Source organism: Strix aluco, chromosome 14 (genome assembly GCF_031877795.1).
Source record: "Strix aluco isolate bStrAlu1 chromosome 14, bStrAlu1.hap1, whole genome shotgun sequence".
Classification (NCBI taxonomy): Eukaryota; Metazoa; Chordata; class Aves; order Strigiformes; family Strigidae; genus Strix; species Strix aluco.
Genome location: NC_133944.1, coordinates 7,322,348 through 7,466,526, shown reverse-complemented (window position 1 = coordinate 7,466,526; position 144,179 = coordinate 7,322,348). Strand labels below are relative to the sequence as shown.

Below are 144,179 nucleotides of genomic sequence, written 5' to 3'. Positions count from 1 at the left end.
GTCATCTACTAATTGTACTCTTTTCACTTAAGAACTACATTTTCTAAAGACACTATTCTATATATATATTTTTTCCTATAATGATTATGTAAAACACCTTAAATGTGAATGAGAATACTGGCCATAAACTGGATATTATATTTTGCTGGAATCACAGAGGCCACAGCCAGGACATGTACACGTGTATGTAATTATATTTGGGTTTTCATTTACCATATGAAGTAACACATTATGTGTATTGTGTATATAAACTGCACTTATTTTTACCTGTGAGCTTGTGTGTGTAAATATATACACATGTACTTTATGTAACAAATAAGCATTTAAGGACTTGAGGTTAATTGAGGTTAATTAAGTCAACTATACAAGGTGCATACTACATGGAAAACACATCTGGTTCTTTAGCATAATATAATGGTAAAAAAGAAGTAAGCAGTAAGGTAACTACACTGAAATTAGTTCTTACACCTTCTCTGTAACCTGGGGTGTTGTCTTTTGAAGGATGATGTGTTGGTTCTACCAGTGTGGTGTTAGTTGAAACGCAGGTAACACTGATTACTAGCTGTTAAGACTGGATGATAAACCATTATAGCAGGAAATTACTTCTGCTACTTGTGTGTCTCTAACGAGAACTGGAAGCTAAATTCTACTACCCAGAAACCTGCACCAAGCTTGAGGCAGTCTGACACCTCATTGTTTCCTACGTGTACTAAATGATTAAAGTAAGCTGAGACCTTGGCGGGTTTGTTTTCCCATTGTGAATTAAGAGTACTGAGCTAGGCGTCTGTGTTCAACGGGGCCCGTTGATATCCTTTAGCTTTTAAGAGCCCTGGGCTACAGGTGACCGGGCTGTGACAGGTGTGCGATGGCGTTTTCTAGAGCCCCTGAGAGCCAGAGGCTGTGACCTGTCCTGTTACCCGCCCCTTAACGCGGGTGAGAGGAGGCATGCTAGTGCCTATACGAAAGGGCCCTTTTACCTAAAAGCTCGTTCTGGAGCCCAGCGCTACCCGCTCGCCGCCGCCGCCGCCCTTGTCCCTCTGAGGGCGGGCCACGGACGCCGCTGGCGGGACGCGATGCCAAACCGCCCCGCGGGTTTCTGCTCTTGCCAGCTGGAGCGAGGACAGCTGGCAGCTAACGCCGCTCTCCTCCGGGTCAGTGTAGCCCGCGGAAACTGTCGCTGGCCTAGGGAAGGGACCGCGGCGACTGCCCCGGTCCAGCCCTCGCCTCAGCGACCGCCTCGGCGGCGCGTGACGCCCGCCCAGGAGCGGGAAGGCCGCCCACAGCCGTCCTGCGGGGGCGTGCCCTGCCCGCCGCCAATCAGAAGGCGGAGCCCGGCGATCTCGCGTGTTGATTGGGGGAACTGCCCGTCACGGGTGGGGGGCGGGAGGGAAGGGGAAAGTCCGTTCTCGGCTCGGGAGTGCTAAAGATGGCGGCTGCGGAACGAGAGGGCGAGCTGGAAAGGTAGTGGTCGTACCTGGCCCTTCCTCCGCTGCCCGTGGGTGCTTCCCCGCCCGCAGCCCCCGCTCTCCCCGGCAGCTGCGGGGCGAACCCGGAAGGAAGGCGGCGGAGGGGAGAGAGCGCCCTGGGCCTGGCGGGAGGGGACGGCGGTGCCGACAGCGCCCTCTGTGGCGCGGGTCCCGGGCCCTGCCGGGTCCGCCGGCTGCAGCCGGCCCGAGCGGGGGGCCCTGAGGGGAACACACCTGCCCCGGCCGGCGGGGGGCCGGGCACCGCCGCGCGCTGCCACGGCGCCTCCTCTCTGTTTGCTTCCAGAAGGAGTTTAAAAGAGAAAGCCAGGCTCCGCCTGAGGGAGTTCGACGTTGGGGACAGGTTCTCCCGCTTGCCGCTGCCCAGAGCCTCCGTCCTCCTGCCGCTGGTGGTGAGGGAGGGGAGGCTGCACCTGCTGCTCACCGTCAGGTCCATGCAGGTGGGTGGCAGGGCGCAGGGCCCGCTCCTCAGCCGCCAGCCCGGGCAGCGTGCCCAGGCCACGAGCAGCTGTTGTTACACACCGATGAGTCAGGCATTCACATGCCAGAAGAATGCCGGATGCCCAGAAACCTGTGACAGTGGAAGATGATTTCCAGATCAGGAAGGGAAATTTTGATTGCTTAAGAAAACTGACAGTGCAGTACAGCTTTTGTTAATGTGGCCTTTCAACTTGCATTTAATATTATCGTATATGAAAGGAAAAGCAACAACCCACGTCCCCCAGAACCCTTCTGACAGCATTTTGTTTTCTTTTACAACTCTTGTTTTCCATTCATCCCCCCCCCCCCCCCCGTCAACTGCCTGTATTCAGATATTATTTACTTGTCTGTTTTTCCATGGCTGGAAAAGTTTTTCAGGGTCTTTCTTAGAAATTTTAGAACCCGAGTAATTTCAGTTACTTAGCTGATAAACTAACTCTAAATGGGCTTTTTCCTGATCTTTGATGCGCAAGCCTATTACTATAATGTACTCAGAGGTACATTATTTAAATGTGTATTTTGGAAATTCTTGCTCTTAACCTTGAGTATTTTAATCTCGCTATTCAAGTTGTCTGTCTAGATTCATCTGTCCATCTCTTCTGCAAGAAAGATGATAAAATACATAAATTTTGAAGAAGCAGAGTGTATAGTAGGAATTACACAATACTGTGCAAGTGATACGTGTATTTCTGATAGTGTTTATGGATCAGTTGGGTGTAGGCCCAACTGTCCTGTGTGATTCTTGCTAAGGCACATTTCTTCTGATCTGCATAAACTTCTTAACCACCATTTCCAGCTGCTTTGACTGGAAAGATAAAGTGATTCTGCAGTGTGAACAAGTGCCTGTATGGATCCAAGAAGAAACGTAAAACTTGTTATATTTAACAATCCCTCCTTTAAATTCTAGCTGAGGAGATCACCAGGGCAAGTGTGTTTTCCAGGAGGTAAAAGGGAAGCAACTGATAAAGATGAAATAGATACTGCTCTCCGGGAAGCTAAAGAAGAAGTGGGACTCCAGCCAGAGAAGGTGGAAGTCATCTGTAGGCTTGTGCCTGGAATTGATAAAGTAAGCAATAAACTGAGTAAGTTAGCATATCATTAGAAAATAAGCTTGGGTTATTTTCTTTTGTAAGGTTGATAATGACTTTTCAAACCTGTAACTGCAGATAACCACCACTTCTTAAACTGCGCAGCCTGTGATACCAGCAGAGCAAAGGGAGAAGATTCCTGCTCTGTGTTTGGTATTTGTGAGACCACATTTGGTGTACCATGGCCTGTTGTGGACACACTGGAGTACCAGAAAGACAGTGGTAAACTGGTGAGAGTTTAGCAGAGAGCCACAAAGGGAGTAAGGGTGCTGGAGCACAGGGATTATGAAGAGAGGCTGAGAAATGGATTTGCTCAGCCTGAAGCACAGGAAGCTAGCAGGGGATCTAGTGGCTCCCTTAAGCTACCTTCTGGGTGGTTGTAGGAAAGATGATGTCAGACTCAAGACAATGGACACAAGCACCAACAAGTGGAATTCTGATGAGATGCAAGGAATATACCCTGAGGTTAGCCAAACACTGGAGCAGGTTTTCCTGACAGGCTGTATAATGTCTGTCCTTGGAGATACGCAGAACTCATCCAGACAAGGCCCTCAGCAGCCTGATGGAACCTCAAAGTTTTCTCAGTGAATATCCTGCTCAAAGCAGGGTTAATTCGGGTGGAAAGGGTCTTCTGGAGGTTATGTGAACTGTGATTCTGTGTGGAACTCTAGCAAGGAGACTTCTCTTCTGGAGGTGTCTTTTGAGTGTAAGTCACTGTAAGTTAACAGGCTGCCAACTTCAATAACAATATTCAGTGCCACATAGGATCAGTTTTCCCATAGTACAGAGGGATTATTGTTTCAAAAGACTATTTTTATTCTTCAGGTAATGGTTTCTTTTTATTAATAGGCCTACTGCTTGTTTTTGTATCTGTTAGCCACTTGCTATTAGCAATACCCTCCCCCATTAAAAAAAAGAACTATAACTTCTTAAATTATAATTTCTGCACAGATAACATTAAAACCACATAGTTCAGAGGCTATATGTAGAAAGAATCAATTTACCTTTTATAATTCTTCTCAGTGTTTTCCAGCAAATTGCCTCAGTCAATAAAAAAGATCATGTGGTCCTGGACCATAAAAATTTTGCCTGTTGGATTCTACTTTGCCTTCTCTGTATGTACATTCCAAGTGCTTCTGGCTTGGATGGAATCTCTCCAGACTTGCATCAAATAGCACAAATGTTGAGTTTTGCTGTTACTGCTTTCTGTTTAACAATGATGCTTTGTTGGTATGAATAAATAGAACTAGCAACATATCCTAAAGAATTTTGGTGTCCTCTTTATGCAAGTTACTATTTCAATAGATTTGTGCCTCCCTATGGAAGAAGAGATTAAAATAAAAATGTCTATAAATGAGCAGTTCCAAAAAGTGTATATATTTTATAGCTAAATATACTTTTATCATATTTCTGTATCTGTAGGAAAATACTACTATATGCTAGGGAAATGCCAGTATCCTAGGAAATTAGATACAGAAATAGGATAAAGCATAAGTGATTTGGAAAATTTGAATTAAAATCAGAACTTACCAAAATAAATAAGGAAGACTTGTGAGAGAGCATGCATGTTTTTTATTTCTGTAGCTGATTGACAAACCTTTTTAACTGCTATATGATTATACAGGATGAACAGAATATTAGTAAAAACACATTTAACAACTATAAAAAGAAAATTCAAGATTGATTAAAATATATTTAAGATCAAATATAAATATCTTGCCATTAGAGAGACTAACTGCATTACAGTTAAACATACTTAATAGGTTTCTTGTAACATATGAAGTGTTTTTAAAATAAGGAACATTCTTTTAATTGGTACAAACTTAGTGTTTGGGTTTTTTGGGGTTTTTTGTTTTGTTTTGTTTTCCTTTTAGATGAATCACTTGGTGACACCAGTTGTAGGATTTATAGAGGACACATTCCAGGCCACTCCTAATCCAGATGAAGTGAGTGATGTTTTTGTTGTGCCATTGGAGTACTTCGTCAAGCCCTTAAATTACAAGACCGTGCCTTATAAAAGCTCATCTGGTTCCTTAACTTGGATGCACAGTTTTACATATGATGACCAGGAACATAAAATGTCATTCAGGATATGGGGACTTACTGCACACTTTGCTGTATTTCTTGCTCTTGTAATTTTTGGAGAGAGACCCACCTATGAAGTTGATTATGATCTTGACAACTTACTTTCATCCGCTGAGGATAACTTCTGGAATTTATATGCATCCTTACATGAAAGAAAGAAGAGTAACCTGTGACAGACTGGTCTGGCAATTAATTTATAGTGAAGGAGCAGAAAGGGTTTTGTTTATTCCCTCTGTACCTATTATTTGATTGAATTTCACACTTCAATTTCTTCTGAATTGGGAACTTATTAAAATTTATTATTAAATAATATTTTTAAGTTGCCAAGCCCTAACTAGATTCATATAATTTTTAATCTGTTTTAGAGCTGCCAAAAGCACATGGTAATTTTGATGGACTTAATATAAGTTTTGGAGGATCTGTTTCAGTTTCTGCCTTGTTTTGTATGATCTAAGACACTTTCTGTGGTTTACCTTCTCTGTATAATGAGATAATTGTATTTTATCTAATTTTTGTCTGTTTGAATATGAAAACTTTTGGGGGTCTGTCTCTTACTGTGTGGCATACTACGTATGGATAACATAATGCATACAGTCTTGTGTGGTATCTTCAAATCACTTATCAAATGCACAATAAAAATATAAAAGGTGGCAAGTGCTTTCAGAGTCTTGTTTTGGTTGCGCTTGTGGAGGGAAGAGGGAGGTTTAATGAATTTTATTACTCTTGCTCAGTTTAACATTTCTCACAAGGAAATTCTGCAGGCTATGGAAAACTTGGTATACAGGCAACAGTGCTGAACTTTGGTTCTCAGAATCTTGTTAGCATCACTCACTCAGCTCCTAGAGGGAGTTTCCTTTTCTTAAGGAAGGTGGAGTTGAGTATTCATGAGGACTAAAATGCTGACCTGTAGTTGAGCCTTTACCAGCCACCCTGGCAGTGTCAGATACATGCTGTTCTTTGTGCTGGGCATCCTCGTTTTCTCACTGCTGGTGAACTAGAAGCTTATAGTGGTTATGATCTTACTGCCAAATGGTTAAGTTTTTAAAAGCACCATCAACATAGGATTTGAGATGTAGTTTGCAAGTAAACAAGTTACCAGTCCTTAAAAAGGTGATCTCTGAGTAACAAGTGCGAGTTGAAAGCATTCAGTGTCCCTCAGAATCACATGCCTTAGTGCTAGTCCTGAATAAGATGAAGAAAACAACTCAGTTGTTCTTCTGGGTGTTGGCACTTTGTGTTCCCCCACTCTATTCACTAACAGATACAAGTGTTACAAAAAAAGTTGCTGGCAGTTCTTGTGAACTGCGCTGTAATTGGGCAGAAGTCAGATTTTTATATTAAGCAGCTTTTGTAGTATACTTAAAGTTGTCTGTGACTTTAGCAAAATGCATCCTTTTTACGAGTGTTTCCCAAGTATGGCTTGAATAGCCAATTATGATTTTCTAGGAAACCCGATTCTGAGATGTTTTTTTAGCTTCCCATAACTGCATCTGTAACATTCTTCAGCTGCTGTGCTAGGACAGTAGCACTTAGGCACTGAAACACCAGCTTGTGTTCGGTTGGTAACTGCAGCATGACCTTTTACTGAAGAAGAGAAAGATGCTGGAGTGGCACTCAGCTGACAGAAGTGTACCAAAACAAACCAAGGCTAAAATCAGTGCAAATCTTGCAAGGACTGAGTTTCCCTTCGCCTCCTCTCCCTGGTACAACTGTGCAATACTTACTGTCTCTTCTTAGAGGTAATTCAGGGGTAGCTATTCTACTACAGTATTCTGCCTGAAATATTCTTTGTGCTGCAGCGTTAAAGAAGTACAAGATTGTCCATCAGAATACTGGGTTAGAAAAGGCCTCAAGAATTAGCCTAATCTCTTGCCATCTAAAGGTGGGATTAGATGCATGATATTCTGATCAATATCTAATTTTTTCTTAAGCTTCCCTGGACACTCTGCGAAGTTTTTAGTTGTAGCAAGGAACACTTACTCCTTTCCTGTCCATAGCAGAATGGTGAACACCTCGTTTCCTTAGATACTTTCTGCACTCCTGAAAACAGCATCACTGTGTCTTCCTAAGGCATCTTTAGACTTAATGGTCAGATTCCCTCAGGTTTTTTTATCAGTTGCATTTTTTATACATCTCTTGTCATTTTTGTTACTTTCCAGAATCTTCAGTGAACCTTCCTCCTCCATTTCCCCCCCCAATCGAATATGTGATAATCAAACCTGGTCATGTATGTTAGTTAACCATTTATTTGGGTTGGAAAGGACAGGATTAGTTCACAGCTCCTCATTATATATCCCATTGTGATTGCTTTTTCTGAAGCAGCATGGTAATACTGACTCATATTCGACTTCTTCCACTAAAGTTGCCTCATCCTTTTCTGAAAACGCTGCCAGTTGTTCCTGCGTTTGCATTTATTGCATTCTGTATTTGAACAGTTGATTATTGCTACCAAATGTAGCACTTTACATTTGTCCTTATTGAATTACATCCTAATTTTTTCAAAACAAATTGTAATGATATACTACCATGTTTTTCAGACATTTCCAGTTTGCTGTTATCCTCAAGTTTAATGAATATATTTTCTGTTTCATTTACGATTTAGAGTAAGCACACTCAGAACAGGCCTCCGCAGAATCTCAATTGGTAATTGCTACTTTGACAGTGAACTGCTAACTACCACGTGTGGTTTTGTAACCAGCTGTGTAACAGTAGTGTTAGTTTCATAACCCTTCTTAGGTTGCACACAGGAACATTAAGCAGGGCTATATCCAAAACTTGAGGATTTATAGTTGTCCCTTATACACCAAGCTTGTTACCTGCCCCACAGAGGAAGTAAACACATTTGTCAAAAACAGTTCATAGGAAAAAGACAGTGGTTGCTACATATGTCCTTGCTAATTACAGCACTTCCATAAAGGTTATTTCTTCTGATACCTTCCCAAGAATTGGTACAATTTGTATGAGTGCTCCAGTTCTTTCACAGGGCACTGTTTGCCTTTTCCCAGCCTCTGTTAGGGAAGAAGATAAAGTTCCCTAAGTTTCAAAGATAATTGCTAATAATGTTGAGACTGGTTCTTAAGAAAACGGCTGTTGCACTGGGACATTTCAAAAGATTCGGCCAGCCTCAACATTTTAGCATATCTAAATACCATCAAACCTTTCATATTCCTACATTAGCTCTTTCAGCACCTGTGTTAATTATATTTGCTATCAGTTGACTTTTTAAGTTAAATGAAAAAAAAAGACCTTTTTTTTGGCTAGGATAAAATCCTTGGAGAAGTAGTAGCCACATTTGTGAAGAAAAGCTTTATTTTTCATTATTAAACACTTGTGAAATTGTTAAAACATTTTTAAAAGCTTAACTTTAAACTCTTTGTTATATTATTCATATCCTCAGTGGTTTCTCTCAATGCTAATATATGCAGGAAAAGTAACTAATTAAAATAAGAACATTGTTAATTAAAATAGAGAAAAGCAATTAGACCTTTGATTAGTAAATAAAACAGGTACCAAGAGACACAATTACTAACTTACCATCTCCTCTGTTCCCAGCAGACTTTTTTTGCCTTCATCTCTCAACCAGATCTGGCACAGAAATTGTACAAGTTGTGCAAATTCAAACCTCAGTTTGTTTTTATTTCTCTTTTTTCAAACATCATTGTGTGGAACTGTAAGGGCCACAACAACAGTTACAGCTGTTGCTGCTTTAGCAAATGCAAATCTTGTCAGCTGTTGAACGAAATCAACCATTTGAACTAGTGGAAAAACAGAACTTATGGAGGTCCAACCAAAAATCCTTGAGTGATTTGCAGTAAAACCACTGGGGCTTCAGGCTTCATATTATGCATCCTACATAATTCTACTGCCATTAGTTTTGAAATTTGGGAAGTACTTTCTTAACTCAAAAGACTCATTCTTTATTTAGATATCCATCTGGGATTTCAGTGCCCAAAAAACTCCTTTGAGCACAAAAAGAATAGAAAGAAATTTAAGTGCTTGTTACTAAAACTGCAATTCTGCAAGTCCCACATTTACTAATGGGAAATTGTTTCCTTGGGCAATCTGCAGATAAAATTCTTCCACAGTTCCTGAGGTAGAAACTAGAACATGACTCCCTCCAACAACCTGGGCAGCCCTCTGAATCAATCCGTGTCATGTTTGTAGTCTCTTTCCTACCTTCAAGAGGTAAGGAGTGGAGAGTGCCCCAAGCAGAGTATCATGAAGTCTGGAGATACAGGCATTTTTCAGGATACTACCTCTAAAGTATGAGAGAACTGAAAGTGTGTGTAACGCTCACTCCTCCTGGGTAAGTGCCCTGTGTAGTTAAATAGTGCATTAAAGGGAAGTTGCAGCTGCTCTGCACCTCATGTTTTTAAAGGAGAGCGTGACTGTGCCTTGTTTGTGTGAGATCAAACTCCTGAAAAGGCAGATCCTCCAGGGAGATGAATCTTTCCCTGGGCCTTGGATTGCAGGGAAGCTGTGTAAATTCAAAAGGGAAAAGATCTAGCAAATGTGCTGTTCTGAGAATTTCCTATTGGAAAATGCTGTATTCTGCCCTTAAACTGGTTCACAGCCTAGGACAATTAGTCCGTCCTTCTATCGTATACAAAAGTTGAAGCATCTAAAAAAGGCCCAGTTTTTTGTTCAGTGGGCCAGGTGCTTTTGCAGTTTGACACTGCAGTGTTACAGTGCCTCAGTTCCTTTTCAGATCTGTCTTTGAAGTCATGTAACAAAGCGCTTGCCGAGACCTGGGTGTCCCCATGTTCTCTCTTACTAGTCCTGCGTTATACCTGAATATTATTAAAATAGATCTTTATCTACTTTTATTTTGAATGTGGTGATTTTAAAGGACTCCTTTACTGGAATTATTGATTGCAAATGCATTTATGCCTTGTTTGCTTTAAGTATGGTATGTTAATATAACTTCCCATCTGAAAAGGTGTTTTATGCATATGTATTTACTCTTTGCACTTTTTCTTACAAACTAATCACCAAGGCCATTGCTCAGTTGAAAAAAGGTATTAAAAATATATTCCAGATTCCATTCTATGGGATAAGTGATGCTAGCATGACAATAAAATGAGTGCAAAGGCTTGTATCAGAACAAGAAAATTACTGATATGATATAAAATTAACTAAAAATAAATGGCATACCGTTTAATGTGAGTTAGTCATTCTTTTAGCTACTGTGCAGTGATTCAGCATTTAACATTTCTATATTTTTGAGTGCTTGAATAATCAGGCTTTTGGTATTTAACGTTTATGTGAACATTTAATATTATATATATATTTGATATGTAAATCGGTATTTAACAATTATAAACATATAAAAAATAACAAAAATTACTTTTTAAAATATATAGTGTATATAGTTTACAGCACTTCTGTGTGGGGAGAAAACATAAAATGTACATTTGATTTCAAGAAGTTCAGTGTATGCTGCTCAGTTAAAATGCACGTCACTTTTCCATAGCTAGAGTTCATGCAGGGTTAAGGCACTTATACTGAGATGGGAATGTAAATATTCAGAAAGGATATTATTTCTATTCAGCCTATGCCTAAATCATATATATATAAAAAATGGAAAATCTGGAGATGTTTTTGTCTTTTAAGGAAGACCTCATGTGAGTGCTTACATGTCAATATGTATGTGAAGTACCTACAGTGTTTCTTTTTTTTAGTAGGTTGCCATAGCAATGCAGTTTTCACAAAGTACATGTTAAACCATCTCCAGTTTAAAAAAAAAAAAAAAGTTATAGTAAAAGGGTCAGTAGGTAATACTGCTGTCCCTCTAACGTTACCTCCTCCCAAAATGTAATCTAAGAAATAAGGAAGACAGAAAAAGGAATCACACTTGTTTCTGATTCCTTGCAGAAGCTGTAATTCTGTAGTCAGAATGCTCACTTAGTGTATGGGATTCTGAGTTCTTTATAAAGTTCTTTATGTTTTATGATGTTAATTAAATTTACTGTACTGTAGGGGTTGCCTGTTACTTAGTACTTCAGATTTAGGGTAGGTTTTGTTTGTTTTTCAAAAGGAAAAGTACATGTGCTAGGAAGGAAAACTTCCAAGTAATAATGAAACATTAATGAAGACTGATCATCCTGTTTGTGATAATCTGCTGCAGGGGAAAGACTGTTCACTGGCTAGCAACAGACTCATTATCTTGGGCACATTTACTTCTTCTCATCCTGAATTCTGTAATCCTTTAGACTGACTCTCCAGTCATGACCATTTATTGACCTATGTCTGCCTTGATCTCCACTCTATTATAAAGTATGTGTTTGGACATATATTGTATTAAAGACACACCCCTACAATTCATCCTGCAGCTGCTGCAGTGCTTGACTGCTATCACAGCTGCTTTTAAATATTTGCATAGCTGTTCTTAATGAGGTACTGGCATCCCCTTTTATGCCTGTAGTAAAATCCAGAACTACTGGCAACAAACAGGAACTGTTCTTCAGAGGAAAGTGAAATTTGTCTGAGCCTTGTGGTAGGTCATAATGCTCCTCTAGAGCCCCGCTGAGAGTCAGATAACCAGTTGTTGAAATGAATATGAATAATTTCAAACAAAGAGCTCTGTATATGTTTGAAGGATTAAGGACATAGTGATGTAAATCTGTATTCAGATGGATTTGTATATAGAAACAAACACCTGTAGAAAAGCGGTTGACAAACAGAACATTTAAAAAGTGTTTATTTTATTCTCTATTTTAGAGAAAATTAAACTGTGTTATTCTACTAATAATTTAATTGCTGCAGATCTGTAGTTGACAGAAATCACAGTACTTTCACTGACCTTAGCACAGTTGTGCCAAAGTACATGCTGTGAGGCTTTAGATTACACTTGCATACCTATTTTAAGTGGTAATATATATTATCCCAATTATGTGTTATCTTGTATCTTCCAATTCATTATTTTATATCTTAACATTTGCATAAGAGATGCTATCAATGGTTTTACTTAATAAATCAGTACTTTTAAAGAAGTACTTTTAAAAGAAGTTTGGTTAGAATATATTGTTAGTTGTTCTTAAAAGATTAGGGTGTAATTCTAAATCTAAGAGCAACATCTTTTTAGATCATCTAGAGTACTGATTTGCAGATATTTATAGGAAACAAGCTGAATAAAATGGGAGTGCTATAGTTGATTGCCAGGTTTCATTGCTAAAAATGGAAGTCATACAGAATGCATTATTTGTGGATTTCAGCTATTAACTGTTAAATTAGAAATGCAGTAACTGATGAATTAATAACAGATGTAAACGAAGATCCACTAATGCCTGGAAAACTGGGAATACTGTTAACAGAAAGGAAGATGATGTTACACAACTGACATAAAATTGTTCCTTACTTCAGGAAAAAAAAAAGGTTGTGTGGGGTGGATGGAGCACATTCTCTACAGTCGTCAGGCTGAAAAGGGCTGAAAGGCAGCTGACCTGATTGAGACCTTTGTATCTGTGAGAGCCCATTAACCTGGACTCAGCTCTAGAAGGCTGCAAAAAAAAGACTGAGAAAAAAATGAGGTGATTTGGATGTAAGAGAACAAGAGTTCTGTGATTAAGAAATAGAATCTGTCTGGTGAGGGGAAATAGCAAGGGGTTGCTCTAGCAGGGGTTATGGTTAGATCTCCCTTCCAACAAGGGGAAAAAATCCAAAGAATTAGGAAGGTGCCTAATGCCAAGGAAGTGATGTGTGTCTGTAGACCTGAGACAGCACCTCAGCCTACCGCCACAAGAGGGTGCCACCCCCCAGGTGCTTCAGAGCGAGCCTGGTTCAGCCTCCGGGCCAGCACAGGTAACCCTCAGGCAGCAACTGGTTAGAGCTACCTTAGACTGGCTGTTGTGTTCTGTGGGGCAGCTAGACACAGGGTTGTCCAAACAACATGATTTATAGTTACTTAGAATGGGACTATATTCGTATCTCCTCAGCATCACGTGATTGACCACATATAACTTTCTGTTTGCTCACATTATGACATCTGGAACAATAGGTTTACTAAATAAATCTCCTGAAATTTGTTCTAATGTGCTAGAAATAACAATATTCTTCTGATTCATTCAGACTGACTGTATATCAATGGCTGAACCACATGAAGATATGCCTTAAGCCTGGATTCATGCTTTTCTTCAAGACTGAATGAATAGTAGATCTCAAATATCCCTAGCCTGCCTTGTTCATTCTGGCTTATTAGTCCATTATATGGCTGTTTAGTGAAGCCATGCAAATTGATAGTTGGTTTTCTTAAGTCCTAGAAATGAACAAGAAAGAGCGCTCTGCTAGGAAAAATATTTCTCTCAAGTAGAAGGAAAAATCTCTTTGGTCTGAGAACTGTCTTCCAAACATATTCCTGTTACTTAAAACTAAAACACTGATTTTAATTATTAGAATTTGCTGTGGTATTTACTCTAGCTTTGACTAAAGATAACTGATTACCACACTAATTTACGTACTACGTAAAACATTGCTCTGAATTTAAGAGCATCAGTCAAAATAAATGCTCCAGTAAAACTTTATTGAGTAGCATTGTTAGTTAGATTCTTCCCAGATAGCCCAGATGGGGGCTGGTATCTAATAATTCTAATATGCCACGTTTAGATACATCCTTGGGTGTTAACTGTCAGTAAGGAAGCTCTTCTGACATCCTCCAAGTTGTGTCTTTTATACCTAAACTGTTACTCACAGATGTCCAAGCTGAAAAGTTTTAGGTGAGCATTTTCACCAGTTCATGTTCCATGTGTAACATGAAGAAAAAGAAGTGAATTTAGAATCCAAAGAGACAAGCAGGGAAGGATGGAAGATGGTGAATGAGAACAAAGAGTGGGGAAAAAAGTTTCTTAGTTGCTTGAACCATTGATCCTATTTATTAATACCTACTTTTGTGTCTAGAGGCCCTGCTTAAGATACAGATGTCCTTCTGCTGAACAAAAGCATAGGAAAACTGTCTGCTTTTGAATCTTGCTCATTAAGAAATATTAATTTCAGAAAGTGTCTGGCATCAGAGGAGTTCCTCAGCTACACCCACAGAGACAGATATGCAGCTGTGTATGTTCTGTTGGCTGTTTTGCACTTGGCAACTGCGCAGTCTGCAGCCTGATTGCTGTAAATATTAAATATTTAATTTACTTATTAAACATTAAGGCTTATTAAGCAGAACAGACAGATGGTTTACAATTTTGTGTGGTGGACAGTCATATGGTTCTGGAGATGTATTGGGGAGCTCAGGATGTAAAGACATTTCATTCACATTTAGGCACTGTGAGTCAGATCTGCAGCTGGTGGAAATTAGTGCAGTTCCAGAGATACTGATGATTCGTCTACTCTGTGGAGTAGCACATTAGAAAAGCAGGCATAGTAAATTCCAGCTTTATTCAGTACAAAAAATGTGCTTTGTTCAAAAGCTTGAAGAAGTTTTCCTTGCTTTCAATGAGACTGATCAGTTAAATAGTACCAGAGTTCTTACTAAATTAGTAATCCAAATTTTCTCCCGGGTGCCTGTCAGCATGAGTCCTTTTACACTTGCAGAGGAGTCAGTGTCTTTCATCCATCAGGGACTCGAGTCTGGAGCTACCTTGCAAAGGCAGACAAAGCAGAGGAACACCCAATTCCCTCACACCAGCCTGGGCAGCAAAACTTTTCACAATTTCTTATAACATGTCTGAAATTCTTCAGAATAATCATCAGTCTTTTATTTCTACTCTATATACTTAAAGCTCCTCTGGACTGAATTCCTTCAATTTGGCACATTCTACTGACTTTCAGGTGTATGTGCCTGAGAAAACAGACTCTGAATCCTTAGGCATCAAGCTTTCACAGCAGTATAATAGGATGATGCACCTCAAAAACAGTCATAACATATGTCTATTCTCCTAAAGTGAGGGTTGTATCTTAAGTAAATGCTGACTTTCATCCATCATTCTCTGCTTGAATCTGACAGCCCAGAAATGTGATACTGAAATGTTATCTTTTGAGAATACACTATTTAAGCTTTATGTGGGGTTTTGAGGAAGGAGTTGGCACTTGCTCTCTATGTGTTTTTAAAGCTAGAAAAGTATTAAAAGTAGTATTATTTCCTTTTTTTAATTTTTAAAAAACTATAATTAAAGCAATGCCAGGTAAACTCACAGAGCCAGACTGTTTGAAAGAAGGACAAAAGTAAGTGGCTTAAATGCTTTCCTCTTTAAAATTTCCTCAATTTGAGGACTCAATATTGAATAAAATTCACCCCAGTGCAAACTGTTCTGCACAGAATAATGCAAACCAGACAAGGGCCACTTAAGTCTCTTCTTAAAATTCAAATGTAGTTAAACTGAACCTTTCCCTGGGCTTAAGTAGGACTTTGTCATAGATCTGATGCTTCTTTCAAGATCAAAAATCAGTCTGAGCGTTACCAGGATATAACAGGGATGGAAATAATGATGATGGTGCTAGCAGTTAGAGTCCATTAGGTGCTCTGCTAAGACTATGGCATGTACTTTTGTGCTTTGTTTTGTTATTTCTCATGCATTTTTCTTCTGGTTTATGCCTTACTTACCTGGGCTCTATTGCTATTGTTAAGTCCTTCACAATACTTTCTGACAGATAAATATACAGTAGGTAAAAGATGGAACATGAAAATAGATGCTCTCAAACATAAAAAAAGTCACTGATGCTAGATGATTGCAGGTGGGTGTTATCCATTCTTTATATGGCATTTAGGGCCTCAACCTGCAGTAACCTCAACAACTTTCTAATAAGGAACCCTTCTTTTTTATCTATTCTTTCCCTTAAGGCTTTGTGTTTTGAGGGAGGTATTGGAACAGTTATTGCTTTATGAAGCAACATTACATTCCGTTTGTACTGAAGGCAATTAAAACTTAGTTGTGACCTGAGCATTTGCTTAGATATGCTAAATGCTCTGGAGCCCAAAGATCTTTGGTGAGTGGAGCTATCTAAGTAACTTAAGTTGCTATGCTACATATTTCTAAAAGAGCATGCATTACCAAAACCTGCTGATTTAAAGACAATCTCAGCCTGGGTGTCATATTTGATTGTGCTAGTTCTAAAACAGATTTTAATGGCAAGCAGGTAGCTTACTGTGTATTATCCACAAACTGTCCTTTTTTCCTTTAATTATAGTAGAACTAGAAGCCAATTCTGGAAAGGTGACCTAATCAGCCAGCCTGAAGGGGAGAATGGGGAGGAGTGGGAGGAAGAGGAAGATGACAATGACTTGACCTGGATTTCTGCACTGTCAGAAGCAGCTACACTCCTGTAACGATTCCAGCTGAGAGGCTCAGGAGAAGTGAGCAGTACTGTGTGGTACCTCATTTCCATCATGGCCTGGTTGGAGGGGAGGAGGAGAGGCAAAGGGGTGGGGGACAGATTCTTTTGCACATATACTCAAAATGCTTTGTGCTGAGGTAAAGATAATGCAGAGGACATAAGATGCTGCTGCATACAGATATGTTTATTTAGTTAATTGAGTTGTCATGACAACTACTTCATCTAAACTGCTACAGTATATCAGTTTTCATTGCCACCTGATGACTCTACACAAAGCATTATACTTCCGAAAAAAATCAGAAAACTCTGTTCAGTCTACTTAGAATTAGTGTTAAAGAACATAGTTTTAATGGAAAAAAAAAATACTCACTTGTTAATAGTAGGTCACCACAGCTTATTTTTAGTGAGTTCAGCTTCAGGCTGTAAGCATTCTTCTGGCTCATCCAGAAGAGCTGGCATTTTGTCACGTAACCCACAAAATATGAAACAACGGAGAGTTGTTCAGAACCTACAAAATAAGGCAATAAAGAATCGTAAGAGACTGATGATGCTCAGAAGAGCCTCTGAGTATATAATGTAGATGAGTGACTGCTCAATGTTAAATACACTGTAGCCTGAAGATAAGACAGAGCACTTTAAATTTGAGTCAAGAAATAAAATACTATCATTTTTCACACGAAGTGAATATTGTTTCATTTACAAGGAGCTAGGATTCGTTGTGATAATGCTTACCACTGAACAAAGTGCAGCTGGAATATCCCTGTCCTAGCACAATTGGGCAAGTATTCACAGCTAGAAAGCCACTTTCCTTGGCGCAACTGGCATGTCTGCAGTTAGAGTCTGGAGCTAGAGAGCATGCAAAAATGGATGCTTATGGGAATGCTCCTCTTGTTAAACTCAGAAGCAAAGTGGCAGAAGTTATTGTAGTAATTTTCACTTTAGAGTATCCTTGCCTTTGGGAGTGCACCTTACTGAGGCTCCTCCCCTTGAGTTTGAAATCTCAGTATTGATTGATGGGAAAGTGTCTGGAAGGTAGAGGAGGAGATGCAGCATTAGGCCCAGTCCTGGCTGAAGGGTACCTTTGTAACTGCAGAGAGCAGGAAAATATTTAACAGCAGGAATCCCATACATTTGCTTGTCCTCAGCTTGGCACATAAGGTGACACATTTTATGGAAGAAGGTTTGTGGTACTGCACAGGAAATGAAAAGGTCTGTGAAAGAGATCACTAAGTGAAAAAGTATGGAAACTGTTCCTCCAAGTTCTTGTTGCATGGCCATTTATTTTCCCATAGCTGACACTCTGGGGCATGTTAAGCCCCAGCAGTTCCCTGGTGTGTCTCACAGTGTGGCCACATAAGTAGCTGGGTCAGCCCAGCTGAGGAGGCAACACCTTGTGGCAGGTTGTGGGAATGAGCAGTGAGCAGCAAAACGAGGGGTAAGTGAGAATATCCTAAACTGCTGGAAACTTTGTCTTCATGAGCTGCGGCTTGATTTATAGTTAGTTAGGTAGTTCCTGACAGCTAATCTTCCATAACTCTTTGTGGACTAATAATGTGCTCTTTTTCTACTCAGCTGTGAGGTACAATGTGTTGGGCTGGTTGAAAGAGAGGTTTACCTCACAGCCTGGGTGATCTGTGGATGTGCAAAATCCATTACAGCGGCTCAGATGATAGGAAGTAACTCAGCAAGGCATGATATTGATCACAGGCATAAATCAATAAGGACTGGAAGTTGTGACTTAGGGGTTGTTTTAAGCTCTGTCACTGATGAGCAGCATATGCATGTTGTGTAGGTTGTGATACAGGCATCATGAACACACTGGATGGTGTATTACAAGATCTACTGCACAAGCACTTCCTTCTTAGATGGCACAATTAAAAGGAGAGAGCAATGATAAAGGGGAGTTACTCTCAGGATGCATCATTAAGCGTATCCTGTAATTCTGTCAAGGAGCACTTATGTTCAGGATAAGGATATGCTGCTGTTAGGCTGGACTAACCCTCTCAGAATGGCTTTTTCCTGATGAAGGAATCTCCTGTTCTCCATCCTGGCAAAGAAATCCAGCTCCTGGCTGAGGTGCTCAAGCAGAAAAATCAGAGCCTGGCAGGAACCTATTCCTTCTGGGGCCATTCCGTCTCTTGCGCAGCAATACTGTATGATGGGGCTAAGGTACTGTCACTGGTTTTGACACTGATGTGTCTACGTCACAGTTTCCCAATTAAAGGCCTCTTAATTTTCTCTTATTTTAATGATCTCTTCCCTCTAACTTCAGTTGTTCCATTTCTGATATTGCTCACCAGCAGCATGGGCTGTGATCGCTGTAACTGTCCATTAGAAACTTCGCTAAAATTCTTGGCAGTTCCCTTCAAACTTTGACAAGACTTGGCTGGTATTTTCATTTGAGGAGGGCTTTGGTCACAAAATTCACAGCTGCCTTGTCATCCAGGAAGCTTGCTGATAGGTGTTCTGTTCAATTGTTTCTGTATAACTTTTGAAGTCTCCTGCAGAGGTCAGTCTCGGTAGTTGTGAAGCCGGAGCATGACTAAAGGAAGAATTGTTCTGTATCCCTGATGGTTCTCGCCACAGTACCTCAGACCGCTGAACACTCATCCTGCTATTTAAAAGATTTCTTGCCTGTCTTAAAGGAATGTTTTATTTGGATAGGGCATGCATTTTCAAAAGTAACTCACAAATCTTTTTTGAACTGCTTCACAGGGATTTCTCTTTTGATGTGCTTGCTTCCCATGAAATGATACTGGATTCTTTTGCTTAGGTGTGTCTGTAGGGCACTGCCTTCTCTCTTCATTCCTTCATGTTCCTACCCACGCTTCTCTCTCAAAATACAGCAAGTCCAACACACACCCTTTCCCCTTGTTAAAATTTATTGCAATAAGAGAAAAATCCTACAAGGTTGACTTTCTGGAGCACAGTTCATCTTTTCTGAACCTAGCTAATAATTGTGGATAGGTTCTTGCTCCTCTTTTAACTTGATTAACCCAACAGTAGCTTTACCTTTTCTAAACTGGAGAAATTAAACCCTTCAGCTAAAGACCTGAAAGTAGTTTAGGCCTCCTCCATCTTCCTACTAATGAGGTGAATTCAAAGTCACTAGAGGTCTGGCCCATTATTGGAAAAGTTCTTTTTTTCATAGTCTTTTGGGAGTACGCATGCCTGACAGTCCCACTGATTTCAAGGTCTCTGAGGAAACTTTGGTGGCATTCAGCAGGAATAATTCTGATGCTGCAGCTTAACCAAAATAGTATTGGTATTTGGATCTGATTTAGTAACACAATCTCCCTTCTCTACCTGAGATTCCAGATACTAGTCAGCATCTCCACATTTAAAGACAGATGCTGGCTGGTCACCCACCGTGAAAGGACATTGCTTAGCTCATGGTTAAAATATCAAGAAGAAAAGTTTCTGTTTATTTTTCTTACGCAACAAAAAAAAGGAAGAGCTTTTCTATCTGTATAGTGCAAAATACCCATTTCCCTAGAAATCTCAATTTCCTTTGTCCCGACTTCACTCACCATGTTATCCCTTCCCAACTTTTATTTTTAACTGTAGATTTAGACTGCATTTTTAATTATTTCTTTAAAGGGTAAGGCAAATGCCAGCACTTGTGTAGTCCACCTTGTACTGTGATTTCACAAAGTGACTCTTGGCTGTGTTCCAAACTCTTGCCTAAAATGGTTTCCAATTTTAATTTAAATCATCTGATATATTAACCAGCTATAAAATTATCTCAAAGTGAGGAGGAATCAAACTGCATGCTCAGGAAGTAGTTGTGGCCCTTCCATTTTACCCTGAAGGAAAAAAATTTATCCAGAGTGCCCAAATTTTCTTGCAGTTTTTCTTAGACTGGACAAAATATCAAGCAAATTATTCAGAGAATCACAGAATCATCTAGGTTGGAAAAGACCTTGAAGATCATCTAGTCCAAACATATTGTTTACATGGATATCTGTGTAGGTCATACAGGGAGATAGCTGGTATGATCTAAAGCTTCCACATAAAAGATAATCTCGTCAGGACTTCAAAGCCCTTTAACAATGTCTCAAAAAGACAGAAATTTTTGAAATGCACAGCGATCACAATCATGCAATGCAATTACATCATGGTAGTAAGTAGTCCCCACTTTGACCTCTTAGTTGGGACTTTAAGGTCTAATGTCCACTGTGGCCAAGTTCTATAATTCATGTTTAAATACTTTTTCTGAATATTTTTCCTGATAGTTCACAAGTTATCAAAATTAGCACAGTTTCTAGAGCAAGAAAAATATGAATGCTTCCCTTATGCAACAAGATACGTTGTCTGCCTTGAGTCTACAACCACATCCTCCCCTGCCACTAAGATGTCTCTTACCACACGGACTTAGTGACAGTGTGAGGAAGATGTATGGGCTCTTGACTCCTGACTTTTTTTCCCCAGAAGTCCCAAATGCACTTATAAACCATGGAGTCTGTTGGACCAGATCTGATTTCTCAAGACTGCAGCACTGAAGAATCATTTGTCTCAGTTGCAACTATGAAGGTTTGCTATGCAAGGTTTAGATTAATTTTATCTCCAGAAATCACCTTTATCTAACAATTAGCTGATTATTATTGAAAAGCACATTGGAAATTAAGCCAATACTTCTTCAAAGCCCCTAACAAACAGAATGGCACAGTCAGTCCTCTTCTGTAGTAACACTGGTGTCAGCAAATGGTCCCATTTCAGACTACAATACTTGTTTTTCAGTTATCTACCAGCACTGTGAAATACAGCTACGTATGCAATAAATAAGTCACAAAACTAAAACACTTATTCTAGTTCTTCTATAACTATTTGGTACAGTGCCATTATCCATAGTGTAAGCTTACCAAAGTACTTCACTAGTACGCTTTACTGTAGTCCGAGGAATGACTTCTCTAGGTGGAAAAGGCATTGAGATTTTTCAGGCCTGTTCCCTAATTTATCAGTTTACCTGTTAGAATTACTATAAAAAGAAGACAGCTGTCTTTCTGGTTGTGTTGTGGGTTAACTCCAGCAGGCAGATAAGCCCCACACAGCTGCTTGCTCTCTCCCTTGCAGTGGGATGGGGGAGAGAATCAGAAGGGCAAAACTGAGAAAACTCATGGGATGAGATAAAGACAGATTGATATGTGAAGCAAAGCTTCTCATGCAAACAAAGCAAAATAAAGTATTTATTCACTACTTCCCAGGCAGGCAGATGTTCAGCCATTTCTAGGAAAGCAGGGCCTCAGCTATAACCCCGAATGTCCCCCCTCAGCTTTCACTGCTCATCACGATGTCCTATGCTACAGGATACCCCTTCCATCAGTTGGGGGCAGCTGTCCCAGCTGTGTCCCCCCACAACTTCTTGTGCACCCCCAGCCTCCTTGCTGCTGGGCCAGCATGAGAAACAGAGGAGGCCTTGATGCTGTGTAAGCATCAGCGATAGCTAAAACACTGGTGTGTTATCAGCACTGTTGTGGTCACAAATCCAAAACACAGCATCATATGAGCTGCTGTGAAGAAAATTACCTCCACCCCAGCAAAAAAGAATACAGGTTCTAAACCTTGCCTGCAAACTCGTATGCTTTTATTAAGTGAAAATCCCTGTTTCTGCCAGCCCAAGTGAGATCTCTAACCTAGCAGTTTTGTAATGAACAGTTCCATTAGCATCTAAGAGTGCTCAGAGTAAACCAATCTCCTAATAAGATGGCTTTTATGTTTTTTGTTATGGGTAATTTTTTTTTCTCCAGTGGGAGAGTAGAAGAGAATACAGCAGCATGCTCAGTTGGTTTATTAAAATCAATGAGTTCGAAAGCAGTAACTAGCTATGGAACTGAGAAAAAGGGACCATTAATAGACCACGATAAAACACTCCATAGAAAACACTATTATGCTGAAGAGCATCCTGCTCCTTTCTTCAAAGGGCCCATTACAGAGGGCACAACCAGAGTGGTTGTGCTGCATCAAGAGTTGGGGCGGGGGGCGGGGGGGAAGGACAGTTCTTTGTATTGTAAACCCTATGAAAATTCTGTGCTGTGACAGAGCTCTCACAAGAGTGGTAAATTAGAATGATGCCTTCAAGTTTAAATTCAAGCTAGAAGCATCACTGCTTCCAGAGCAGTAACCTTTATGTCACATGCTTTTGGACTACAGCTTCAGAACCATGCAAAACAGAGCTCAGCTTAGTGAACCTAAAAGCTCACTTTTGCTTCCTTGAGCAGATTCAGGAGCTACCTGTATTATATGTATAAATACTTAATGAGAAAAAAACAAGAGCCACAAAATGATAAAATAGCTTCGTAATTTGTAGAAGTTAACTTTGATCGAAACTACAATGCATTAGTAGATATAATCAGTCTAGAAGATAACATTCACAGAGAGATGTTCCTGATGATACTGTGCATTGTATTGTAACAGGGGATAACAACTGGCTATAACCAGTATAATAACTGGATATATCCAGTGGAACAACTGGATATGCTTTTCAAACTTATTCTCAGTATTTGTTGAATTCTCATTCTTTTGTACACTTCAGCTCTGTTGTAAAGTTCAGAGACATTTTTTCACAAGCTTCTAACAAGTTACTCTGGATCCATAATTACTGAGACCAAATTGAGTCAAAATGCCAAGCGGGATTACTCTTTCTCAACGCCTGGAGCCACACGGAATGACTAAGTACATAAAGCACCATGTGCGTCCCCAGATACGTAACAGTCGAGTTACTGACCACAGTACTTTCAACAGGAGATTTAACATCTGCAATAATTTTTTACTTTTGCTATGAATTACCTTGAAGAACAAGGTATGAATAATGTCTTGAACCTGTTGGAATTCAGGGATAGCACTGTAATATCCTAAAACAGTCTAAGGGTACTTAACACTTGCGCAGTACTACAAGTGAACTGTACATGTGTATTACTAGTTATTATTCATATGAGGTAAACACCAGCTTTACAAAGAAGGAAGCAAGTCATAAAGAGTTGAAATGATGGAGTCAGGACAGTATAGCCAGACTGCTTGTCTTGACTGATGCTTTTAAGCAATGACAGTACTAACGTACTCATCTCCTGTAACTTTGCTCATTGTGATTTACTATCCATATCCGTAATTGTTTTCTGACCTCTTTTTTCTTCATTTCTCAGAGTTGAGTCCAAATAGGAAACATACAACTTCAATTTTACTATCAAAGTTTTTTTTTTTTTTCAGTGTAAAAACTGCTCGAGCTTTCAGAAAACACAACAGAAGTGTTAGAATATACAGACAGCAGGCAAAGATACTGAACAATTTTTTTTTCATTATAACATGTATTGTTAGCCAAACAAATGGATAGTATGGCTCTAAAAATAAATACATAAATGAAGCTTTGCTAAAAGGGCTTATTTTGGTCTGTCCATGTTTATTCATGACTGTCATCACCATGATGTAAAGATTTCACAGTGTATTTACATTTTCTTAAATTGTATTATTTCTTGATCAACAATAACGTGATCCATTTATTTAATGTCTATTGTACCCATCACTGAATTATCTGAGCACAGTTTCTGCACAAGACAAATGATAAAGTAATGAGGGAATACAATAACTGAGCAGTCAACAGGATAAATCATATTGGCATATATTGGCCTTGCCAAATCCTGTGTGAATGCTTTGATTTCTTTTCCTCTTTAATTTAAAACACAACACATTTTCATTACTCCTGATGATTCTGAGGAGCTTTAAACTGCTTCTGTCTACTGAAGGGAAACGTACAGTTCTTTTCAGTGACTATAAACAGAGAATTGCTTCATTGCTTCTATGATTCATACGTAGCTCCACCAGTAAGAGAAAGCCCCTGGCTAAGATAAAATAAAATAAAACAATTATCTCAGTGTGAATTAACCTTAGGAAATAGAGGTCTCCTTTGTTTTTAAAAAGCCCAAACAAATAAATCTAGCATCCTATACTCTTAGAGATTCCTTTGGAAATGGCTTTCTTTGTTCATACATTCTATGCACGGATACAGGGGGAAAAGTCACTAAAACCATTTTCCTATTGATAAGAGATGTTGTGGACTATAGGTTATAACAACAGTTGAAATAGGTACTCTGAACATGCTCTCAAAACATAATACATAAGATACATCTTCTGTCAAGCCATATGGATGTTTTATAGCACACAAAGCAGTAGGGGGAAGATGTTGAATAAGATTGAAAAGTTAAGAGAGTCTTGAGGATTTGTTTTCTGTCCCTGCACTAAACAGAATTTTATAACAGTAGACTGTAAAGAAAACAATGTTTTGAAACTCAATGTATTAACATCTGCCCTGTTTATACATTAAAGCAGCCAGAACATATCAGTATGATTTTACTAATGTCATTTATAACTATTAGAAAAATACATCATTTAGCTTAAAAATATTTTTAATACATTATTCTCTAAGACGAAATGTGACAGAGAAAATTACTGAGATAAAAACTGCAATATTATCCATTCTGACTGAGGGTTTGGTTTTGCCATTTATGTGTTACTTCCTTTGAGCAAAGTGATTAGCCAGGGTCTTAAATGTTGTTCCTGCTACAAAAGGAAACTGATACAATGACATCAAGTCATTCTTGAACACAAACCTCATTGTTCTTCTTCCAAAAAACCCCTCATACAAAGTACATAAGTACCTAATATAGGATAGTTCTTTTCCACAAAGGTCCAAGGGTTGTTTGGTTTGGTTTTTTTTCATCTCCACGCAGAATCAAACCTTGCATTTAATTCATCTACTTTAGGTTTTGGTTGACCTTTCACGTGGTCTGTGTTTCCAATAACAACTTTGATGTCTTCAGCTATCTTACTCCAAAAGTATGGTAATACTGCAATTAGATTTATCCTGAATGGCTGCACCCCTCCATGAAATTCAGGCACGAACCCTCAAAACAGTATCTGTGAAGACGACTGTTTTGTCCCTGATATAGTCATACATGGGTTCTTTTGCTGAACAAATGATTATGTACTGAAAATACAGGATCTGAATCAGGAAGAGATGTTGACTGTAACTGCCAGCATTTATCCACAAGTACACTCTTCCGTTTCCCTACTTTCCTACATAGCATTTTTAAAAATCACTATTGCAAAGAATAGGTATCACCAGCTTGACCAGCAGATAAAGATGGTGATCAAAGAACTCTTCATTCCCTTTTGTTCAGGTTCTCACAGCATGTTCATTAATATTGTCACTGCTTGACTACACCCATAAAATCGAGTCCTGTGTTTTCACTTTTACAGGTCTAATCCACCGGCCACTGAAGTCGATGGAAAGCCACCATTAGAATGTTTTTATTGAAGTTTTAAGTGATATGAATGGTCATCGTACAGCCTATTTCTAGAGAGGTTAAATTTACAGTCAACTGTCAGAATAAATTCTGCTTTTACATCTTAGTGTAAGCTTCTGTACTTCATCATCTAATACTCTTAAAGAAGTGGTTATGAATTAAATCAAAATAACAGAATTGGGATTATGCAAAAATATCTGCTACGTGTTACCTCAGTTGCCACAACTGACATGTGCAAGTACTGGTTCTACCATAAGCAAGACATTATGTTTCTACAAAACGGTCATCCTTCAATCATTTTGACTTGCAAACAGCACATGGTTAAATCACTTAGGATAAACTACTTTTAGTTCAGGACCAAGGAGAAATAGAGAGAGCTTTAAATCATTATGGGTAGGGTCGATCGGAAAACTCCCACATCATCAGCATAAACCAGGACTACAGGAGCAGACAAACCAGTGCAAAACAAATACAGTCTAAAGGCCCAGGTTCACTTCTTCAGATGTTTCAGACCGCTGGGGTGATGTGAGTGAGCTGCCCCACGACCTCTTCATTATTCTGGATGTCACTCGGTTGACATATGCTATCGGCTTTACTCTCCCCAGTCATTCTGCACATTACCATTCGTTTGAGTTAGAACTGTAATAAGATGCCAGCTGAGTGAATCATTTGGAGTCAAATGCATGTTATTCTTTATTCAGCTGCTGCCCGCCTGGTCATGCATTCAAATGGCCAGATCTAAAGTGACAGAACCTTGCATTCCCTCTTACAGCACTGAATTAGCCCAGTACAGGGAACAGGGAGGGAATATTCATGCTGTTACCAGGGGAGCAAGGGAGGAAAAAAGCTTCCTGACCTTTAAAACAGTTAGATCCCTCCACAAGCTAATAGAATGAAGTGGATGGCATCACCTTAATACATCACACAGAAAATTCTCGATGGTGTTAATGAGCTGGTGTTGAATCTTTGTCCAAAGCATATCTTAAGGACAACGTAAGAGGTGTCTGAGGCATCAGACTTCACTTTTGATAAAACCTGTTTGAACTTCTTGAGATAATGAAGCTAATGAAGCTTCCCTGTGGCTAGTACTCCTTCTCCTTTGATCCTAACATGTATTTGTTTACTGCTTCATTTATGACAGGCTTAGATGACAAATTCTCAGAAATGGGCTTTAAAAAATACTTTGTCTGCAAACTTTTTACAGACAGAAAAAATCCAGAAGCATTACACGCTAAGAAGAAACATGAAAACTCTATCCATTCCTCCACTAGCTCATTTTGTTTGTTAATGTGAATGAAAATGTTTTACCCCATTACTCATTATAGCTAAGACATTTCCAAGTTTTTTGGCTTCCTCTAAATACAATACACTGAAGACATAACCCAAAATTAAAGAAATGCATACTGTGAAATTAAGAAATATTGATGAACTCAGACTGCAACAAATCCACAACCCAAAGAGATGATAAACCCTACCACAAGTCAGAAAGGTCCTGAAACTTCTTAACAACTCAGTTGCTGCAGGGGGGGGTGATGGAGGAACTGTGTCCACAAAGAGGTCTGCAGAAACACTCCCCGTACACTTAGCACGCTGCAATGAATTTCTAAATTCCATAAATATATGCATAATTTTAGGCATGTAAGAAGTGGATTTATTCAGACCAAGGGGCCACCAACAAACTGATCCAGGCACCTAATACTGAACTCAACAGACAAAATTTAGACACCCATGGAACCACAACTAGACATCCCCCAAAATCCACACTCAGCTGTCACCCCCCTCATTAACAGGGAGCTAAGTGGCTGATGCCTGAGCCTCGTTAGGGCCCCCAGGCCAGGCCAGTCCCAGGCAGCTCCAGCTGGTAGATGCCTTACAGCACACCCTGCACTCGCATTAAAGGCTTAAGCTCCCTGCAGAAACCAGCAAACACCAGCAACGATCACCAGGAAGAGACCTGTTGCCTAAAGGCTTAAATGTTCATTATAGTGGAGTTTCAAGCTTGGGTCTCTTAGTTGCAAGCGCATGTGTCAGTTGTGAGGCAACTGCCCGCCTGTGATTTTCCTGATGGTGAGAGCGTTTGCTTAGTTGGCCCCGAGAACAGCGTCAGAACAAGGAATGGGTAAGGAGCGACTTAGCCCGCCTGGTTGCCCAGTGGTGATCAAGGCCTGGGCACCTTAGGTGGAGATTTAAGCCCTGATGCGGTGAGGTGTGGGGCACAGAGGGAGGCCGCTCCGATTAGACCACCTTCCACCGGGCCCCAGCTTGCCCACCGAGCTCCTCGGGGGCCTCGAGCTGTGCCCAGGCCTAAGATCAAGGTATCGGGAGGGGATTTTTCATCTTTGCCTCGCCGGGGTGTGGAAGCGCCTCCAGCACCGGCCCCTGCTCGCTGGGGAGGAGGGTGAGAGGTAGGGCGGTGGCGCGGGCTCCCACCTGCGGCTTCAGGCGCTTCGCTCCCGTTGGCGGGCCCGGCCCGTGAGGCGAGGCGAGGCTGTCCATGGCGGGGCGGCAGCCCCTCACCCGAGAGCGATCGCGGGGCCGCCTCAGGGGAACGCCCGTCCTGCCCGGCCGCCAGGTGCGATTTTCGGCACGGCGGCGGCCCCGGGCGCTCCCCTCACGACGGCGGCAGCGGCCTCGCCCCCTCATCGGCCGGGCCGGGAGCGGGGACCCGCGAGGGGCGCCGCGGGGCCGCCTCCCGCCGCGGCGGGGCGGCGGATGGCGCTGCGCAGCTAGTCGGTGCATTGCGGCGGGCGGGCGGACCGCCGTGCCGTGCCGCTCCGCGCCGCGCCCGCGGCCATTCCACACGGCGGCACCGCGCCTCGCACAGGAGCCGCCGGCGGGAGCCGCGCCGCCGCCTCAGCCCCGCCATGGCCAAGGAGGGAGCGCAGCGAGCGGAGGAGACGGAGCAGATGATCGAGAAGGAGGGCGGCAAGGAAGCCGCCGAGGGCAGCGCCGCCGGCAGCCTGCGGGCTGGGGACGCGAAGGAGATGAGAGCCGTGGTGCTGTCCGCCTTCGGGGGGCTCAACAAGCTCCGCGTGTCCAAGAAAGCCATGCCGGAGCCGCAGGAGGGGGAGCTGAAGATCCGCGTCAAAGCCTGGTCCAGTATCGCCTCTCGCCCTCTCCTTCCCTCCGCCGGCGACTGAGGGGCGGCGGGCGGGTGGGGTGCGGGTCCCCGTGGGGCGGGCGGGGGGGTCCCTCGCCACGAACCCCCGCGTCGCGCCTGGCTTTGCCCGGCCGCGGAGGGGTGCGGGGTGAGCGCGGGGCGGGCGGCTGTTGCAGTAACTTCCCTCACTCGCGGGTTCCCCTCGGCGGGAGCCCCGCTCCCAGCAGCCGCTCCCTGCCCCGGTGCCGCCGGCTGCGCCCCGCGGCAGCGCCTGGGAAACCCGCCCCGGGGCCGGGGCGCAGCCCCGCGTCGCTCGGTACCGGCGGGCACGGAGTGGCGGCGGGGTTGGTGTGCTGCCGGCTGCGAAGGGACAGAAAATGTCATTGATTTTCACGGTACCAGCAGGGAGAAGTGTGGGGGGACAAAACTGGCCAAGAGTGTTCAGGGTTTTGTTGTTTTCTTTCTGAGAAATGTGGATGCCAGCTTGTGTGTGTTGCTCAGCACCTGTCCCTTTCCCTTCTGATACTAGCGGTTATTTTTCTCCTGGGAATCACTTACTTCAGTCATCGTAATTTTTCTTCGGAGCTGGGGTGACAGCGTAGCTGGAGCTGAGGGTAACTTACCAGTGTTTAATTCCTGTGCCCAGCTGACAAGTGGCTAGCAATCTGGGAGCATCCTGAAACGAGCTTTCCTAGAAGGCTCATTTTTTTTTCCCAGACAGTTGGAGAGACTGTTCTTCCTAGATAGCTGGTTCTCAGTACACATGTTCCTTCATGAAAACAGGATTATTTTTCTAAGTGACAGAAGCAACATTAGGATCTTATTACACAACTTGATGTGTACCAAAGACCAAATTAATTTTGCCTAGGCAGGGATTTATCTTTTGTTGTCCTCTTCTGCTATGTGAAAACATGGTGCTTCCAGAAGATAAATTCCAAGGTGAAGGCTGAGTTGTTTATCTTAGAAGTAACTCGCATTAAAAATTGTGCTGTTACGAGGCAGTGAGCTTGTTTTGAACACTGTATCCAGTGGATGTGCCTCAGATCTGGGAATATCCTGGTAGTTAGTGCAGCCAAATGTCTTGGCCTGTTCAGACACTGGGCTTTCCATCCTGTATTTAATGGGGGTCATAAGGTTTGTGACCTATGTATTGTCCCCCCAAGGTGTTGGTCATGAAAAACAGTGATATCCATTGATCTGAATGAGGACTAATAAATGAAGGGCTGAGATTTTTTGCATTCTCATTTGTTTTTGTTTTGTTTTTTTTCCCCTCTACTAGTCACAGTGGGAAATGGAAGAAATGCCATGCTAGGTGAACATAAGAAATAATACCAGAAATAGTAGCTGCTGGGTAGCTCATTTTGCTGTCGCGCAGGGCTGTAATTCTATTTGAGAATAGGCTGTGTTGTATTCTGAGTGATTTTTTTCAGCCATTGAGTTAGCAAAAGTTAACCTGCAAAACTTAAAATGTTCTAAGCACATGGATGTGGGGTTTACAGCACTCTCCAGTACCTGTATGACTTCCAGTTTCATCAAAGCAGGAGATGTGTGTGCATCACAAATAGCAAGTTACCTGCAAAAGAACACTTGGCTGTAAAATAGAAATATTCAGCTCTGCTACAGTTGCTTTCCAGGGCTGCATTACCACTAGTGAGCTGTGTGAGTTGTACACTTGCTGCTTGACAGCAGTAGACCTGCTCAACTGCTTCATGGGTAGTGCCAGGTTGCACAATACCATGTGTGTTTTGGAAGCTTCCCTTCATGCCAGAGGAGAGTGTAGGTTGTACAGCGTCTGCTTGTCATTCCTGGCTGGAAATGGCCACAGGGCTGAAATGCGATCAGGTCACCGAAGTGTGCTTCCAAACAAGGCAAAATCAGTTTGCCAATCCTCTTGACCCGAGTCTGTAAGACTTTTTCTAAGTCTGTGAGAAGATTGATCACGATGATGATGGACTTGCAGTCTAGTCTGGGAGACCGAGTGAGAAAAATGTCTGCTGGCTTTGCCCTGTGTGGTACGCACATGTTAATGCATGCCGTGCTGGGCATGCCAAAGGTGGCTGCTCTAGTAAGACATACTGATAATAAATAATGTTTTTAGTTGAATCAGTTTTGCAGTTGGCCATCGTTATAGACCATGATTATTTTTCTCCATCAGCTTGTGGAGAAAAATAATCTTTAAGAAGAACGTGTGTATGCATGATAAATAGTATTTACCAGTAAAAAGTGCAAGTTCTATGTGGTCTCTGCATTCGCTGGGGGATGAAACCAGTTGAATCATATGTATACTTGAGTTAAACCATACGTATACATTTTGTAGTATGGTACTATAAACGGAGGATATGTTGCTATTAGCACTAAGCCGGATGAATAATTCTTTTGAAGGTCTGGAATATCAATGATCCAATTGAAAATGTGTCAGCTGAGATGAGTCATGTGTTAGCCTCATTCAGTGACTAAGAAATGGAACAGCCATCGATGTCCAAGCTGAGTCACAGCTTCTGCATATTTCCCGATATAATTTTTGATTGATAATCGGGAGCAGTTGAAATTGCTATATTTGTATTGTAATTTGCAGTCTGCAGAACATTAGTATACGTACTGCTTAAAAGATTAGACAAGTAGCTAGAACAAACTGAAGTAGTATTTCAGATAGGGCATGTGAATAAGGAATAGTGTCCTGTAATTACCTCCCTTTATTTTTCTTTTCTCTATTAGAATTATTTTTTCCTTGTGCCGCTACACATGTGCGTCATGAGGAATGATGCAGAAGTGACCCTCCCGACTCTGTGACTGTGAGATAACAGCACTTTAAAAAATGGGTAGCAGATAAAAGAAATCCTAAGTATAGCAGAGTAGCAGACAGTGTATCAATTTTCTTCTTAAAGGCAGTCTTGTTCATGTACTGTGGGTGTTTCTGGATAAAAAGCATGAGATCTGATCATTTTAAACCTTTTAAAGATTGTCAGGCAATTTGTTGGCTAGGGGTAAGAAGGAGAATTTAAGAATGTAAAACTCAGTGGTTGTCTTATTTGCTCTGTTGTATTTCTTTAACTTCAGTAATTAATTTCAGTGGAGTCTTACAGTGAAATAAGAAAGACAGATCAAAAGCAGCACCTTTCCAACCCAAAGTGTGAAGGATGGCCTGCATGATTTGTTATTTTGCAGTGGAAGGTACTGGGCATCCTCCAGTGCATAGGACAAAGCAAGGAGAACCAAGTTGACCATTGCTGGTCTGGTGGTGAAAGGACTCTAGAATACAGCTTTCTATCAGCAGGACTTTCCACGCTTTAAAAAAAGAAAATGAAATTGCAGCAAAGCTAAACCACAAGCGTAGAAAATAATATTCAAGATCCTCAACATTGGTGTTAAGGCAGAGCATTGCAGACTTAGTCAGATTCAGAGGTACTTCCATATTTGATAAATGCTGCCCCTAGAGATGCACAGGTAATTCAGTCTGGGCAGTTCACACCAATACCTCTGCTCTTTCACAGAAAGGTTCTTGCAGAACTCCTGTGTCAGTGTATTGATCTTGGTAATTCAAATTGTTCCCTATCTTCATTTGCATTCAGCTCTTGATTTAGGATTAAAAACACATGACTGCAAGAAACTGTGCGCTTTTTGTCACTGGATCACTTTGCATTTACACTTCTCCCTCTGCATATGACCTTAAAGTTCAGGAGTTGCTTTCTCTGGCTACACATCAGAGCAGACTATGCTGGTTTGTACCAGCATTTATTGAAATAAATTGTGCTTATTCTCTAAAAGAATCAATCTTCATGAGAAATATTTTCTTGTGATGTTCTGTGCAGCCAAACTTCCTTTTTTCCTGTGTCTGCTGTAGGTTGAATCTCAATGAAGGACTTGATAAGGCTGGGTGTCTTGGAGGTAGTTACTAAACTAGCCATTCATCTTTGGGCCCTCCAGATTATTCAAAGGAAAAAGAAGAAAAAATTGCTGATTTTACTATACAACATAATTGTGCCTTCAGGTCTATTGGTGTTGATAAGGCTTGTTCAAATTTGTCAGGTAAAATAACTTATTTCGGTCCTTATTTCAAAGTGGAGAAGAATGGAAATGAATGTATGAGAGTAACAGTGATATGGCAACATGTACACATATAGGAGATTAAAGATGAAATGAATGAAGAATAAACTCTCAGGAAAGTGACTAGAAATGATTAGAAATGTTGATCAACACTCTCTGTTCCAGCTAGTAATTTAAATAATGAAAACATGTGATTTGGGTATTACATACTTTGTGTAGTGGTTTTTCTCTTGTTATTACACCTGTTCTAGTATCAAGTCTTGGATGTTTATTGTAATAGAGATGAACTCTATTTGATTTAATATTGCTGCCTTTTATTGAGGATAGACAGACTAAAGAGAAATGGAACTAGAACAGAACTGAATTGCTAGTATTATGTCGTTAGATGCAAAACTGAATATATGCCCTTTCAAAAATTGTCTGAGAAGTTTATTTCATAAGAATGAATGTTTCTAGAAATAATGTATTTGTAATCATATGTCACTATCAAATAGCTATAGTCTTTGCCATATCCATCTCTTGGCTTGTTGCCTACTTGCTATGACATCATGGTGCATGTTCCTACACAGGTTTCTGCATCGCAGTTCTGCCTCCAGCTGCCCTTTCTTGCAGGAGTGTAGAGAAAGTTAACTCTGTAAAATGCTTATGGTGTGGAAGGATGTATTCCAATGATCATCACTGACATTAACGTACACAGACAGTGGTTGCCACCATGTATGTTGTGGGGTTTTTCGTTTTCTGGTGGTTTTTAATTTTTTTTTTTTTTTTCCCAAAATGATGACTATCTTGCAGGCATTTTGTTATTTGGAATTTCTTTCATTATCAACATTACAGTGGCAATGTAAGAGGTGGTCTTAGCCACTGGATAAGAAGTGGCCTTTCCAAAATAATTTCAAAGCTCCTAACTTAATTCTGCCAAACCCCTCCTAACCTTCCATATGGTTAATGTTAGGAGATTTGTGTATGAACACCTTGGGATTTTTTCTGGTTTGTTTTTTTTTGTTTGTTTGTTTTTAATTTTTCTCCTGAGTTTAAGCTAGAGTGTCGAAGTCGTAAGCTAAAAGTTATGGATTCAGATTGCTCTTAAACCCTCCACCCCAGTTACAAATATTTACATTTGATGGAATGCCCCATTCCTCCCCCCGCCCCCCCCCACCCCCGGTGACCTACATCCTGTGAATGCTGTCTTCATGCTTATACTGTGTGTCTACTCTGTCTTTTTGTTTGTTGGGTCTGTTCAATCTGTTTGTGTCTTGATTAGTATCTGACTAAAGCTATGTCTTATAAATACTTGGGCATACCAGTAACTTTATGTATCCAAGCAGTTGCTGGTATCATATGCATGAGTAGGACTGACTGTATGCATAGCTTCATAGAGTCGGGGGAGTTAGTATGCAGCAGTTTTGGCTAACAGTAAATACAGGGCTGTGTTTTGGAACAATGGATTAATGCTGAAGCATATTTTAGCTAGTTAAGAGTTTTAGAAGTTTAACTATGTATGGCATTTGTGCCAGTAACCAGTATATGCACATGGCAGATACACAGTACCTGTTCTGTTTGCTCCTCTTGTGGCTGCCTAGAAAACCACAGAATTTTCCTTAATAAAATCGGATAGCATATGAAAGACAAAGCAAAGATGCTTCAAGATTTTTGTAACACTGAGACTACAGGGGAAGACCTGTATTTTTTCTGAGCGGCACCCCCGAGGGCTCCAGAGGCCTAAATAACCTTTGCAAAACTGTACAGAAGTGATCCAAGAGGGACAATTTTAAAACAACAGCCTAACTGATACTTAATAAGTTCATGTCATAGTTTGGACTCCTGCCTGGGATGAACTTAATATTCATTCCTGGAGTCACATCAGAGGTTAGGACAGTTACATCAGGTTGCTCTTGACCCAAAACATCTATAACGTGTGAGTTTTTGGGGTTTTCTTCTTAAATGGAACTGGGTTTACTTGCCAGCTATAATGCATTCATAGAAATCATAAAGTTTCACTGCATTGAGTTTTTAGATGCCCTTTGGAAATTTCTGCGTGTGACTCCTAAACAGTCTTGTAAGCTTTGGGGCTGCTGACTGATGTGGTTGCCTTGCATGTGTACGCTTCTGCCCGAGGCTGTACAGCACAGTGTAGAGTCTTCTCTGTTCCACTCACACAGAATGTGAATGTCTGCTGGGTCCTTCTTATGCTGTAGAGCCCAGCTTTTTAATGCTGCCCTCAAGTTTTCTGGCTTTCCCATCACTCAGGTCAAGTTTTCTTCTTCTGCTTTGATCTACGGTAATAGTTTTGATTTTACTTTTTTCCTGTGTTTTACAGTGGTTTGAACTTTATTGATTTGATGGTGCGACAGGGGAATATCGACAACCCTCCGAAGACACCACTTGTTCCTGGGTTTGAATGCTCTGGAATTGTAGAAGCTCTTGGAGATAACGTGAAAGGATTTGAGGTAACGTTTTTTTTATTTACAGAGCAAGACTAAATAATCACCAGGTCGCTGAGTATGTTGTTCCTAATCCCGTCTGGTCTGCCAGAAACAGCAACCTTCACCACCCTGTTGAGATTTGAAAGGGCAATTTTTTCTTGCTGCTTCCCAAGCATGAGAATGACCTCTTGAATTAGTTTCTAAAGCCACCACTGTTATCTTCAGATCCTTCCTGAAAAGTCACTTGTGCCATGTGCATATCCTCATGGCTAAATGAGAACTGTAAAGCATGTCTGATGTGCTTTAAGAAAGTAAGAGAAATTGAGTTGAGTTTCTTTTCTTGGTCATGTTTGCTATCATTGTTCCTCTGTTTCACAAAGCCCTTGCACTGCTGATTCTAGTTCTAAATTCTGATCTTGAGTTAACAAGACCCCCATCTACAGTAATCATTGCTGCTTCCAACTGTGTGCTAAAACTGGGGTCCTGGTTCTGGGTACGTGACTTATTCTGATCACTCAGAAAAAGAATCTGTTTCAACTAACAGAATAGTGATAAATGACAAATAGTTAATGTATATAATAAAGCTTTCATAACTGGTTGGCATTATGTACGCTTTGGTATCTCTTATTACATATAAACAGCATTCTGTCTTGCTTCCTAATCCATTATTGATGTTAAACATCTATATTCCCTTCAATCTTGCACTTTATTTCTGAAGTAGATAGAAAAATTTTGAGATAAAAACTGAGTTAATGCACGTCAATCCTGTCTTAGTTATTTGCTGAGTCAGTCATGTCATCAAGTAATTGCATTTTCTGAATTCTTATTGTATCTTGATCTTAAGAAGGCAATTACCTAAAATATTTTTATGTGAAAGTAACACTTTACAGTTCTTCTAGAAGAGCGAAAATTTCTCAGTTGAGTGAAGATAATGGCCAATTTAGTTTCTAGTAGGGTCTCAGTGATGTGCTCTTCTTAGGACATTTCTCTACCTTCCTCCTCCTGCCTCATCTCTGCCTTGAAACGAGTCATAATCTTCCAATGTTTTTTGTGACAAACAGTAACTGAACAGTAACTGCGGTTTGAAAAACTCTACTGCTTCAGTTGTTCTGCTCTAGTATCTGTGTTTTACAATTATGCTCCATATTGAAGAATATCCTATGAAAGGAGTATAGAAAGTCTCTGCTCTAGATCAGCATTCACAGTTTAAAAATTCTTGCTATTTTTGAAGGGTATCATGAGCATATGGTGCTTGTTTGAATAACATTGCACCTGACTGAATATACTGGTATACTCTGTTAAAGTTACATCTTTGTTCTGACTATAGAACGTGTTTGTGCTCTGCTGTACTCCCTGAAATTGAAACAAGCCGTGGTATTTTATTTTTTACCTATAATCTGCATAGCCACAGTAGTGTTTGAGTGATCTATAAGGGTTGACACTCAATAACTGCTGTGCACAGGTATGAACCCATCAACAGGAGAGAGTGCCATGAGGGAGATGCAGGAATGTTCTGCCAGGTTCTTTATGGGTTTCTTGCACAGAATAGGAGCACGCCAGATGCTTGTTGTCTCCTTGACATATGCTGTTACCACCAGCCATAGCGATGGCAGGAATGGCAAAGATTGCACCCTACATCTTCTGACCTTTTTTCCCTTTGTAGAGCTCTTCCTCAAGTCACGTTAAAGTCATGGGCATTTCCTGCTCTGGGAAAATGTGTCTTACTGGCCCTTAGCTTGTACTACCTGAGATGCTATACCTGAGATCTTGCCAGCCATTTATTGTCTTTGTTTGCTGTGATTGCATTATTGTGTGACAAATGACAGCATTGAATGGCAGACCCTTTTGACAGCTATGTGTAAGAATATATTTTACACTGAAAGCCTTTTTTTAATGAAATAATGATGTAATCCTATTCCTTCTCCCACTGAAAGAAAAATCTGGTTTCTACTGAGCCCAAATGTATCAGGCCTGATCTCTTGCTAGTTGTGGGGATGATTCTCAGGAGCCTAATCTGACCTGATGACTAGGCTCTATATAGTAGTAAAATACGATATTTATTATTAGTAAGAAATCCATTGGGAATCACCAAGAGGGACTTCTCTGCATTGTTTTTGGTAATCATTTATGCCTGTTTGTAAGGATATAGGACGTATTAATATCTTCACTAATTAATCCTAGCAGGCTTTAGATTTGAGACACTTCTCTAACAGCAGAAGGGAACCACAGAGTGGTTACCAGTGAGGCATTGTTAATTTGAATGTGTTTTTCAAAAGGAGGAGGCATTTTGTTGAAACTGGAATGACAGTTCTGTTTCAGCATCCTCATTTTAAAAGAGATAAACCCTTCAGAACTGTCAGCAGCACCTTAGCGTTTAGCAAACCCGCAATATCCCAAAGCCAAAGTGATGACAAGTACTTGGGAGACCAAAATGTGCTTGTGCTATAAATGTTTGCCTGAAGGTAAAAGTGTTGTGCTTTACTCCGTTGCTGTGGAATATAGTTGAAATAGTCCAACAACAACCTGTAGTATTTCTAAAGCATTAGTAAGTATTAGTAGAATGTAAGATAATGAGTATCAGGCAGATAAGCAAAGGTATTTGAGGGACAGTGACTGTTAGTTAAAACAAAGTCCTGAAGTTTGATGTTATTCCTGCCTTATTACTTATCCTGTGCCTCCACTGAAGAGCTCCTTTCATAGTTAAGGATGCTGGTTTTGTTGGTGTATTATAGAAAGGCAAAGAGGCCTAAGACAAGGTAAAAGATGCACAGGGGCTGCTGGTGGCAAGCCGTTATTGAGAGGTTGTAAGAGTTGTGCCTGTGAAAGTTTTAATATACACTAGCCAAACGTTTGTTCACTGTGGCTGTCCCTAGTAGCCCCAGCAGACCTATTTCTACTTTTACGTGAGTGTTGCTTTCCAAGTCTGGTTGTAGCCCTGCAGGAGCCTCAGAGCTCCACTTGCCTTGTTATTATTCTTGTCTATCTGTGGGGACTCACTATCTCAAGTTTAAAAACCTGAAGCTGCAATGAAGGCCACGATGCAAACGTATGAATTTGATGTGCCTGGACCTCTGGAAGGTTCCTAGGAGGAACCAACTGTATGTAATATTAACATAAATCTTTATTTCTCCGTAGTGAAATACCCTTTCACCACTATATATTTTCCAAATAAATTGAGTAGAGAAATGTTGTCATTCAAAGAGAATGTTTCATTGCTCTTTTAAATCCTGCCAAATTCGGTTTGTAGGCTTAGTAGTGCTTCAGAATCCAGAGGTGTATTCTTGATGTTTAAGGTGGCTTATTTGAAGTTGCAGGATCAAATCCTGCTCTGACACATGGCTGTAGAAATGACAGTCATGGAAATGTATCAGTAGAATCAGTTATTAAGATAATAAAAACAGAGTGGATACAGATGGCATTATCTTCTAAATGCGTGGTTTCTGAACCCTTTCACGCGCTCTGTCTGCCAGAATACAAGGCCTCCCCTTCTACTTTTGCTCTCTGTGGATTGAGCTCTACGTTACTGTGAAGACTGAGAAAGCAAAGTGGAAACTATCTTGGGTGTAATTTTGTTTATTTCATGCATCACATCAATATCATTATAATATTTTTTCCCTTTTTTTCTGTAAGCAAATTTCCTGGTTATTAGTAAGAACGCTTTTTTCATTGTTTACAGCCCTATTTGTTATTTAGGAGCTCTGCTAGCAAAAGATGATCTGTAATAGTAACAATGGAGGACTGCTCCATCAGAGAAGCAGTGTAGCAAAAACTAGCAGGTGGCTTTAACTTTCTTTGGATATTTTTGTTAAATTCAACTTTTTAAATAAATCTAAAAATGGTAAAAGCCCAAAGCTGAGCAGCTTAACTGCTATTTTGCCAAACATGTGAAGTACCATTATCTTCAGTCAGTGACCCACAGCTTGAACAGGAGAGTTGCAGGTCTTACAAGTTGCTCTCTGCAGTCTCAATTGCAGCCATATCCTCAACGATGTTTTCTTCCTTGTTTGTAGATTGGAGACAGAGTCATGGCTTTCGTAAACTACAGTGCATGGGCTGAAGTGGTATGTACCCCAGTAGAATTTGTCTACAAGATCCCGGATGACATGAGTTTTTCTGAAGCTGCTGCATTTCCCATGAACTTTGTAACTGCCTACATGATGCTCTTTGAAGTTGCTAACCTGAGAGAAGGCATGTCTGTATTGGTTCACTCGGCAGGAGGTGGGGTGGTAAGTTGGAACTTTTCTTACTTTCCTGTCACCAAGTAACTGAAGCAGTCTGATGCATCTCAGTTTGTGAAATGAGCCAGACCCTGCAGTGTGATTTGATATCAGACTTCCCTATGTGAGGGATTGCGGTGGGAGGAACTGCATCTGTTTTCCCATCAAAATGCTGATGTGAATGGTTGGCAGGAGCTTCTGGTGAAATAAAAATGTTCTGACAATAAACTCTACCCAAAAACCTCTCCAAAACCCCCTAACTGGTTGTCAGAGATCAAGGAGCAAGTGTTGTCCCAAGCACTGCGTTCCTGAGCTTACACACCTTGTACTTCTATGTAAAAGAAGGTTGTAATGAAAGGAAAAAATAAATCAACTCCCTGGACAAGGTATTTGTAGGTAACTGTAATCCTCCTTACAGTAAATATCCCTCTTGGAATACTCCTGCAAATACCGTGTGCAAATGTGTGGTGCTTTCTCTGGGAAAGACTTTTTTTTCCCTTTGTTGTAGAGGGATTGAAAGCAATGAAAAGCATTATCATACCAACCCTGGGGAAAATACACAAATACTGAATTTGAGTCAGTGGTGGCTGGTGCATGTCATAGTTTGGATCATTAGCAAGGAGGCATTGTATTACATGGGCAAAGCAACAGTAGGATGAATTTGGTGGAATACCAAGCCACACAATGAAATAAAACGTCAACGTTTTGTGTTTGTTACCAGTTTCTTGAACTATGTTTTAGGAAAATCTCTCTCCTTTTGCAAATATTTAAGCTTGTGCAAAATATTAAGATACTGACAGGAGTTTGTTTACATCTGAAATTATGCAGTCCTCTTCCATAAAACAGATTTTAGGACTTGAGAACGTTAGCAGATCTCAGCCTTGCAAATTGGAATACCTCTTCTATTTTGCTGTTATGCCTTATTTATGCTAAATTAATATTTGGTTGTCTGCTGAGGTCTGGTGGGCAGCCCCAGACACCATATCCCTAATTCTATGCCCTTAGACCTTTCAGGTTCTCATAAAAGAAGGCTGTAATCAAAGGAATAAATTCATGAGTTCTCTGTACAAAGTATTTTTAGCTAATGATAATCCTACTTGCAGTAAATGGTCCTCTTGGAATACTTCTGTAAATGAATGGAATTTATAATCGTATTATGCTTTGGCACAGTACAACCTAGAGTGTTATGGCTGACTTTATTGTTCTTTAATATTAAATGCTTTCCTGTGGAATTTAGGACTGTTAAAGCAACATGAGACCACACATTTGGGGACTGTGTATTGTACAGGAATCGAAGGCTCAGCTTTAGCTGTCAGGCCATTTGCCCAGCTGACACTATACAGACCCAGGCAGAGTGTACAGAATTAGCAAAACACCCAAAAACAATCCTTGCATGTATCTAGAGAAAATGAACTCCTTCTCCATATTAAGATAAAGTGTCCGTGGTAAGTTTCTTTATTTCTTTCTCTCCTCCTCTTTCTAACCTCACTTGCCTCTGTTATTTCTTCCTTCTCTTCCTGAAGGACTGATAATTCTCTACCAACTTTCACGTATTCTTCACTAGTGCCCAACCTCTGTGCTGGGCTGTTCCTGTAAGGAGCTGCTGGTTTCCTCTCTTCTATCACAGATGCTCAATGAGCCGCTTTTGACAGGTCCTCTGCTGTGGCTGCTTGTGGACCTTCTCTGAGAGAAGCTAAAGGAAGGATGAGTCCTGGCTGGCTGCCAGGAGAACAAGGAGAAACCAGATCCATCACCTGCTAAGTAGTTAAATAACACAGAGTTTCCAAGGGAAAGACCAGAGATGCAGGAAGAGCAGCCAACTTGGGCAATAACTGGTAAAGGTCTGTGTATGATCCAGGGGGGCCTGCACATGAGAGGGAGACAGGGCTGGCAGGCCTGCAAGGGAGTGCCTCATGTAGCTTGTTGGCCCTTGTAAGGGAGGATCATGTAGAGCTAGAATTGGAAAGGAAAGACACTTTCCACTGCTTGATAGGTCTTACAGGTAAAATTTCTGTGCATCTCCAGATTGATTCCATCCTCCCCTTTCTGCTAACTAGACATAAAGATTTCACAAGGATCTGTATTACTCTTTAAACCACTCTAATAATCTGTTGGTTAATCTTTTGAAAAATTCAACAGTCTTGATCAAACAAATCATTCTCACAAAGTTCTCAATAAAACAGAAAACTGGCACTGAAATCACTACAGGAAGAGGTTTTTTTTTGTGCTGTTGCTTTAGTAGATAGAAGGTCCATTCCCACTTTCAGCAAGTGGGAAACCTGTCCAGTTTGTTTCTAAATGTCATAGAAATTCCAGAACACTTTAATGAGACAATAGGCTCCCTGTGGGACTAGGAGTTTATAATTGTTCCTTTCTCATTATGCAAGATCATTATTTTAGCTGCTTCAGGCAGTTTATGAAAAAGAACTTGTTGCTTTAGAAATGTTTGTGAGGTCCTTTGTTCTGGCTCCTCAGTCCTCTTTAGGAGGATCCTGCAACTTTTTCAATAAATTGAGTCAGCAAAAATTCTCTAGGACCTTTACTTATATATTGCCTTGGTTTATTTATGTGGTCTTATTTTTGTTTATGGATATTTTTGGTAGTGAGGTAACTACAGCAGTTGTCTTTCCATCTGTGCCTGGGATATGATTAGAATGTGACAGTATCCTTTAATGTCTCACAGGATGCTTTAGATAAGTCAGTTACTTATTTCCAGAAATTCCAGGGGACATCAGAAGATGATGTAGAGAGAAAGGAAATGTACCAAGATAACTTACGTTGAAGAAAGTCTCACATACCTGTGTCTCTGTTACAGAGACTTGAATCCTGTTCCATATACCAAGTGTGTACCCTCCCTGCCACCCACTGAGCTGAAAAGTCAGGGCATCATGCGATCTTCCCTGTTCATGGCAGGAAATGTTGCTAGTTGTAGGGAAGCATTTTGTCTCTGTGAACCAGGAGGAGAGAGGGGGACACTCACAAACTCTGCGTCTGACACTGTTGGTACACGGTAGCCTTCCATCTGAAGAGGAGGACCTGCTGCAGTGCTTAAAAAGGGGGTTTGAAAGAAGAGATTGTATTTGCTTTTGTTTCCTAGGGCTGGCTGTTGATTTTGGTTGTTTAGAAAGGGGGCTGCTTCAGGGGGTGGTTTGGTTTGCCTGTCTCTCTTTCCCCCCTGAGACAGGGGAGTTTGAGAGACTGAGCCTCGACTCTCAACCTGGACAGTGAAGCAGGCTGGAGAAATTTTAGGGGCCTTCTAGGAAAGCATGGTACAGGCTCACAGTTACATTGCATGATTCGATCGGACTTGACAATAAATTAATACCTTGCAAAGCATTCTGTTATTGCTTGAGCTGCTACTGACCAAGATCTAACAAGGACAACACTTGTCATACGCCCCTTTCAGGCCTCAGCTTAGCAGGACACTTAACACTTCTGCTTAAACCATTATATTGAGTGGCAGGGCAGTTTGATAATTTACAAAAAAAATGTAACTGTGTAATATGAAGAGAGTTTAAATGCTTAAAGCTATGGAAATGTTTAAGCATTCTTCTGAACTGATTGCTAAAATAAGGAGAAAATCAGCTAACACTGAACTTCAAAAACTTCCTATTATCCATACGTAGAAATTAATGCTTAGAAATATGAGTTTGCAAGAACATATGACTTACTGTAGGATATATATTCGCCTATTTTAACTGTAAAATGCTGTAATTAATGTTTGAAATGACTGTAAGACAACGACAGAGTAGCTCCCTTCACAAATATACTCCCACGTCTTTTTTTCAAGTGAAGCAAAGTGGCAACTGAAGAAAATACACTGAGAAAACTGAGCAGTAGCATGCACCCTGCTGGGACTGATCTGCTGTATGAAGCAATTAGTTCTTTAAAATGAAGGTTGTTTAAGTCAGTGCATTAGGTACAAGTCATAGCACAGGCTTGTATGAGGTTATAAAGTTGCTCTTAAAATTCTTCATGTAAACTTGTAAACTGTATCCTGGATTAGTTGAATTAGTATAAATACAGGACTGTTATATAAAAGAAAAAAACAACAAAAAACAACCAACACCCCCCCCCCCCACCCCCCCCCCACCCCCCTGCCTCGACCAACCAAAAAACCACAAGGCAAAAAAACCTTAGGCTCTTCTTTTCTAGCTTTAATGAATCTTGTCTCTATCTCTATGATATCTACCTGGAAAATGAATTCTTTCAGGGATTTAGGTTTGTGAGAGACAGCCATTATGCCCATTTGCTTATTTGTTTGCTCTTTATGTACTTCCTATTCTGAATTTTAGTCATTTATCAGGATTGTGTAAACACTTCGATTTCATCACTTAACCCCTCAGATGGAAGGCAGAATTTTTAGCCAATTCTTTAGCATTTCGATCTTACAGATGTTAAAATTAAGCTGCCTTTCATGCGGAAACATTGATTGCTACCCTGAAGCTGTGATCTGACCTTCCCTTTCAGGCTCAGCAGCAGAGGAAGTGCAAGCAGAGTAAGTTACAGATGCAGCTCTCATGTTTGAATTTGAAGGGTAAATCTGACTTGGCAGCAGATATAGGTCATCCTGGCAGGATTGGTTACTGCTTGGCAGGAACCCTCTTTTTTATTGTGTCTCCCTTGCATAAATTGCAAATATTTGAGGATGTGTTCCAAACTGAATCACTGAAGTGGTGATGTTTTATCTGACAAAGAACTGGCACTCCTTAGTAAATCTAGTCACCCGCTATCATAGGCATATAGGAACCATTTCAAGAGAATTATCAAATTTCTTCTTAAAAAAAACCCCTAATGTTTATCCATTCAAATTCTCTCTGCTCTCTCTTGCTCGGTGAGAAATCTTTCTCGGGTTCCAGACTTTATTTTTGGCCAGTTAATGTATCTTTGTTTTGCTGGTGTTGTCCATTAATTAAAATTAGCTATTCTTTCCTCTTGGGGGCACTTCTTTCAGATCTTTTTGGTAGGATGTATATGTGTTTATGGGTAGAACAAGCTCAGAATCAAATCTCTCCTTGGCCTGTATTTTTCAGGCTGAAAGCAGGTTGGTTTGTTCATAATGCTTTTTTATAAGTCTGTTTCCTCAGTCATCCTACAGACATTGGTCCAGGCAGACACATACACATTTCCTGGGCTCTAAGCTGGTTGGCAACAAAACAGCAGTAAGCTGGTATGAAAGCCAGAGCCTTTTAAAACAGGTCTCACAGCATCCCTGATCCTTTTAAATATTGTATGGGTAGACTGAATTTAGGTCTGTCTGCACCTAGCAGGTAGGAGCACATTAAATAGCACTCTTGTGTTTGAGTCAGTCCTCCTTGAATGTGAATAATCAGAATTTACTCTGCTCTTGTGATGGTCCTGGCCAGCATACTGTACAATGGCATTAGTACTTCCCACTTTGCTGAAATCTTTACCCGATACCTCCCGGGACTGCACCTGCTATTTTCATAGTAGCAATTCATAGCTGTTCTGCATTTGATGTAGTGCTTTCCTCTTATTTCATCTCCAGCAGCCGAGGAAGGGAATAAATCAGCTCACACAGAGCTCTGAGTAACCAAGTCTAGGCTGCGTTAAGTACCCAGGCTGTCTCAGTTAAAGCCAGACAGGCTATCTGAACGCTGAGCTGCCCCGGGCCGCTGAATGGCTCTAAAGCAGCGGCTGTGCTCCCTCGGCAGCGCAGGAGAGTCCCAGTGCCATGCCAGAGTCTATTTCCAGACACTGCCTCAGAGCATAATCTGTTAATCAAACACAGAGGCCTGGCGAGTCATACACAAAAAGCAATTTCCCTGACCAAAGCAGGCTGCAGTCTCTGAAGGCCTCTGCAGCCCTGTGCTCCCCAGAGGACGTGTCCTTCCCTGAATCCCCTGCTGAGTCATGTCACAGATGGGCAGTGCTTAACTCTTCTTTGGCTGTTCTACCTTTTCAGATAAAGTTTATGTCCTCTGGGCAAGGATCTCAGCTGGAGTATGTTGGTGTAGCTCCACTAAATGGAAGAGGATTTGTACTAAATGGGAGATTCAGCCCTGAGTTTTAGATACACCTCAACCGCACAATTTTGCAATGGAGTAGGAAAAAAACCACCCTGCTAATTGTTGCAGAAAACAAGAGAATTTGAGGGTAAAAGAGATCATTATCTTGTGGTGACTCTTTTTTCCCCTCCCTCTACTCCAGAACTTACTTGTGGTGCACTGAGTGTAGCAGATGCTGCCTTACACTTGTTCAGGAATTACATTTCAGTTTCTCCACTCAATGTTCACCTTAGTGTTTGGTTTCCAATTTCCTCTGCTGTAATTGGAAAAATGACACCTTCAGGAGATGGAGTGTTGTGTATCTGACTTCTCCTAACACTAGAGAAGTTTTCCTTGATGCCAGGAGATTAGTAGATGTCTTCTCTTGCAGTTTTCTTACTATGTTTGTGTACTTCATACCACCTTCCGATATGGTTATGTGGCATCGAAGCATTTTGGAAATGTGGATTCTTCTCACGTTCAGTTCCAGACAGGTTTCTTGTGCAAGATTAAGTCTGAACGACTTTTTTAAAATGCTGTAGCACCTTTGGGCTGCAAAAATATATCATAGAAATGGTAATTTCTTACAGATGCTGTTGGTTCTAATAGATGTAGTTTTGCAGGGCGGTATCTTTTAGATGGTTTGTTCTGTCTGACTATAAAGCTGGCTTCAGTTTACATAATACCTAAAAAGATGCTTTCTTGAAAGTATGCTGATCTATAACTGCTGTAATTCAGTGCACAGCTTGCACATCAGATTGAGGTCTGGCTTGTGCCAGTAGGTCAGACCCTTTCAGAAATCTGCTAACTTATACCCCTTACTTGTATTTCATCCAATTTTAAGTTAATAATCTAAATAGTTTATTAATGCTATGTTTTCTTCTATACATGCCTTCTATATTGACTTTTAAATGTCAGTGACGTTTTTTTTTTTACTTTGAAATTGTTTAAATGCACAGAACAGTCTATTTCATTTTTACTTCTTAAAAATCTACTTTTCTTTTATGTGATTATCTCAGTAGCAGAAGTTTCCAGTCCTGTGGTTTTAAAGTTGGGCTTTAGAGCAAAGGGATGTAAAGAAATCTCAATCTCTTTACTGGATCTAAAACTACTATAAGAATATCCATTTATAGTACAGTCTGTAATAATCATATGTGTAGATTAGGTTCAACGTACTGGTTTTATAAATTGACAGGACACTTTGAAAAGGAATCCATCAAACAGACTTTGAGGCTAAAGAGACACAAGACTTCTATGCCAAATCCAGTTCTAGGAGACATGCTTCATTTCCACAGAACGCAGATCCGGGTTATTAATTTCTTTGAGAACTCACTGTGTAGAGTACTGCATGATAAGTAGTATATAAAATACATGTATTTTAAAGGAGATTAATTCCATTTTAAGGGAATATTTTGTAACCATGTCTGTCCCTTCAGTGAAGCAATTGATCATTTTTTTCAAAGACTGCTAAATCCTGTTAAAGGTAAAATTAATTGCCCAAGTGAGAATTATTTTTTGCCACTCATTAATTTTCCCAGGTTCAGGAAGCAAGAATCTAGTCAGTACTTATATGTAGAAATTTGCATGATATATGAGAAGTTAAATGTGTGAAGAGTTTTATTTTCATATTTTAAATCATGCCTATCTAATTAAACACCCTCTTGGAAGTCTTTAGAGTTCATAGGCTATTTCTGATGATATGGTGCCTGCTTCCATATCCATGTGATCTCCATGGTGAAAGCTGATAGCAGAGATGATGTGGTTTTGTTTTGGCAGAGAGGAGACAGCCCTCTAGTCTCTGTCTACCACAAAGCAGTTTTTAGGAGGGGAGCGGCTTTGGAATCCAAAAGACAAGACAGGACTTGTGTGCCCCCATGATCAAAAGGTGCTTTCTGCTGAGAGTGTGCGGGGGGACAGGAGCCGCATGGATATGTCGTCAGCCCTGGGAGGAGGATGTTCTTACTTCCAGCTGCAGAACCCTTTGTGAGCTATGGGCATTCCGAACACTGGGGCCTCACATACTTGCAATTAAAATGTATAGCCCTCTAAACACTAACTACTGATGCAGAGGTAGCTAGATGACTTGAGGGATTAGCAAAGAGATTTAAGAGACTTGCGTAGCCACAGTGCTGTTTTGGAGCTTAGTTGAATTCCACAGAAATTAGTGAAATGTTTGAGCTCATAGGTTGAGTTCAATTCTCCTATTTTGGTGGGGGAAGCATGAAAAGTCCATTATCAGCCTTTATTTCTAGATTGCACAAAAATAAATACGGGTCAATGTCAAATTAAGATCTTCAGAAAGCTATAGAAGAATGTTTCATGGAATTGCCTTAAAATACTTCAGTGATGTCGTTCATCCAGTTATAAACGTACTGGTCATATGAGTCAGTTTTAGGCTTTAAATATCTACAGAAAGCTGGAAAGTATTCTGATCTGGGATTTTAGATAAGCTTATCTCTGTGGGGGGAGGGAGGGGTGTACTAACGAGTTTGAGTCAGGAGCAAAATAGGTTATGCACATCCTGGGTTTTTGTGCATTTCTCCTGTTCATCTGACTGTCAGTTTGTTAAATGTTAATCATCTTCTGCAGGATAAAAATCAACATGTTTTCTACTCTAATATTTGACCTTTTAAACATTCAGTGTTTTTGATTCAGGATATATTCATTATCCCTTGTCTTCCCAAGTTAGATTGAAAATGCAGAAAACTAATTAAGAGAATAGATCAATAATGTCAGAATTTCACTGAACTAGCGTGCATTATAAAACCCTGACTTACCTGAATCACAGTGTGTGATGGTTTTTCTGGGAGACACAGAAAGTGAGAAAAGAGGGTTGTAGTGAAAATGACTAAGAAAAGGAGAGATACAAAATCCTGATTAATTTTTTTCTTGTAACTTTGTTACAATATTTGTGGTGACTAAAACCTAGGTTTCAGAATGAGAGGGTAAGTAATAGAGAAATGAAGTATTGGAAGAGTGAAACGTTTTCTGCTCCCTGGAGATGTTACATCTTGTGAGATGAGGCCCCTCAGGAATGGATTTTCCTGTGATTTCTAAGACATTAGGGATTCCAACCCAGGAAAATAGTGGATGATTTTAAAAAGAAAAGGTCACTTATGTTTGGTATTGGATTACCAAGGTACGAATCAGCATTCGTACCTGGATCCTGATATAAGTTTCTGTGAGCTGTTGGACAGGGTGTTCAATTTGCTGTGCTATTTCATTTTCTCATTTGTAAAGTAAGAATGAGAATGCATCCCTCCTGCTCTCTTCTCTGTGTCTATTGGTACCTGCCCAAAGGATCACATGAACTGTGCCTTGCTGTCTAGCTGTTTACTAATTAATCCAGTAGGAAACCAATCTAAAACTCCTGGATGCCACCATATATAAATAATAATATTGTTCTGTCTTGCACTGTTCAGCTCGGAGGATTGTCAGGAGCAATTACATTCCGCATTATATGTGAGTATGCCAAGACCCCCAGGGTATGCAGGGTTATCTAATTATTCTACTGTAAATAAAACCCAAGCACTGGTTACTGGTATTTACATAGTAATAATCAGGGTTTCTGGTTGAAATGAACAGAAATGTGTTTATCCATGGATGATTTTACTGGTCATGCATACAGTTTACAGATTAAAATCTTTTGCCTGTAAATATAAGTAGAGAATCTGCTGAATTCTCAGACATTATTTTTAGAATGACGGTGCCCTTTCTTGCTTCTGGGCATATCTGTGTAACTGTGCTAGCTCCAGCAGAATAATGTGGTTACGACAAGAGGCAGGATGTGGCTACCAAAAGCCTGTCTCCATTTGTTAGTGTGTTAAGAGTAAAACAAAACCCGCAGTTGTAAAAAGATGACCTGTTAGGATCTTTTTTGAAATCTAGATGGCTCAGCATTTACGCAGTGCTTCCCTTCTTCTCTCAGCCTCATGAAATTAGAGGTTAAAACTTACAGAAGTGGAAGCCTTCTGGGGCCCAAAACTGGAAAGTCAAAGTACAGGCATTTGAGTGCACAAATTCTCTTAATGCCCCAAGTCCTACCTAAGCACCAACGTAGTATCTGATTGACTCCACTGGATTCCTGCCCAGACACAGGGATATACTGGGAGAATGATTTTCCTACACATGCTCTAGGTCATTTTATCCCCTTTGCTGTTAATCAGTTTTTGGTGTTGGGGCACTGACCTAAGCAGACCTGTTAGTGTGACTCAAGGCTATTTCTGCATTTTGAAAAATCAGTAATAGTTATTGTCATTAATAACAGAGAAACCAGATTTGCTTTACTATGCAGTATTTGTTATGTCAAGTTGCTGTCTCCCACTGAAACCATAAGAAAACGTGGTCGCTTAGGAATCGTAGGTTACATGCTGTCTTGGGACTGACTACACTAGACCTTCTGTATTAGGACTTCAAAAACCTGAAGCATAAAAGCTGTGTCTGAGTACTAGAGGAGCCAAGTGGTTGTACATTATCAGCCAGAACTTCTGTTCTGGTGACAGGTGCTTCAAGGCCTTCCCCATGAACAGACAGGATTTCACAGAATCATCTAGGTTGGAAAAGATCTTGAAGATCATCCAGTCCAACCATTAGCCTAACATTGACAGTTCCCAACTACACCATATCCCTCAGCGCTAAGTCGACCTGACTCTTAAACACCTCCAGGGATGGGGACTCCACCACCTCCCTGGGCAGCCCATTCCAACGCCTGACTACTCGTTCTGTAAAGAAATGCTTCCTAATATCCAGCCTAAACCTTCCCTGACACAACTTGATGCCATTACCTCTTGTCCTATCACTTCTTACTTGATTAAAGAGGCTCATCCCCAGCTCTCTGCAACCTCCTTTCAGGTAGCTGTAGAGGGCGATGAGGTCTCCCCTCAGCCTCCTCTTCTCCAAACTAAACCCCCCCAGTTCCCTCAGCCGCTCCTCGTACAACATGTGCTCCAGACCCTTCACCAGCTTCGTTGCCCTTCTTTGGACACGTTCCAGTAATTCAATGTCCTTTTTGTAGTGAGGGGTCCAAAACCGAACACAGTAATCGAGGTGCGGCCTCACCAGTGCCGAGTACAGGGGTAAGATCACTTCCCTGTCCCTGCTGGCCACACTAATTCTGATGCAAGCCAGGATACCATTGGCCTTCTTGGCCACCTGGACACACTGCAGGCTCATGTTCAGCTGGCTGTCAATCAACACCCCCAGGTCCCTCTCTGACTGGCAGCTCTCCAGCCACTCCTCCCCAAGCCTGATTTGAATCACGGTGCAGAAGCAGTCAACCCTGTGAAGTGCAAAGTGTGCTGCTGACATTACTCAAGGGGCTCTGGGGAAAATGCACATAGGATGAAAGTAGCAAATGAGAAATATTTCTCTAGCACTCTGAGTAATCACTTTTGGTGGTCCTTATAAATTAATGCCGTTTCCTTAAATTACACTGCCTTTGTTAAAAGATCAAGAAGAACTGTTTTCCAGTACAATTTTTGAGACATGAAATTACTTTTGTCCTTGCAGTTGCTTTGTCTTCAGAACATCCTTTTGATTTAAGTGTATTTTTTTTCCTGTGGCTGAACTGCATTGCACTGGTTAAGAAACTAGTTTGGGAAGTCCTTGCACATGTTTGGGTTTGGATTTTGCTGTGTCATGAGTGAATTGGCAGCTGTGAAGTCTGTCAACCAATTTCCATGTCACTGAACTAATATAATAATGTGTTTGCAGGGTCAAGCTGTTGCTCAGCTCTGTTCAACCATTCCCAATGTTACTGTTTTTGGAACAGCTTCATCTTTCAAACATGAAGCCATCAAAGACTCAGTAACTCACCTGTTTGACAGAAATGCAGACTATGTTCAAGAAGTAAAAAGGTAATCTTTTATTTTCCTGAAAAAGGTTTGTATAGCATTTGGCAAAATACTGTGAAAGACACCGGGCTCATCATATTTATGTGAAGAGATTACACTTGTGAGTTTGGGAACTGTGGTTTATTTCAGATATTCCATCTGTCCACTACAAGGGACAAGATAGCGAGCATCTCCCTATTTATAAGCAACATAAGCTTTGTTAGTCCATATTTGTATTTGGACATCTGTTCTGAACAAAGTAAGTGAAAAAGAGTAAAGGTCTTAACAGAAGGATGTACTCTGCTATTATTAGCGTATGTAGTAGCTCACTGTAATGCACTGAGTAAGAAATTTTCAGTGGATCTGTAAGTTATCCAGGTTTTGGAGTTCTCTGGTGTGTTTCTATCTGCCTGGGTTTTTATCCTCTGCCAGGGATTGATATCAGAGCACATGATGTCTGTTTTAATTTCGGATCCTTAGATTTTGTTTGTTTGCATTCAGATTAGAATCGTTCTGTTGCCTTTTGAAGTCATCATGTGTGTTTCTATTTACATGCTTTCAAATACTTTGTTTTCCAATTTGTCTGTTTTTAGATATTGATGTTGATACAGGTGGCAAAACTTTAGAATTGATAAGAAAAATCTTAGTAAAAAATGTCCTTTTGATTTTACTTGTCAGACAGATAAGAATAATGTTTTCCCTTCATCTTATATCTGTCAAAATACTAGATTATGTAGCTGGGCATAAACCAAGAAATTTCTCAAAGGGGCACCCCAAGGTAGTACAGTTGACAGGCTTCCTGTCAAACTTCTGCATTCCTCAGAGTGACATGCAACGTCTCAAAGTCTCTTAGTACGAGGGTTACTAGCCCTCGAAGAGGCCCTTCAGTATACAGCAGACTTCTGTCTGAGCTGTTAGCAATCCAGACTGGTGTTGGAGCTGAAAACAGGGTGTCTTGCTACTGTTTCTGGAGCACTCCCAAGGGCTTAAGAGAACATTTGAAGCAATCGATCACAAAGGACGTTTGATATCAAAGGAAGATTTTTTCCATATAGGAAGCTTCACCACAGAAGATAAGACTTGTCCAGCAGATGACACCCCTACCATTTTCTTACAGCTCAGAAGAATTGCAGCACATTTTTCAGCCCTCTGATAGCCTTTCTCTTGGGGAAGTCTGTGTGTGTGTGTGTATATATATATATATGAGTGTTTTGCTGCCCCTGGAAAATTGCTGTAGTGAGGTAAAAACTGAATTCTAGCAATTCCCACTTGACGAACACTGATTTGGCAAGAAAGAACACTTGAAAACATTAGTCAGAGTTCAGCACCAACCTTGGCAGGGGCAGCAGATGTGATGTAAGTGGGTATGGGATGTGGGAGCAGATACAATAGAAATCAGTGCTTAAAAAAAAAAAAGGAATAAAGCCCCTTTAACTTCTGATAACTTTATGATTGCAGATAACATTGACTGCTTCTGCCCTTCATCAGGACAGTTCTTCTTGGGACAGTTCCCTGACACCACCCCGCCTCTGTGTAACAGACTGTAACTACTGAAATCAAAAGGAGATCTGGTTATGAAGGGGTGGAATTCTCCTCTGTAAAGTCTGTTAAAATCCCTTTTAGTGATCCTGCATTTTCACATACATTTTTACCTCACAGTAGACCAATGAGGCAGAGAACCAGTGGGTACAAAAGATAAAATGTAGATGCAATAAGCTAGTTTGTTCTTTTTCCTGGTATAGAGGTGCATAGTATTAGCACAATTGATAGTTCTCCTTAAAAATCAGAATTAGCACCCTGCAGAATATGCCAGTACTCTGATTTGTTGCTCAGATCTGTGTATTTTCACTTTGCATTGAAAGAATAAAAAAAACCCCGTAGTGGTAATTCTGAGAATGCTATAAAGAGAGATTGTCTTTTTAAGGAGGCAGTGGGGGGAATAGTGTAGTTGTTTGGTTTGCTGTATGTTAGCTGTATACTATCTGCTTAAGATGTTTGGCTGGCCAGCAGGGAGGACAGCTAGCCTGCATTTGCTTGTTGCATGCTGGATTGGGGGGAGTCATAAGAGAAGGGGAAGGCTCTTCATTTCTTGAGGGTTTGTGAGCATGAAAGGGTGGGTCCCTGGTTGAAAAAGGATGTTGATAGGAACCTGCTTTATTGCAGGTAACTGGGGTATTCAAGGGAAGAGCTTTCACCAGGGAGCAAAGTCTGTTTAAAAAAAAAAAAAAAAAATCCAAAACAAAACACCAAACCCCAAACAAATGAACAACAAAAAAAACCTCCAGAGGTGATAGGAATGTGGAAATGTTCCTAGGGGATGAGGAATCAGTTCAACCGTGGAAGCCACCAAAAGCTGTTTGGTTGCAAAGTCATTATTCATTTACAGTGAAAGCTCATTCAGTGGCCTGAATATAAACAATTTATTACCCCACATATGGCAGCAGTACCAAAGAGTAAAGTTGTCCGATTTTGTTGCTGTTTGTAACCAGTGGATGTCTGAGTATCACCTTTGTTTTGTGAGGAAACAGAAAGATGCATTACAAGCCATAAAGCTTTACCACTTTGTGACTTCTGGTTGCAGTTGTACCACTGCAGAAGGCATGGGCATCAGGGGCTGAGTGTTCCTGGGCATTAGATGCTATTGACTGCCCCTTAAACCTTTGACAGTCTCCAGGTTGCAATTTTCTTTTAGTGTCTGCACCAGTTATTTGCATAATTGTTTAAGAGTATTAATCAAGAATTTACTACTGCTTGGCTGTTGACTTGGTTAGGAAGTAGAATATTAGACTTAGATCAGACTAGTGATAGGACTTTGCAGGCTGATGTTTTGCCAGAAAAAAAGAACTAAATCAGGATATTTGGATATATTTTTTTTCTTCAGCATCATATTGACATTGCATTCAGAAAGCTGTTTGTTGAAAAATTATAAATATGCCAACTATTTATTGAAACAGTATAAATACTTTCTGCTTTCTATAATATGGCCTGATTGTATCCTTAGAGCTGGATTTCTAGCTCTTGGTAATTTTTCTTTATGCTTGATTTAACTCTGATATCTAGTTGATACAAAGTCTGAAACAGAAGACTCTTTAAATAACTTTACAAGGACATCATTTTATCTGAGAAGAACTAGGATAAGATCTCTTTCTTTACGAATTCAGAAAAAGAATATAAGATGTGAATAACAAAAAAGTCCTTTTTCTCTGACATTCATTGACCAAACAAAAGACATCCTCTTACATTTGCATTCACTCAAAAAGAACTTTACCACCTCTTTTTTTGATAATATAATTTTACTGAAAGCCCTCAAAAGGGGAAACAAGATGGTTTCCCACTCTTCTAAGCCTGAAGGGTGTAGGTGGGCTAGCCCAACAAACTTACATTCCAGCACTGAATGAGTTTGAATTGTCTTTTGATGAGGAGAAAGTTTTCATGTAGTTAAAGCCTCAGCCTTAGAGGCCTTTCTAAAGTACCTGGAAAATGTTAGTATTATGTTAACAATCAGCCTGTATCATGCTGGCTGACCAGTCCTGTGGCTCTTACTGCAAAGTGAGGTTTCTTTCTTGCTTTTTAGAATCTCGACAGATGGCGTAGATATTGTTTTGGACTGTCTTTGTGGAGAAAATACTGGGAAAGGCCTCAGTCTTCTCAAACCACTTGGGACTTACATTTTATATGGTGAGTGGAAAAAGCCAGGTACATATTTCAAAACTAAAGATTTGCAAAGCTTAAAATCTCTTTAAATCACCCATGCCACTCCTTCCAGAGCTGGAGGCCACCGTGTTACGCTTTCTCAATTTGACTATTTCTAATGAAGGATTTTAGTGAAGCTGAGCATAGACTAAATTATTGAAAAACAATAGGTAATACAAAGAAGCTCTTAATAAAAATAAAAAAAAAATCCAAAAGTGAAACTGAACATATATTTCAGATTGTTAAACGTTATTGGGTGATACAGGAGAAATGTAGGAGAAAGCTTGGATTTCTTGTTCTACACACCATAGGAATCGGTGTGGCCAAGGAAACTGTAATATAGTTGTTGTGGGAGGGAAACTTGGAGAAGGATTTCAGGAAGAATGCTATAGTTTTTATTTGACATGACTTTGAGGAATTCAGGCCCAGGCTTCTGTTCACAAATTTCCATTCATGTAGATGGACTGCTCCACAGAACAAGTAAACATGTCTTTCCTGTAGTTCTGCCAGGTTGCCATGCTGTGTGTTGCTAAAGCAGGCCAGGCTTCTGTAGGAGGACAGCTGAAGGGATTGCTAAACTTTTGAAATGAAGAATATATCTGTATCGCCATGGAAGGTGCAGTGGCATCCTGGATAAGCATACCTGCTTCTCTGGGCTTTCATCTGGCTAGCAGAGTGGCAACAATGAACGCATTGTCACTTGGGGATCTGCCTGGACTGTACAAGCCAACCTGGTTGCCTGTTTGTAATGAAGTCCCTGCCAGTGAATTGTCATTACGTTTGTTAACAGGTTGTAGTGTGCAGGCATATGTGTTCACATGTGTAGTGGTCAGATAAATGTATCTTTTACAGATACAGAGAAAGGACACTTGTGTGGTGGTCACTGCTAAATAATAGCGTATCAGAGACAAACGGCATTTTAATGCAGAGGAGAGAGCTATAGAAGAGTTTTTGGTCTCAAGATGCCTAGTAGCACTTAACCTGTTCCTGGTTTTGGAAGATTTGATAGACTGTTTTGTCATCTCAGAATACCTATGAACTTGTAGGGCTCAATCACCTGGGCCTCTGTTATTTATTCCCAAAGTATAAGGGTGTCTACTAATACCTTTTAAAACTTGGGAAACATATTTTTTTCTTAAATATGCATTGTGGAAATGATTTTACATGTAAGAAATGGTCTGCCTGTCAGCATGTACTAAGTTGTGTGTGAATGTACTTACTTTTTACAGGTTCATCTAACATGGTTACTGGGGAGACAAAAAGCTTCTTCAGTTTTGCAAAATCCGTAAGTGTCCCAGTGCTGTGATTCTGCTCTTTCCTCTTAACTTCAGTCTTTTCTGTAGCATTTTCATCTTTATCGTTCTCATTTATCTCAGATATCAGAAGTTGTTACTTCTGATGTTGCTAAAGAGAGTGGTTTTCTAACTGCAATGTGGTCTGATGTGTTTTCTTTTGATACAACAGCTAGACAGGAATTGGATCTGTGTGCAGTGCATATTTAAATTGTTAGCTCTTAGACGTATATCTCTTTTACAGCTAAGTTTAAAGTTAGACTGCATTATTTATTTACTTATGGCAGGATATCATATCCACGGATATGGATAACTGTACCCTGTAGGTTCCTCATATCTGAAAACAGTGTTGGGACAGTGTGGTGAATTAAAGGAGATGTTGAAGGAGATATATCTCTTAAGATGGGGCTTGTGTCCAGTCATTTTCAGCTTTTCAGAAGTTAGTTCCATATAGAAATGCATTTTTCAATTCTGCATGTTCAAGTGACACCAAAGAGATAATGATGTTGTATTTGTTTCCGAATTGATAATGTGAACAGATCCAAAATTCAAGTGTTAAATTTTTTTCTTAATCTTCCTTCAACAACAAAAATCTGCTCAGAAATCCTAGAGATTGAATAAGGGACAAATATATCAAATAAACTGCTGGTGAGAAATAAATTAACCAGGAGTGAAAGTGATTCCTTCAGACAAGAAAAACAGAGGGAGAAATCTTGACTGAAGATCTGTCATACGCTCTTTCTGCCAAGAGCTCATTTACAGCTTCCAGCAACAACTCCTTCCCAGGAGAAATTAGCTTAAAAAGTCTCTATGTAGTTGAGAGCAAGATAAGTCAAAGACTGTAGCAAGAAGCTGTTCTTTGCCTCCTACATTTTCTTAATGGTTGTAGTGGCATGATTTTTGTTATTGTCATGTGTTTGTGAACTAAAACAAGATAATCTTTACTTCACAGCCTTTTTACTATTAATATAAACATATGCAGATGTGTATAATTCATAGGGTAGAGTGACCCAACGAAATCGATTTTAAACTGAAATGTTTTTCAGATAGTACTGGTATTTATTGACTGAATAAATATGAACAAATTGAATTAATTAAAAAAGCATATAAAATCTTGTATAAAAGTAGAACTAGTTTCTTTATGTAATTATACTGCAAAACTAACTCATCAAAATTGCATGAAAATTTTAATTAAAAATTGACCCATTCAAATAAAACTTGCTAGGAGGTGGGATCTCCATCTCAAGGATGCCCTTGGGCTAAATGAGATAAAATAATTTCATTAGATATTATGAGGCTTGCTCAAATATCACAAATGTAATAATGGGTGAAGAGTAAATGGAAACTGATAAGCAGTGCATCGTTTCCTTGGTTTTGAGAGAAGAATAATAGTCAAGAGTTGCCTGTGAACGTTTGGGAAGCTTGCATGGCTCTCAAGATAACAAAGAATAGCAGAAGAAAGGAGGTCCAAATTCTGTACTTCTAGACCCACATCCTAAACCCAGATCTGTTTACCATTCTTGGAACACCCTAATCTCATGCAACACATGTCTGTGTTTTATATCCACATGTCAGTCAGCTGCATACTTTTTTGCCTTTTCCTTAAATAAAACCTTTACTGCTTCTCTTGGCTGTTGTTCAGATCTGACAGATGAGTAGTGTATCACATCTGCCCAGATAGTTTTCTTGTGAAGTTTCCTATACATTTCTTGAATAATGTTTTTCTAACCTGCTGTTGTTTATTGCTTTCCAGTGGTGGCAGGTTGAGAAAGTAAATCCTATCAAGCTCTATGAGGAGAACAAAGTCATTGCTGGATTTTCCCTGTTGAATCTACTTTTCAAACAGAATCGAGGTGGCCTGATCAAGGGTGTGATGGACAAACTCCTAAATCTATATAACAATAAGAAGATCAAGCCTGTGGTTGATTCATTATGGGCTTTGGAAGAGGTAGGAGCAAAATTCTTTCCCCATTTTGAAATGCCTGAAATACATGCACTTTTAGATGTGAAATTAGATTTAAATATGTTTTCTAGTTATTAATATATTCTGCTTTTTAGTTTGTGCACAAGTTAACTCCAAAGCCCCTGCTATTTAGAAATTCCATGATTCAGAGTTATCAACACATTTCTCTAATAAATATTTCTGGAGTTTCAAATGCTCTGTGCAAAGTTCTTGAAAATACTAATAATGTGGGTTTTCAATCTTAGAAAATTGTTTCTGTTTCCTAAGTCATGACTAACAAGTGTGGTGTGAAATGCAGACATTATCATTGAAAACAACTTAAAATCTATTCTGAGGAAAAGATCTAATACATAAGCTTTAGTTTCAGTGTTATATTTGTGCTAGCAAACCTTGGAAGGTTTTCAGGAAGTTACTGAAAATGTATCACAGGCAGTCAAATCAGAAATCACTTTTAAGGTAAGTTACGTTTGTGGAGTGTGGGTTTTTTGGTTCTTTTTTTCCTTCGAATTGCTCAGCTCTTCTTAGACATATAAAGAAACTAATATGATCATAGCCTGGCCAATTATAAGCCCCTTCACCAGAGCACTATTTCTGAGACCTTTATACTTAAGATGCTGAAAAATGGACGTAAGTATTTTTGGAGGTGTGAACAGACATCAACATATAAACAAACAGCATGATTATAGTAGCACTGCCAGATTAATATTTGTTTCATGTGTTTGTGAACTGCACTGAGCCTGACACATCACTTAAGATGATGATCTGTAAGAGCTCTGCTGAATGTGGATTGTGGTTGTATCGTTGTACGGTTGCTGTTCAGAAGGTGCTGCGACAAAATTCTGTCTGAGCACGTTAGGTGGTATTACCATGCATCCATGAGGAATTAGTAACCATCAGAGTTAGTAAAATACAATATTATTAATGTATTAAGATTTTGAATGCCCTGTGGGCAGGGGTCTGAGCCCAGCGTGTTGTTCGTTATTCGAGTGGCATTATAGCACCCCCACTGTCATGGACACAGGTAAGATATTGTGAGTTGTATGGCGGGATGCCTCAGCCTGTGACAGTTCTTGGAGCAGGATGCATTGCACCTTCACTGGGGCTTGTATGTGCCTGGGCCAGCTTATGTGACAAGGCCTGTACTGCCTTAGGTTGTGCTAATGTCTCCCCGTGCTATCATTACATCTGTCTCAGTGTACCCCAACATGCCACTCTGTGTGGTACAGCAGATGCAAACAGTCCAGCATGATATGGGCTCCGTTTGTTCCTCTCCAGCAAAACAGAGGAATGACAACTTCCCCAGGAATCTCTTCCTGTTTCTCTAAAACATCCACCTGAGGCCACACTGTCACTGACAGCAACCCAGTAACACCTCGGGCTTTTACCAGCAAGTGGCATGGGAGTGCCTAATTCTCACCATGGAACTGCTTAAGGGAAGTCAGATGTTGTGATAAAGAGCAGCTGGCTCAGGCAAGACACAATCCTCTGCTGTTGTCTGAAAGGGAGGGAGCCCTTTGAAGAGCAGTGTAAAATAGAAATGGGATCAGTTCTAGGTTTTTGATGTGGGTTTTTCTAAACTTAATAATTAAATAAGCTTAGGAGGTATTTTAAAAGTTTTAAGTGGCACAAGTCTCTAGGCATTCTGCAATTTCTGTGTTCATGTAAGTATGTACTTTCCGTGTATTGGTAAGGAAAGGATAATTAAAATAGTAACAGTAGTTTAAAAAGCCTTGATCAAGGACATAACATGAAAAAATTACATGCAGCAGGCTGATCTTAATAGTCAACATGATGGGAATTTGTTGGAAGACTTCTGTTTGATAACATTTCATCTTAACATTTGGCAGTAACACGCACCATCCCTACCGGTAGATTGTGAAATGTGTAAATACATCTGTTAAAAAGCACAGTCTAGAAAACTACAGCTCATTTATCATGCCTGCTCACTTTCCATGAGCTATCTGGAAACTTACGAAGGAGATGTCTGGCAGGGGTATAACAGTGCTAGAGGTGTCCTTAATCAATTGCAAAGTATTACTGAAATATTACTCATTCAGGGCACTATCATTTTGGGGATATATTTTTGTGGGTATAAAAATATCTGAGGGCTGACTCTCAAGTTAATAAGATACACAGAAAAATGTGTCATAGCTGAGGACTAAATGGAACCAGACTGAAGAAAGGTTGGTGTGTATTTTTGTTCTGTTTTGGGAGGTTTCTTATTTTAACTCCATAGCTCTAACATCTCCCCCCTTCAGAGTTTGACATTTGATTGCTTTTCATTTCCTATTGAGTAAGCCTGATTTTTTTCCAAATGTCCACTTTTATTTGACAGTTCTCAGTAGTCTTCATGAGAGACTAAGCCAATATGACCAATTTTTACCATTGATGTTTCCTGAGGAAATCTGACCCTTAAGAGCACTGAGAATAAATGTTTAACTAGAGATTGTCAGAAAGGTAGACTCCCTGCATGGCATTTGAAAACGAATGACTGAATGGTTTTCTGTGGAAGAATATCACCCTCTCCAGAGGCTCACGGGAGAATCCATTTGTCCTCTGACTAGTAATTTTGTCATAGAGATGAGCTTGAATCCAGTAAGTGACATTCAAAATGAAAATACTTTTAAGGAAAAAATTCTCAGAGGAGTCTTAACCATGGGACACCTTTCCAAACGTTTAATGTTAAATACCTGAATGCATCATCACATACATAAAAGTTTTGATCTATATATGAAAGGTATATCCCCAAAACATTCCTTCAGCTTGCTTTATTTACTCTGCATCTGCATTTGTTTTCATGTATTCCTTCTTTGTGCAAATATCAATTCACAAATTAATGTGGACTCTCTAAAGTGAACATGGAAGACACCTGGCTTTCTTCCAAAACTGTATTACAGTACAAATACTTACCTTTTCAATCCTGTATCAGTTGCTGTAGCCATCTGTGTATCAGAGCTGGAAAGCATCTTTGCGGTCTTAGAAGACAATGAGTTGTATTTACAGTGGTATTCCCTTTTGCTGCTTAAGGCTGGTTGCTACAGGACCACTTCCTTGCATGATAACCTCAGAATTGAGGGCTTTAAGTTCTAGTCCTTGTGAGAACAGCCAGAGAAAGGTTTTGTGTCTGTTTTAATAGGTCTCCGTGAACTGTGTAAAAAAGATTTCATTGTTCTAAGAGCCTGGTATGGTTCCTTGAACAGCATTTATTTCTTAATACGTTCTGCAGGAGCACACAGTTTGAATTTAAAAGAATATACTGATTAGAGAATATTGTAATTGCAGTGAAATTTTGCTTTTTAAAGTGTTTGAAGTGGCAGTAATACAGAATTTAGGGAAAGGTATTAGATGCCTGTTTGTCTATCACATAGTGTATGTTAAGTGATGTCTAGTTGGCTGCCAAATAATATTCAAGATAGCACTGTTCAGAAATTATTAGGCAGACTTAGCTTGATACTATTCCTGTTGATCAATAAAGGTTTGTCAGAGTGTCAGTGAGATCATTCTAATTACAATCCCTTATGGTGTTCTGATCTCTCTTGTTTTAGGGCCTCATTTGAAGGCCATGAAAATCAGTGGAAGAGCTCTTAGTTTCACTGGCCTTTTTTTTAGGATGAGGATTGCCCTATCTCTTCAGTACAGGCTGCTTAAATGAGTTTACCAATTGACTGAAGAGAGAGTAGGACAGAATTTATTCTGGATGGAAACTTAGAAATTACTTTTTCTTCAGTGCATCAGATTATTACTGACATAAGGGAGATCAGGATCTAGAATATTGACTACTGCTATGGAGCAAAACTACTTGTATTGCTGTGTTATCTGTTGGTGTTGGCTTGGGAAGTGTAATTTTTATCTCATTTACATCCATTAATCCTAGTAAAGTCAAGTCTGTTCTTAAGTAGGCCATTAGAGCCACTTTATGAAGTTAACATAAGAAAGATTTAACTAAAAGACAGTAACAAAATGCATAGATACTTTAAAATGGAAATCTAACTGGGGAATTACTCATCGTGAGATGCATGAAGTCATACAATAAATTAGCTGTTGAGATATCTCACTGTTGTACAGTTGTTATGCATTCAAGTGTTTAAAAGATGAGATAATTTATAGATGGTGCATGCTTAAAATGCTGTTCTGTAGTAAAAAGCTGATTGCCTTGTAAGATTGCGTTTCATTACAAATAGTAGAGTTTAAAACAGAATTAGTATTCAGTGAATATTTGAGCTTTGTGGTTGCTTCTTTGTTAGTAACTACTTATCTAATCCTTAATTTGCAGTAGTCACTCTTCTTTGTACTGATTAATTTGTAGCGTGCATTTATGCATTAGCATTCTCCTCAGGGTCTGTGAATCTTTGGCTTTGCAGAGTAGACAATTCTAGATTAAAAGCAGGATGAAAACTGAAGGTTCTTAACCTAGTGTATTGAATAAAAATGTACACGTTGCACTTTTAAAATTGTTTTCTTCAGCTTTTTATAATTGCAAAAGAAAATATGTAGTCAAGGGATAACGGGTAATTGATACAGAAGCTATGTGTACCTTTAGTGATGTACAGCAGTTGACAGTAGCACTGATAGCATGGAAAACAAAACTCACAAATTCTTGCACATGAACTGCCAGTCAGGAAGGTGACAGCGCAAAATATGGTCCGTGTCATCAAAATATCTTAGGCCCCTTTCCTCACGCTAGACTACCTGCTTCAAAAAGGGCTCCCAGTATGTCAGAAAGTTTTCATACTTGGGCTATTTTGGTCCATATGGATGACCAGTGAGACTATGGAGAAACATCCTGACTGCAGATCTGTGCTGTGTACCAAGGATTCGGTCCATTCTTGTCAGGAGTGCACTGTTACATATTAATAATGGTATCAAAGACCTGTACTGCCTTAAGGCCGGTAAGAATGATGAAAATGTTGAAACCTGTGGAATAGAGTTGCTACTTAATCTTAAAAAGTAAGAGGATAATCTGATATTATTACAAGATCAGGCCAGTACCTTATAGTAGGCACTAAATGTCACCCAATGTCACTGTATTGTAGTGATAACGTAATAGTGTCTTCAGCAACTCCTTACTTAGCAAATAACAGCGCAACAACTGCAGCCCAGATCCAGGAATATACTGTGGCTCTCAGCTGTGATTGAGCTCAATGGAATCAAGGCACTAAATACATTTATGGATCAAGCCCTGTGGATCTTGGTATGACTATCAGAGGACTCTAATGATGTGCCTCATAGAATATTGTTGGCTGGAAAGAGCCCTGCACCTTTAATTTAGTTTGTAAGGATCACTGCACTATCAGTCGTTGTTTGGTTTTGGCTGAATAATTGAGAGATGTTGCAGGTCTAGCTGTAAATACAGTTTTTATATAAGTGAGATTTCCTTGTCTTGTAGGCAGAGCTTTTCTCTATAGTAAATTGCTGAGGAAAAACCAAACTGTTTTTAAGAACCTAAACCTAAAGGAGTACAGTGCAAATGATTACATTATAGTAACATTATAGAATACCTGCTGATACAATAATTTTCTTTAAAAGAAACCTTTTCTCACATGTTGCTGTTCTCGCATACTTTTTGTTCTCTGCGTTAGCTTTCAATGTTGTTAGCATGCAAAGGAAAGCAGTAGAAACTTTACATCGAAGATCACAGCCTTATCAAGCTGCAATCCAGTGACAAGCACTGGACAAAGGAACACTTTCAATACAGAATTTATAGTGTGTTTTGGAGAGGGCAAACTCATCACAATATGTCTGGTTTTAGCACTGCTCTGTGGCTTCAAAGGATTCAGGTGCTATAAACCTGGTTTCTTCCACTGAACTCATCTTCTTGTATAAATAACCATCTCAGTGCATGCTTTTAGATATCGATGATATCAACAATATTCAGGGCTGAGGGATGGGAAATCTCAAACCCATGATAGCAGAATAATAACTGAACCCCCTAAAGCAGAGACTTTTAATTTCATCAAAAGTTATTCATGCCTTTCACTGATCTTAGCTTTAGGGGGAAAAGCCTTTAATGTGTGTGTGTATGTATGTGTATATATATATATAGTAAGACATAGAGAAAATTGACCCATTAGTTACTCTTAACATAGAGGGCAATCTAATAATATCACATTAGGCTGGTACCTTGTAATGAATACTAAATGCCATCTTGTGTCTATTTTTCTTCAAGTGATAATATAATAATGACATGTGCAAGTTTTCCTCTTTTCTGCTTGATGAAGACATTCTTCAGCTGAACAAACTACACCTTTTTTGAAGTGTCTTCTATAGCATTTAGAATCTGTAATTGTTCTTCAAGATAGGCAAAATAATCTAGAGTAACATGATAAAAGTGGAAGTTCATTTATAATCAAAGTAATAACCCACCCTGAAATACAGAAAAGAATAATTTTTTCATAAGCATAATCCAGTTTACTTTGCAGTATTATATTGTAGAAGGAGGGAAATGTAACTCATTCTGTGTGAACTCCCACAAGCATATCGGTGTTTCCTTTGCTATGATCGCTCCTCTAGTGTTACAGTGAAGAGTCTGCTTGTTTTGATGCTGTGAATATTTCTCTGACAGTACTTCATTTGCAGTTGTTCATGAGCTGTTTTCCTGATTTACAGGTATTAGCTCTGCATATATACTGTCCTGTGATACTGCCTTAGAACTCCCTTTGTTCTGATGCGTGAGATTGTTCCCTTTGACTGTGTAAAATAAACATCTGTACTTCAAAGTAAATTTAAATGTTTTATCTGTACATCACCATTGCTTCTTTGTATACAAACAAGTCTAACACAAGTTTAATACAAGCTTCATGCAGATATCAAAGCGTACAAAAATGCAAGGAGCTATGTCTTACTGATGTAACAGGTTTCAAAATTGAGATGTGGGGAAAACAGACTGAGAAGCAAAACCTGAATAATTCAGGGTAGCTTGCTTGTATGTTCACAATCAAATTATGCACAATTCTAGGCCAAAATATCTTTCAAATTTTGGTAAGAGTAAGGGGAAAACTATTCCACATGAATTTTACCTCACCGACATTAAATGTAATGAACACAAGTTCTAAATGAAAGAAAACTGAGCCATGAATAAGGTGATTTTTGCAAAGAATTTTTACCAAGATGCTTATCTGAAGTAAATATTAAATAAAGCTCCAAATAATTTCAGTGCTATATGCTTAGAGGAATAAAACATACCTTGAAAGTACTGGAGATTAATTAGGTATTGCAATATTTTTCCCTCTAAACCATTGCGTATACCTGATTATGGGATCCTCTCTGCTCTTGCATGAATTACGTTCCTACTAAATGCCTATATAATTTCATTTACATTTTTTCCCCATTTAATGCTGTTTAACAGGACTTGATAGTCATAATTCATTCTACCCTTCCTAACTGTATCAGCAAGTGATGGCATAACCCAGTAGTCTCTATGGCTTCACCCACTGTTGATGGCAGTGTAATGTGATTATGATTTTACTAAGAGTGAGATATAAAGAAACAAGGCAACTTAGATATAGGCACTGTGGCTCCATAATAAGGCCTCAGATACATGATATTAGCTATGATTACCGCAAAATCAGGGTGGGTAAATGAGCTGTTTTAGGAAACTCAGGCTTCACTTGTTAAGTCTGATAAGTACGTAAGCAGAAGTCAATTATTTTCAATTGCGATATATTATTCATAAACACTGCATGAAATTCAAGCTACATGAATGGAATTTAATTAAACGAGTAATTTATTTCAGCTCTATGCTTTCTTTTATGTTCTTTACAGCTTCTGAAATTTAGCTTGTTTCATCTAGCCTGCCAGTTGAATACCTGTTTAAACAATTTTGCCATCTTAGAGTTTTCGGAATGTTTCTTCATGCATGCTGGGAATATTCATGCCATAATACTCATTTAATAGATAAATAACGAGATGGTGGATATCTTCACTTGCCTGATGCTACGCAGCACGTTAGTGGAAAGATCATGGATCAGCCTGAGAATCTCTTCAGTTCTGTCCTCTAAGAGCCAGGGCCCTGGGGTGTGTCTCAGCATATTTGTGAGCCTTTGTGATTCATGCGGTCATTGGGGGCTCTAATCTCAGAATGGTATGTGTTCTACCAAATATCGGTAAGCTGTTCCATTTCAGGGGAATGATATCTTAATGTTTTGGAATGAAGTAGCAGACATGGAAAAGTATTTTGGCAGTATTTCTGATTAACATTGATTCTGTGTTCAAATGTTGCTGTCACAAAGGTTAGAAGCTGCCTGGTGTGAGACTAAACCTTTCTCAATTAACATAAATACAGCCTGCAGCTACAGCACTTTCCTAATCTACTTAGTAAGAACTCTGCTAAGAATTAATTAGTTATGGAGATACACAGGCAAAAAATTCTTTTCTGGAAGGCATGAGACACTGGAAGTTGCAAGTGCAGTGGTGAGTCATGATACATGTTTCTGGGTCAGGACAGATTGTCATTTCTATTTGCCCTTGTGTTCCACAGAGATAATAGCTTCCTGTAACTGCAGGCCAAAGGAAAACAACATGAGACTTGGTTTCTGATTGGTATGTGAGGGCAGGGGGAAAGAGGCAGGAAAATAATACAGGAAGCATTGATAGATTCCGCTCAAGAAAGTGTGCACTAGTAAAGATAAACTAGTCACGTGCTTCCAGTTAAAGCATGTGGGGAAAAACGGATTTGTCAGTTATTAGAAAAAGTAAGAACAAACCTGTTAACGTGGAGCAAGCTGCTGATTACTGTGAAGAAGCAGTATTTTACAGGAGTAGTCTGCTTACTGTATTAGGTGGCTTTTGAGTAATGAATTGGCACGCATTCCTTACGTATTGAGCTGATATGGCAGTACTATACCTGTGCAAGAAGACAACCAGAGTGCTGGTTAGGGAAAGCTTTACCAAAGCAAAGGGGATATACTTTAGGCATCAAGGACACCTTTAAAAAGATCACGTGTGCATAACTCCAGGAGATAGAGTATATTTCTTCTGTGTTTATCTTGAATGTTTAACATGTTTGTTTTAGGCTTCGTTTGTGCCCTAGAATTTAAGCTGTTCTCAAGAGTCAGAAAAACAGTTTTGTGGAGTCATTTCTCTAGTCAAAAACAATTTCTAGACTCTTTGTGAAGTGTTAGAAAACAAAAGCTACTTGCTCTTATACCCTTGAACCAAGCATGCTTCAATCCATTCCTTTTTATATCTGCCTGGTAATGCAGTGAAATATCTGCCTCCTTCTCCCAGTCTTGCATGCAGGTTGATTAAATATATGCCAATACATTACATCCACCAGCAGAAATAATTTAAAATGGATTCTAACAGAAAGTTTACTTTATCTCCTGTTCTACAGGGTTGGTAGTACCACTAACTGGCAAGGAATTCTCAAGATTTGGAACAGTGAGTGTTTTCTATCACTCAGAAATAACTATTGGATGCCATAAATGAAAAACACTAGATAAATAGCAGGTACTAAAGGGAAAATTTTAGACCCTAAGTTTTCAAGGATGCATTTAGATGCTATTTCATTCTTGTGCTGTGCGCTCTTACCTTGTCTAGTTTAAGCCACACAGCCTGTGAATGGAACCTAGGATTTTCCTCTGTGTCAAAAAATTCCACTCACGCTTCTTTGTTAATTAGTTGACTGGTTTGGAAAGAAAGCTCTTGGTTGTTCAAGTTGAACTGGCAGGGACTGCTAATGTGAGAAATTCAGCTTTTCTCCCAGGGTATCATGAAGGAGAAGTCTGAGGTTTGTGTTAACAGTTCCTACTGATTGTTTTCATTCTCTCAAACTTTTTTGGTCTCAGTCCAAATTTAAAAAGATGTATTTTCCCAGGTGCTAAGGATTTTAAAAAAATAGATAGAAATAGTGAAGTCTACTTCATGATGTTGACAGATCTGAGAGATGTCATCCTTATATGTCTGGCACAATAAAGAATACAAATAATTAAGATTCCTCCTGCCTTTGAAACCTTTCCATTTTCAGACTGGGAAGAAATCCCTGATGATTTTGGATGAGGTTTTGGCCTCTGATTTGCAAAAAATCAAACTCATCATTTTGGGGTTTTTTCCTGGGTATAACCTACGAGTGTAATACTTCTTTAGTCAATTAATACCTAGAAAGCCATTTAAGAAGTTACTGAAAAGAATCAAAAGGAAGTGGGAGATAAGAATAAGGAAAATATCTCTCTATATTTAAATGTGATGGGTCCATTTTGTATAAAGATGCTGCATTGTCAGCATTGGTCCCTGTGTCTACCTTCCATGACTGACAGTGAGCAGAAAGGTTAATAATGCAGAAGGAAGGAGATGCTGTCAGAGACTGCAGAATTACTGTGGTGAGAAACATCAGTAGATACTATGCCTTCAGCATTTCTGCTCTATATTCTAGCTCACGTTTTTCTGCTCTTGGGGATTTTGGGTGCTTGGCCTATAAAGAGATGACATTGACATAAGCTTTTAGCTATAGTAGAAGGATGTTTGGTTGTTAGTATACACAGAAGTCTAGTAAATGAAATCAATTGGGCCTTTCTGGTTTTAGAAGTACCTTTCTAAAGTAAACATTCTAGCTCTTCTCCTGGGATCTGCTTATCAGTGTATCTATGTAACAGTAACCAAAGAAAAAGTAAATTATTAGTTCCATCAGCAAACCCAAGTTTGTCTCTCACCAACTCATCATGTTAATGACCAGTTTTGGCAGACTGGTAGAATCTTTGGAAATCTCATGAGCAGTAGCACAAAATTAATCTCCTGGGTTGGTTTCATTTTTATTTTTGTTTTATTTTCATACTAATAGTCTATTTAGGTTACTAGATTCTCTTTTTTACAAAGACAAGTTTTGTGTTTTATTTCATACAAAGTTGCTGATACCCCAAAAAAAGCACTTATTACTCTTCTAGATAAGAGATTTTTGTAGTTTTAAGTAGATAATCTTCTACATAGTGACCAGATGATCCATTGCTGGTGTTGATTGTAATTAGGAAGGACAGTTGAATATTAAACTTCATGAGCCCGTGTATTGCAGCGTTTGGGTCCTACCTTACATACCTTGAGATTTGTTACTGGATCATCACAGCATGGACCAATTCATTACTCTCTAGAGAGGAAGAGAATGAATATCCCAGCCAGTGGAAACCAGCATCTTCCAGGCTGTGCTTTAAGCCCACTCTTGGGTTCACCAAGAGACCCATGCAGTTTCCCCAGAAGCTGTGAAAGTTGGTCATGGACGCTTAGTAGTAGTAGCAGCACACACCATGTACAACTCTGTCTTGATGCCACCTGATTATTAGGATGTTCTGGTTTGGATTTTTTTTTATTATCCAAAATTCCCTGTCATGTGATTTTTAAAGCTTTAAGATTTTTACAACATTAATACATACTATGATTAAATTTTCCCTTTCTAAGTATAGTGGGGAACTTCAGTTGGTAGCAAGTTTACTTTTCTGGTTTACGTAATTTTACCCTGAACAAAATGCAATGATTGTATCAAAACTAACACTTTATTTTAGTGCATACCAATCATGAATCAAGGTAAATGTTCTCACCTAATGAAAATGGCTCATATATTCTTTTCAATTGTTTTAAACACAGATGAGTTTTAAAAGCAAAATTACTCTTGGGCATAAAGACATCTCTTAGCATAATATAATCCAAATTTAATGTGATAATTGAGAGTTTTATGTGGTATTGCAGTTTAGTAATAATAGTATTGCTCATTACAGATAATGATATAAATTAACACCAAGGCAGCAAAGTAGATACATTGTCAATACTAAAAGGTTCCTGTATATATTAGCCTGCTGTGAATGACTGAACACAGAGATATTTTGTAGGACAAATCTGTATGTTACAATCACTGATGTAGAGAAAACAGTACTAGAAGGAAGCAATGTAATTTAAGATTTTTTTTAAATGAGCAACTGATTTTCCACTGGTTTGATTTTACTGAATATGCTAGTTTGAATATCAAAGTTCAGGCTTTGAATGTGTTATTAAAGTGCACACACTTGAAAACATGGACCATATCTATAAGAAATAAAGCCTCACACATCACAGAGCTCCAAATCTTTGTTTAAATGCATTCAGTTTAATAGAATAAAGGTTGTGTAAAAGTAGGTTCCCTACCATCACCAAATATCAACAACCTTGAGAAGAACCTGAGGTTTTTGTCTATTATATGCTATGGTTATGTCCTGGGTAAAATATCATAAAGATCTTGAACCTTCCTGAGGAAAAAGGGCATAACTGTTGAATTCTTTAGCAGAACTAACACAATGCTTCATCTTTTCCTTTGATTTAGAGGAAACATCCAGCATAATTCTAAGAGTTCCTACAGTTAAGCCTACATTAGTCTAGAGCTAGCAAAATATGTGTTACTAAAGCTCTTGCCTGTTTTCCTGAATTATTGTAGCTAGTATATATGCAGTTTGCTTTTTTGGTGCATCTACACGTCCAAGTTTAATTGAATTAGATTAGAAACTTGTCTCGGCTGAATCGGTGACGTTCTGTCCCATGAACACTTCTGCTTTGGCTCTCTGCTACCAATTACATGGCAATTTGATTTCAGTTGATACAATGTAATGCTAAGCTGAATGAGTATTCACCATGAGCATTAAACTTGTTGTAAACTAAATCAATTTTTATAGCAATCACATTGGTACAATACTTAGGTGGAGTTAAGATCTTTAATATAGGCTTAGAATGAGACATTTTTTAACAGTGTCAGGAGAAATATTAAGTAATAAAGCAAATAGGACTGCAAAATATATTGTAAAACTGTCAACTAGTGAACAAGATAAACTCAAATACCCTTCATTTTACCTAGATGAATGATTTCAGTTGTTCTGTAAACTGATGTAGCTCAAACTGAGGATAAGCATGAATCACACTCTCTAACATTACAACTGTTACTGTTGTATTACAGTTTAATATATCGGTGTTTTTTGTTTAAGTATAATTTTAACGAAGTTAGAGTGGCGCCCAATGGTAGGATCAGACTTGGCTTTTTGAATAATCAAAAAATACAATGATGTCTTATGAATAATTAGATTTGCAGTTCTCATGGTACTACTTTCTGAAACAAACAAACAAAATTATACAGGAAATCAAAGGAGAAATATTTTTTCATTCGGATCTTTAGAGACCTTTGGGATTTACCTTGATGAGTTTCAAGAATTTACATACTTGGTTTACTGATTAGGGATGGATATTATTGGAGAGAATCCATTGTTACAAAAGAACATGGAGGTTTTTTTCAAAGACACAATATTCATGTGCTCGTGTAATCTGATCCCAGTAGGTGGATTTGTATGTGAAGCTTCTCAGACTTTGGAAATCATAGTGTCAAGGCTTTTTAATGAATACATCTTTACTATCTGGAAGACTGAATGTTTACTGTATTTTGTAACCACTAAGTTTAGTTCCCATGGTTTGGAATAGACCAGAATTTCTTCTCCATAGTAGCAATAAAGGAAGACTTAAAGTTCCTTGGAATAAGTGGACAGATAATACAGGAATTTCTAATTTTTTATTACTGATTTTTAAGATCCCATATCGTGAAATAAATAGAGCTCAAGAAAGAGTCTGAGGGATATGATAGGTGGTCTTTGGGAGTAAAAATATTTGACTCACTTGAATTGTTTAGAAAAATATGATGAAAAGTTAGAGTGGGAGAAGTCATGTTGGTCACAGCTTTTGTGCCTGACTTCCAAAAAAATCACCTGCCATTTGGGAAAGGTAGGGGAAGAAGCACATGTTTTCATGAGACAGGATCTTATTGCAAGGTTCAGGTAGAAGAAAGCAAGGCACAGTCAGCAACCCCTACTACTGCAAGACAAAGAAGAGAGGCTATGACATGGAAGGTTAAGGGAGAAGAAAAGGAAACTACTGTCATACAGGTTGTAGTGCTTTAAGACTGGGTTTAAAAGTGTTGGTGAGAAATACTGAAAAAGTTGTTGGTGGTGGTAAGCTGTGGAGAAGTCTCTGATAGTGAGACTGTAGAAATGAGGTTTTTGTGAAGATGCCATTATTGAATCATGGTTCTGGAGGATTAGAGAACTGGAACAAGCCTAAAAGACAAATGAAGTGGCAGTAATATAGGCCATCAGCATGGAGTGCTGGTCAAATGAGATCAAAAAAGGACCTTCCTTTTGGAAAGTTTTCTGTAGATTTGAAGCTTGCTAAAACAAAGCAAATCCTCTCTGGTGAGGTACACACAAAGAAATACCTCCTTTACATAAAGTAAACAGTTTTGCTGCCAATAAACAGAACTTTGAATAAACATGTACTGATAAAAGCTTGGGAAAGAGCAAGAAAGTAACCACATGTGGGGTTTTGTTTTTGTTGTATCCAGAAGGTCCTTGGAAGGGCTTTTGGTCTAAACATACAACTGTTAAAAAAAAAAAAAAAAAAAAAAAAAAGCTGTTTTTTCACCATAGTAGCAAAAAAGTGATAGTACAAGTTATCTTTTGCATACACACAGAAACCCAAATGGTTCATAGGTCTGCATCCTGGAGAGAGGCAGAGTAACCAGTACTAATAACACATAGGAGTTAAATGTCCATCTTTATTCATACCTCAAACTTCAATATACCTGGGTGAGCTCAGGTTGCATTATCCTGAACTTGATTGCATTTGGAGCATATGAACAGTTGTGTGAGGTCAGAACAGGGTTTCATCCACACCAATATCCAGCTTCTAACATGATAAGGACTGTTGGTTAAAAAGACAATAAAAGAAACAGCATATAGAAAGGCACTTTGAGCTTTCTGGAATAGTTTTCTTATAGTATTTGACTCTCAACACTAAAAATCATAGTAGCCTGTACACTAAACCTGTGGTATGGTTTAAAGAGCCACCAGATTGATGCACTAGCACACAACAGTATTCCTATGGACTATGTAAATATTTGTGTGTTGTTGTAAAGACAGAGGATCTAAGGCATGTAATTCAGATGTCTTGCATGCAGCTGTTTAACAGCCATTTAACTGAAGCAGTGTTAAATACACAAACAGCATCCACAGATGCTGTCACTGTGAAGGTTTAACACTGCCATTAATGTAAAGTCTGCTGGGCCTGGAAACCTGGGGAATCAGGGCTCCATAGTCCCAAGCATTTCCTGCAGGAAAGAGCCTAGTCTTTGGTATTTCGTTTATGTTCTGGTGTAACTGCAGACATGTACAATAACATGGTAGAACTGGCATTGATTCTTGATAAATGCATGTCCACACCTAATATTCTGCAAACTGAGTTGCTGGGTTCCCCCCAAAGTGGCAATGTTTGTGCCCGTTTGCCCAGAGGTGGAGTTAAGACATAGATTGACTTGGAACTCCTTGAAGCTAGTTAGCTCAGAGGCAATTCAGAATATGGTGTCAAGGAAAATATTTTTCTGTCTTTAAATAGTGTCCTGCAAGTGTCTAGACAGTCTGTGTGAAAAGCTGTGGTTCTGGAAGTATTTCAGACTTGGAGTTCTGGTATGGCTGTGAAACAATATAGTTCCAGAAAGGCCGTCTGATCTTTCAGTTGTGTGTGAAGAGGGATTTCTGTTTGCCAGATTCCCACAGAGAGGTAACCAGACAGGATTGCTGCTGCAGGGCTGTGCAGAGGAGATCAACAACCTTCACCTTCTACAGTCTAGGCATTATAATTAGAAAGTCAACAATGCAATGCTACACAAAGCAGTATGCTTATAGTTACCTCTGCATGTTCTGGGGGTGGAGGAGGGGGAGAGTTTAATGACACTCTTAACTATTAGAACATGCTTATGTGAAAGAGAACAAATGAGACATACTTGTGGGTTGGTGCAGTTTTTCTCCAAATGTTTTTTCAAAGAGATCACAAGGCAGCGTTGCTGAGGCAAGAGTTTAAAAACTGATGTCATGGAGCTTGATAGTCAATAACAACATAAAATGTCTTTTTTTTAATTGCATAGTGATGAATGTAATAAACTTTATTTCCTGCCATAAATTGTTATAACAGATTGTGATGGAATACAGGAATACACTGAACTGAACATTATATATGAATTACATTTAGGCAGGAGGCTGCTGCATCTTAACCAAATACAGAGGGACTCTTTCTTTTGCCTGTGACTGCCAAAGCTCCTTTGCAGCCAAAGGAATTTTCCCCGGTGTAAGACCAGCTGCTGCAGACCGAACCAGACTCACTAGAGTAGAATCTGAACCACACCACTTCTGGTGTGGAATGCTTGGGACTATAGAGCCCTGATTCCCAAGGTTCAGGAGTGTCTGGGGCATCCCTGCATGCACAGTTGGCTGCAACTTACTATAAGATGCATTATTGCTCAGAATGGAGAAAGGTACCATAAAGGTGACCAGTTCTGAGCTCCTCTGCTCGTGGCTTTGATGTGCTAAAAGCTGTCTTCCTAGTGTAAACTGGGACCATGCTGTCGTAATTTCTACCAGCAATCCCAAGACTCAGACAGCAGCTGGGAGTCAGTGGCTCAGAGGCATATAGTGGCAACCACAAGTGTGATGTAGGAGGGATCCTGCTTTGGTCAGTGGATTTGAGGAACATTTTAACTTTATCACACTAGTTCTATGTCCCTTCCATGCAACACTGCTCGTCTTCAGCCTCGTTAATTGCAGTACAGAGTCAATAGGACTGTATTGTGCTATCAACTAGCCAGACTGCTGCAGAAGATCTGGGTCCAGGAGTTCTGGCTTTATTGTTGCTCTAAAAGAAATTCCAGCTCAGGATCCTTAAAGCTTCGTCCTGATTCACAAGATGTGGCTTTTCTGCTCATGTGTGTTCTAGGGATTTCTTCACCAAATCTCCACCCTTCGGAAACACCCCTTGACTTTGAAAGTAATAAGGTAATTACTTCCCATACTAGTGCAGAAAAAATTCCCTTTTTCTTCAAGCTTATGTTAATAACAAGTGATAATGAGAAAAGCTGTGGCTGTTTAAATCAAAAATAGCTTTCTTTCTCACTCTGTGCAGGTTTTTCTAAGATAATACATATAGTCTTATAGAGATGTTCTTTCTATAGCACTTTGCTCGCAACCAAAACACTAGTTGTTAACTGTCAAAGTGCTGAATACCCCTGAGCTGTCCTAACTTGCTGGAATCGTCTGTGTTGATGGATCAAATTCCAAGGTCTCTTCTCCTCTTTTACCATGTAGGAAAGCTCCCACCAAATTGATAATCTAGGCATGGCTGTTTAGTACTTCTAAATATTTAATTTGATGTTGGTTCTGCCTTTTTTCTGCTTTATTCCTGTTGACTCCGTAAGCAAAAGCTGGCAAGACTTGGCTCAGTTATTCTGTAATTACAAGGCTTTAAATCTCTTTCTTTGAATTTTACTGAGACAAAACAAATACTCATTGACGTCAGCAGGAGCTTACAGGAATAAGGAAAGAGTGAAAACAGCACAATTCTGCAGCCGTAGCTCTCCATCTAAAAGATGTATAACTTAATAGATATCTTCAGTAGCCAAGAGAGGACTCGGAGTCAGAATTTGCCTGTAGCGTCAGTTTTTATTCCTTTGACATTTTTCTCATCTTGGGTCTGGTTTTAGTCTTGCTGCCATGGCAACATACAGTGAGGCTAAAAGGTATTCCAGAGAAAAGGTCTCTCCTTGCTGACAGGCAGCAGAAGGGAATAGAGGCTAGAGCTGCTGTTTACAGCTGTGAATAGCAATGGAGGAATGAAAGAGATTTTAAAAGCACTTTCTACTTGCATGTATGCAGGCCAAACCATTGGTACAAAAGTGCAGCATAACAGAGCATGAACAGGTGAGTTGGGTAAAATAATTTTTGATTTCAGATGGATACTAGCCGGACGACATGACATGTTAGCATCACAGCAAGTAAACAGACTCCATGGCCTATTTTCCTACTCCTGTGTCTAAAATACTCATCTCAAAATCATTGCTAACGATACTGTTTAACACTTTAGCAGTTGATTTTGATTGTTTTCCTCATGCACTTTTTTTTTTCAGTAGGTGTTTGTAAAAATTGGACCCCAGATACCCTGAGTTTGATGTGTCTTCTTGCATATGCTCAGTGCTTGGTTTCTGCCTGTTAAGAGCTGGCTGTATTCACCATGGGCAGGAATAGAGCCTAGTCAAAATCCTGTAAATATTATGCTGCTTTTCCATCTGTCTTGCAAGATGCTGCATACCCTCAGCGTCCAGGAGAACACAGAGATTGAGAGGTCTATTTAGAATTAATGGTGCGGGAAAGAGAGGATAATCCAGTCCAGTTGCAGATGTGGATCTGCTAGCTCCCATATATCCAGCTCCCATGCAAACAGATAACTGGAGGATTTTGTCATAGCAGTTAAGTCAATTAAATACTAGAAGCACTCTTCTGCCAGCTGTTTGGCTACACAGTGCAAGGAAAATATTCCTATCATGAATGCAGATCTCCATGAAAGTGTGTTGTGGTCAGTGCAGGTTATTCCATTGCTCCCAAGGGAAATAATCCCTACCAACAAAAGGATGGTTTTGTCCAAATAGCTGTGTCTGTGTAGGGTAATTGTCAGTAATCAGACCCAGACAAACAGCTTTTCTACAAAAGCTTGTACAGAAGACTTAGCCTGAGAAAGGAAAATATTGCAAACTCTTTTTTAAAAAAAAAAAAAAATTTCAAAAAAAGTCAGCATGTTTCCCAATGAAATATTACTCTACTAAATCATATTGCATAAACATGAGAGAGACATTTCAAGATTAGCAAGGAGGAAATATGCCAGCAAGACAATAGGACTGAATTTTGACAGATGTCACCTTTGAGAGTAGAAGGGTAGTCATCAGTGCAAAGGAGCTCAGTGACTGCTCACCATGTGCGTGTCACAAGATACCCAGGGAGCCCATGTCCTGTCTCTTCTCTTAGCCCAAGCCATGTTAACAGGGCCATGGCAAACGTAGCCTAAAAGGGAGATTTACTTCTGTTCTATACATCCTGTGCCCTAATGCCCTGGCAAAATCTGCATGGAGTAGTGTACCAGTTCCCTTCCCTCAGAGCTGCCAGCAAGGTAAGAAATTGTTTGGTTTCTTGAGTTTCCTCCCTTCCACAGACCAAAGCTAAACAAGACATAATCCAGAAGACAGACTGCATGATTTTTCCTCGTATGAGTGCTGTGTTCCATTTTAAAAGGCATATATGCCAATGACATGAAAGAAAACTCTTCTCCTGGTCTGAGAAAAGCCTCTGCAATTTTAATGCAGCTTACAATCCATATTAAAGACAAGATAGCTTTGTAATAGACCACAGCAGTGAGTCTGATAATAAAAATCATGCTGCCTTATAGCACTAATGAAAGCTATAGTATTAAAGTTTAGTTTATGCAGTATCTCAGCTAGAATAGACTGCAGTATGCATCTTTCTTCATTACTGCATACAAATGATGTTTAAATAAATATTATTGATATTAGTGTTTATAATTCTAATGGAGATAGTTCTGGGCTTATTGAAATACTGTCTGTTATGAACATCAACAGAACAGAACCAGTCCTAGGATGAAAAACTGGTAAGTTGTTAATTCAGATTATTCTTGCATAAATCTGAACAAGATTTGGATCATTACCTGTGACACTTGGGTTGCCAAAGTAACCTTGACTAGCCAGCTGATGTTTGCATACCGCATGACACTATCACCATGGAGATCCTGTCCATGTGATTTTTGCAGACATGATGCAGTTGCGGGCTTCTCAGATACACGACAGTGAGCAAGAGAAGAATTAATTATTGGTAAGGCTCTTGCAGACAGCTCCTCTCTGCCAGAGAGTGCCTGCACAGAAGTAATGCAGAAGCTACTTAATGTTTTAGCTGCACATAGAGGACTAGGGCAAGGTTAATAGGAGGAAGCTCTCCTGGCTTTCATAAGGAAAATACTGAGTTCTCCTAATGGAAAGTTCATGCTCTGCCAGGATTGGAGGAGTGATCAGAAAGTTCTGACCTGTGTGAAAACCATGTTTGTAGGATAATACTGACAGAACATAGGTTTGAGTAATTAAAGCCTATTGAACACTACTAGTATTCCTTTATCAACTGAGACTTTTATCCTCTCCCAATACCTGCTCTTCTCAGTCACATGCAACCTAGTGATATCAGGGAAGTTACACCAGTGGAACAAGGAGTGAAGTTTGGAACAGGGACTGAAATTTCTTTGTATATGCAGAATATTCCAAATTCTTTTCCAAAAGTAGGTGTCATGCTACGTGCTTTCCAACATCTACTGAACTTCATAGTAGCACTGTGAAGTAGATTTTGGACCTGTTTTGCACAACACTACCAAACCAAAGACCATGCTGAGTGTTAGAAAGATCCCATTAAATAATCTAATATTTTTGTCTTTTTTATCTTTGTCTTTTCCAACCTGTTTCTGAACCAGGGCTTCTAACTTTTAAGTTCTAGTACATGCCTGTACATTTAGACAATTATCTAAATCTCTGCATTTCTTGTATTTGTACGTTACTGCTATTTCATTATCTCCTGAACTTGAAAGTTCTTCTATTGACAATACAGTTCAAACAAACAAAACTTTTGAGAAAAGATATGATTGTTTCTGATGGCTAGGCAGGCTAAATGGGTGCTCCCTCCTTTCTCCCCATATCCTTTGGAGAACAGAAGTAAGAGAGCCTGAGGATAAAGCTATTTTGCTGTTGCAAAATGCTTTGTTCCACTTCTTTTACTTACGTATGAAATTGGCTGTACTATCACAGTTGGTTAAAAGGTGCTGTTACTACTTCTGTGTGCTGCAGCTGTGATTAGCAGGCTTGACTATGTTCAGGTGGGGGATCTGTTGACATAATATATGCACCCCTAAGAAGGCACAGTCCCTGCTTCAGAAACAGTCCAAGAGCATCATGTGGTCTGAGCCAGTACGTGAGGGAGTGTGGGGTAACTGTTACATGGCTATGGCAGCTACTTCTCAAATCAGCTGTTTTCAGCCTCCCCTATACACACCAAAAGAGACTTAGGAAGAATTTGAGGGGTTTAGTGATATTGCCATTTTGGGGATTACTGTAGAGAGTCACGAAAGCACCAGCTTTGAGATGTCTTTGTTGGACTCTCTCTTACGTGTACAGGAGCACAGGAAAAATCATGCAGGTTCTTAAAATAATACTGGGTAAAAGTGCTCATAGGAGATGATGTGGGCAGAAAAGACTTGGGTTGATGGCCAGATGCAGAGACAAGTGTTGCTACTTAGGTCTTTGCTTTTAGTCTGAAGAATCAGCTCAAGGATTAAAGAGGGAAGGGATGTAGCTAGAAAAGTAAGACTTTGGGGTGATCTTTGCAGTGCAGGTTACAATGGATGAGGGGATTATTTCATGGCTGGAGGGGAACAGTCTTGATGTGCTGGAAGGCTTGGATGTTTTCAATCTGTAAACAGAGGATAAAAGGTGATTCTTTGAGATGATGTGTAAAAATAAACAGCAATATTGAACCTAAAGGTGTGGAACTAATGAGAGGGAAAAATTATCGTCATAGATCATAAACTAAATTGATGCTCTGTTCCACTGTGCCCATCTGGAGGTGAGGGACATTTCCTTTATTTGGGTGCTGATCACCTTTTTGATAACATGTGATGATACAGCATTAAAATGGTTGATGAGTTTGACACATTACACTGAGATAATTTATCTAATTTATTTCCCTTCTGGCTTGGATTAGTTTTGTAACCTTATCATAAGATGCTTTAGCCTTTCATACTACAGCCTAATGTGTTTAAAAAAAAAAAAAAAAAAGAAAAAGAAAAAAAGAGTGAAAGAGTGAGGGATTCCTTTATTGTAAGTAGAAATCCTTTCATATACCTCAGGGAAACCCACTGTCACCAGAGGGGCCCAAGAAAATAAAGTATGCAGTCTTCTGCTACCATCCAACAAACCTGCATTAGCTGAGGGTGAGGCAGTAAAGAAGTTGTCTGCAAAAATGAAACTGTAATCTGTAGATGGCAGTTTGTGCAAGAAACTGCATTCAACCTCATAGAGTGAAAAGAATAACCACTCTTCTATTACACCAGTGTCTCAATTCCTTTTTTTTAAAGTAAATATATAACTTAAAAAAAAATTGGTAACATTTGTGATATTACTGAGCTGAACAGCTTCATGTAGGATGATGAAAGCATTATGTTTTGACATATCCACTAGGAGGTTTTTCCATGGCATGTTGCCTTCATTGTTTCTCTCTATTAAACATCCACATTAGTAACATGGGCCTAAAGCCCCCAGTGTGTTATATTGGCATAGGGAGCAGTTTAGTGTTCCAGCTTTGCAGTCGCTCTTATTTTACTCCTGAAATTGGTTCCTTATAAGAGCCAAATACAGAAATGGATCATTATGTTTAAAATAATATCTAAAGACTTGAAAATAGCATCCGTTTCTTAGGCAGGCTGCATTTATCTTTCACACTGTGAAATGGTGCAACAGATAATTAGTAATATATTTCCCATTTAACTTTTCTTATATTTATAAAGCAGTAGATTGCATTTGCTATATTCTAAAAACAAAATGAAGTTCCAGAGACAACTAAATGTCAGCAAGCATTTATGAATACCGCAGTAGAGATTACTGTTGGCTCTTGATTTCAAATGCGGAACAGCCAACAAATTAGTTTGAAGTAAAATGGGTAAGTAAGTGGAGGCTTGACTATAGCAATACAGAGTTGGAGCATAATTTGTTTCAGGCATGTATTATTTATAAACAGTCAGACTTACATCCAGGAAAACATCTCTATTCAGGAACTTTCCAAAGTAATCATGGTCTCTGTACAGTTTTCAAGCTTGTTCTGTAATGGGGATCCGAGGTTAAATCGCAAGATATCTTCTGGAAGGCACCACGCTGCTCACTTCATCTCACTTCAGCTGCAGGCTTCAGCAAATTGAAGGGAGGTAGATGTGAAATGAATGACTTCAGATGAAAAGCCAGACAAGAAATCTGTCCCAGTTACTAATTTCACCTGGGGAGAACGTAGTGCTAAAAACAAACAAGAAAAATCCAAGGAGAACATAGGAAAAAAACTAGTAGTAAGGCAGGTGTACAAGATGTGTTTCTGGAAAAAAGGTCTCTTAGACAATTTAAAATGGACTGTTTTTACACACTCCCATGAAAAGCTATGAAAAACCAATGTAATCAGAAGCTAGTGGCAAACATCCAAAAGTAATGTCATAATCCAATAGCATGTTATATTACTTGCTCTGATTGGAATACACCTTGTATTTCATGATTTTAGATCTGCAGAAACTATTTGAGTAAAAAAATATGTTGTGGCTGCTATTTTTAATTTCAGTATGAAAATCTTTTTCCTGGTCCGAATGGTTACAGGTAATGACATGCTTAATTTTGTGCCTTTTTTTAACATATATTTCACATAGAAATGTATTACAAATTAGTCCAGAGTGCTGACAGAGCACTTCATTAAATTTATGTAAGTCATTTGTGGATATAATGGCATTCCTAAGGGCTGGTTTCTTGGTTGCAGTATCAGTACTTTACTATGAGTACTCTGCTATTTTTAGTACTTTACTGTTTTAGAAATGCTAGTAAGAAACCAAAATAATTTTTGTTTTTATCTTTTTTTTTTAATGCAAGCTTGTACTTTATTTTAAATTAGAATTGCTATCAGCTCACTAATGACAGAATGGCTACAATAAAATGATACCATGTTCCCAGTGCATACACTGGTGGTGTATTCAGTAGAGGAAAATAATTTATGGCTGTTAAAAGAGTATTCTTTGTTTTTAGTGAAATAAAAACTTTGCAAGTCATATGGTCTGCCATGAGATATTAGCTAAAGAAATGTAGAAATCTGTCTTTCTTTTAGAGATACTATATCAATTTAGTGTTATTGCTACAAGGAACAGGAAATCTTTTGTATTTATAATACTATGCTATTTCTCTTTAACAATATCTAGAGCTAAGGTGATGCTACTAAATTAGCTGTTTTGTTAAATTGAGACTATATAAGCATCTCCGTGAAAGACAGCCTAGTTGAAAACATTCTCTTTGCTGCAGTGACAACTTAATCTTTTTTACAAAAAGATACCATTTTAAAATTTCACAGACAAACTTTAAAAATTACTTAATTTTTGTGTCTTCTTTTTTGGCTTAATTTGGTAATAGGTAGCATCAAGACGTAAGTATCAGTAATTTCAGCGTACATAATCAGTCTTTCTAAAATTTTATCAAATTCCCCAAATCCAATAGAATCAGCAACACTTGAGTGAATCATTTTAGCAACCTATTTCATTGGAAAGATACCTTTTAAAAAACCCCACGAAGTAAAGAGCAGACTAATACTTTTCTTCATCACCAAGCACAGAAATAAACACTCAGCCAAAACACACAAACAGAATACCCCAAAATGCATACACCCATCTAGTCAAAGGGTTGTCCTGAGATGTGCTGGGATTTTCCTGTTGATTTCTTTGTATTGCACTTGTATGAACTGGACAGGATTATAATATTCAATAATTTTAATTTTTTTAATCGGTGAAGGTTGAGCAGAATGTTGCATGCCATTACCCAGAGCGTGGCATCATTTTGGATTTTGCAAACAACTACTGGCACAGCCAGTTAATTGCCAACGTTCTCATTGGGAGGAATGAGTATTGAGCTTCCTTAATCCATGTTTTAAAAATCTGTTAGACCCACATGGAATTCCAGATTTATCCATCATTAGAATTTTCAAAATCTTATTCTTCACTATATATCATTACCTGCCTTGTCTTTGAAAGCCTGTAGAGCTCAGACATTTGAACGTAGGGAAGATGAGGCAGATATCTGTCTCTTGAATCTAGAACACAGTGTGCCTGGTCAACTTGCTTTTGCTCTGCTTTTCTGTTTTAGTTTGTATGCAGGCTTCTAAAAATACTAACTTTTTGCAATACTTGCTTGTATAAAAATTGTTAGAGGGAGGCCTTGTAACAGCTTGTTTTTGAAGACAGAAAATCTAGTCTGGTAGGAGATTAAAGTATTAAACAATAAAATTACCATTGTTGGTTAAGATAAGTGCCTTGGCTTGATTTTGAAAAGATTAGAGGCTGGAGAAGATGAGCCTATTTGAAGCAGAATAAAAAATTTTAAAGAGGACACAATATTCAGAGTTCTTGAGAGTTTTGAGGAGTCCCCCAAGAGAGACACTACGGTGGTGTTCAGACAGTTGTGAAAATTCATACTTCCAGAGAACACAGCTGTCATGAAACCTCTTTAGAACATTCTCTGACCATAACCTGAAGGCTTTTCTCCCCTTACTCTCCTACCAAGGTCTACTGACAGTAATTGTTGCTCAGCTCAGTATGATACACAGTGCAGATGGACAGAAATGGCTCTGATCCAAGAGAAGCTCTGAGAGCCCAACCATAACATCCCCTCAGGAAAATATCCTTGAATAGGCTTTTTTACAACAGGCCTTCTTTGCCAGCTTTGTGATTTATTTTTTTTTAATCCTGGTGTTTGTACCAAGACTTTTTTGAAGAATGCTATTGGTAGCATAACACCTTTTTTAAATGTGCAAGTGTGTGTTAATAGATTAAAAATTTCTAAGAAACGTTAAAGCTACTAAATTTTGCCTGTAATGCTAACACAGCTCAATAGTTCAGTACATTCCCAATTAAGCTCTATATATTTTGTATTCCTTGCCTCTCTGTCTGGGTCCAGCAGAACAGTATGAGGAAGGAGCCCGTAGAAGGCTCAGTAAATCAGCAGCACTTGGGGAGTTATGATGGAAAATGAGAATTTGAGTATTTCCCACAGGGCATAGTAAACATGACCTGTAAAAGACCTTGAGGTACATTGGTTTTGTCTTTCTAGACCATGTTTTTTGTTTTACAGATGAACTCATTATTGCATAGGTCATCTTAATTTCCAGATTCACTGTCATTGCTGAAAAACACTCAAATGAGGATATGTGATAACGTATCCATGACTGTACTGATGGTAGGGATGGGAGAAATAATACTTGTTCAACATTGTTTCTCCAATTATAAAAGCATATTCCCTAAAGCAAATACAAATTGTTTCAAACTGAGTTAGGTCCTTTTCCTGTGTTTGTTACCATTTTCTACTAGACTGAACAGATAGGAGAAGATGATTCTACTCTAGAGTATGTTTAAAAACAGCATGTCAAACTAAAATATGAGTTAATGCAAGTGTGCTTGAGGGAAAAGGCAAACATGGGATTCCTTTTATTTCTCCTTTGCTATTGATCATTCCTTTACGGCTGCCTAGGAGTGCCAAGTTGGATTCATCAGACAGTGCATGGCTGTGCCACATTCTGGGTCTTCCTTGGTTTTCAGTAACTAGTTTGTGAACTTTCCTTACATAAATAACATGGAAAGTGGAAGCATTTTCCAATTGTCCACTAATGTGTAAAATAGTTCCGATTCCAGTGCCGAGCTCAGGGATACATACTGTGTCAATTTTGGGGCTCTAAAGGCTAAAATCTGTAGTTCAGCATTAGTTTAGACACAAACCCTCTAAGTGCTGAGCTATTCTGAAAGCAGACAAAGGCTCACAGAATTTTTGTCCTTTATTCCATTGGAAACTCTTTGTATTAGTAAACACTCCTTTGCACTATTTCCAGTCCAAGAGCCCTCTGCTGAGGATACTGCACAAGAAGAAATTCATTTAACTCATCCAGGTAAACAAAAGTATGTTGGATCCATTTACTTGGATTTGAACTGACAAATCCAAATAGCAACCAGTATAGAATAATTGGTGAAAAGAAATTTAGGGACACAATTCTGTAAGAAGAGGGAAATCTTTTTGATCCTTGCTTCTAGAAGGGGTATTTATTTTGAATCAAACTTTAACCACTTCAGAGAACCTCCAGTAAATTCCAGGATTTCCACATGCCTCACTGTACTGCCAGTTAAGCCTGGGTCTGATTTTAACCAAGTGTAGAGTGATTAACTTTCTTCTTTGGTAACATGCAAACACTCAGGCACTGACTCAGCAGAAGCTCCATACCACACTGCAAAAGACAGACTATACACAGCACTTAAATGTTCACATGAAAAAGTAAATGTTTTTATATAGTCTGCATAGGATATCTTAAGCCTTAACCATACTTGCATAGCAAAGAAGGTTTTTAATGCGCTCTGCCCTCTATAGCATAAGAGGGAATGGTTTTAATATTCAGGCACCTTGGGAAATGAGTAGTTGTAGTCTTGGTTGAATAAGTGGACTGTTAGCAGCCATAAACATAAAAATTACTCATTTATAAAATGGCTCATGGTCTCTTAACTCAGACATAGTGTACTGAATGGCATTGCACTAGTACTGAATTTGACTAACTGGGTAGGTAAGTTGCAAATAACACTAAAATATACAGATGTATCAGCTCTTCAAACTTTTTTCAAATTTTTTATATATAGTAATAGCTCCATCTGGATCCCATAGCCACTATTATTGTTATAAGTTTTATTGTTCCCTTTGCCTCTGCCTGCTGTTTGCATTTGCAAGCTACTTACAAGTGTCCTGGAAACAACTCCTGAACCTTTCTCCAGAGTCTTAAATTTGATACTGTGCATGTGAAAAATGCAGGGAAAGCACATTTTCTCAAATTTGCCTTGCTAAATATGATATGGTACAAATTAAATGTTGCATACCCTGCTTTTCACCTGATATTCTGATAATAAATTTCAATGGACAGGCAAGTGTGTTTGCTGATTTCTCCAATTCTGTCACATCTATGTTGGTTATTTATGCTGTGCTATAGACTCCTAAAACCCTGATTTGGCTAATAAGAGTCATAAAAAATAATACTTCTTCAAAGTCTTTGTTGGATATTCTTAAAGGAATATTGTCCATAGTGCAGAGCAAGGTCTTACAGGATAGTCAGGTATTGTTTATGCTGTAAGGTAACTTCATAAAAGTTACTGTGATTTTTGTGGATTACGTTTAGAGGTCAACCTTCTACCCAGTGGGATTCATAAGACTCTGTTTTCCAAGGTTAATTTACAATTATGCCCTAAGTTAGAAAAATCATTGTGTTTTGCGGTGCAATTTTTCTTTTGTTCTAACAGATTTTTATTTTTTTCAAGTCTCATATTTACTAATTGAGGGAACCACTTTGCAAAATTAAGGTTGTAATATTGAGTTCACTGCAGTCAGCTTTTAAAATAAGGCCAACAGATGGTAAAGACATTTTGTGCCCAGCATCCATTAAATTTAATTGGAAGTTGAAAGCTGTATTTGCCTAGCATCTTTACAAATCTCATACCTCCTTCTGTATTAGACATTCAGTAATTATCTTAGGTGCCTGGACCCCAATTTAGGCATTTAAATGTACTGTGGGACCCACCTGTTCCCAAGTCAGCATATTGTTTCAAACTTCTATGCCATTATTCTTAAAATATTCAATAAAACTATGTCACAGATGGTAGATCCTATTAACATAAAACTCTTTCTTGTCTCAACATATCCTGTTATGCCATCAAAAAATAGTGTGATGAGGATATGAAACAGCCTTTATGTGTTTCTGAAGTTTCCCACCATGAAAGTGAGGAAACTCTTGACATCTTCCAATTTTCAGTGATTTAATAGTGGTCTGCATGCTGCACATTGAACATTCAGTGCAACACGCACAGAATTTCAATTCATCAACACTGAGCTCTCATGAGTTCTGAAACTTCATATATCAAAATAAGCTCCTCTCCAGTGCACTAGTAAGAAGAGGTTTTTACTCCTTTCTCACATGTGCTAATTGCAGCCAGCTGTTAAATGTCTAGTCTTAGTGGTATCTGTAGGACACTACTTATTTAAAATTAAAAAAAAAAAAAGTGGAAGAAGGAAGGAAAGAAATACTTGCTCATGCAATGAGTACCACAGAATTGCATTACTTACAGCCACTGCCTGGATATGGCATTCCCTCTATAGGAACACAGAAGAAATTAATTGAAAAGTATCATAGGTCGATTAGAAAAACATTTCATACTTTCAGTGAAAGTAGGGTTTCTTGATAAATATTCAGCAAAGGACAATCTAATGAACAAGCTGTAAGGATTAACCCCCCGAGCCTGTATTTCTCTCTGCACGTCAGCTAACCATTACTTTTGTACTGCATTAACCTGATGTATGTATTACACTATTCAGAAACTGTCATCAAGACTCACGTCCCATTTTGGCAAAAATAATGCAAAAATCAGGCCTTACAAATTCACTAAAAAATGTTTAACTGTTAATTTTGTTTCAAGCAGCTGTTCGAAGGACCTTGCACATAACATGCCTTAAATGTATTGCTGGTTTTGGAAGGAAGGAATTCAGGCTTTTCTTAGTGTATGTCTGAAAATTATTAATAGGTTACCTTTCTTTCAGGTGAAGGAGGCCATGCAGAGAATCCATGACCGAGGAAATATAGGAAAACTAATTCTGGATGTGGAGAAAGCACCCACTCCCCTGGTGAGTGCAAAACACTACATACATGGTGTAGTCACACAACTTAAAGCATGGTAGTGACTTTTGGAGACATAGCCCATATGATTTTTTTTATACTGTTCTCTTCTAAATCCACAGCACCTAAATACAACCAATAATCATAATTTATGTGTTTAACCCAAAGTGAAATGCAACTATAATTCTTGGAGTCCCAGCAGTTACTTTTCTATACTGAATGGCTATCTGCCTCTCCAAAGCTGTGTCTGCAAGTCTTAGATCAGGGTAAAACTGCCACATCTGTTTCTGTCCCTGTGATGGAAAACAAATGGACATTTCACATAATACAAAATTCCTGTATTAGTAAGAGTAAGTAGATTGAACAGAAAAAGACACAGTCAATGTTACTGCAGTGTACAAACGTAGAAGTGCTTTCTGATTCCCATACAAAAGGCAGAGTATATCTTTGGTAGGAATTTCTTTTTGTATAATACATGAAGTATAGTGTCTAAATATTCCTTCTAGAAATGTTCTGGAGCTCTGGTCCACTGGATTTGGAGCACTTAACATGGTACTGAATCATTACAGAGAGCAGAGCAAATCAAAGTCGGGCTCACACCTAAATGTTCACTGATGATGTAGGAAATAGCAGTAAAGAAGATAATGAAAAACTGACTTCAAATCAATACTGATGTATGAAGTTTGGTTTCAGACCCGAGATATCTCCTGTTTCAAAAGAACAGAAAAAAACCTGGAATTACAGTTAAGTTCTTACTTGCACTTACTCTAAAATTGGCCTCATATCTCATACCAATTCAGTGCAAGGAAAAGGAAGGCTTTTGAGATCTCACCTATGGGAACTGGGCATTATTTTGTAGCTGAATTGCATCTTAAAACTGTAAACAAGAATCCATAACACAACATGAATACATTTGTTCCTTCTGTTCTTTTGATACTGTGTATTCACAAGTAGCCATTGGTTAGAAGGTGAGAACAAATTTGCTACACTTTCACAAAAGGGTGTTAATTCAAAAATATGGGTAACTTCAGAGCATTGCTTTTCTCCATTAAAGTCAGGTCTTGATTGAGATTTTTATTTCCAGCAGAGGCTAGTAATCAAACAGGGAAGGCATAATGTCACTGCATTTCTCTTTAAAAAGTAAACGGGACCCTTGCTTAGTTCATTTTGAAATCGTCATAAGCTAATACAAGAATCTTCTTGTGTCCTAAGAGAGGTAATGTTGGTGTATGAGAGAATTCAGTCGTACAAATCTGTGCTGTTGGACACTACTGCCTGCCCAGTTAACCAGACTGTTGTGCCTCCAGAGACAAGTCAGCCTGACAAGGTGAAGTACAGGAGAGTCTTGCACCTTGACACAGCTTGTAATATACATTCCCATGTGAAAAAACACAATGTGCTCCTTAAATGCTATCCTGAACTATAGATTTCTACAGTTGCCTACTACCTGTACAGGTGTCTTCAATAAAACATGCAAATGCAGTTTCTCAGCACTCCAAGATTTGCACTCTGTCATGGGTATATTCTGCCACCATCTACATGCCCACTGCTGTACAAAGTTTCATTGTTTTTTACATAAAACAGTTGCTGTCTGAGTTTTCCTAACACTGTGCCTCATGTGGGACCAGATCCCATCCATTAGCCAGCGTAACAGAGTAGTGTTACCTGTTTCTGGAAGAGCAGATGCAGAAGGGGTTGTAAACCAGAGATCTCACACATTCTGTAAACTTCCTACACAGTCATATTTCCTATCAGAGAGCCTTACTATCAGTTTGCTACAGGTGCACAGATCAGAGTCTGCTTGTGCAACTGTCCTACAAAGCAGCTCTCTGTTAGGTAATTCGGCTGTAAGCCGTGAGGGAGCAGCTTACAATTTCAGCTGGAAGTGGTACAGTGCCAACAAAAGTTTTGCACGGACAGAGTGTTGATTTTCATGTTGCAACCATGTCTTCTTTCATTTTAAAGCCACTTTATCAAATGAATCAAACTGAAATAAGAATGAATAAAACAATGTGGAAGGTTCTCAGATGTCCCTCGTCTCTCATCCTACAGATGGCCAATGACAGCACAGAGACAAGCGAGGCTGGAGAAGAGGAAGAAGACCATGAAGGGGACAACGAGAATAAAGAGCGCATGCCATTCATCCAGTAACAGTCAGAGGTGGTGGAAGCAGAAAGATTGATGAAGTAGAAGGGAACAAGACTGGGAAATATATTCTGTGCATCAGTGAACAAATGCTGTAGTACAGTGTGTGTTGTATTTGTCTGCAGTCAGCTGAGCTATGAGCTGTTGATCATTGTTGTTTTGAACTCAAGTGCCATTCTCATCCAGTGCAGTATTATGACATTCCTGTGTAATACCCAATTTCCCTGTAGGAGTCCCATGGATTTTTCTGTTCTGGCTTAAAAGCCTTATTAATTTACTGTGTAATTTTAGATGGGCATCTTTCTCATGCAAATTCCAACATTTTGCATAAAATTATTTGAGGGGGTTGGGCTTTTTTTGCAAGTTGGAAACAGTAACAAAAAAAAATTCCCCACTTGCTGTCTGGAAGATTCTAGCAACTGGAGGGAGGATTTTAAGTTTGTGGATTTTCAGTGTTAAAATAGTTTTCCTTTTATGAACCACAGATAAAAGTTGCAAAAAGATGAATTTTCATTTTCCTTGGTCATGCTTTATCATTTTAGAAGCAATCCTGTCTTCATTTTCAAAAGTACCTCATTTAGAATTGTGGAATCTGAAATTGTGCAAGAAATCATTAATTGAGAGACTTTGATTAGTATTGTATAATCACGTTAGTCATCAGCACCAGTAATTAAACCCTTCATTCAGAGTGCCAACTGTCATGCTTTCCTGTTGATCTGAGCTATCACCCTGTATGTTACAGGCAAAGAAGGTCAGTGAGCCACTCTTTTTAGACCCAGAACTTTAATTACCTGTAGCGATTAGCATTGTTATTGACAGATCAACATCTTCTGCTAAGGACACATTGACTCGTCTGTGTCCAAAATCCAAACCAATTTTAAATTTCATTTTTAAATCACATTGGTAGGGATCACTCATCAGTATGTGGAAAGAAATTTGTTGATGGGAGTTCATTGCTCTAAATCACTAATGTGTTGATCAGCTATCAAGCTGGAGCTGAACTCCTACAGAAGTTAACCCTGTTAAAAATGAGTTTTAGGCCTTAATCCCATCAGAAATTATGCACAGGGATAACTATCTAGGTGAGTAGTTCTGTTGAAAGCTCTGCTCCATATGTACAGTTATGTTTGTAATTATTTGCAGGATCAAGTATTCAAAGACCAGCTAGTCTTATCTACCTCCCACTAGTGGAAACTATATCTAAACATGACAAAAGTAAATATTTTTTCCAGGTCTTTCACCTATCCAAGCAGCAGCTACTCAGGTCCTCAATTGTCTCGTTAAAACAATTATTTTAAAATGACTGCAATCACCTACAGTAGAAATGCTAAAGGAATGTCAGAGACCTTGTATAATGCCATATATCTTTGAATTAATATATTTTTTCCAAAAGAAAGTATTTCCCCAGGCATGGCTAGTTGTTCACCTAAATCTACAAGTATCCTGTAGTGATAGAAGTTAAAAACTAATATAGAGAAGTGGAGAGTAAGGGCTTCTCAGGCTTTTCTCAATGTGAAAGAACTTGTGGGTCTGGATGACTTTTATGTGTGGTTTTAGAAGATTCTCTCTTGTTTTTTCTGTTTCATCTTGCTGCCTGAGTATTAATGTCCATCTCTTTACACTGTACTTATGAAGTTGCTGTTCTAATACCAGATAATTGTGCAGAATGTTCATTCTGAAGGAGTTTCCCTTGGGTTAAACAAATTCAAAAATAATGAGAAGAAATAACTGTGGAGAAAAATGCCAAAAAAGCTTTTGAAATATTAATAGAACCAGAACTTCATTTTTCTCTAGATGTTGATGCAGAAATTCACTATAGCTGATTTTCTTTTCAAGCTGGACTTGCCTACGCTTCCGGTGCCATATCAGAAAAAAAATATATATTCAGTGAGAGTTTTCCATATATTGGGCTTGCCAATAGGGCTTTTAAGAAAGGCCATTAAGTTTTCACGACTCATAAGCTGACAATGGTAGGAAACATGCCCAATTTTGTTTTGCAGTTGGTGTAATGATGTTGTCCTGCAACAAACCTTAACATAACTAGGAATTTTGATTTGATGCCAAAGTGAGCAATATTGCTGGTGACCTTCGAGCTGGCAGTAAAGTGGCATTCTCAAGGCCTTAAATTAGTAGGGCAAGCAGAATAGCAAATCCGTTCTTCTGTTAGAAACCGCAGTATGGTTGGCTCTACGGTTGAATTACCCTTCAAGATAAAGAAAGATGGGTGATCTTGGTCATGGCCACAGACACCATAGGGACAACAATCAAATAATTTTGGCTAGTTCTTTCTGGTTTTGTTAGCAAGGCAAAAATACTCTTCATGCTAATTCATACCAATTTTAGGGCCATTTTCTGATCAGCAGAATATCAGGTAATTGCAGTGAGTACAAAGGAATACTTCTGGATCAACCTAAGTGCAACACAGATGAGTATTACCATCAGCAAGCTAAACTCTGCTCTCTGTTTTACTGGTATTAATATGGCATATATGAAGGTTACTACTGAAATGAATGGAAATTTTTCACGTATCTGTTCTGGAAGCAGGATTTGTGCTAGCAGAATTTGGCCCACAAGCCCTAAGTACCTTTTAGAATACCACAAACAGTAGTATCACATCTGAAGTGGTAGAGGGCATACTGTTCAAAATGACGATGCTGAGACTTGTTACTGACCGAGTCTTACTGTAGTAGAAATGAAGGTTTGTGCTTACTACTGACACTGTTGTTTAAACAACTCTAAGACAATTGGATAGTTTCTTCAAGTGAAACAAATTATTTCTCAATTTGCCTTAAAGGAACTGTGAAAGCTTCTCTTTAACTTAAGCCTGATTGAAGTGAACTGAAACACTGTTTAATTGTATTTGTTGCTTTAGAGCTTTTGTTATATTGTGCCTACAAAGCAAATTATGTTTACATAAAAATATAAATAAAATATTGAGCATAGCATTATCATTGGCTTACATGTTTTATTCTAATATTATGGACACATTAGGGAACTGACTTGGAATCAGTTAAAAGGAAAATTTGGGGTCTCATTTCCCATTTTGGTCACTGAGGGATAGACAAAGAATTTTTTTTTTATTATAGAGTACATCAAGGTTATTAAAATGAGTGAGTGTGCTACTTTACAGAACATTAACAATTTAGATATAAAATGTTGACTGTTACAGTCTAAGAAGTTTAAAACATTATATAAGCACCATTCATGAAGTGTTCAGCAAAGTGTATTTTGATACAGATAGAAACTAATTTTCAGATGTTAGCACTCAGATTGCACTGGGAGATGGATTGACACACAAGTTATCCTCAGAGAGACAGTTCCTTTCAGAAATTAAGATACTCTAAGGGAATAATCTTAAAATAGCATCCAAAACAGCCGCCACCAAAGAGCTAATAGAAAGCAGGAGGACTTGATTGAATCTGAAATCCCACTCCCTGGGTCTTGGTCTTAACTCAGGGCTGCAAGGAGGCTTACACCTTTTCTTTCAAAGAACTGATTACAGTTAGCAAACTTACAGGTCATCTCAAGCCTGTACTTGAGTACATGGCTTTAAAGGTCTCCCTGCATGAAAGGAAGAAATGCTTCAATGAACTTCAGTTTAATATCTAAACAATGAGGAAACGTTAGCTTTGGTTTATTCCAGCCACGCAGGACATGTTCTAAAACCTGTAATGTCCCTGAAAAATCTCATTTCAGTACTTAACTGCATCTGCTTTATAATCTAAAAGCTCATATGAACACTTGCTGACTGTGAAGAGGAGCAGAATAAATTTCTGCCCTCTGTTTTCAAGTCTTAATAAGCAAATAATGATCAGTGCATCCCTTATCACAGGGTCAGGAGAAGGCTGAAAGCAAACCACCATAGCTTTTGCAAACTCTCTGTGATTACTAATAAAGCTCTGCCTTTTACCAGCTTTCCCACTGGGCCGTCTATACTCAACTATCATACAAGCTAACACCCCGAGGCTGCTGCCAGGCAAGCAGGGATGCAGCAGGCTGCTTTTGTGTGGCATCTGGCCAGATAAAATGCAAAAATCATCGTAGGATACTGAGTATCCCTGGGCCTCACCACATCCTCCATTTTGTGCTTCCCCTCTCCTTTTCTGTGAGCTTAGTGATTAATCCTGGTTGGCTTTTGTCAGAAAAGATTCTTCTAGTCCAGCCATGATTGCCAGCACACAACACGCTTAAAACCTCCAGCTCCGAGAGAACCGTGCAGGAGTTTCTCCCCCTGGCAGCACCTAAGTCCCTCGGTGTGAGCCAGTGTTTTGTTTCACTGCAGAAAGAGCCAAAACAATCAACACACTGTAACTGCTATCTGCATCAAGGCACGTTTTTCCCCAAGTAATTTGTAACATCTATACAAACATCCTATCGTTCTCCTTTGAGAGAACAGGTTAGAGTATAAATGCAAATAGAGCTTTATCTCCTCAGTCTGAGCTGTCACGCTGATTGATTGCTCTGGGTTGATCCTAGCTAAGCCATTCCTTTCATGTTTACCTGACTATCTCGTGTCAGCTACTTCTGCAGCAAATGGCGCAGTTTTCTGAACATTGCCTTGATTTGTGACAATGCTGTGTCGGGCACCTCACCACCAGTATGTTGTGCAAAAACTGCAAGGTGTTGCAAGAACAGTGCAGACGATGAAGAGTTAAGATGATGAATGTATGAAAAAAGATGAATCATGTATGTCTCTGCCCAAGAGTAGAATTTGCAGCATGTTATCTGTTGATTTATTTGTGTGCTTGAAAGGGAGGCTGTGGGGTGGTTTGTTACAGGTTTGGGGTTTGGTCACTGCCCGGACTGTTGCACCCCTCTGTGGCAGCCTCTAAGGTCTTGCCCTGCTTTTTACCACATCACTGGAAATTTGACTCACTTCAGGGCAAGTGTTCAGTACTCAGAGTTCAGTTTAGCTCCCGTCCCTCTGTATGAAGCCATGCATGTTTACCAGGCTGCAGAACAGCCCGTCAACACAGACCTGGGAGGTAAACAGGGCAGCTGCACCATCACCTCCTACCCCAGCCAGCCAGGCCTCTGCAAAGCCAAAAAAGGGAAGATTCAAGAGATGCTGATTTTTACTGTATAAAGGGGTGCCTGACACTGACACCGCCGTTGCCGAGGTTAGTATCCTCCTTGGAGCTATTTTAACAGCCCCCCACCTCTCACCGTGTTTCACATGGTCATCCCAGCCTTTCTCTGCAGGGTTTCTACAGTCCCTGCAATACTCAATAATCATTATTGTTCTCTGGTAGCACTTCAGGAAAATTAATTTTTTACCTCCTGAAGAATACTGGGTCATGTCTACTTTCATCCCCCACAGAGTGACACACAAACTCCTAGTGGACTTAACACAGGTAGATTAACCCTGCACATATGGGAACTGCAGGCATTTTGGGCAAGATGAGAAAAAATGGCCAGAAACAAGCATTGACAGCCTTCATAGTGATTGGCCTGTCTCTTAAAAACACCAGCTAGATCAGCTTTCATTTAAAAAGGAAGAGTCTTCACAGTTGTTGGTAAAAGCTTTAAAACTGACTGAACTAAAACATCTAAAATGACAAAGGAAAACTCTAATCTTGCAGCTTCTGAACCCTGGTGTTTAATGCTTGGTACAGACACCACTAGACAGAGTTGCAAACTGGGCAGCCAAGGATTAAATGGGTGGGCTGAAAGCTGCCACTGGCACTTGTTAGTTTAGGAACAGCAGCTGCCAGCTATAAAAAAGGGAAAAGGGTTGTGGGTGGATGGGGTCTGTGACTGAAGGAAGGCTGCAGGGGTGGGTGCCTGCTTGTTTTCCTTCTGGGATGAGGAGGGCTTTGATCTGTCTGGAAGAGCTGCTTTTTTTCTTGCTTAGTGACCATGCTGAGATGCTAAAATTAGCCCAAAAGAACTGGGAAAAACAGTGAAGGAAAAACTGTTCTACTGTGAGGGCTGAGGGGTTGGGGAATAGGAAGTGAGTGCTTCTCTGGGGGCAGGTTTGCTCTTAGAGCTACAGCTATGAGGTACTTGTGCCACCCATGCCCACAGCTCCTGCTCTCTGCCCATCCCAGGCCCAAGGCCCGGCTGCCATCAATCAGCCTCCTGCTACCTGCAGCCCTGCCGGAAGCAGCTCTGCCTCTGCAACTGCCAGGACTGGAAACATGCTACGTTCTGCCAGACATTAGCTGTGTCCCTGCCAAACATCATTTTCCTGATAAGCTGCAGGTTCCAGCACAAATCATTTTGTGCTCTTCTGCTGAGTAATCTTTGTAAATACATTTCCCACATGGAGAGATGTGTTTCACTATAGAGTGCAGCTGTAAATGATGCAGCATCTTAGCTGCCCTAGAAGAACAGAGTGAGATGGCAGATATGCTAGATGCATTATTTATGATAAGGATTTCTGTACATTCCCTGAAATGTCTAGCCCTTGGGCTGGCCAGGTGATAAGCTAATAACCAAACAATATTTGTAAAGGCTGGTGGGTGAAGTTAGCTGAATGGTGACTGGGGTGTCTTCTGGTGATACAGGCATTGTGTGGCCCAGAGGATGTGTCAGACCAGTGATGTTTTCCAGAGGCTTCTAGGAGAAAACATTTCTTTTGTTGCTAACACAGAAGAGAAATGATGACAAGTGAAGCATATTTCTTTTCTAAATCAGTTTGCTTTGGCAGATAATTTTTCTATTTCTCCTGCTGCTGTTTTTTTCCTTCTAGTGTCTGCATTTTATACTAGGAATATTTTCCCACTGTAAAAAAAAAAATAAATTAAACCACATCTCCTGTGACATGCCAAGTATCTCACCAGTTGTATAAAGGCATCCCTTTTAGTTCTTGGACCATTTCTATTGTAGACAGGAAAAAATGAAATTAAGTGACTTGTCCAATGCCATAATTTTGCCATTTGGTTTAAGGACTTATGGTTCTCTAGCATTTAATTCTCCACTTACTGAAGGAATCCTGATTAAATTTAGCAGCTGAGCTGGAAGTTTTGCCTCCATGGCTGAAAGCTGTGTCTCAAATCATACCTGCTCCAAAGGAAAGGAGATGCAGGAGATGCACAGAACCTTACGCTGAATGCCCTCAGCTGAGACCCTGTCAGCAAAGCCCCATAGAAATATATACAGTTGAGAGACAATAGTCTAGATTTTCCTTGCTTTCTCATCAGATAGGATAGCTCAGAGCCTAAACCAACACTGAGTGTGGCCATTGTAAGCATTTTCTACTATTTTCTTGATCATCCTCTCCACACATATCTGAGCAATTGCCTCTGGTAGGGCATCAGAGGGAAACGAGCAACGCAGATCCCTGAGCCCAGCCTTTTCCAACAAGAGCTGTGCCTGGATTCAGATGAGGCTGCAGATCCAGCTGTTCTGGCCCATCCTCACCTCATGGGTGGAACTGGGATTGCTCCATCTGAGGATCAGATGGGAAGTGGTGTTGCATGCTGGGCTGTAAGAATGAGTGCCATAATGAAGTCTGATTGCCAGCTGCTGTTGAGCCTGTACATCAGTGGTGTGTTTATGCAGTGTGTCACTAGGGAGAGGCAGTACTCAGAGACTCAGCGTAGGCATGTGACAGGAGTTTACAGAAGGAATGGTCTTTCAGGTCTCACTCAAATGATCTATCTGCAACTGCTCACCTAAACATATAAGATGCTATTGGCTGTGCTGTGTGACACTTGCTCTAACCCATTCTCACAGTTCACATATTCAATGTTAGTCTCATTTCAATATTGTCTTTCTTGCAGCACATTCCCTGGCATTGTACATTAATTTAATAAAGCATACATAATACAATTCATATGAGATATTTGATCTACACTTTGTTCAACATATCAGTGATGTATAAAGTTATTACACAATGTTCTGTTTGCTAATCATCAGGCAAAACAGGATAATAAAAGGATAATTGTTGCAAGCTTCCTTCCTTATTCCCATTAAGATGGTAAACTCAACTCAAGCTGGAATCTCAAAGGAGTTTCACCACTGGCTTTCATAGGGACAGCATCAAGCTGATTGGTCCTCTAAATGAACCTAATCATAGCTGCAGTATTAAAAATTCAGGGAGTAATATTTATTTCCATGTTGTAACTTATTTGGTGGGGAAAAAAACACAGGATACTTTTTCTAATCATTACTCAATTCTCCATACTAAAGTACACCACATACACTGCCAAACCCAATTATCTTTCTTGAGGATGCAGTATTGGTTTATACTGGTTTTATGGAGCCACTGGAGGAAGTAAATGAAGTACAAAATGGAAAATCCTTGCACAGAGAATACAGCTGCTCCTCTGCATTTGCAGCTGTGCTGCTGCTGATGCTCCAGGGGACTCGCAGCCCTCCGCTCTACCAGAGGCAGCTTGCAAAGGCCGGCCAAGCTCCTGCATCAAGTGCCAGGTTGTACAAGAAGCTTGGATATGCAAAGCAAGCACTTGCCTTACAGCTCCTGCACTGAGACATGAATTTGGTAGCCTTTTGTTAGAACAGCTGTTTTGTTTCCTGGTCACATTAGATCCCTTGCAAAGGGACTGCCTTGATAGAGACCATTCATTGCTTGCAACCTGGAGAGCAGCTACATAGCAGTGTGCAGTGCCTATTTCCTCAAACTAATGGAGACCCAAGTTGTTAAGTCTATGTAGCAGCATGAGGCACTGCACAAACCTGCCAGCTCTTATCTGGAAGCAGGCTTACCACCTCAACAGGCTGGACCAGCTCAGATTTAGTGCTGCACAAATATTACTGGCTCACTTGTACATGTCCAGCTTTGGTGACCTGGCACCACTTTTCTTCTGCATGGGGAGATAGTCCCTGCCTGTTTTGCCATTAGTTATCAGAGAAGGAGCAAAGGTTGTTGGCCTTCTGCAGGTAAAGCTTGGTTGCCTTTAGTGAGAATTTAACTCACAGGAACTTCCCCTTCCCCATTTCTGTGGGCTGAGAGACTTCCAGTAACATGCAAGTCTGTTGAGCAAGGAAGAATACAGGGCTTGATAAAGCCATAAAAAAGCAGCTCTCTCCACTATTTGATTGCCCAGCACATGAGAGGGGCGAGGAACCTTGGCACATGGCTGCAACCTGAGCCTGTGCTTGCCAGCCCAGCAGTGCAGCTGTGAACAGCTGCCAGCACTGCACGAGGAGCAGCACAGGGCAAGGAGCAAGGTAAAGCATGAGATTTGGCAGGTCCACCTTAGCTGCAGGCCTCCATGCCCATGGGCAACCTGGCCCTGTGGGGAGGGGTATGAGAACTGCAAAGAAGTTTTGTCCTGTGGCTTGAGAGGCACTGAAGATGAACATGGGCAGTGAATGTCAAATTCAGGTAAACCCAACCTGTTTGTTTTCCCACTGCAACAAAGTGGTACCAAACACAGGTGATCCTGACATTCAAAGATCTGTAAAAGATTAATTAGCCAATTTAATCAGCCAGATGTCCATATAACTTGTGAAATGATGTCACCTTGTTACATGAAGCTGATTTAAACCAGGCAGAGTCCATAGCATTATTTTAGGAAATGATATTGACAAAGCCAGGACAAACGACCTCCATTCCTTTCAAAACCCCAATTGTACAAGCATGTTTGACCTGATGGGTGTCTGTCCACAACTGCTCTTCCTACAATAATGAAACATCTAGAAAATGTATAATCAAGCAGAGTCTGATCCTCTACTGGGTAACACTGGTATAAGGCCATACAAGAAGGTGGATTTACTCTGAGTATTAAGCAGACAGAGCCTGGTCTTTTTTATTTTGATGGATAAGCAATATAAAAATCAGAGCTCTCCTAATCATTCCTAGGGCACTTAAGACATCTGCTGGAAATGAGAATAAACTGCAGTACAAATGTACATGACAATGAATAATGAAATAATGAAAAATTCTGTGAAGTTTATGCTTACACAATGTCTAAATTACTTGGCACATGCCAGAATATTTTCCATTTGAAAGTATTATTTGAAAAATATTTGAATAAATAGCCTGTTTATTCCTGCTGTTCTAGTTGCCACTAAGGAATCAAATTTCAGTTTCAAAAAACTTCAAGTCCGAATGCAGTCTTTGAACTCCCTCCTTCCCTGATGTGTAAGGTCACGCAACAGACATACATGCACAATATGTAGCATCGTGTGCTGGGACTAAAGTACAGGCCAGGTTTCAGGCTTTGGATGGATGTAAGCATCAGCTGCCTTTGCAGTTGGATACGGGGGATCACACAAATCTCTCTTTACCTCTTTACTTACAAATCTTGTTTACAAACATCTGGTTTACAAATCACGTTGTGATTCCAAGTCCTCTTTAAAGAGCTTCCCAGAACATTGTATATTTTGTCAGGATGTGTGGCCCTGCCACTTGCACCTACCCAGCTGCATAATCCCACGCTATAAACCCACAGCTCAGGTTCTCTGGCTGCACCTGGCTTGCAGGGTCAGGGTGCAGGGAGAGGATGCTGCACAGGGAGAGGATGCTGCACAGGGCTGGAAACACATGGGAGATGGACAACGATCCAGGAGTGTGACATGAGGTTCATACAAGCCCAAGCAGTGCAGAGAGTCACATGTCTTGCAGCACCCCCAACTCCACCAGAGGAATCTCATTTTTCAGGAAGAAAAGAAGATGAGAAATGGGGATTTGTATCCCCCTTTTTGTGACCAACAGCAACTTTTAGCTAGTTATTGTTACAACACAAATTCCTTCAGTTCTGAAGCATGCTATATCCAGACCCATAACCCCTGCTTCTGAAATCTCCCTAAAATGCAGATGCATCCACCCTCTCAGGTGTAACTACAGCCACCTTCTTGTTGATTTCTTCAGTTTTTCATTTAAAAACTCTGGGGTTCTGCCAGACCTGTTTAGTGCAAGAGTTAGGATGTTCTGCAATTTCTGAAATGGACTAATCCTACTCACTAAATATTGCCCAGTATCTCAGCCACGTCTGTCTGCACTGCAGACAGTGCAGTGAGTGCCTTTTATGTAGACATTAACAAGCTGGCTTTATACTAGATAGCTTGAGTGGTATCAGCAAGCAAGCTACAGAACATATCAGAAAAGATAGGTAAATATATGTTTTGCTAGTCTGTGCTGGAGGCCATGCTATTCTGGCTACAATACCCATCCATGACATGTACTAAGATTTGAAATCCTTAAAGACAGCAGCTAACAGGAAAGGCAGATGCTATGCTACCTCATCATGGTTCTTTCTGCCCAAGCTAGAATTCAGCAGGGAAAAGCAAGTAAGACTTCAAAAAAGCTCTCACAGACTTCTGTGCTGTAATCAGGAAAATTTTAGGGACAGCATTTGAAGCGACATCTAATACAGTAACAGCATGTAACTCATCTGTGTATCATCAAAATACAGCCTTAAGGGCAGGAGAGCTGGATGGGAGGGGTTGTTATACTCTTGACCTTTCACAAGAGGGCAGCATTCCCAGAAACAAATGGTACTTCTCAATAGGCGTATTGAACTGTTAGTGAAAATTGCACTGATACAGGTTACTTTTTCTTTCCTACTCTCAGCATCCTTGTGTAAGCACCTCCCAGTGGTGGTAGGGCTTGTTGCAGTATTTGTCTGCTCCCAACTGCCCCTTCCACAGCCTCCAGCAAGGCAGGGCCACTTCCCACTTCTCAGTGCTTGAGTTTATCTGCAGAGACAAGCTGAAATCTCCCAAGCATTTACCTTTAGGTACTAGTTTTCCTTCCTGACCAGGCAGCTAAAAATTTCCTTTACATTTTAAAGAACAGTGTTTTATTTGGACCACATCACACATTTTCCAACCCTGGGGCCTGGTGCATGAGCTGATTATGCCTGTGCATGGGGTAGTGCTGCTTCTAAGACACAGTAAAGCAGAGTCAGCTGTTTGCAGATCCTGTGACAGCCTTGAACTGCAGAGCTGTGTCTTGGCTTCTTGCCCTGAGCCAGGCTGGCAGCCCCCAGCTGAAGCATCCCCTTGTCAGTGGGCAGCCACACTGGCTGGGTGGGAGCAGTAGCACTGGGAGTGTCTCAGAGCCCCTCTATAGAAGGGCCATGGCACAGGATTTCGCAACTTCAAAGGTCATATGGCCATACACGAGGTGGAAGCTCGAGTTTCTGGGTTGGTGAAGCAGAAGGCCTCAGCCCTTGAGCAGAACCTTTGAGTCTTCAGTGAAGTGGAGACACCAAAGGAAGACATGATCACACTCCTGAGAAAGTCTGATTTTTCCATCTGGTGTAGGAAAATCCTACAAACATCTACACAAGCCAAAACATAATCCTCACTCTGGCCAGCCCTACCGGCAGTATGACCTGCTATGAACCTGTGAATGTGCAATTCAGACTGTTTGGAGAGCTTCACAGTGCCTAAATCAAGGCTTTGTCCAAATCATTTTGTCTGGCACATGTAAGGATGAGCGGAACCTATTAAGATCATGTTAATGTGAAGCTGGAAGACCTCATATAGGGAGACTGTGATGATCAAAAATAAAATTTTTAAAGGGAGAAATGAAATGTTTAGGATGTTTTCAGATCATTTCCAGGAAGGAAAAAAGGCAGCACACATTACGGGAGAAAAATTAGCACAACAGGTAATTTGTGTTTACAAAAGAGAAAGAGACACATTGTCACACACATCCCAAGGGCTAAACAAGCTGAGCTGCTGCCAGTAATTCCCAACATGGAAACCTGGCCAAGACCGCAGGAGTAGCATTTTAAAAGACCCCATTCAACTACCCTATTTGCACCTGGACTGCAAAGAAACTGCTTTAAATTTTCTCCTAAAGTCTCTTGTCTTTAGAGATGACACAGGGTCAGCTGATCTGTAAAACTCTTTGGTTTGAGGGGGATTATGGTTTGCTCTCTTTGCACATTTCACATAGCCATCAAAACATTTTATCTCTAAATAAATAGCTATTTCTTTGGGGTCCTTCCTGCCTAAAGAAATAGGCAATGACTGTCAGCAAAACACTCAGCACCTACTTATTTTTGCAGCTAAAGGCCTGAAGTAAAAAGGATTTGGCAACTGTGCCATCCCTTTTAGATACCTGAACACTGCAAGAAGGCAACTTTATCAGTGCAGAGTGGCACTGGGGACGTAACCAAAAAAAGAGTGCAATGGCTTTGTGAACATTGCTTCATGTAGATTTGGTGAATCTCTTCTGAATTCTGCATCTCTTCTGACTTTGATGAGCATTATTTTCTCAGCTTTACAGCTTATATTCTATAGTCACTGCCATTACAAAAGAATGAAAGCAGTACAGGTGAGACAGTTTGGTCACATAGACAATATAATGATATTTACCTTAAATATGTGTGATAGATGTAATACAAGTCTTTTTGCTGCCTCTTGCAAATTGTTGACCCTTCTCTCAGCTTGGGAAGACCCAGCTGCAAGATGCTGTTGTGACAAAGACTTCAAATAAGAGATACAAGAAGCATATATTCTGGAAGCTCAAAATACTGCCCTAATTCATCTTTTCAGTACACGTATAGTATTTATATCTCAAATTTCTTCATTTTTTGAAGCTTGCATTTACTGCATGGGAATTTAAAAGCCCCAGGCCTGTAGGTAATAACAGCTAGGTTTGGAACAGAAAAATACCACCTCGAGAAGCCCATTTATTGATCAATCCCATTAGCAGTGCCACAGCACCAAGGTGAGGCATGCATTTGGGATAGCAGCATCACATATCTAAAGACAACACGAATGCCCTCATTTCTACCTTCAGTAACCTTCAGTGCAGGTCACTGGTGGGCAGCCTGGTTTTGCAATAAACCTGGAAGCTCCTTTGATTCTAATAGACTAGATCACTTGTAGCCAGAACATTTCCTTTCAGAAGAGAAAATCAGCATGACAGGAAAAACCTGAACTGATTTCAAAAACCCAAAATATCATTAATAAGTTTCACAGAACTTCACATACCATAAGGTTAGCCCTTCCCTTTTCTAAACACATGGTTTGTTTGCACAAATTTCCCCAAAATAACTTTGGTGTTGGGATGTCAGCCATAATCCCGCCTCATACCTGGTTGGACTGAGATCAAGTCCTTAAGAAAGACTGCAAGACTTTTTTTCAGGGCTAAAGAAACCAAGCATACAGTAATTTTCCAAGCACGACATAATCCATGACTAGAATAATTTGCAACATTGTTACATTTAATTGAAACAAATGAAAATCAACCCATGGATCCCATTCAACACCCAAGACAGTTATAAAAACTGATGCATGGGAGGTGATAAACCTTTTATTAATAACCTTTGTGTTATCTACTTTTGTTGACTCTACTAGCTCTTTAGATTGCTCAACTTGAAATTCCTTAGCCTGCCAACAGCTCTAATCAGTTTTCATTTTCTCTTTACGCTCTGAGTAGAAGGGACAACACACATACAAGATTTTTTTCCAAAAGCACATGCAAGCTTTTTTCCAAATTCTATGCTGAGCTGAATTTTCCACAACTGAAATGCTGCAAAAAAAAGAGTTTGCTATGATTTCAGTAGCAGATACAGCCCGTCGGTTTCCCATTTGATCAAACATGGCACAACACAATTAGCTCTGAAGCATGGAGGGGACTACAGATCTCAGTAAAACATAACCAGTCTACTAGCAATACATGAGCAGCTTGCTTTTCAACAGACTGAAGCATTAATTTTCTTTAAAGATATTTTTTACAAGTAGTGTTTTATTTGTAGCTCTACCACCTCAGGAGATAAGTAAAGGACATGGTCTGTCTACATAGGATCTTAGTCCACACACCAGGAAATGGCTTCTGCAGCCAGACCTATTTCAGGATCTCAGCCCAGCATCCAGTCCTCATCTCACACCGACTTCTCATACTCTGTGCCCAATTGCATGTTCTTTCCACAAACCCAGTGACGGCTGAGAATAGAGAGGAAAAAACAACTGTATGAAGAGTTTTTCTGAGCCAGTTTACAGGAGCATATAAAGGTAGAACTGTCTCCAAGGGGAACAGACTTTTTACCTTGAAAAGCCTCTGTGGAGAAACTGAAATAAACCTTTTACCAAAGGATGCTTATGCTCTGAATGGTTCGGTTGTCTGAAAGCAAATGGAATGAGGTGGGGATTCAGGAGCCATAAAACCAGGTGCCTGTGCAGTACAGCAACTATGGCTTCTGTAAGATGTCTCTTATCAAACAATGCACTTCAAGAGTGCTTTGAAGTGAACTAAGCACTTCAAGAGAAACTACGATTTTGTTTGTACACAGAAGTTCTACTATACTGGTGTAAATAAAAAAAGCGCAATCCCATCCTAGTCTGGATGCAGCTATAAAGGTATGAGACTATTTATACTTGTATAGCACATTCTGATGTGGAAAGAGGAATCATTTGTCCCAGGAAAAATTACACCTACACATAGGTGTATAGGGCTGTATTATCACTCTCTGGGTTGTATTATATTACTATAAGTATGGTAGTAAAAGAAAAATTACAACTCTAAATGACACTGTAATGCTGGTTAAGATCATACACAGACCAGGTGCTCACTTCAGTGAGGCTCTAGGCCTCCTATGTGGTTCCATTTCCTGCTTCCACACAGTAGCACTGGGAGTTTGCATCTTTTCAGCACATATTTTGACTTTTCTCTGACTCTCCTGCCCACACACTGTATACAAGAAACTAAACTTTCTTCCTCAGTTGCTATAGATAAGTCGTGTGAAACCTATTTGTCAGGTACTCTAGACAAATTCTAGACAAACAAGTCCCTATACCCTGTGGTCTCTCACAGCAGCTGCAAGGACAGTTTTGTGATTCAGGTTTTAGGAGTGAAGTCCAGCTGAGCTACTTGCAGGCTGGTAAACTGCTCAAAGAGACTACTGAATGAGGGGGTTGAAGCTTTCAAAACAGAATTTCAGTCTGTTCTTAAAAGGACATAACATGGCATACTCCAAAAAGCACAGGTTTTTACTCAGGCTTTTGGCCAAGAACTCTCAGAATACCAAATCTGTTTTCTTTATACCTCTGTTTCTAGTGAGTTGTGTGCTTGCCTCAGAGTACAAATCTTTTTCTGTCAGACTTATTTCACAGAAAGAAAAGAAAGCCTGTGTTGGAAGACTCAAGTTCCTAGGAGCAGGAACAAATACATTCTGGTACTGAGTCCTTAAACACGCACACTAAAATGCTTGGTGACCCCAGCTGCTGGTCCTGCCTCTCTCAGAGCCTGTGGGACAGCTAAGCTCCATGTGAAACAGCTCCAGGGGTTTACAGCTCCCTTACTGAGGTAACCCAAAATTAGCGCTGGTTTAATATGTCAGGCTAAAAGCTGCAGTGGTTCAGGATCAGCTTCATGTACAATTCCACAACCTCCGAGAAGGGACCAAGTGAAAAAGTAACTGGAGGCAGTTATTGATTCAGCTGTCTGCCTTTAATTAACTTATATCGATGCCCCAGTATTACTGGGATAAAATATGGATCAATCCTGAATTTAGCATTAGTTCTAAATGACAGATTAAATCTTGAACTAGACCCTTGCAAAGCTCCATGTTTTCCTCTCTGACAGTCCACATTTCAGTTTCTGGTGTGCTAGTTGGAACGATAGCCTTTTCCACATTTAATTGTGTACCAAAATGCACAGCTGTGCAAGTGATTTGTTAGACAGTCCTGGGTGGGTGGGACCCTGGAGTAACCATCTCTGGTGTGCTACGCTCTGTAACAGCACTGAGGACTTTGCATTGTTGATCCAGAGGTTTCCCTCCATAATGTAACATACTTCAATATTTTGAAGCAGGACCACTGAAACTACATTTTGTCATATCAGGTTGCATTTATGCAAAGTTTATTAACTAATGATTAATAGATGCTTACTAGTTATAGATTATTAGGACACAGCTAGTTGTTTAAAGGTATCCAAAACAGCTGATGTAGGTGTGGTTTACATAATAATTACTGAAGTGCTTTTAGACTGTATGTGGGGGTTGGAAAAAGCCAGCATGCATTCATATAGTATAACAGCATGTCCCTAAATCTCAGTATTCATTTAACAAAGTAACAAGTTTCTTACTGTTACAGTTCTGAAAAAATCTGCCAATGTGAGCAGAATATAATCAAGGCAGAGATGGCAAATAGATGTCTGAAACAACAGCTCTGAGGGGCATGAACTGTGCCAGCCAGCACCCATCACCAATGATGGCTTCAGTGTCAACATTTTAAACAAACCCTCTCTTATGGCAGTGGGGGGAAGAAGAGTGTGATGGATGGGTGCATTATTGTGACAATTTCATTTGTCCACCAGAACCAGGGAGAGGTTCTATGTCCATAGCAATCCCAGTTAAAAGGCAGCCCATAAAACTCAGCAGAGCCCAAGGGCAAATGAAAGAGATCCAAACACAGAGAGCTCTCCAGAGTCCAGAGAGACACTGGCCTGCTTCAAGCATCTTGTGCTTTACTGAGAGCAGAATCTCTTCCTCTGACCATAGAGTTAGGATTTGGGAACCTTTGGAAGAGTATCATTATCTTTTTTTTCCCCTGACTAGACCCTGCTGATAGCTCATACTGTTCTTAATGAGAAATGCAGTCAAATCTATTAGGTATTTAATAAATTAATAAATGCACTCCTCATTATGTCATCTTAGTGTATATGTGTGTGTGTGTGTAGCTGCAATGTTAGCATTTACTCAGGAATGAGTAAATTGTTCTTTTGTTTTAATGTAAATAGGATTGTGACCATTGTCATGACTTAGCCAGCTTGGGTCAGAGCCAAGCTGGGTGAGCCTGTTATATTTGCAGAAATCTTTCTGCTACCCCCTCCTTGAGGCTGGCATTGCCCAAGGTGTTTTTGAGCATCCATCTGCTTTTCCATACGTTTTGGTTTCAAAGTTAAAACAGGAGATACAGTGCTCATTAGTGGCAATCAGTGCACTTTTCAGTGCTGGTACAGCCTCTGTAAAAGCAACCTGTCCCAGCTGAACTCAAAGCAGAAACAGGAATTTCAGATGAGATGTGAGAACAAGAGGGTGCTTTATGCTACAGCCAGCTTAAGTATTAAACACATTTCGTAAGCAAGGAGTACAGCCAATCCTATCATGACACTTTTATAAAACTGACCTCAGTCAGTCCCTACCGAGATGTGTCTATGTGACTTGCTCTCATAGCTGCTAAAGAGAATCGCTTGAAGCTCCTTGTTAAGTTCTTTAGAAGAGACATGGCACAAACTGGACTTATGATTTTTCTACTCATAAGCATACTACTGCTGGATCAGACCATCAGCCAGGCTTCCAAATTCAAAGCCAGGAAGCACAGCAAACGTAGAGTGAAAGGTACTGGGTTTTAACCGGGAAGAGGGATAGCAGCTTATAGACTACGAAAGTTTACTATGTACTTACATAACATTGCATGAAACAGAAACTAACATTATACAAATGCTTATTAACAAAGGACAGTTAAGTCTAGATTACATCTGTCTTTAAAATATTTTTATGTGAGTTAACAAAGCTAAAAGTAAGGTGGCAGAATGAGTTATGGAAAGAGAGCTGTATAACAGTTGTAAATACATTGCTCTGTTATGCCTATCATTTCTGTCAACATTATTTAGGACTCAGGTACAGCTGAGAGAGGACTCTGGCCGATCATTCTTAGTTACATAGTTATATTGACTAAGATCAGAAGAATAGAAATCCATGTACATATGGTGGAAAAGAGCAGAATAAAATATTCAGTCTCCAAGGGTTATTGTTCAGGTTTCTGCACCATTTCCCAATTTTAACAGAATGTCTGTCTAATATTTGTGGAATATTACTTTACCTGTGTGACAAGTACCGTGAAATGGCAAGTCAAACTCATGAAAAAGAATTAGCAGAAAAAGATAAAGCATAAAATCCCAGAGCAAAGCTTACAGAGCAAATAAAAGACCACTGAATGTTGTTTGGAAATGTCTGTGTATTTAATTTAAAGACTTATTTCTAATAAAAGAGGTTATGATGAAGGTTACACTAATGGCAAATATTTAAACTTCTAGTCAATATAAAAACCGCAGCTTTGATAAAGCCATTGTACAACATGATTACACTGCTCTGGAGTTGTATAGTTATGTATACTTCCTTCTCCTTTTGAATCTCTATAGCTTTTAGCTTGGTGTCCTAAGGACCAGCTACTTATACAACTGTTTTGCCAGCACATTTATATGTGAACCTTCCACTACAGAAATGGAACTCCTGAAGATATGTTTTCCAATATTTTATGAAATTCAGAATGAGGATGCAAAAAAAACCCCAAAAAACAAAACAACATATCCGCATTAGTGTCCCACTATGAAAAGGTTGCACCAGGAGCTCAGCTCGTTCTGTTTTTTGCCTCTTTTGAAGCAGATGGGGACATGAGGGAGCTACTGTGAACTGGGAGTCACAGGGAGGAGCATGGATTGAGGAACTGGGAATCCTACCTCAGGGAACCAGGGAGTCACGAAGGACAGCTGGGGATGTCCCCGCAGGCAGTAGGGAATACAGAGAAGCAATGTGATTTCTGGGGTGCAGCTGAAAGATTAGGTGATGTCACACAGATCTGCAGGAAGTGTGGTTTTATTAGTTCTGCTACGTGTGAAAGAGCTTATTGATTCCTCATGTTCATTACTGTGGCTTCTGGAAGGTCTGGTTACTGCTGCAATCAAATTGTCATCTTGTGCAATGGAAACATGTCTGCTAGTTGTTTGATGGTGGTGGAATATTACAATCATTAAGAAAAAAGAATGGAAAAGAGAACATGAGAATGGAGTTACATGCAACTTCGCTTCTTTTCTTGTCCCACCACCTTCTTCATGCTTTTGTAAGTGCTACAAAATGGTGATTCAGACTGAATTTGTGTGACTCAAGTCACCAGGCCCTCTCCTTACTGACAGAGAGGGGAAGGCTCCTCCTGGGGAGGGGAAATTGCAGCTCAGCAAGCTTATTTGCATACATTCAGACTGTGAAGTTGATTGTATTAGTTGTTCCTCACTGTGCTAAATCAAGAGTTGTGTGAAACTGTCAAGCTCACAGAAATAACATTTATTTGAATAAACACAACTTGTGTCCTGCTATTATTTGTATGTCACATATAGATACCATGGTGTACAGTTTCAAAAGTAAATAGGCAAATTTTGCTGTAAATTAGATACTGGCATGCTAAATAACAATTAGCTGTAACAATCCATGGTTTTCAAACTGTTACTAGGATACAGCCCAACTGAAAATGAGATTTAAACCATGAGGGTGAAAGGTAAAGGTCGGTTCCTCCTGTTTTTTTCAAGGGAACCCTACAGGAACCCTTTCACTAAAGAAAAATCCTCAAGGAAATCAAAACATATCTCAGCAATGCAGAAACTCATGATATTTTGAAACAACTTTTAACATGTAATTTTATAAGTATTTTTTCTTTTGCATGCATATCTGTTCATTTCTCTGTGTTCCTTTTATTTAAGAAAAAGATGACTTAAAGACCCAGATTGACAAATTGTGGCGAGAAGTAAATGCTCTGAAAGAAATGCAAGCACTTCAGACAGGTAAAGCAGCTTACACTGGTCAGTGGTTTCCAAAAGTTATTACTGCCTTTCCTCTCTCCTTCACTCCCATCCTTCTCTTTAATGGGGATTTGTGACTGAGAAATACAACTCTAAGAGCATGGTATGCTATAGCTGTAATGGTGAGACAAATGTTGAAGGAAGCATTCAAGTAAAATCGAGTCTGAACTAATGGCATACGAGTGACAATTCTTCACTAAGAGCAATAATTAGTCTGGAACAAGAACTACTTTTGTCTTTACTCTGCACAACCCCAAGCTGTGATTTTAGGTATAATCAAAGGCAACACAATGAGGGTTGCTGGGTTTGAGAGTTTAGATGGTCAATGAGTTAGGTCCTCACCTTTGATATGAACATGGGCTAACTATCAAGGCAAAAATATTCCTGGAAAAGGCTGAGAATACGCCCAGGAGGAAGCTAAAAGGACTGAGCCTTTTCAAAGTGTGCAGTTTGTGACATTCAAATGTGAATGTTGCCATAAAACTTCAAAGTAATCCCCACTGTGGGTTCAGAAATATCCCATATCAATGTGCAAAGTCCTTTAAGTATTTAAATAGCCAGATGGAAATTTCCAAACAAAATAAGAAGGGTAAATACACATGCACTTACTAGACAGTTGTGCTTTTTCGCAGCTGTTGACTGTTGGCATTTAAACATGTACAGGAGAACACTACAGAGGAAATTACATCATTCACATGAAACAGAACATATTTTCCTTAGGGATGGTAATATCTAGGTTGTCCTGTTTTACATCTTGGGTTAGATAGAGCTTTTTGAGCTTTACAAAATATTTTTATTTTGAATTTCTTATAAGACTTTAGAAGTTTCTTAAAAGAGGGAGCCTGTGCTAGACAAGTAACTCTTGTTTAAAAGTACTTGTATTGCTTCCAGAAGGAGCTTGAGAGTAAGCATGGAGTGGCTTAGAAATGAAACCAGAGCCAAGAGATCTTCTATCCTCAAAACTTATTTTGAGCTATATTCTAAATTCAGAACCTACACTGTTCAACTAGATACCAAATTTGGAAAAAAGAAATCTATCACCCCTCTAGCTCTGACTGTGTTTATTAATGGCCTTATGATACTTGAAAAAGGAGCTGCTTTTTTAGCATACGGACATTTCCAAGACACACATCACAATCTGATTTCTTCTTTTGCTTGAATTTCCTAGGTCTCCTTTCTGCACACTGAAATGTTGCCACACACCATTTAGCAGCACATACTTTCTCCCTAAAGAGGGCTGGTCTCCATCATTACCGCAGCCTTGTTGAAGTAGATAAGGTCTCTCTGATCCCTTCTATTAATATAAATTTGTTAAAGAATTGAACATTTAGCAAATATGTTCATTACTTTTCTCTGGCCATTAACAGTTGGAAAGGATAAAACTTGAAGGATAAACCCTAATATAAATTGATGACCCTGAAAATGCAGCTAAGGAATGCAATGAATACTACAAATGGAAATACTAAAAACCTGAGACATACAGGATATGGGCCAAAGTGGATTTCCATATCCTGTTGATCAGATATATAATTACTTTTTTACAAGAACAGACGACAGGAATTAGAAACAGATTATAGAAAACATCAGGACAGAAGATGTTCATATTATTTCACAACATATTTCTAATTTCTAAGTACAAGATGAGTTTAAGCAATAAATGAAATAATCTGGAAGTAGTCACATGCAGGATTCTAAAAATAATTATTACAGGAGTTTATTCAAGGCCTTTGCTACCTTCCTCAGCTCAGAAGGAACACTCCTGCGAGGAGGGTTCTCTTTTAAGTATTTTTCTTGGGAGAATCCATTTTCACATATCTGCAGTAGGAGAGCTGGAAAGCAAAGTTTAAGGATTCATTCCTGCAAGCCTGCCTACGGCTGGAAGAACTCTGACAGCGGTTCTGCAAGGCAATTCCAGTTACAGAGCATATGCCAAATTAATGTTCTAGTACATTTGGACTTTACATCAAGACTTCCCCGATATGTTCCAGTAGAACTAAAAGCAAACAGATTTATAAATGCAAATGTTTAGATTATTTGGTCCAGATTGTCATGCAAGCTCAGTAATAAGTGTACACTTTAAAAAACTGTTTATAGATTTAAGTCACTTTACCTCATTTGCATTTAGAGTTTGAAGGCTTAGACTTTGCTGAAAAGACCAGAAACAAAGAACTAAAGAGGCAAATATGTACTCTTCTGAAGGTGGAAATACACTTTTATCAATCATCCAGACAGAAATTTGCATTATGAATTTCAAATCAATATTTTTCTGGTGAGCAGGACACATTTAAAATAACACTTTTCTGTTCTGCCTTTGTTTGCTAGGAACTAGGCTTAGTTAATGCATAGAACTTTACTTTTCTTTGGCACTTAAATATCATAAGTATGAAAAGACCTTTAGATCTGTCTCTTTACTATAAAGCCAAGTATAGGTTTCCTGATGACCAGCTCGCATCTGCCAACAATACAAACATCCATACCTCATCCATTCCATCAGTTTTAAGACTGATGAAATAAGGTAAAAATGTGTGAAAGCAGAACTATTTGCTGAAAGACAAACTACACTGACAACAGGCCCGGGTTATATTTTAGTGATCTGAAACAGCAAAATAAAATTAAAAAAAACTTGAGAGAATTACACTGCTGGAGGGAATCTGAGGCTCAAGATCATGCCTGAGGTTTATCAACATAAACACAGGAAAGATTCTCCAAAGCACTTTATGGTGTTAAGATCACAACTATGTCCGTCCTTCCTCTTAAGTGCCTCTTCTCTGGAGCAGCTCTAAAAGCATGCTATGCTTTTGGCTATCCCTTGTAGTCCAAGGTACTTTGCAGGGTGCCTCTGAGCAGTCTGTTCAGACTTCCCAAAGGCACACTAACACACTGGCTGTGTACAAGTTCCTACAGGAACAGGAGGAATAGCAGGGAAGTCTGCTCTTACTGCTACTTTCAGGCCCGCTCTGCGGAGGCAAGAGTCTTTCACTTGCTGAGGGACTTGTCCGCTTAATTCCCAACATACCTTTAAAAAATTATCATTTTAGGAAATGTTATTCAAAGCTATAGCCTAAAGCTAGGGTGAATAGCTTTAGAATTTTACTAACATGCAAACCAATATCTATTCACAGTCTGTCTTCGTGGGACAAAGGCCCATAAGAAGTGCTACCTCATATCAGAAGGCACCAAACATTTTCATGAAGCCCACGAGGACTGCATAGCCAAGGGAGGGACACTGGCTATCCCGAGGAATAACGATGAAACAAACACTCTTCAAGATTATGCCAAGAAAAGTATGCCTAGAGTGTCTGAGTTTTGGTTGGGTGTCAATGACATGATAAATGAAGGGAAATTTGTTGATGTCAATGGCATGGCTCTACAGTACTTCAACTGGGATCGCGCCCAACCAAATGGGGGGAAGCGTGAAAACTGTGTCTTTTTTTCGCAGTCATCACAAGGCAAGTGGGTGGATGAAGTCTGCCGTACTGCCAAAAGATATATTTGTGAATTTCTGATCCCATAATTACATATACAAATAACCATGTTTCAGGTTATTATCATGCAGTTTTGCTTGTTAGTAACCCCTCCCACTTAGACAGTGGCAAGTTAAAAATCTCCATCTCCTGCATTGTACTTCTCTATTAATTTATTTTCTATTCAGATGCTAAAAGTGTTATGTTTAGTGAGTGCTATCATTATGTACAGGAATAGATACTAAGTTTTGACCTACATTGTATCCTATTTGGGCGTATTATTTCAGCCTGATGTTCGGGTTGCTGGAATTCACCTCCTATTTCTGTACTTTGTATCTCCACGGTAGAATAGTATTTACTTGAACTCAGAACTCTAGTGAATTTATTGAAAGTTTACAAAAGATTGCTGTATGGTGACATGTGCCAATAAGGTGTAGGGATCCTTTCGGTTCCAGTGCTTAAGAGGGACTCTGGGGTTATGTGAGCTCCTGTGAAAAATGACCAACATCCTTATAGAGTTTAACAGGGTGGATCTGTGACCGGGAGTTTTACTTATGTGCTAAGAAAGCCAAATGAAACAGAAAAATCTGATGTTAATTTTTAAACTGCATGGAGTTAAAAGTGACACACTGCTAGAAAATGGGGAAAGTAGCTGTTCTAAAACATCAGTTAGTCTAAACATGTTTGCTTCTAAATGTCTCAATTATGGTTAAATATTAGATGATGTCATGTGGAACATTCCCGTTGAAGAAACCAGCCTGAGACTACATCATACCTCTACATGTAATGCCTTAAGATGTGCAAAAGCCTTCTCTCCTGCAGGATCAGAAAGAGGCTTTATAATTCAGACAGTAACACTGCCTGAAAACACAAGTAGAGAGGAAGGATCCCCTTTCTGGGCACAACATCACCACTTATTCACCTCTCCACATGGCAGGCAGCACAGCCAATTGGCACAAAAGAGTGGGGCCAAACAGCAGTTCATTTGGCTGATTTAACACCTGACATTTGAAAAAGTAAAATGTGCTGGTTACTTTTTGCTGTTCTTAACCTCACAATAGATTTGCCTTTATGTTATAAATTGCAGTTTCTCTCTTGTGTAAAGGAATTTCCTTTAAATATTTAAATATATTGCTGCTTGGAGGCTAATTCCTACTTTTTATCTTTTAGTTGTGCAAGATTTTCTTAAATTATGCAATAAATCTGTGATTACTGGTATTTAACTCTAGTAATATTTTTCACAGCTTATGCATCCATGTGAAGGTCACTTTTTCCTAGAACTTTTCTTGAGGGTTCAAAAAGGGTACTGTCTTTGGGCATATTATACTATACTTTTTTTTTTTACTAGGGTACCTACATGTCACAGGACAAAATTTGGATCCCTGCTTGCCTAAATGCTGCACGAGATGCAACTGTTCAACACATCACTAATGTGTTGTAATTAATTTCATTTTGTAACACTTAATATATTTGTAAAATAGGCCTAATTCTGAATTCTTTCACTTAGTTCCTGAGTTCAGGTAAAGGAGCAAAAAGTCCCCAAATATCTCCAATTTTCTTTCAAAATACACCAACCTTTGCTAAGGTTGGGATCAATATTCCTTTTACCCATATTTTAACATGATTAAAAGTCTGCAATAATTTTGCATGGCTTCTTTACCTCCGACTCATCTGAAATAGGTCAGTATCTCAGCATAACCCTACAGCTAGAATCAAATTAAAAATTAACCACAAATTCCAGAACTTGTTTGCCTTTCAGTAGTTTATAAATTTATGTCCTATTCCATCTATTTCAGCCAAGCTTCAGAAGTTGTGCGCAGGAATTGAAGCGTTTATAGATATTATTGGTGGACATTTATCAATCAGATACAGATACCACAGACAGAAATAACTGTTTATCAGTGATTTACTGAAAAAAGTCAAAACCCACCATACAGAAATTGGTAATTAATTTGAAGATTCCCAGCAGAATGTTTAGTTAAGAAATAACAAAGGGACATAAAGCAAACAGGAAAAAATGATGGAGGAACACTCAGGTGGAGAGAGCTGGAGAGGAGACAGTAGGAGGATAAACTCCTCCAGAAATGCCTGCAATGAGGGCAAGACAGACAGGAAACAAAATAGAAACACAGTAGGGAGACAAACTTTGTCCTGTCAAATTAACTGCCACTATCTTTCCTCTCAATGACCAAACATGCCTGAGTGAAGCGCGCTCGGAGTGAGGATGAGTATTTGCTGATTTGTGGGCCTGCTCTGACCTGCTGCTGCACCAGCTCTTGTCCCCAGACCTTCACTCCCTACCTTTTCTCTCTCCTGGTAAATGTGGTATTGCCCATCTTTGCCGTTCAAGATTAGGCTCCCTTCTCCACACCAGTTTCCCACAAATAGTTTCTGAAATCCTCTGAGGTCTCCCAGTGACGTTTTCCCTTCAAGTTCCAACTCTGGGTTCCTCATGTCTGCAAAAGTCACACAAAACTGTGCACAAGGGACCCCTGCTCCCCAGGACAGCTGGCAAAAGGGATGCAAGAGCTGGAGTTCCACATGCAGCTGGGGTTTTCTGTGCTGCAGAGGGGTGCTGTATCACGGAGTGGGCAGCCACTTCGTGATTTCCCATCTGCTCACTGCATAGTCATCGGGGTGCAGTTGGGAATTGTTTGGGTGACTGGGAATTCAACAGGACACACGATAGCAACTTTTTATAAACATTACTGCCAAACCAACAGAAAAAGCTCCAACACTTACACCTAGTGGTCCAACAGGAGAATGCAGGGTTTACAAAGTTTGAAGTGCTATTTAAATACAATTACTCTAACAAATACTGCTTCTAGTTGCTTGCTAAAGAGAAAAAGCCCAGTGTAACAAGCCCAAACAGCTACTAGCATCTTTGCAAGAAAATAGAAAATACATTTTTTTTAAAAGACTTTATACAAATTTTCAGAAGTGCTTAACACTCAGCTGGTAACCCTACATTCTTTTTATTTTTTATAACAAATATTAGGATACTTTCATTTTAGAAAAAAAGATTTTTTAAAAAAAAATTCTTAACTTTTCATGGATCTATCTTGATAGGCCAAGCAGTCATTGTGATAAAAAGCTTGGGAATGGTGCCCTGAATATACGCTATGACAACATAAAAAAGCCATAAAACCACTCCTTGTTTTGCAGCACTGCAGCAGGTTAAATGATATGTTATTTTTCTCCACACTTATTTCATACTTATATTTGTCCTCCTACCTTGCATCTGACATGTTCACAGGTTTCCCTTCTCCTTTGTCTCACACCAACATCTCATTCTTCCATCTTCCTGCCCTAAGGGAACACAAAGCTGGCTGTGAGCACCTAAGTGAGCGAGTTTCCTCCCCAGGCTTTATGTCTCGATAACAGAAGATGTTCACAATCAAGTAACCATACAGGGTGACACAGGGTTAGGTCACCACTCTCTGCTCTGTCCCTCAGCAACTCATTTCTTATTAGAGCAAGAGGTTGCCCCTTGCAACATTCACATCTCTTTGCTTCTCCGTTGCAGTGTGTTTTAGCAGTAATTTGTTTCTGGCATAAGAGCTGGTAGTTACAAGAGGTTGTCAGAAGGAGAAACTCTTTCACCCTGTTCATTCCACATGATATACACCCAGTATCATTTGGTCTGGCTTCAGCTGTGCTACATCTCACAGACTTTTTGACAACTCACCTTCATTTCTTCCTCTTTCTTTTTGACCACCTCAGCCCTGCCTGTGTATATTAAACCAGGCTGATCACCATCCTAGTGAGCCCACTGACACTGCCTGCCAGCAAGGGGAGAGTCTGAGGCAGAAGAAAGACTACCAACACCCAGCTGAGAGCTTAGCTGTACTAGAGTTACCCCTCTTTGGTCTGCTCTTGAAGGGCAAGTTCTGATATTAGTTGAGAGGTGCTCAGGAGCATCTCCCACAGATGCCCAAGGCTTGCTGATTTGCCCCTGACCTTCATTAGAGAACTTGCAAGGGAGTATAAAACTTAAAGTAGAGCAATTTGGAGTGGAAGGAAGTTACAATTCAAAACCAAGTCTAGAGCTGGCCTTACACACAGGAATGTAAGCACAGTACTTTTATTTACTAGCATCTTTACCTTTTTCACCTTTCTCCCTTGACCTTTACTCCTTCCTTTTGTTTTTCTCCATATGTTTTTTTCCATAGTCTTCAGGCATACACATTAACCGCCTGGGAAGGAAAATTTTCTGGAGCATAGATGTTTGATTCTGTAGCCAGGCCTATAATTTAAAAAACTTTACACCCTTATTCTCAAATACTCACCCTAATAGCAGTACAAAATTCAACCTTCACCTTCCATCCATCAGCAACATCCTAGTACCTTGTGGGGCACTCTGTTTTTGAGGCACTGATGTTGCCCCAGTAAGCTCAGACCAGTTATGAAGTCATCTATGGCTATATTACAGGGACACAGGATTTGCCTGAATCACACACTGCAACTGCCTAAATCTAGGTAATTACTGAAGGATAACAATTGTATCTGAACAACATGAAACAACCTCAAAGGACCTTACCTTCGAATAGCAGTGAGTAAGAGAGATTCTTCTGTAGGAACAAAGAACCTCAACTGGAGGCTCTGCTCATATTTAAGCTCAGCCTAAACTTGTTAGCATACATCAAGCACTCATCCGCACTTGAATGCTTGGATTGCAGTGAAAAGTTTTCAGCTGTGCTTGAGGCACAGGTTATCTGATGAATTGAAGTGTGCTGTGGATTTCAGCAGCAGAAGCTTTAAAAATAGAAAACAGTCAAATGTTTGGTAACTAAAACTAACTGGAAATCCATTAAAATTTGGGAAATGGTTTCAAATTTCTGCTTTCTTGGTCTTAATCTCCAATTTAAACCTTCTTCTGGGATTAAGCTAGTTCCACAGACCACAGAGATGGCTGTGCTATTGGGAAAACCGTGTTCTTCCCACTGCAGCTCTGTTCTTCCCACTGTTTATAAAAGGAGAAAGTACTCTTGTACCAAACTCCAAGCTAGGGGTTTGGGGGATGTAATCCCAGATAAAATTTCTGTATCCCAGCTGGAAGCGCCTTTCTGTGCTCAGCAGACCAGGCCTATGTGTACCTAGGTGAGCTTAAAGCCTTCAGTAGGAGCTGGATTAGCCCGCTGAGAGCAGGAGGCTACTGAGCATAGGACACAGATGGGGGTTACATGCACAGTTACCACCTGTACACAAAAATCCTGTTTACTTGCACCACAGGCATGTAGCTTCCTGCCTTGCAACCTCTCTGAGGAGAAATGTGCTATGCAGAACAAAAGTACTATAGGGGGTTTGCTGTGCTTCATTGAACTGCACGAGAATTTTCTCATTAGTATAAGCCTTGTCCCTCCACCTTTGGAAAGAGGCAAACAATCTGCTTCAAGGAGTCCCAAATCCTCTTACTGATCACCATCAACACATGAAAAAGAAATATCTGCCATGAATCAGATTAGCCTTACTGGTGACCAAGTAACTTGCAGGTAAGCTGTGAAAGATCACATTTTAAAATAAAAATGTGATGCACAATCTAGATTATTTTTATTTGTCCCAACAGCTGGATGACTGCTTACAAATTGAGGCAGAATTTGGCCCACATAGGCTTAGCTGAAACTCTAACAGTTCCGGCACTATTTTCCGGGAGGAAAAAAAAAAAAAAAAAAGTAAGGCTTAACTTACTTCTCTAAGGAATTCTGCTTCTTTTTCTGTTTATTTCTTCCCCTCTGTGACCTGCAATTACTCCTCAAAGTTTGGAAATATTTCCTTCTTTATTGATTTTCTATTTACTATATAGAAGGTTTTTTATAGACTCTCTCCTACAAAGCCTCCATAGCTTTTTTTTTTCTTGTGAAATTCCATCTTGTTGATCACTTTAGAGAAGGGTAAAGCAGTACTAGATCTTGAAAACTAAATGATGGGTACCTTAGAAACAGTTTATTGCCCTGATAAATAGAACACCAATCTCACTTAGTGCTGTCTAAACAAGAGATAACTTCCCTGGAGTGATGGCCTTGATACACCATTCCTCCCCCCAGCCGAGTTTTAGGCAGGAGGAAACGGCTTGAGAGGTTTTAAAGATATCTTTGCTCTCTCAGGTTGCAGCTGTCCATAGGCTCAGAGAAACAGAGGGACACGGTATTGCACTGGGCCAGATACCCTCTTCTCCTCCAGCAGCACCTGAGATGAGGGTACAGATGGCCAAACTCTTGCTTGCTGGAGAAGAATAGCCCAGAGGCTGGGGTGCATGCAAGGAGTCGCTTCTTTGCACTGCCTGTGTGGAAAAGGAGTATTTGTAGTACAGGGATGTGAAAGTAAATAATCTAGTTTGAGCAGACTTGTAACACTTATGGTTTTTCTTGAGAAAATCACCCTATGACATTCAGAGTACTACTTTGGCTCATCCTTGCAGTCAACTAAGTAGAAAAGAAGTTTTAAAACCTTTTTGGTAGTGAATAAAGCCTGTTACTGATACAGCATGGCCAGGTGCCTGCCGACAGCACATTGAGTTAGACAGGCTGCCTGTAAGATAAATATATTCAAACCTAAAACATTGGAACATGACACAAGTACTAAAGCACCATGATTTATTCTTCTATGCTTATGCAGAAGCACTGTGGAAAATCCCACAGACATAGATCCCTTCTATCAGGATAGCCAAAGATGAGTATAGGTGCAGCTAAAAAGAAAAGCAGCAGCACAGCAGGGACAAGACTCTAAAGATGGTTTAGTTGTTAAAGTAACTGATGTACTTTTAAATGAGCTGTTTTTTCCCTGTACTGTAACACAGCTATAAGAGCTGCTAGTAATTAATAAACCCTTTGAAATTAAAGACACCTCTCTCTCTTTAATTTAAACAAATGTAATGAAAGATAGCTTTTCCAGGGTTACTCAACCTCCTCAGTAGCACAGTGGCATTTCTCTTTGTTCTACTAAAGTACTACATTATTTGCCCATGTAATGGTAATCATTTTGTAACATACATCCTTAGGGAAAGTGGAGCAGAAACCTCCTAATGTTGCATTATTAGGGCATGACCCAAAGTTCTTTCAAGTGAATGGAAAGACTCCTGTTGAAATCAAGGGGGTTTCAACTAGATTATCTCAAACTCTTATTACACAAATGCTGAAGTATAATCTGCTTTAAGGCAAGCATTGTCAAGTGCTTTTGCCCAAGATGGCTGTTCAAAAGACAGTGTTTCCAGGTCTTTTGCTTCTTCAGAAAACTCAACTGTAAATGAAAATACTTATTCCTCCTTCAATAGCAGTGAATTTTTCCTTCCCAGTGAGGGAAACACAGAAGCAGAACTAGGTCTTAGTGTTGTTTGCTTTGCAGATGTATTCACTAGTGAAATCCTTCAGTCTGTTCAGGGTGCAAAGGCCTGATTTGCAAACTGTTGAAGGAAAAAGACTGTTTTTCAATTTACTTCAACAGACTTTGGGTCAAAACAGGAACTTGTCATTCCTCTACTATTGTTACTGGCTATTACGCTGCTTTCATTTCTGGAGGTGTTTAAACTAGTAAACCCAGACATCAGCTCAAGAAGGAAAGAAGCAGAGAAAACCCTGGTATTTTTCCTATGATTTCCCAGCCCCAAAGAGGCGTGAATCCTCAGGGGGCCAAGGGGGTATCTCAGCAGCAAGAGGTTTCGTCTTCCAGCATAGCAGCGCCCGTGAGTGCTGGCTGCCCTAAATACCGATGCCATCTGCTACATCGCCGCTGGCCCTCGACGGTCCCTGCTCAGAAATCCCCGTGAGAGCGGCTCTCCTGACTGCTCTGCTGGGGCCCAGAGGGAGCTGTGGGTGGGCAAGAGCAAGGGCAATTTTCGGGGGAAGCCGCAGCGGGCTGGAGGAACTGTTTCCACGCTGCATTCGCGCTCCCCCCACGCACGCAGACAGCACGCACCGCCCACCTGCTGGTTTTTTGGTTTTTTTTTTTTTTTTTCGGGGGGAAGATCATTTCCTTGTCCCCGGAGGTCACCCGCCATCGAGACGTGGCCTTGCCGAAGCGCCAGGGAGCTGAGCGCCGGGACGGCTCCGGCTGGTAGGCAGCGCCCCGGGCCCCGGCTGTGGGGGCGACCCCGGGTCCCGACCCCGGCCCCGGCCCCCGGCGGTGAGGGCGGCTCCGGCCCCAGTGCCCGGCCGCGGTCCCCGGCGGTGGGGTGGACCCGGCCCCCTGTCCCCGGCCCCGGTCCCCGGCGGTGGGGTGGACCCGGCCCCCTGTCCCCGGCCATGGTCCCCGGCGGTGGCGGCGACCCCGGCCCCGGCCGCGGTGCCCGGTGGAGGAGGCGCGGGGGGCGGTGCTGCGTGGGCGCTGTCCGCCGCGCCCGGTGCTGAAGCTGCCCGCGGAGGGGCTCTGGAGGCCAGGAGCGCGTCTCCGCCGAGACCCCCGCGGAGCACCGCGGAGGAGCGGAGATAGTGGGGCTGGGGTTAGTGTGCAATATCAGGGGCACTGCTCTTCCGTGCGGTGTTGTTCAAGGCATCTAGAAAATCACTTGAAACGCGTTTTCACTCACAGTTTCTATCTAGACAAACAGGTATTTACCACGGATTAAACATGTTGGTAGGAAAATGTATCCCTGCTAGTCCTGCTGTCTGCTTTTGAAGGAATGGAGTGCAAAAGGAGTGTGAGAAGGAGGAGAAGGATGAGTTGTGGGACTCTTGAGAAAGAAAAGAGGTAAGAGTTAGAAAACCAAGCTGCTTTCCCAGAGCAGAATCAGCTTTAACCAGAAGCGTCCAGCAGCTGCAGAACCAGCCCTTTTCAAAAGATGACAGATTTGTTTAACTTTTTCCCTATATGTAATCAGAGTTACGTATTCTAACTTAAAATATTGGCATGTCTTGTGCTCAGGGCTTTCTTCTGTACATGGCAAAACAAAGTGTTCCAAAAAGTTTACTGTCTAGACAGACGGAAGGAAGATTATTATCCCCGTTTTACAAAGGGGAAGATGAAGCATTAAAAATTTAAGGATTGAAATAAAGCACTGTCAAGCAAGGAAAAGAAAAGGAAATCTTCTGGACCCGGTATCTCAGCCACTAGGTTATCTTTCTTTGCCAAGAGTCAGACCTGGGGTGTGTGATGCACTATAACTAACGAACACCTCCATCCCCAGTGCAGTAGTTGAGTGTGCGGGTGTGGGAGTAGCACAGGGACTGCCCAGGCTGAAGGATCCGGGTGCCACGTAACAAAGATGGCAGCTGGGAGGGTGAGGAGGGCAAGGACTGTTCCTGCCAGAGCTACCCTGTCCTCTGACAGAGATCCCAAATTTCCCTGCTAAGAAAAAGCCCATATCAAAGGAACTTTATTTTTGATTCTTGGGTCAGGTAATGCTATGCCAAGCATTCAATTGACAAATATTATATTTCATATTTACTCCAGTATGTCTACAGTAATTATGTTAGTGTGTGCTATGTGATTAGTGTAGCCAATAATGAGTTACCGTTGAACTGCTCTATAAATCTAACATGCTGTTAATCTAATTATCATCTTACATATTTAGCTGAGCAATCAGTCCAAGCTAGCTAAAGCAATGTGAAAAATACCCAGATTAAAAGCATGAAACAAACTGTGGCTAGTGTCTAATTAAGCAGGGAACAATATGGGGAAGTGCAAACAGGGATACTGAAGGTGAATTTATTTTAGGAAACCTGTCCAAGTTTGAGAAGGTATTGTTGCAGTTAATTTCACTGTAGTCTGCTGAAGACTGAGATATTTGTCTTGGTTCAAATATGTATTGTGTATTTATAATGTTACAATTTTAATTGATTAGAGAAATGAAGAGAAAACTACTTCTGTTCCTATTGCAATTAAATTTCATACATGCTACACCATTAGTTAAACCATTTCCTGTAAGAATACGGCTAATGCAAAGACTTAAGACTGTGTAGTCTGTAGTCTCTAGGCACGATTATGTTGGTACACTAGAGGAGAAACAGCTTCCTCTGTTCCAAGCACCTAGGTCAGAGGTTCACACATTATCTTCAAAGATGTTTACTCATGCCTAACTTTATCCTGGCTCTGGAGTTATTGACATTATCAACCCATTCTTATTGTTAATCATCATACGTATTACCTTCAACCACCTAGTATGTTCTTTTGCTGATTAAAACACAACATTTGCTGAGAATATTGCTTACTAAGAATCACTGTAACCATTTCTGAATATTATAAAAGATAGTTGAAAGACATTGCTAAGAAGCCCTTTGGCCACATAAATCCTACATTTCATAAAATCTGTTGTGTAAAGACAACTACGTGAATATTGTTTAGTCTTCAGTTCATGAAAACTTTGGTACTAACTCTATGCAAAGACCTCAGTGGAATTTCTCCAGTGCTTTAAAAGAAATTAAAATCTATCTGCTTAATCTCCTAGGCTGCATCCCACGTCTATAAAATGGAACATACATAACTAGTTCAAAGTGTTATCAGGCTCAAAATTTTACTAATACTGCTGCAGTACTTTGAGATCTTTCTAAAGATTTGGCAGGTGTGTTTAGTCTGGACAAGGGATCTTTCAAATGAGGTTTAATGTTTTTATTTATGTTTTCCTGAACTTATTCCTAATGAGTTTAACTGACATAGGACTACATTTTCATAGGTCATTTTGCTGGTATACCTGTTACAAAGAACATAAACTACTTCATGCATTTTCCCTAGCAAATTTAAAATAATCATATATGAATATCCTTTTTAAAAAAATATTTTTCAGGTGATTCTGTAAGGAAGCATTTATCTTGGGACTAGCCAAAAAAACCCATGGCAGTGAATGGACCTCATGGAGAATCCAGTTCAGGTCTTGGGATCAGCCCAGATTACACTGTGGAATCTTGGAATGCAGACAGAGCAAATGCAGATTTTGAGATAAGAGACAGGTAACAAAGAAAACAGCTTCAGCTTTCTTTTGTATACTCTACTATAGAGACAGTGTGATAAATGGGCTCATAGGGATTTTATAAACACATCAATCTTCCCAAACTATTGTCTGCACAGCACTATAATTTTTCCTACAATATTTTGCCAATATATGGCAATTAAGTAACATCCACTGGATCTCGCTGACATAGCAGGGACACCAGGAAACTTAATGTAGTCCTTACCCACCAGAAGACAAGCTTTTCTGCCTTTTTTCAAATTTTACATCCAGATTTTTCATTCTTCATTAGATGCCCTACTGAAACTCCATAGTTTAACTAGTGTTAAATTAAAACCATATGGTTTCTTAGGAAATAGAAACTGTATCTGCACACACACGTGTGTGTGTATGCAGCTGTTCAATAATGTTAATGACTGGAATCTAAGTCCATGAATACACTTCCAGTAAGAGTTAATAAAGAAACTGCTAATAGCACCTTACATGCGCAGTGTGTACCATACATCACTGTGCCTCAACCTGGATCACTGATGGTTTGCCAGACATCACAAGGTAGCTTGCAAAACGGTCTCTTTCCTTTTCAAAAAAATGGTCTCCTAAACTATCCTATGCACATGACCAAGCCATCAAGGCAAAATAAAAAGAGATATGTTAATGTGAATAATAAAATATAATAAATTAATATGAAACACATTGTGGCAGCGATGCACAAAATAGTCCATTTCTACAGGACTAGGCAGTCAGCATTTTTTTCAGGATAGTAGGTGGCCCTTTGTTTTTAGAAAGGTTGAGAAGTACTTTAAGCACATCAGAAAAGCTTTTATAGTTACAAGCAATTTATTGGTTGGCTGGTCCATGTAATAGCTGTTTATTAAGGCATACATTAAGCACTCTGTAACCTTTAACAGATTATTTATAAGTGTTAACTAATGAAAAACATCTTTTTGTTAGCATGCTGTCAGCGTTATTAATCTGTTCTCAATATCATGAAAGACGCATACCCCCAGTAGTCTCATTCAGCTTTCTTGGCAAATAGGAATAAGTAGGAGTGAATAAGCAAGGTTACATATGAAACATTGATTAGAAGGAAATGATTACCATATGAATTGGTTAATTCTACTGAAATATTAAGGGAAGGTGATAAGAATAGAATGTTCTGGAGACTCTGCCAGTTTCCTTTCCCATACATTGCCTTAGTAGTATTGCAGTGTTAATTCAGTCATTGAAAGAAAAGAGAAAAAGGCCATTGGTGAATAGGCAGGGAAATGTCAAGTCATACACAAGATGCAGATGTTCTTCATTATGCCCGGTACAAAAACTCTGAGAAAGGAGCTCATTAGTAGACCTGGGTGAATAATGGGTTGTCTGGTTTTGTGGTCAAACCAAAAAACCAGGAAGGGAAAAATGATCAAACTAAGCAGAAAATTTTGAGGTTTTTTTAAAATTTTATTTTCTTGGAGGGAAAAAGAAAGAGAAAGTGGATACAGGGAAGGGAGGTAGGGAGAAAGGAAGCAAAAAATATGAAAAGCTGAATAGGTAAAAAGTATAAAAATCTCTGATCAGCTTTGCCTGGTAGTGATTGTACAGGCTATTGTCCCCAAAACAGCTGATGAGAACAGATACTTTTCAGGACAGAACAAATAGGGTATGTCTACAGTGTCAAATCCTCTAAGACACATGTCCTGAGACAGCTAGATGTGAGTTCTGTTTTTGGAAGCTATGTAGTCAATAAGAATGGAGCTGACAACTGTCTGCCTCAGATGCTATAGGTGCACCTTTTGTCTTCAAATTCAATTCTGAGAAAGCGAGAGCACACCAACTGCCATAATCTGTGATTGTTTCTCAAGTCTTCCTCAGGTGCCATGTCAACCAGGTAGTATGAAATGGTGATTTTAATACTATCTTTTTGTCGTGATACAGTAAACATTGCTGGAAGTATCTTGGTAAGGTAAGAATCTCTGCTTCTCTTACTTGTACTTCTTCCCACCTTCTTGCTCAATAGTGGTGTGTTTACTACAGAGGCATCTCTGCTCCCCCTCTTGTGTCAGGAACTAGGATGGATCCTCACATTCTTCTGTAAGATCAAGATACAACTGAATTTTATTGAGGAAAAAGTTAAATAGTATGTCATCAAGCTCTGCTCCCAAAGGAATCACACTTGTTATTAGAAGCTAGTGAATAATGTGAAAAACATTCAGGAATATGATCTTTAGCTGAGAGGACTGAGATCTGCTTTTTAACACTGTCATATGCTACATTTGAGTATTCCAAACACTTGTTGAATATTTGTAGCAGAAGATCCCCATTAGAGGCTTGTGTCTGGCTTAGGGATACAAAAGTGTGTGTTTGAAGATTTTTATTAACATATTTTGAGGGTTTCATTTTACCACCTAAGATAGAGTAATTGTGAAGAGTTTTGTGAGTTTGATCAGAGATTTAAACTGCTGGATTCTCTCCAGCTAGAGAATAGAGGCTCCAGCATAGAAATGTTTCGTGCCAAGAAAAGCAATTTAAACATGAGTAATGAGGGCACATTGTTAACCATTACTCTTTAAAGATCTATTTTTCATTTTTAAAGGCTGCACAAGCACAGACTATTTTTGGAAGTAACTTTCCCTTTGGTCCCTCTGCAAAACCACAGAACATATATTCTCATTCAGCAAGGAAAGGTGAATACCTTAATTCAAACATCTTGTACAATAAAAGCTAGACTTTCAAGGGAACTCATGACCAGGTTTTTAAGAGTACATTCAGCCTGACGGCCCAAGGTTCAACAGCATTGAACACTCAATAACTTAAACCCTTTTGAAAATCCAGCTAGCTACTTGGTGCCAACATGAGATTTTAGCCATTTGAATTTTTTCCTCCAATAGGGACATACCATTCAGTGAAAGGCACTGTGTTTTCCAGGTCATTATGTAACATTTGAAATGAAATCCATTGTATCCATTAATTTGCACTTCCATAAATGCTTTTGTTCTCATTAGATCATCTTAACACTGTTAGTAGATTAAGCAACTGTGACTGCTTTTTTGTTACTGAATTACAGAATCAGTAGACGTCAGGAATGTAAATGAATGTACTGCTAGCCTTTTACTGCATTCAGACTGATTTTCAGGCAGAACAAAAATTGGCTGAAGGACCATAAACAGAAGATAATAGACCTCTGAGGAGAAGTACCCAGTGAAATGCCTCAGGGACATGCATTAAGCCTCATGCTATTTAATTTATTTTATTTAGATGACAAGGCTGACTCTGCAGGACACATTTTCAGCTCCGTGAGACTGTAGACCATTTAACTTCAAACAAAGAAACAGGACTAATGATTGACACAGAAATTTTACAAAAACAAGGTGTCACTAGCCTGTGCTGCCAGGCTTCTCTCTATCCCTTCAGTAAACATATAAGGAGCCCTCTTCTATTCTGTCTAAACCTGCTGGCCAGCCCTAAGAACTGTTTTGCCATGATTTTGTTGTTATAGGTGGCCCTCCACCATGATTTGCATAACACATTTTTTTGCGGAAGGTCATGTGCACTTTGAATGAAATCCAGATGAATTTAGATAGTTGGTCCCTTTCCCCTGCATTCGTGGATACTTTTCTAAGAGGTACAGTGTCACTCACGCCAAGCATATGGAGATCCTGAACTGGCTGATGAAGCATCTTTAAAATCAAGTTCTTATCAGACATCTTGAAATGCTGTTACAGGATTGTGAGTATCATGCACCGAGGAAGAATTCCCACAGTCTTACCAAGGAAATAAAGTTATTACCGCAAACCAGATGTGATGTGCTTCACTGGGATGACTGTTAGAGATTCAGAGAGAGAAGGAAACAAACGCAAGATTTTTAAACAGATAAACAAACAGTGTATGGTCATCCAAAGGTAACTGAGAGGGGGGTGTAGAAGGACTTATGATACTTTATGCAAATGTATTACACATTCCTTTAAAATATAAGCTGGATTCAAATCTCTCACAACTGAAAGGTCACTATGTCCATTAGCAATAGTTTAAGCAAAATCAGAATCAGCTCAAGATTTTTCAGAGTATTTCCAAAATAAGTTTACTGCAGTCCATACTGCACTAACTTCTCTGACGTATTAGTCCTGTTTTTTCTTGACATAATCCAGCAGCCAACCTATGAAGAGAGAAAAAAGTCCACTACAATATTTTCGCAAAATTGATCAGAAATAGTTTTTCTTTGTAGCAGGTCTCTTTTTTCCTGGCAGTTTGATGTGGATTAGAACGCTTTATTCAGCAGAGATAGTGTCTTTTCCATCTGATCTTCTTGATACTGTACCTAAATAGTACCTTTTCTTCCAGAGTGCTGTAAAGTGATTGCACATTGTCAGTGCTCAATACTTATTCTAACGAGTTGCTTTCATAAATAAGGCAGACCTGGTCACTAACCTACTACATCAAGGAAAGAAGCATGCAGTTACTTAGTTACAATGGATTATTGTGCTGAAATAATTTTTGGAGAGAACAATTTTTAGGAGAGAACAATTTTTCTAAGAAATGCTAGAGTTTAATCTAAACAACAACTATGTTTGAACTGTGTTCATTGCGCATGGACTACATCCATTGTTATGAGTGTGGAGAAGCTCATTAAACATGAGATTAATCAGGAGTGATAGCTAATTTGATTAAGAAAGGGCACCAGTGATTAATATTTATAAACAGATATAATGATTTTTCTATTTCTTTTAGTTATGCTTCATCTCTGCTTTCTCCTGAGTAATTATAGACAAGTCATCTGAATGTTTTTAAGTCTCTCAGAATGAAAACTTCATCTTTTTCATGTTTCTGGTCAAATATCAACTTTCATCTTCATTTTCAAATATAATAGTAATTCCCCTTCTTCTTCCATTGCCGGTAATGTTGCACATGCATAGTCTATCTTTCTCACTGTTGCCTCAGGTAGGAGCTGCATTAATAATGAAAAAATGAACCAGACGTTTTCCTATACCCTCCAGGTCTGATGCTGCAAACTTAGCTTTAGATGTGTGAGTAGTATCCCTGAACTCAGAGAGAGATTGTGAAATCAGGAGTGAATAAAAGTGTTCATCACATGGACGTATAAGAACTTTACCACTAATCTGTTCTTTCACTATTAATTTTATTTACCTCTCACTTTCTTTCCTGTGCAAAGCAATTAAAGCCAAATGTTTAAAGGAGTTTAGATAGCTGACTTCCACTTTTTTTTTTTTTTTTTACTGGCTTATCAGTGTCCAATTTTAAAGCCTGGAAGATGAATAATTACTTAGTAGATGTAAGTAAATACTTCTCTGTATGTTCAAATACAGGTTTTGTACCTAGGGAGGCTTGCCTATTGTTTGATCTGTTTAACCAGCTCATGAAGAACATTCCATCAATCTTTCAGTGCTCCAGGATGGCTATAGAATCCAGGCTGAATGAACTGACTTCGTGTCACACCCAGTGTAGAGGGGACTGGCTGAGATATGGTGTCCCACAGGAGGTTTACAACTGCCTCCAGTGAGGGGGTCAATGTTATTGCAGAATAAGTTGCCAGAATGATGAATTTTGACACTGCTAAGTCTGGAATTTCTCTTACAGGCTTTTATGCATGCTGATGTACATATAAAGATATGGAAAAAAAGAAACTTCTTGATCATGCAACATGCAAGAAAGGAAATGCTTTATTATCGCTGTGTTTGTCCCTGTAAGGGCCACTACTGGTGGAACCAGAGCACTTGAGGCTAAGCATACTGAAAGCTTAGAAAGAAACAAATAGCATGAAAAATTACTAGCGTATAAGGCAAAAACTTATAAGCTCTTGAAATAACATATACGTAGGCTGAAAGTTTGGCTGAACACTGCCTCATCTTTTGGATTATTTAACTTTTGCTTTTCTGGAGTGGGTGAAGTTTGCTCCTGGAGAGGGACAGAAAGTTCTTACCTGAATGATGAATAAAAAGATAAAATCTTGTCCTTTATAGCATTTATACCAAAACTGTTATATATCACTTCCTACCATTATTTTTTAAATTATCTTGAACAAGTTCAGTATTTCTATTAATAACATATTAGAATTTGCAGGTAAAGACATCTAATATGACCCCGCACATTAATTTTCACACTGTGCATGTTCTTAAAAAATGAATATTAAATTAAATATAAAAGGTAGACTTTACAATATTCAAATATCATAGACTGAATAATAGAATGGTTTGGGTTGGAAGAAGGGATTTTAAAGATCATCTAGTTCCAATGCCATGCCATGGGCAGGGACACCTTCCACTAGACCAGGTTGCTCAAAGCCCCGTCCAACCTGGCCTTGAACACTGCCAGGGAGGGGGCAGCCACAGCTTCTCTGGGCAACCTGTGCCAGTGTCTCACCACCCTCACAGTAAAGAATTTCTTCCTTATGTCTAATCTAAATCTACCCTCTTTCATTTTAAAACTGTTACCCCTCATCCTATTCCTACACCCCTGATAGAGAGTCCGTCCCCACCTTTCCTGTAGCCCCTTTAAGTACTGGGAGGCCACTCTAAGGTCTCCCTGGAGCCTTCTCTTCTCCAGGCTGAACACCCCCAACTCTCTCAGCCTGTCCTCACAGGGGAGGTGCTCCAGCCCCCTGATCATCTTCGTGGCCTCCTCTGGACCCGCTCGAGCAGGTCTGTGTCCTTCTTCTGTTGGTGTGCCCGGAGCTGGACACAGCATTGCAGGGGGGTCTCATGAGAGCAGAGTAGAGGGGCAGAATCCCCTCCCTCGACCTGCTGGCCACACTTCTCTTGATGCAGCCCAGGACAAGGTTGGCCTTCTGGGCCTAGCAGCCTATCAGAGGTTACTGATGCCACAAGCATTTCAAGGCACAATTGTATTCCACAGGTTTTTGCATCTCACTAGTATGTTGTTTACTCTGGAAATAGAATTTTAAAAAAATGGACGCAGAAACTCTTATGACTGGGATTCCAACTCTGCTCTTCCCACAGAGTTTTTATAGATAGATTACATATACAAAACGTTCTTTATGTTGTTTTCAGATGAAAATGGAAGATCATCAACAGCAAGGCCAATTTGAATCCTATTAACTTTGAAGTTATGTTGAAAATGATGTTATTATATGTAATGAAGGAGGACAAAATTATTGACATTTCTAAAAATAAACTTGGGTAAAAAGTCAGGGATTTTAAAGGTTTAAACAGTTTTCATAACTTGAAAGAAATTCAAAAGTGACCTTGTAAACGTTCTATGGGAAGCTAAGTTTAACTCAACAAAAAATAAATTAATTAATTAGTGCACTTGAAGGACATGTCACATTCACACTAGGCAGTAGCTCAAATATTCATTTATCATTTCCCAGTGGATTAAAATCATAGCCTTATGCAGACTACACTGCTTCAGTCTAATGCTGAGGTAAGAAAGGCATGAGTCATGGAGGCAGAATTTTCACCTGAAAAGAAACAGCTGTAACCTATGCGAACATGTTTTGGCAGCTGCTGAAAAATTATGATCTGAGGGCTGTTCAGATTTTTGTCATATTCCTGAATCATGATTTCTAACAAATACACACATGTTCTATCAAAAGGGTGAATCAACCTTTTGCTGTCATCTGCATGCTTTTGCAATATGTCACAATTATTTTTCTCTTGTCCAGATAACTCTCAATGCCCAAACCCTTGTCAGCTAAATCAGTATTCAGATCTTTGACATACAACAGCCATGATTCAGCAAACGTATAAACCTGTGACTAATGTTAAAGAAATGTTAAGTTTTTGCTGCCTTAGTCTTGCCAGTGTAATTATATGACCAAATTTTTGTCAATGTTTCTCATGGAGAAGTTAGACAAATATATTTGATTTTGATGGTTTAAAGTATGGCTAACAGAAAATGAGATTAAGATTCTAACTGACATTTATGTTATTGTGAAATCAACAACCATTTCTAAACGTCTTCTCGTTTCAATTTATCCACTTTCCGGCAGTCTGTGGAATTAATCTTGGTCTGCAATGCTTAGAATCAGAAGAATTAATTACAGGATTGCTGCAGCAATGGATCAGAATGATATCTTTGAAGCTCTATTTGCTAAAATATGGCTCTGAAAGCAAGTGACAGAAGATTTTAAGCAGAATGGATTATTTAACACCCTGCCTGAATGAATATGATGACTGAGATCACTGTAATAACAGAGACCCATTCTTCTTCTGCAGTGCAAGAAAATGGACAGTAACTTTATACAAGTGCCAATACAAAAAAACCCAACCAAAAACCAAACCCCAAAAAACCCAACCAGAAAAATGCACATATTGTATACCTCAAAGATAAGTGTGTACACTCAGTCCATTTAAATTCGCTTGCTTGCTTTCTTAACAGAGCTGATGGGGAAAAAGTGATAAAGAGGAAGACTGCATTACTCCTATCATTTTAGGATCTGAAAAAGTGTCTTAATTTGTGTTAAAACTGTTACAGGTGTCAGTCTGTGTCCTAAAGTTACAGTCCTGATCTTACAAAAATCATGGCCATTGTTTTCTGCCATTTGAGAAACCCAACAGAACTAGTTCTGCAATTTAATACAAATGGACAGAAACCTGACCTTGCATGGACCCCCACTGAAATCATACCTAAATCTTGTATGTCTGCATGAAGTTTCTTGATGTAATTTGGATTATGTTGGTAAGATATGTAGGTAATTTGTGCAAAAAGAAAAAGCTGGAAAAGATGGGAAAGGAGTTCTCTGACTCTGAAAGAGAATGAACAGAGACATTTTCCAGAATTCGAAATTGAAGTACATGGTCGAATTTCAACATTCTTTGTAAAAATTAAGTAAATAACACGAGTCACCAAATTATCAAAACTTGTGACTTTTTTTTTTTTTTTCCCCCAGTGAAAACTTCCTGAAAAGTAGGAGGTAGCTAAAACTAGAGGGGAAGAAATAGTTGTGAAAAATATCATAACTGTTGGAGTCTCTGTTGATTCTGAATTTTCAAAGAGGGAAATGTGGGGTTTCTTAAATATTTTTGTAGAAACTGAAATTGCACTGAAAACAATATAAACCCATAGAACTTTTGTGGTATCAGATTACTCATGTACCAAGGACTTCAAGACAATTTGTTAATATCCATGTTGCTCTGTCAAAAAAAAGCCTTTGTTTTTTCATTCAATAAATATTTTTACGTGGAAGGCAGTGGTTCTGTTTAATGAGTATACACACATACACAAACATACACGTAATTCAAAGATTCTATTTCTCATTCTAATCTAAAGTATACTGTACACCCTTAGCACTGAAATAATGTAATGCTGCTCTTTACATTTAGAACATAACGCACACTTTATGCAATACAGATGGTTGGAATAGGATAACTGTCAGACAAATGATTTCTACATTCCCACTGAACACAATTCATAGAACACTATGCTGAATACTAACAGACTGCAACAGGAAGAAAACTAACAACTACCTTTTCCTACAGTACTACTGCTAAAATAATGATCTTTTTCAGTACTTCAAATATTGACCTAAACAATCTATTTTCTGCAGACCTGACACATCTCTCCCCTCAGTCACCTATGGAATATTTCAGCAGCTTCCTGGACCAGAAGTGAGCATGTCACTGAAGTTTCCCTTCCCATATGTTTACCCAAGAGAGTGTGGTCACAGCCTTTTTTAACACTCCCAGTAATACTCACATGAAAACTGGCTCTTGATGATGCACGAGTTTTTATTTCTAGCAGGAGGAGATAATTTAGTAGGTATAATCCCTCAGGGGAACCTGCAAAGCAGTGGGAGCAGTAGGGCATAAAAAGTTCAGGCTGCTTTTTCTAGGCAGATATGCATGCCATTAGTGGGGAGTGAGCGAGCCATATAGGTCAGTGTCTCAAATAGTGCATAAAAATGTTACCCAAAGGCGTCAGAGCACTCTACTGCATTTGTGGGGTTGCACTGCCACCTGGTGCAGTCCTCAGTGATTACAGTCTCTGTCCAACACTGGGTTTGTTGGTTTGAGTTTTTTTGCTTTTTTAACTTAAAACACCTGCCAAAGGACTGCAATGGGAAGATGCTGTTACAAATACTGACAGTTGGGTTTGGTTATATAAATAGATAAGTCAGCATATGGGTACAGGATCAAAATCCCTGAGGTAGGTCAGGGGGTGTACGCCATGTCAGCTGAGTACTGGTAACAGGCAAGGTACTTCTTCATCTGTCAGAGCTCAGGGCCTCAGCTGCTAGGAGAGGAGTAACTATAAGTTGCTGTTAATTCACTGACCTGAAATGCTTCAGTCTTTGCAGCTGACTGTGCTTGTGTCACCAGGTGACACAGGCCTGGCACGGGGCCTGTGCAGCCGTGTGGGTGAGGCAGCCTGCAGCCTCCCAGGCAGGCCTTCAGTGCAGCGAGGTACTTCTCTCCAGCCAGGCCTTCCTCACCGAGCAAAGCAGCGCGGAGGAGCTCTGACTGACACGGCCACCACGAAGAATCTCCTTCGGGAGTGCAGGTGACAACTAATGACAAAAAGCTTAAAGACAGTTCATATTTTACTGCTTTCTGACACCTTCTTGTATTCGTGCCTGTCTCCAAAAGCTGAGGGCTGGAAACACTGAGTACCCCCAAACTGCGGGATCCCTAGGCCATCCACAACAGCCCGCCCAGAGCCCCTGAGCGGTTCGCGGCTCGGCGGCGGCGGTCAAACCCCCGGGGCTGGGGCGGGGTCGCCGTTCAGCCACGCCCCCCGCGGGCTGAGGCGAGCGCCTCGCGCGCCTGACTACATTACCCATAGTGCCCCGGGGCCGCCGCGCCGCGCCATTGGCTGGCCCGGCCGGAAGGGGCGGTGTGGCGCGCGCCCGCAGGCCGGCTGGCGGCGGCGGCGCGGGGCTCCGCGGAGCGGCGCGGGGTGCCCGTCGTGCCCGTCCTAATGGCGGCGCTGAAGTACGCGGGGCTGGAGGACACGGACAGCGAGGAGGAGCTGCCGCCGGGCTGGGAGGAGCGCACCACCAAGGACGGCTGGGTTTACTACGCGAAGTAAGGGAGGGGGCGGGCGCGCCTGGAGCCCTCTGATGGGCTCTTCGCTCTGGGGCAGCGTCCCTGGAGCCGCCGCTGCTGCTGCCCCCTCAGCGCGGGGGGCCGGGAGGGGGGCAGGAGTCGCCATTTCCCGGCCTTTGCCGGGGGGCGGGTTGCCGCCGTCGGGCGGCTGGGGCCGGAGCCGGGCTCGGTCTCCGCGTGACTCGGTTTCCGCGTGGGGTGCCCTCCTGACTCCTGGGAGCGTCGAGTGTGGGCTGGGCGCTGCCAGCGGCAGCCTCCCCCTGCCGGGCCCCGCGGGTGTCGGCGGGCAGCGGGAGCGGAGGTCGGAGGGGCTGGGGAGGAGCGGGTAGGTGGGTCTGTGCGGTGCCACAGCCGCCTGCCTCGTGTGGGAGTGGTGCTGGAGCAGCTCAAGGCACTCCGGGTGCAGGAGTGAGCTGGCACACCGTTGTTGCTGATGCAGTACGCCTCGTGGGTCTGTAGGTCATCTCTATACGCGTGGACAGTTAAGCCTTACCCAATATTGTAGTTTTATTCGTTTTCCTCCTTGTAGGAATAGAGAAGAAACAGGTACCGTGAAAGTTAAAAGCTGTAAACGCTCGGCCTCAGCTCTTCAGCGTACCACAGCTTTGACAAGAGACAAAAATTTGCGTTTAGCACCATCTACTTGTGCCACTCTGAAAGTGATTATTACATCCTCACAGGTTACAGAAGGAGCTGTGCTATAGGGCTAACTAACTTAGTGGAATATATATTTATTTATCTTCTCTCTTGTGGTTTCTGTAGCTATGCTGATTTTGGAATTGGTTTCAGTCAGTTTAAAGCTGCAAGATTTATTCCCTCCCACAAAACCAGGGAAAAGTGTAGTGCATTCTCATCTGTGGCAAGTTGGCATCTTCCTCCCAAGCTCTACTTTAGGAACACTGGACAGAATGCTTTAGTTTATCTGCACTTGGTTTGTAAGCACTGCAAATTCTCTCTAGATGTTTGTTTTTCTTAGGTCAAGCTTCTGTATATTTCCTTTGACTTCAAAAGCTCTTTCAGAAAACAATTGCTTGGTGAAAGTAGCAAACCTACAAAACAATAAGATACTGCTGAGCGTAGTTTTTACACAAACAATTCAATAGGTCTGTTTTTTAACTGTTGTGAAACTTAACTGATTCAATTTAATGACGTGACATTAATATATCTTTACTGGCTGAAAATCTTGCCCAGTGTGTCTAAAAAATATTTGACATGAAGAGATGTTACACTGCTGCTACCATAATGTAAGCTTTATATCTGCAATACCTCTGCACATTCTTGAAATTTGTTTTTAAGTCTCATCAACAATATGAACTTTAAACTTAGCTGGAATAGGGTTACTTTGGTTTAAGACTTTTAAAGCTCTTTGTGGTGAGTTAGGTATGCACACAGTCAGCTACTGAAGCTCGGTGGGCATGCATTTGTTTGTTAAGCTGTGATAATTTGATTATATATCTTGCATCAGCCAGGAGTAACTCAGAGTCTTGTATCTTTAGTGTATGAGCGTCCTGAAGTTCAAGTGTTACTGTAGGTCACACATATGTACTTATTTAGTCTCAGACCGCCAGCTGTGATTCTTATAATACAATATGCTGTCACTGTGGGCTAACTGCGTGGTTATTATAAGAAGGAAAAGTTAAGTGCAAATTGCTGGTGGTGCTAGATCTGTAGTTTAGTGATTATTTGTGTATGTTGTTCAGTAATGCCATCAGTCTTTATTTCATACTTGGGGAGCTGTCATTTTGGACACTCTTTGAAGTAATATCTGCCTGACTCGATCTAAAAACCTGGTTATTATTTTAAAATATTTAATGGAAGATTTTAATATCCAGCCTGATTTCAGCACTTTGGGTATCTTAAGACCTTTTTCATGTGCACATCACTTTGCTTATTGGTTTGTAGAGCAGAAAGCCTTATGATAGAGTATATTAGTTTTGTTACAGGGATTTAAGTGAATAAAATCTCTGAATTAGAAGAGATGTGATACCATTATTACCCATATTAATCAGTCTGCTAGTCAAGGTCTTTGGATAAACTTATCTGTACGAAAACAAAAATCTTGGATTACATTGGAAAAATTCTTAGGCTATTTTTTTAATCTTAAGCTTTTCTTTCCCTACAGTCACCTCGAAGAAAAAACACAGTGGGAACATCCTAAGTCTGGGAAGAGAAAACGTGTTGCAGGAGGTTTGTGTTAAGCTGTTGTAATGAACTGAAATTACGTTACAAATGTCAGTTGGAGTTTGTGCAGGAACTAGATCTCATTTTGATCTTCTAGTTGACACGAGTCACCTAGGCAAACTGAGTTTGCAAAATAACAGGTGGTTTCAGTGGGGTTTTACTTGTGTAGCTGTGTCTGCGTAGAGCGATTATTTTGCAGTTTTATGGCTTTCTTTTGCTCCATAAAGCTGAAGTACTAATTCCAGGATAAAGGAATTGTTTTACTGTGGCTTGTAAAGCATATAGTCAAAGTCTGGAATTCTCTGCTTGGGTTCTGATAGCCTGGTGTCCATCAGATATTATTTATAGTTGGATTATATTCTTCAAAGAATATCCCTGACACAGAAAGTAGTCCCTTTAGTTTTCATTTTACTTGTTTTCCCTAAGCCAATTGAATGTTTGTTCCATAACAGAAGACAGCCCATGTTGCAGGACACTTCCAAAGGTATATGACTTCTTAAGGATCTTGGATCAGTGCTTTAAATTAGATTTTCCTGGAAGCTTCTATATGGCGTACCTAGGGGTTGTATTGTACTGTTGGCAAGCCACATTTCTTTTGGCATTGGTAATGTGACTGTAACTGGAATGTTTTCAGTAGATTTTGAGCTGGTTGAATTATAATTGAATACTTTTCAGTCAGGATTAGAAATACTGGGAATGCTATCTGTTAAGTACTTCCATAGGGTCTTTTATATATGAATTTATTTTGTAAAGATTTGTCACATTTGTTCTTTTATCTGTCCTTCTAACTTCATAGAATCATTTAGGTTTGATTTAATGTATCCCATACCCACTTGAGGGTTCTGATCTTCCAACTTTTCGTATGTGTTACATGTAACTTTTCCTACATTTAATTCAGTGTTTTTGATATTTATCAGGGATACTAAACTGTGTGCAGTGCAGAAATGTGTATGTACTAGGAAGCATAATTGCATTTTGCCGGTTTGTGTTATAACATGAAATAATCTTTATAACGAATTTTTAGATTATCTTTATACTTAATATGCTAGTCATTACAGTTGTACCAGATCTCCTGTATATTGTACTTTTATTAGAGAGCAATTGCATGTGATTAGGGAATCAATCCTTCTTTCAAGTTCCAATACTCAAATGCAGCAGGTAGCTGCATTACCTACAGAAATAATGCAGAATTTTGCCACGTCTGTCTGAGAAATCACTTAAATGTCAAATCTGAGTGTACTCTGATGCCTGAAAAATGATCATGTTTTATGTGTTTCCTAGGTCTGCCATATGGATGGGAGCAGGAGACTGATGAAAACGGACAAGTCTATTTTGTAGAGTAAGTATGTCAAAATGTAGAATATGGACAAGTAGGACAACTGTGTTTCAAGTTGGGTAGCCTTTCTGAGTTATGGTACTGTGACAATATCAGCTGGCAAGACAAATTAATAAGTACAATTTCAGAATCCATATACAGATACAGTTGTAGCAGTGTCTAAACACCCATTTGTGGTTTTCTGAATTCTTCCATGTGCCCAGAAATACTAGCTTGGGTGGCAGATTGAAGTGGCTTGAATATCCACATCTCAAAATGTGACCTGACCCTCAGGCAATGTTTATGTAGGCTCATTTTGTTTGTATACCTGTTTGGATAAACTCTGTACACACAACTTGAAAACATATTCAGAACTTCATGGCTGATAGCTAACATTGCAGTAGTGCTTTAAACATGCAAGATGAAACTGAAATTGCAGCTCTGACTCACTTGCAATGTAAAGCACAGAAAGAAAAGAGGACAGGGATTGAGCTAGCAAAGATTTCTGGAAAGGTGAGGGAGGAGGAAGTTCACAGAAGCCAGAAGATTTCTGGGAACATTTCCTTTTGTGTCTTTTCAATGACAGGGTCAAAATGGGGCAGTTACCTTAAAGGGACTTGGCAGAATGACAAATATTCACAGGCCAGAATAGTAAGTGTAGCCTATCCATCCTATAATTAAGGGCTGAAGACTGAAAGTTGTTGCCTAGTGTCTCTGTGATAATTGTGTGAAGAAAGCTAAAACTCGGTTTTAGAAAGGTGAGCCTGACCCAAATTGTGCCATTTGCTGAGCTGATGTGAAGCTATTTGTTTTCAGTTGTTTGAGAAAAAAGTACTGAGCTACATTTCTCATCGGTATATTGTTTCGAGGGAGTAGTGTAGGCCCCTTTTATAGACCTCCTATGAGAACATGATCTTCCCTAATATAATGAGATTTTTCCCTTGACAGAATTCTGCTTTCTGTGTCAGGGGTTCGCATGAAGTTCAGAATGGTGTTGTGAAGTGTGTGAGCACAGTTATTAATGGATGCTGTCACTACCATTTTTATCAAACATTTTTCCAATTATTGGAATCATTTTAACAAAACTGAAAAAAAAAATAGTTTTGGGAATTTCAATAATCCACTGGAATTGTACACAACAGTAGTTGAAATACATTTAAAATCTAAATGCAGGGTACAGAAGGGTCCAAGCAGTTGAAATCTTGTGTTCTTTTGCAGCCACATAAACAAAAGGACTACCTACCTTGACCCAAGACTGGCCTTTACAGTTGAAGATAATCCAGTAAAACCTACTACAAGACAAAAATATGACGGAAACAGTACTGCAATGGAAATACTCCAGGGTCGTGACTTGAGTGGGAAAGTGGTTATAATCACAGGAGCAAATTCAGGAATAGGTAGGTTCACACTGCAGATAAGGTAATATGGCAATCTTTATCTTACAGGCTGCTTTGTTGTTTAGATATCTGTGTACATTTGGTATTCAAATTTGGTTTGCATTATTTCTATATAAAACCTTCAGTTAGAAAAGTGTTCGGGTTTGTGTACTGCTTTTTAAAAAATTGGAGAATTTGGAGCTTAGAGGAAAGCTATAGGAAAGACATGAAGTTCTGAAACAATTGATTTTTGTCTAGAAAAATATTGACAGAGGCATTTTACATTATGTAAATATAAAAAGGATGGCTGTGCAGGGGAAGGAAAGTTTCTTCGTATGATCTTGGTGGCTAGGACAAGGAGTAAGGTTTGTATGGCTGCAGGGGAGTTCAGATATTCAGAAAAGCTTTCTAATGGCAGCAAGTAAATTTAGGTAAAGATTTTCCAAGGAGGCTGTGAAATTTTTATCTCTGAAGGTATTTTCAAGTCAACTTGATGATGAACTTGTGTCGGAGTGTCATATTCAGTGTTCCTTTATGGCAAAAGAAATATGTTTATGACCTTCTGAAATCCCTGTTAGTTGTATTTTCTAGCAGGTTCATAAATCCTTAGACACTGAGCTTGTTTAGGTATCTGTTAGATAGTATTACTTCTATAGCGAGTGAGTATTTGAGAGATTCTAATTAGCTGCTTTTGTTTCAGTTTTATAATGAAGCTTTGGTGCTTAGGGGCTTTGCCTTTCTTCTCAGAAGACAAGATTTCTTCTCCAACTTAATTTGCTAGGCTGTTTGAAGTTTCACTCAGCAACCTGCACAGGATCTGTCTTTTTCTTTGGCTTAAGTTTGGAGGAGCCATAAATATTAAAACACAGGTGTGGTTTGATGTTAGATTTGAACTTTTTTGGTAAATGAGGGATCTACCTAAATCCTAGATAACTGTTAATGTTTTGTTCCCTTTTGTGGTTTGCATTTTTCCTTATGGTGGGATTACATCAGTATTGAAAGGATCTTCATGCAAATTATTTGTTGTCTTTTTTTAGTGCAGGATCTTGACTTAAATGCATTTATGAGGACACTGGAAAACCGTGGAGATGTTCTGGAAAATGGGTTAATAGCAGGACTTACCACTCTGAATTCTCTCGATCGTTATCCCTTAATTATTTAAGGGAGTGTTATCCCACAGGAGTCAGATGAAGAATTTAGAGCTTTACTGTGGCTTGCAATTTAGGCATTAACAGCACATGTCCTGCTGTCATTGCATGATATGCTCCTACAGATTGGTATTGCAGTTAGGGCAGCAAGTGTTGTAGTTATCTGTTTCAGTGAGGAATTAGTGTTTTCTAGTGAGGTTTACATTCCAGATTCTTGGTACAGCATGTCTTTACATCACATCCAGCAGTAGAATTTGCTTTGTGTGCAACTGTGCAGCCTCAGAACATTTAAGAATTACTGGGACTCAGATGATTTGCCTTCACCAGAAGAGCTACTGTTCAGACTTGCTGAATTAGCTGAAAGTATTTCATATATGACAAAAGATTAATCCAAGATGTACGATGCTTTTGTCGAGATTTTCTTTCTCCCGTTTCTCCCTTACTTTATAATCTAGATTGATCACAAGTAAGTGAGCATGTCTTTGTACCAGAGCACCTTTGTTTGTGGCATATATGCACACACGTGTATACTTTCTTGATTTCTATTAGTACGTGAGGGCAGGCTATCACCCCTGGTTAGAAGCACACCAAGAGTGGGAGCATTGGGCTTGTGCTGCTGCTATATGAGGTTAGGACATAAGGAGTCCAAAACTATGAAGGTGACGTAGGAAATATATGGTTAAGGTGGTGTTATGGCCTGTATAACTCAAAGCTCTTGCAAAACCATGTTGCATTTAGAATTGCTGTAGTCCTAGTCTTTGTGTCTGATACTACTTACCAATTGCCATGGAGCATGGGTTAAGGAGAAAGCAGTTCTAGGGTTTTATGTAATCTGTGTTCTTTTTTCCTAGCTTTAAGGGCTTCTTAGAGAGGATATAATCTGAGCTGGGTTTAGACTGGTTGTGACTTCTGATTTACCTGTCTGATGGAGAAAACAAAGGTTCAAACTGCTTGGTGTTGTGTGAAGGGAACACTCCTCCTTTGGGGTTGGCTAATAGTGTTCTTGTCCAATTAATTTGGACATAATTGGCAGAATTTGAAGTTTTCTTGAAACTCTGTTGTCCGAGTCTTTAAAATATATCAGTCTTATCTTAACTCTTAACTGTGCTTTGTTACTCTTGGCAAAACTGCTTTGAATGTGTTGGTGTCATCTACATTGTAATGTAGAGATCCCTGTAAGCTTTAATATGTCTGTGCAGTTCTTTGGGACTCCATGTAGAAATACTAATTAGCTAGCTCAAGTGGAGTCTTACCAGTTTTGGAACTTATTCTCCAGTTATTTTAGGATTTCAGTGCGGTGCTCCACTTTGTGTTGTAGATATTTATTTTAAACTCTCTGTGTATTTTGGAGTTAATATTTACCTCCCTGAGTATTTTGAGGAGTAAACAATTACTGTGTTTTTAGAACACTGCTTTCTTTAAGAGGTAAGTGTAAATATTTCCAAGGAAATACTGCTGTCCCTTAAGTAGAAAGTGATTGAAAAAGAATGTATTACTTGTTTGAGCATTTGTACTTAATGTAAGAAAAAAATAATCACTCAACCCTTTCACTGTTATCAAAGTTAGTTTCAAATATACCATTGAAACTAATTTTGACATCTGTACATTTGTTGAGAAATTTTTCATTTCAAGATGTGTAGAACAAAGATCAACATGTAAGTTGATAAACTGCAGTGTATCAAAATGCAGAAAAATGCGTTTTCAATTACTGCATTGCTGGATGCTCAAGATAAAGTTTGGAAAATGCTGAGAATCCCTTGAAAGATGGATGAACGTAGAAGGTTTTTATTCATCCATATATACCAGTTAAAGATAGCAAAGTTAAAAATAGATCAACAAAGATGGAATGATATATTAATTAATTCAGTTGTGAATCTAATGCAGGGAATTCAGTGTAGCTTGCCAGGAATATTTTATTTCTTTTTCTTATAGCTGAAAAGTCTCCTCAACTTCTGAAAAATAGAGATGCTTCCTTAATTACTGAGGGAATACTTTGGATGACTTCAACAGTGGTAGAGTTTTAGTTGTACCACAGGTACTGGCTTCTCAAATGTTACTTCATTGCCATTAACTTCTCTTAACATGTCTGTAAAATGGGGAAACTGTCTGCCCTGTGGTGGTTCTCTTAATTACTGATTACAAATATGGACTGTAAGATTTCCTAGATTACATACCCACTTTCTTAACTTAGTTCTTACAATTGCTGTGAAAAGTGTGGGGGGAAAAAATGTACTAAAAAAATTAGATTAATGAACACTTCGTTAGTTTTCATTAGTAACTTGGAAAAGGTTAATGAATTATTCTGTTTCTACAATATAAAGAGATCATAGCAGATCAAGAGTTATTAGTAAAATTTTTTCTTATTTTTTTTATTTTGGAAGCTTTTTTTTCTGACAGTGCAGTCCAACTATTCTTTCAATTTTTTTTCTCATCTATTTTTTTAAACTCAATCAAAATTTTAGTCAGAGTATCACATTAGAAGTCACAGTAACTTTTGGTCACAGTAAAGCTGATGTAGTAAAAAGAAGTAAGACAGATGTACTGAACAGTTTAATCTTTAAAAACTTACCATTCTATGTACATCTAAACACGAGTAGTGTAAATTGTCAGTTTGTTCTCT

The 144,179-nt window shown here is 39.7% G+C and overlaps 5 protein-coding genes across 8 annotated transcripts in view; all 5 read left to right on the top strand.

Moving 5' to 3' along the window:
- Positions 1-113, top strand: part of LOC141929680 (hypoxanthine-guanine phosphoribosyltransferase-like) — a 9,032-nt gene extending 8,919 nt beyond the window's left edge. For both annotated transcript variants that reach the window (XM_074839466.1, XM_074839465.1), the window contains one exon: positions 1-113. This exon is cut by the window's left edge and continues 106 nt beyond it. The gene's annotated coding sequence lies outside the window, so the exon portion shown is untranslated.
- Positions 114-1,397: 1,284 nt separating this feature from the next.
- On the top strand, positions 1,398-5,787 carry NUDT7 (nudix hydrolase 7). Of its 2 annotated transcripts, none has more exons than XM_074839702.1 (4): positions 1,398-1,461; positions 1,771-1,924; positions 2,872-3,030; positions 4,927-5,787. In XM_074839702.1, exons 1-4 carry the CDS (start codon positions 1,427-1,429, stop codon positions 5,308-5,310), a joined length of 732 nt encoding a protein of 243 aa, XP_074695803.1. In that variant the 5' UTR covers positions 1,398-1,426; the 3' UTR covers positions 5,311-5,787. The 2 variants fall into 2 exon arrangements, with proteins under 2 accessions (XP_074695803.1, XP_074695804.1); XM_074839703.1 differs by having other exon boundaries at positions 1,399-1,461; positions 1,774-1,924.
- A 22,707-nt stretch (positions 5,788-28,494) lies between these two features.
- VAT1L (vesicle amine transport 1 like) lies at positions 28,495-92,698 on the top strand. The gene is made up of 9 exons (XM_074839618.1): positions 28,495-28,795; positions 35,163-35,292; positions 39,279-39,494; positions 51,206-51,348; positions 54,899-55,002; positions 56,247-56,302; positions 58,063-58,257; positions 87,530-87,613; positions 89,658-92,698. The coding sequence occupies exons 1-9, from the start codon at positions 28,566-28,568 to the stop codon at positions 89,754-89,756; spliced, it is 1,257 nt and encodes a 418-aa protein (XP_074695719.1). The 5' UTR covers positions 28,495-28,565; the 3' UTR covers positions 89,757-92,698.
- Positions 92,699-107,780: 15,082 nt separating this feature from the next.
- On the top strand, positions 107,781-114,878 carry CLEC3A (C-type lectin domain family 3 member A). Its single transcript, XM_074839516.1, has 3 exons — positions 107,781-107,962; positions 110,098-110,178; positions 113,319-114,878. Exons 1-3 carry the CDS (start codon positions 107,848-107,850, stop codon positions 113,708-113,710), a joined length of 588 nt encoding a protein of 195 aa, XP_074695617.1. The 5' UTR covers positions 107,781-107,847; the 3' UTR covers positions 113,711-114,878.
- A 20,457-nt stretch (positions 114,879-135,335) lies between these two features.
- WWOX (WW domain containing oxidoreductase) overlaps positions 135,336-144,179 on the top strand; it is a 530,750-nt gene continuing 521,906 nt past the window's right edge. For both annotated transcript variants that reach the window (XM_074839171.1, XM_074839172.1), the window contains exons 1-4: positions 135,336-135,518; positions 137,662-137,726; positions 139,002-139,059; positions 140,254-140,432. In XM_074839171.1, the coding sequence (XP_074695272.1) occupies positions 135,412-135,518; positions 137,662-137,726; positions 139,002-139,059; positions 140,254-140,432 (409 nt within the window). In that variant the 5' untranslated portion in view covers positions 135,336-135,411. The remainder of the gene's footprint in view (positions 135,519-137,661; positions 137,727-139,001; positions 139,060-140,253; positions 140,433-144,179) is intronic.

Excerpts from the sequence above, each read along its gene's own strand:
- CLEC3A (XM_074839516.1), top strand. The coding sequence starts at position 107,848 with ATGGCACAAACTGGACTTATGATTTTTCTACTCATAAGCATACTACTG. Across the intron at positions 107,963-110,097 it reads CAGCAAACGTAGAGTGAAAG|AAAAAGATGACTTAAAGACC; the intron begins GTACTGGGTTTT and ends CTTTTATTTAAG. Across the intron at positions 110,179-113,318 it reads AATGCAAGCACTTCAGACAG|TCTGTCTTCGTGGGACAAAG; the intron begins GTAAAGCAGCTT and ends ATCTATTCACAG.
- NUDT7 (XM_074839702.1), top strand. The coding sequence starts at position 1,427 with ATGGCGGCTGCGGAACGAGAGGGCGAGCTGGAAAG. Across the intron at positions 1,925-2,871 it reads TCACCGTCAGGTCCATGCAG|CTGAGGAGATCACCAGGGCA; the intron begins GTGGGTGGCAGG and ends TTTAAATTCTAG. Across the intron at positions 3,031-4,926 it reads TTGTGCCTGGAATTGATAAA|ATGAATCACTTGGTGACACC; the intron begins GTAAGCAATAAA and ends TTTTCCTTTTAG.
- VAT1L (XM_074839618.1), top strand. The coding sequence starts at position 28,566 with ATGGCCAAGGAGGGAGCGCAGCGAGCGGAGGAGACGGAGCAGATGATC. Across the intron at positions 35,293-39,278 it reads ATAACGTGAAAGGATTTGAG|ATTGGAGACAGAGTCATGGC; the intron begins GTAACGTTTTTT and ends CCTTGTTTGTAG. Across the intron at positions 55,003-56,246 it reads TGGGACTTACATTTTATATG|GTTCATCTAACATGGTTACT; the intron begins GTGAGTGGAAAA and ends TACTTTTTACAG.